This window comes from Euleptes europaea, chromosome 17, assembly GCF_029931775.1.
Source record: "Euleptes europaea isolate rEulEur1 chromosome 17, rEulEur1.hap1, whole genome shotgun sequence".
NCBI classification, from domain to species: Eukaryota; Metazoa; Chordata; class Lepidosauria; order Squamata; family Sphaerodactylidae; genus Euleptes; species Euleptes europaea.
The window spans coordinates 16,058,496-16,169,846 of record NC_079328.1 but is presented as its reverse complement, the minus strand read 5'-3'; the positions used below and the strand labels follow the sequence as shown (position 1 = coordinate 16,169,846).

At 42.6% G+C, this 111,351-nt stretch overlaps 2 protein-coding genes across 2 annotated transcripts; one reads left to right on the top strand and one right to left on the bottom strand.

The window, feature by feature from the left end:
• Positions 1 to 1,597: 1,597 nt before the first annotated feature.
• PACS2 (phosphofurin acidic cluster sorting protein 2) lies at positions 1,598 to 92,199 on the bottom strand. Its single transcript, XM_056862900.1, has 23 exons — positions 92,087 to 92,199; positions 78,745 to 78,832; positions 75,757 to 75,846; positions 72,057 to 72,182; positions 71,251 to 71,413; positions 69,319 to 69,392; positions 68,123 to 68,203; positions 66,431 to 66,487; positions 62,375 to 62,532; positions 57,895 to 57,985; positions 50,258 to 50,382; positions 48,984 to 49,116; positions 47,413 to 47,517; positions 45,816 to 45,922; positions 43,986 to 44,140; positions 41,570 to 41,680; positions 36,189 to 36,297; positions 21,300 to 21,342; positions 18,885 to 18,927; positions 11,283 to 11,418; positions 6,760 to 6,986; positions 4,508 to 4,621; positions 1,598 to 1,744 (listed from the first exon to the last, which is right to left on the bottom strand). Exons 1-23 carry the CDS (start codon positions 92,140 to 92,142, stop codon positions 1,632 to 1,634), a joined length of 2,505 nt encoding a protein of 834 aa, XP_056718878.1. The 5' UTR covers positions 92,143 to 92,199; the 3' UTR covers positions 1,598 to 1,631.
• A 713-nt stretch (positions 92,200 to 92,912) lies between these two features.
• Positions 92,913 to 100,151, top strand: SEC22B (SEC22 homolog B, vesicle trafficking protein). The gene is made up of 5 exons (XM_056862904.1): positions 92,913 to 93,041; positions 94,922 to 95,031; positions 97,114 to 97,274; positions 98,395 to 98,541; positions 99,837 to 100,151. Exons 1-5 carry the CDS (start codon positions 92,967 to 92,969, stop codon positions 99,989 to 99,991), a joined length of 648 nt encoding a protein of 215 aa, XP_056718882.1. The 5' UTR covers positions 92,913 to 92,966; the 3' UTR covers positions 99,992 to 100,151.
• The last annotated feature ends 11,200 nt before the right edge of the window (positions 100,152 to 111,351 follow it).

Sequence of the window (111,351 nt, the reverse complement as noted above, 5' to 3'; positions counted from 1 at the left end):
CTCCAGTGGAGTTTGCTTGCCTCCATGCTGCTAGTCTGCATGCCAGTCACCCCCATACTTCCCCCTCAACAGTGTGAGGTTGAAGTGTAGAGCCCTCAAAGTTTGGAGCTCAAAGCAGTTGACCTATTCTGCTCTACCCAAAGGGCAGCTCTGAGCAAGCTGGAAACTTCCAAAAGAAAGAAGGGCTTGCTTGGATCTGTCCAGATACCAACACGTTTCCTTCGCTGCTTATTCTGGCAGTTGTCTGCCCCTAAGAGTTTTTGACTGTTGGTTACTTTACAGGGAAATTAGTCTACACAGAGCTGGAGACTTACTGAACAGCAAGTTTGAATGGTCTGGGCTTTAATGAAATCATAAACAGAACTGGAGAGTCTCTGTGGACAGGTGGGAAAGGCTTCCAAAAACATTCTAAGGTCTGAATGCCGTGTTATCCCTCTCCAAACAACCTTTTATTTAGGGACCCACATTATCTTTTACGCCAAGAGGTTCTCTGTTCACATGTTGTGCTCTGAAGAAAGTGGGCTTAGAAGATTAATGCATCCCATGTTCATTGGGGATGTCCTCTCTTAGGATTCCTTGCACATTTTGTGCAAAACTAACAATCAAAAAGAGCCCTGAGGCACAGAGTGGTAAGCTGAAGAACTGCGGTCAAAAGTTCTGCTCATGACCCGAGTTCGATCCCGACGGAAGTCGGTTTCAGATAGCCGGCTCAAGGTTGACTCAGCCTTCCATCCTTCTGAGGTCGGTAAAATGAGTACCCAGCTCGCTGGGAGTAAAGTGTAGACGACTGGGGAAGGCAATGGCAAACCACCCTGTAAACACAGTCTGCCTAGTAAACGTCAGGATGTGACGTCACCCCATGGGTCAGTAATGACCCAGTGCTTGCACAGGGGACTACCTTTCCCTTTGCCTAACAATCAAAGGGAACTTGGACATCTCATTCAAAGCACCCTCCAAACTTCATACTGTGTGCAAGAAGAGCCTTCTAGGCAATGGCCGAGCATAAGGAAGATAGTTAAAGTGCAGCATTTACATGAATGGAAGACAATCCTCCTTAAAAAAGAAGACATTCATTACTATACATAACTTTAACTCATATGCAGATTTGAGATGCCTCCCTCTCTTTTTCTTGATGGCATACGTGGAAACAAACCCAACCTTCCTGTCAGGTAAACAGGGTTCTTCAAAATAATGAGGAAATAATATGGAAGGAATGCAGTACCTGGATGGGGTCTGTGCTTTGGCGCATGGATATGGATGCCACTGTGAAAGAAACCTGAATAGAAAGCTGGACACCAGCTACTTTTGCCTGGAACTACTTTTTGGCAATGTAATGTTTAAAAAGCATTACAAATGGTATTTCACATTCAGTGGTCAAAAGTTGTACTGAAAAACTGGTTATGTGCAAAATCCATAGGATGATCTTTTAGGGGTTTTAGTTGGGATTTCTAAACATACGGCGGAATGGCGGCTGTCGAAAGTGCTACCTCCCCTTACGGCCAACTGAAGAACAAGCAGGAAAGTAACCGAGCAGTGATCCAAAGACATCTGTAAGGAATTGCAGGCGAGCACAAACAGTTGGCACTCATATGTTGTGTTGCTGGCAAAACTGTCCTATGAACGCAGCCACGTTAAAATTTGGAATGCCCAAAAATGCAGATCGGGAAGTGCTTGACGTGAGAAGACCACTGTGCTGCTAGCTGGAAGAACTTCACATCGTTCCACTCCACTCCGTCAATCCAGACTGCAACAAGAGACAAATAAAAGGGGTGGTTAAGGTAAAATTCCAGTAGGAACGGATTATGGCTTATGATTTTGTGGTGAAGCAGCTTCTTCCAAGGCAATTTCTCTCCCTCCAAAAGCTTGTATACGTTTTACAAAGATAGAAGAAGACGACGAGTTGGTTTTCATATGCCGACGAATCAAACCAGCTTACAATCTCCTTCCCTTCCCCAAAACAGACTCCCTGTGAGGTAGGTGGGACTGAGAGTGTGACTAGCCCAAGGTCACCCAGCTGGCTTCATGTGTAGCGGTGGGGAAACAAATCCAGTTCACCAGATTAGCATCCACCACTCATGTGGAGGAGTGGGGGAACCGGGGAATCAAACCCGGTTCTCCAGATCAGACTCCACCACTCCAAACTGCTCTTAACCCACTGCATCCCACTGGTGGTGTGACTTGCCACTTGCAACAAGTGTCAAAGAGATTATTTGGTACAGGTGACACCCAAGTGTGTGTCCCAAATGACAGAGAGCAATAGCTATCACACATGGAAAGGAAACATGATGTTAGGATTACATCAACTGCTTGATGCACCTGGTGTGTTCCATTTTGACATGGGATCAGCGACTGGTTTTTATATTTTCAACCAATACCTCTGTTTTTTTCTGATTCTTCTCAGAATGTATTTATTTAGAACATTTATAATACCACATTTCTTCCAGGCAACTGGGCCCCAAGGTGGATAACAGATTAAAAAAAAAACATACATTACAAAAGTTTACAGCATCAAACTATTAAAACTGCCTGCAGAACCTTAACAAGCAACATTCCTAAGAGACCCCTGTCCATAAAAACCAAACGGGCTACATAAGCCATCAAGACACTCCAACAGATGTTTGTACAGCGGATTTTTATTACCCAAGTGTAACACTTTACACTTGTCCCTATTTAACTTAATTGTATTTGCTTGGGCCCAATCCTCCATCCTATTCAAGTCCAGCTGTATTCTATTTCTATCTTCCAAAGTATGAACTACCCCATCCAGTTTAGTATCATCCACAAACTTGATGACCACATTCTGAACTCCCTCATCTGTGTCATTTATACAGATGCTATACAGCACTGGGCCCAAAACCGAACCCTAAGGCAGCCCTTGTCACCTCTCTCCAGGCTGATGGGCAACCACAAACTATCACCCTTTGGGTACAATGTACCAACAATTTACTAACAGTAATGGAGTTTAGTCCACATCTCACCAACTTCTCAACAAGAACTTCATGGGGCACCATGTCAAGAGCTTTACTAAAATCCAAATAGACCACATCCACAGACTTCCCCTACTCCACCAAACTAGTAACTCTATCAAAAAAGGAGAACAGATTGGCCTGGCACAACGTATTCCTAAGAAAGCTGTGCTGAGACTGAACAATTGCACTGTGTCTCTCCAAATGTTCACAAACAGACCCCTTAATAATCTGTTATAAAAATCTTTCCTGGAATCAATGTCAAACTTACTGGATGATAACTTCCTGGATCATCTTTTTTCCCTTTCTTAAAAATAGGTACAATGTTAGCCTTTTCCCAGTCCCCCAGTACCACCTCTGTCCTCCAAGATTTTTCAAAAATTAAAGACAGAGGTTCCGAGGTGAAATCCAACAAAGCCTTCAACACCCTAGGATGCAATTCATCAGGTCCCAAGGACCTGTATAAATTTAAAGCATCCCCACACAGTGCATTGAGCTTTGGGGGCTTTTACCCCTTTTCACCCCTTTTTTGCATTTTCAGATTTTTTTCTGCAAACATCATGGTTCCATTCTGCAGATTTTTTGATCCACATTCTGGGGCCATGTTCAGAATTAGGTATTTTGATACTCCAATACTCCAGAATTAGGTATATTGATAGCCAAGATTTATCCTAAGAACTTGTAGGTGCTGCAGAATTGGACTGATGCTGACCCTCTGCTGAGAGGAGGGGTTGAAGCTTCCTGGAGTAAAATCAAGAATGATCAGATTGTGTATCTAATGTCAAAGCAAGAGGAAGAACACAGCACCAGTCCTCAAAACCATCCTCAAGAACTACTTCTGCAGTGATCTGACCCCAAGTTAACTGTCATAGCAGACTGACTGGTTAATAATATTCAGATAGGATGGCAAGTGACTACCCTCTCTCCTCAAAATGGAGGCTATTTTGTCAAGAATCCATGAACTGCTGGTTAGACTATCCCGTGACTCCAAAAGGCACCAGTCCCTTTTAGACTATCCCGTGACTCCAAAAGGCACCAGTCACAAACCTGAGCAAGAAGCAAGGAAGACTTGTTAAAAGAGAACAGTTCGAGAACTGTTTCATGAACACAAGGAAAAAAGAGAAGGGGAATGAGACCCAACAGAAAGCTGGGTACCCGAGCTTGGGTGGGATAAATAAAATAAATAAAGAAAATATAATTTATTTAAGGCACTATGTCAGGATAAAAATTATTTTAAAATATTAAAACAGCACAATGGCATATCCTGAGTTGATATACTGTAACCACATGCCACACGCGTTTCGGCCTGTTTGGCCTTCCTCAGTGGTCAATTGATACTCATGTAAAATATAACACACATATTTACAGATATATAAACATATACAGACAATTATATATCAGACCAGGCATGTATGCAGGTTTTATAGTATATTTCCAATTATACAAAAATCTGGTTAGATTGTCTACAAGTTGTTATGCTGGGCTGTACATGTCTCCCATATAAAATGTGTGTGCAATGATCAACTAGGTAAAACACTTACCCCGTAACATAGTTTGCTGATGCTTTGCTGTGCAAATCAACCGACTGATCCCGTCAATACATTGGCTCTTAGCATCAAATTCCTTGTCTTTTGTTTTCTTAGGCAGAAACATAACTAGAAGAAACCAGGCAAAAGTTTCAAAACATCACAGCAATTCTTCTGTGAGGGAGGATCAGAATGCCCCAGAGCACTCTGATACTAATGCAACAAAATATTGTCTTTGGCCTACATGTGACAAAATGGGTTCTTATTTCTGCTGCAGATGTTGAGGTATGAGCTAAAGGCAAATGAAGCTTAGAGCTTCAGTGTTGTGTTTGCCCCAACAGATGCCCCTGAAAAACGCAACACTAATAACTCTTCTAGTTGGTCTAGTCCTATAGGGCGCCCTATTTAGTAACTCTACTTCAGATAAAACTGCGGGCCCAGCCCCACGCCAGAGAAAGTGGAAACAATAGAACATGTTCTGCTGCAATGTCCCTTCTACGACATAAGATCACAGTACATTCTCCCCATATTGTCATCCTTTCCTGGGAGGACGGAAGAAGCTAAAGTTTCCCTTCTCTTAGCAGACTCCTCTCGGGAGATAACCATTCAAGTAGCCAAAATCTGCCTCCGGTCTAGTGGGATTCGTAAACGGCTAACTGAAAACGTTTCCCAGTAGAAGATCTTTCCTCCTCCTCTTCAAATGATTCTTCCAGAATCATCAACTTTTATTATTTTAACCTAACTTTGATTTTTACCTACAGTTGATATTGTATCGAAATAAAACTTGACTTGACTCTACTTCAGAAACAAATCGGCACTTAGAAGCTGCAAACCAGGGCAGAATGGAGTGTGACAAGGCTCCACCATGTACAAATAGCAATCTACCACCTGTACTTTCAAGCTTGAAAGAATATTTTGTAAGAGCATATATCATTAAAAATATATCATTAAGAACGGCTTGGTTTTGCTTGCTTGTTCTTTTCTTATGCTGAATAAAAATTATGGGGGGGAGTCAGGTACTAAATGTGCAAAACTAACAATATATCAACAGGTACCCAACCTCTGGTATAAAATTATTTCCAACACTCACAATAATATATTCATAATTATATTTGTATGTACATGACTGTCCATTCAATAATATGGTTGCAGATCAAAGGGAAATTTTTACATTTGTAATACAAATCTTACAAATAAACACCTTCTAATACAAAATAAATGGAGACTCTGTTGCTTTTTCTCTCTTTTGTGCAACACTTCTCCATATATCAAGAGTAGCAAATTTGCCTCCTTTGTGTAACATGTTAACCAGAGGTTGGGTACCAGTTGATAGATTGTTTGTTCTTTTCTTATTGCTGAATCATTAAATCGTTTCTTCAAAACCTATCTCCAGTTACTCAAGATTATAAAGGCAGTCAAGGCTTCCGTCGATGAACTGGTCAAGACAGGCCAGTAGCTTCTAAGGAGGAATGCCAATCCAAAGACATATCCTACAGTTCCGCTTTCATCACAGAAAAAAGCAGTCAAACCCATTTTCAAAATTGTGGGAAGTTGGATAGAAACACCCCATGGGAGAATTTCAGGGAGGTAGAAGAAGAGTTGGTTTTTATATGCCAACTTTCTCTGCCATTTAAGGGAGACTCAAACCAGCTTACAATCACCTTCCCCTCCCCTTCCCCTCCCCTGTGAGGGAGGTGGGGCTGAGAGAGTGTGACTTGCCCAAGGTCACCCCAGCTGGCTTCGTGTGTAGGAGTGGGGAAACAAATCCTGTTCACCAGATCAGCCTCCGCCGCTCATGTGGAAGAGTGGGGAATCAAACCTGGTTCTCCAGATCAGACTCCACAGCTCCAAACCACCGCTCTTAACCACTGCACCATGTGGATCTGAAGTAGAACAGCCAGATTCGAGCCCAGTAGCACCTTAGAGACCAATAAGGTTTTGGGGGTATACGTTTTTAAGAGAGAAGGGAGCTTTGACTCTTGAAAGCTAATACCCTGAAAAAGTTGTTGGGTCTGTTAGGTGCTACTGGACTCAAATGTAGCCTATGGGAAAGAGTCAAGTTGACATTATGGCTGCTTTGATCTGTAAAGATAGCACACAGCACAACTTGGCCAGCTTGGACATGCCAAAATTAGCTGGCCACTGTGATGTGATTAAAAGCATCTCACATAAAGTCAGTCCTCAAACAATGATATCCCTTCCTTCAGTTCTTGGTATCTAGTGACAGTGGAAGAAAATCTGGTCAGTATGAAGATCTTTTCTCACACCTTTTTTGTTCTTTTCCTTTGTGACAACTGTCATTGACATAGCTGGCATGGAAGCAGCTTCCCCACTTGCAGGGAGCCGGCTGACCTGGAGAGACCGGAAAGTGCATTTCAGTGTGTTCTTAGCAGTAGAGGGATCTTTTTTCTCTACGTCTCTTTTCTTCTCCACGGGATGAGTTGCAATCCAGTAATCCACCTGTAGTCCCATCAACTCCATACCAAAGCTCTGGCTAAAAGAATGGAAGGAAAGATTTGTGTCTATAAACTGTGACAAGTGCAGGAACCTCAGATGCAAAAATAAAGCATGAATTCAAGAAAGAATGCTGATCCACTAAGATTTACCTCTCAAATCCCTTGGTTGCCACAATGACTTCATGTTATTACCCAATGTCAAAACATAACTTGAGACAAACGTGTCTGTTTCCAAAAGATCTCAGCATGTTCAACTCCATGAGAGCAATATTCAAAAAGTAGCATGAGCAGTTAGATGGGGGGGGGGATCGGAACCATTTTATATGTCTGAGTTTTCTCCTAGAAACCTTTCTTCCTAGATGGTGTGTGTGTGGGGGGGGGGTATGATTTACTCTCTCCTGCAATTTCTCAAAGGCCCCAGGGAATTTCTGCTCCACAACTGTAAGGATGACAACAATAAGGAAACCCCTTTTGTGCCTGACTTCCAATCAGCACCTTCCAACTATAAGGTTGAGAAGAACTACCCCTTGGTAGCTAATACACTGTGGCATGAATCCACCAAAACTTCAGTGGAGTCCTTTCCTCAAGTTTATGGAGTTCTGTGAACAAAACAGAACTCCTGTAAATGGAAGGCTCACTGCATACAGGGCAGAGTTCCTCGAACTACAGTATTAGTGCAATTGTGAGCTCCGGCTTAAGTGCTTTTGCCACTTTTCAAATGCAATCTGAAAAGAAGTTTATTCAACCAGGCAATGAATCAATCAAGTAAGTAAAACAAGTCACACAAAATAATGATTGAACTGTGAAAGTGCAGAGAAATTATTCACGCTGTTGTCATTATCCCCCCTTCACCCTGAAGAGTAAATGTGACTGAGAGTACATATTGACAGAAGAATGAGAGGGCACCTAGGGTCAATCGTATCAATTGTCTGGTTCATTTCCTTTCCAGAGGCTAACCAGGGCATCATCAGGAGCGCAGACCATATCAGCAGTGAAGAAGAAGAGTTGGTTTTTATATGCTGACTTTCTCTACCATTTAAGGGAGAATCAAACTGGCTTACAATCATCTTCCCTTCCCCTCCCCACAAGATACACCCTGCGAGGTAGCTGGGGCTGAGAGAGCTGTGACTAGCCTAAGGTTACCCAGCTGGCCTTATGTGTAGGACTAGGGAATCCAACCCAGTTTACCAGATTAGCGTCCGTCGCTCATGTGGAAGAGTGGGTAATCAAACCCAGTTCTCCAGATTAGAGTCCACCGCTCCAAATCACCGCTCTTAACCACTACACCACACTGGCTCTCCAGCATGAGAGGGGAAAGATTTGTCTTACCTAAGAATATAAATATAATTGACCAATTTAAAGAATTTTATGAGAAATTATACACAATTGTGCAATTTGGTAAAACAAGTACTTTGGACTTTCTTTAAAAGATCAATACACCAAAGGTAACTCAGCAAGATGTCGAATTTTTAGCATGCCCTTCAGCCCAGATGAGTTGGTAGCTGCTATTAGGAATGTAAAATCCAATACAGTTCCTGGTCCAGATGGACTGAGCTCTGAATCCTATCAAAACTGTTTAGATAAAGTTACAACAACCTGTCACTCTCTTTTACAGAGAATTCCTAAATCTTGGAAAGAAATTAAAACAATATTTATACTATAAGCTAAACTCCTGCTTATGAAATTTTTAAGTCAAAAGGACACTCCAGGTCTAACAGAAATGTTATTTAATATAGTGAAGTTCTTTAAGTCAATATGATAATAAGAACTAGGCCCGCAAGGCAAAATATTTGGTTTGTTGATGAGCATAGCGATTATATTAGAAAGATAAGGGGTAAACATTTATAAACGTACTAACTGACATGCTCACCTATCAGACGTCATCTCATTGAAACACACTTTTGATAAAGTGCAAGAAGCGGTATGCCCTATGTAAGGGGTAGAAACGTCTTATTTCTGTTATTAATAATAGTGAGATGAAGACATTTTGGAATTTGGATAATAACAGTATTTCTGTGACATCTATTATGCCATTATGGATTGGTCCTAGGATCTGGGAATAATATTTCTCTACTATTTTTGGTAAGGCCCGTCGAATGGATCTAGACAGTGATCTATTAGAACCCTCTGAAATTGACTTATGAACCCAAATTCTATTGGAGACAGTAGCCTTTTTAATTACGCAAAGTGAATCGGAAAGGCACAGGGGGCCAGATTTAATACTGATTGATCTTTTGAAAGTGCTGTGGTGGATAAGCAGCCGGCTGCTTTTTACTCAAATCAATGTCTCGGGAACAATTCCCTCAAATATGCAATAATAGTTCCTATATATGAAAAGGAGGCCAAGACTGACCCTGTGAACTACTGGCCCATAGGTTTGCTGTCAATGGTAGGAAAGGTATACGCAGCCTTTCTTCATTCTAAGCCTTGGAACTGAGTAGAGGCAGAATCTATCCTCCATCCTGGGTCAGCAGGATTTAGAAAGGGTGTTCCAACCCTTGATCATAGCCCTTGAACATAGTTAAATTGTGGAATTCCCTGCCCCAGGATGTGGTGATGGCTGCCAATTTGGAAGGCTTTAAGAGGAGAGTGGACATGTTCATGGAGGAGAGGGCTATTCATGGCTACTAATACAAATGGATACTAGTCATGGATACGTATTCTCTTCAGGATCAGAGGAGCGTAGATGTTTTGGAACATAGGCAGGATAATGCTGCTGCAGTCGTCTTGTCTGTGGGCTTCCTAGAGGCACCTGGTTGGCCGCTGTGTGAACAGACTGCTGGACTTCATGGACCTTGGTTTGATCCAGCATGGCTTTTCTTATGTTCTTATAATCACTGCCTTATACCATCTAGCAGATAAATAGTCTTCTCCCCCGACCGACCACCTTTAAGCGACATTTATGACCTGCCTAGATATCGCCTTGTGGGGCTTCAAAAGGGGTGTGATCCTGCTCCAGGTTGGAGAATGGTTTGGTTGTTCCTCCTCCTTCCCCACCCTGCTCCATGCTGGGCCAGCTGGCTGGTCAAGGCCAAAAGGGACTGATGCGCTGCTGTGCCAAGGCCCCCCTCTCAGAATGGCTGACCCGCTGAGCCACACCATTCCCCCTCCCCCACTGCTGTCCACTGGAGCTTTCATGGCCACTAGGATCAGAGGTATGCTGGGACTGAAATCTCAGAGTAGCAGCAGCTTCCGATGTGGCCCAATCTCTTCCCCCCTCCACACACCCACACCCAGGTAAGTCCAGGAGTAGAGCACCTGCTCCTGGACAAACTGGCTGTAACATAAGGTAGAGAGGTTCCTTCCTCTCAAAACCCCACACCCCAACTTAGTAATTACTTTTTAAAACCTGTGCGACCAGCCAACAGAAATTTCACTGTCATTCTATTCCTGAAGCATCCCCAAATAATGGCTTCCAATTTCCCCCTTTATAATCATGTTAAACAGAAGTGTTTCTTAGCTCACCATTTCCTAATATTTAACCTTCCCAAAGGAACTGATCAGTAATCTCCAGGGACAGACCATTCAAAAGCCCTTTCAAACACAGTGCTCTAAGCAAAGTTCCTTTTCTTTCTGTGCTTGGCATAATCTTCAGGGTTTTCAAACTGAATTGATAATGGTAATTTCTATAATATGGCATAAGGGTTTTCTTGGTGTACTTCACAGCCACTTCAGAAGTGTTTCTTAGCTCACATATTTCCTAATATTTAACCTTCCCAAAGGAACTGATCAGTAATCTCCAGGGACAGACCATTCAAAAGCCCTTTCAAACACAGTGCTCTAAGCAAAGTTCCTTTTCTTTCTGTGCTTGGCATAATCTTCAGGGTTTTCAAACTGAATTGATAATGGTAATTTCTATAATACGGCATAAGGGTTTTCTCGGTGTACTTCACAGCCACTTCAGAGAAAACTGAGTTAATGTCTGTTTGGGCTGCAAAAAAATGAAACAATGCTCCAGACAGCACCGAAAACAGGAGAGAAGCAGGTGAGAAGGTTCTCTCAGGAAACCTCACTAAATGTAACTTCTAAAAACAGCCTGAGTGACCTGTGTGTGTGTTAAGTGCCGTCAAGTCGCTTCCGACTCATGGCGACCCTATGAATGAAAGTCCTCCAAAATGTCCTGAGCCTTGCTCAGATCTTGCAAATTGAAGGCTGTGGCTTCCTTTATTGAGTCAGACCTAGACAAGATAAAGAAAAGTTGGTGTTGACAGAGAATGCAGGCAACTGGCAAGGACAGATGGAGCAATCGGGTGGGGGGGGGACCACATAATGCAAGCCCATTCATACTTTGCATTTGGTAACACGAGCCAGAGGAAAGGCAGAAACTGCTTTACCTGGAGGAAGAAAAGCTGCCCGTGACAGACGGTGAAGAAGGTGGGGTGGGGGAAGAGTCCTTCACAGCAGGAGACACAGAAGGCGGGGTAGAGGAAATGACACGTGAACTACAAGGAGCTGCATCGTCCGAGTCACCTTAAAGAGAATGATTCAAGTAGTTGGTCTGCAGAACACCAGTTGCCTGCCAAGTAGGCGGGCCTCAAAATCCCCAGTTGCACACCATGGAAGGATGTCCGTATAAGAATAGCTAGCCTCACCAAAAGACCACGCTTCTTGCTCAGTATAAAGAACAATGAATTCCTCTCGCACACTGAGGATTGGTTTCTGCAAAAGGTAGCAGGCAGTGATACATTTCAGGAGAACTCCCGGCTGCTGTTAAGTTTATTAAAGGAGTGGCCCCTTGGTATTTTATTTTTAAAAGCCCAGTCTGTGCAATGCATGCGTGCGCACACACACTCCGTTTTGTGCTCAGCCCACAACTATAATTGTGTGGGAGCTGGAACGTGACAAACTAGCTGAAATGGAAAGTATCACAGAATTTCAAAGTAAAAATTACTACTATTGTTAGTTTTCTTCCAAGTCAAATAATTAAATATTTTTTGGGGATTCTAGCATGCCAGTAGCTGCAAAGTCTACATGAAATGAAAACAAGGTAATTTTAAGCAGCAAATTATGGCAACAATGACGTAAGCCGGACTGAAGGGAGGCAGACATGGCAGAGGTACCTCATGGGAGGAGAGGCAGAGGAGAAGGCAAGGCTAATGTGCCCAAATAGGCCAAGGGTTAGGATGAAAGGCAAAAGGAAGCTTTAATATTGTACATCTCAACTTCAACAGGGTTCAGCTGATTCTTGCTGACTCAGTTAAAAACTTCGGGGTTCTTCTTGATCCAACATTAGAAAGTTGCAAAGAACATTAGAAAGCTGCAAAGAACGCTTTCTTCCAACTCTGTTTAGCCCAGAAGATGACCCCCTATCAGAACTGGTAACTCCAGCTGGTCCAGAATGCAGCAGCAAGGGTCATGACAGGGACCCCAGTTTGAGCCCACATCCAACCAGTGCTCCGTCAGCTGCACTGGCTCCAGGTGGAGTACTGAATCAGGTTCAAGGTTTTGGTATTAACTTTTAAAGCCCTAAATGGTCTGGGACCATTGTATCTGCGGGATCGCCTCTCCCAATATACCACTCAGAGAGCATTATGCTCTACTGATACAAACTTATTGGAGATCCCTGGTCCAAAAACTGTCCCGCTGTCCTCAACCAGAGCCAGGGCTTTTTTGGCCCTAACCCCAGCCTGGTGGAATTGTCAAATGAGACCTGGACCCTGCAGGACTTAACTCATTTCCACAGGGCCTGTAAGACAGAGATGTTCCGCCAGGCCTATGGTTGAGGCACCAACGGGAAGATATGCAGAACCAGCCTCCCTTCCCCTCGCTCCTCCCCCATGTTCCTTTCCTTCCCTAGATCCCTTCCCTTAAATTTCCCTTTAAAAATTTTTTTCCTCTTGAACTTTTCCCATCCTTACTCCCACCCCCGCAAAGAGGATTGTGTGACGTTGATAAAAGGGCAGGGAGGCACGAACACCTGAGATAACACTCTCCCTATATGTGGAGATTTTTGGTGCCATCAGGGTAGGATGGTATTTCTGAATTTTTTAAATTAACCTTATATTGGATTGTACTTATTTTATTGAATTGCAACTATGATGTTTTATATGATGTTAGCAGCCCTGAGCTCGGTTTGCCGGGGGAGGGCAGGATAATGATGATGACTTGGCCTATCTGGCCACCCTGAGACTAGTCTACTATAATGCACTCTACATAGATCTCCTCTCAAAGCCAACTTGGAGATTCCAGTTGGTGCAGAATGCTGCAGCATGGTTATTAGCAGGAGCTAGGCAGAACATGCATATTACTCCCATTCTGCAATCACTAGATTGGCTGCTCATCAGTTAGTGAGTTCAACTGAAGGTACTAATTACCCCATAAAAAAACATTCCTGGCCTTAGATCCTCATATTTGCAGGAACACCTCTCCCCCTATGCTCTGCCATGACAGCTTTGCTCATCTGAGTGGGGCCTTCTGCAGGTACCACCCTGCAAATGGTGGAAAAAAATCAGCAACTGCCATTACACGTATATTCTCTATTGTGGGCCCCACTCTATGGAATGGCCTGCCTGATGAGGTCAGGAAGGCTCCCAAGTCTCCTGGCATTCTGCAAACTATGCAAAACTGAATTATTCAGGACAGCCTTTTTACAATGGTAACAGGGCTAGATGATAACAGAATGGCTCAGGAAGATGCTTTAATAAAGGGAAAGGTCTGATGTGTATACTATCTGCTGCTGTGTCATCCTTCCATAAAATCTCTACTTTTTCTTTGGTTTAGCTTTCTTTCAGATTTTGGCTTGGTTTCAAATGTATGCAATCTCAATTCTATTACTTTTTCCCATTTTTGTGACAATACATAATCAGAACCATCATACAGAGCAAATGATACATCTAGTTAAAAACAAATGAGGGAATTTAACTATTCTTTTCTAACAGGATTTATTTTTAAATGCAGCCAACGGTTGCCAGTTTTTGTCATCTAAAATATCCTTAGAATTTTGAATTGCTGTTAGTTTGACTATTAATAACAATTTCCACATCTTTAAGAACCATTCTTAATTTGCCAGGCAACATTAGCTGTTCCCAATAACACACAAATACCATCTTCGCAATGATCAGAGTAGCAGTTCTCTGGGATCAGTAGTTACGATATCAACACAATCTAAGAGATAAATTTCAGGTTACAAATTAAGGACCAATCCTCATATTTTGAAAATTGTCCTTTGTACTTTTTTCCAATAAACTTCAGCCCTGGGGGATTATCACCACATATGAATGTAATCTTCTTTTGGAGATTATTTGTAGATTATTATCCAGTTTTCATAAGACATACAAACCTTTGCTGAGAAGTGTTGGAAGGTGGCAGGGAGGTGCTGAAATAATTAAACCCACAAGTAAAGAGCTAAAAAAATGTCTAAAAATCAATTCTGGAATTGGAACTGTGGAGAAAGAAGCGCTCAGTGTCAAAAAGGAAAATGGTTTGAAACATAATTTCAGAGTGTGGTGTTACTGTTATCTTTGTTTTATTTATATAGAAGTTTTATGATGGTAAAAGGATGGTTTTATGCAATATATCTGCACAGTTTAGTCTGTTGGTTTAACCTAGCAACTGCTGCTAAGTGGAAGGTATAAGGTCCTTTAGAAGGGCTTTCAAGATCAGAATAGGGCTTCCATTAGAACAGACAACTTGAGAAAGGTTGTAACAGTATGGAATATGGTTGGACGATAAAAAAGACCAATCAGACACAAGTTCTGGCAGATGTCAGCACTTGATTGGTTGGAATCTTCCTGAGCGGGCACGTGTATGCATGTGCTGTCAAGTGACTTATGGTGACCCTATAGGGTTTTCAAGGCAAGAGACATTCAGAGGTGGTTTGCCACTGCCTGCCTCTGCGTTGGCTAAGAGAGTTCTTAGAGAGGGGAGTGGACATGTTAAGAGGGGAGTGAACATGTTCATGGAGGAAAGGGGTATTCATGGCTACTAGTTAAAATGGATACTAGTCATGATGCATGCCTATTCTCTCCACGATCAGAGGAGCATGCCTATTATCTTAGGTGCTGTGGAACACAGGCAGGATGGTGCTGCTGCAGTCGTCTTGTTTGGTGGCTTCCTAGAGGCACCTGGTTGGCCACTGTGTGAACAGACTGCTGGACTTGATGGGCCTTGGTCTGATCCAGCAGGGCTTTTCTTATGTTCTTAACTGTGACTGGCCCAAGGTCACCCAGCAGGCTTCATGTGGAGGAATGGGGAATCGAACCTGGTTCTCCAGATTAGAGTACACTACTCTTAACCACTAAACCAGGATAGCTCTCTGAGTGGGCACATAAGGAAAGAAAAAAAGCAAGAAAGAGAATCCAAGGCAGGCAACTGGAAGGCAGAAAGTCAATGGAAGGGAAAGAGAAGAACAGGTTGAGTTGAGTGCTTCAGAAAGCTGGATGAAAAAGCAGCTAAAAGCAAGTAGGATTCCCTGTCAGAGAAAAGACAGGAGATACCTAAGGAGCTGGAAAAACTGTAACTGAACTTGTCTGAGGAGATGGGTGGAATACCTCAACAGGACCCAAAAGAAGACTATGAGGTGGTTTTAATCAACTGACTACAAGCACCCAAGGGTGGAGAAAATTTTCTAAGTTAAGCTGCAAGACCAATTGGGGTATCTCCCTTCATATGCCCATAAATGCATGAAGTACTGGCTAGGTTGGAGAAGTAGAGAGATCCAGCTGCCCACCTCAGAGCTATTAGAGCCTCATCAAAGCAACTAAGGAGGGGGTAATACATTTGATTTGCAGCCTTTATTAAGTAAATTTTGATCCCCACCCCCACCCCAATAATCTGATGTCCATCTATGACTATTTATTTTCCATCTTTGGCCTGCCTTGATAGTGAGAATAGTAACGTTACCAAACATGGAATGGTGCTGGGGTGCCGTGTCTGGTGTGAGTCTGATAGGTCTGTTTCCATTTCTGGGGGATTCCAGGACCAGGGGGATTAGCATCGGAATTTGGGGGAATACACCAGAGAAAGTGACTTTGCATGATCTACATCAGTGGTACCCAAAGTGGGCAGTACCACCCTGAGGGCGGTGGGATTACCTAGGGGGGGGGCACTAAGAGGCAAGGGGGCAGAAGGGGGGCACTAGAGGTGAGCCCCTTCAACTGTGTTGTTCACTAATTTACAATAGATCAAGCTATGGCACCATGCTGGCAAATCGGGTGGAAACTATCAGAATTTTTTTTCAGACTTTGAAGAGCTGATACCACTGGATCAAGCTCATCAGTTTTGTTGAATAAATTGCAACTCAAATTTGATTTTGAATAGATGTGCAATTAATTGTTACTGTTTTGAAATTTTATTATATTTTCTTTAGTGAGTCATGCAACCCCCTATTTTGAATAACGCTTTTTATAGGATAGGGTAAGGGGCGCTGGGGTTGAGTTTGTGGAACCAAGGGGGCGGTGGCCCAAAAGGTTTGGGAACCACTGATCTACGTTAAGCTGGAAGAGCATGTGTGTCATGTACACTACTGAATGCAAACAGCTGGCCTATAGTCAACATCTGACAGTCCTGAACCAACAGAACTTTAGGACTGCACGTCAGGATGCCCAAACGCTGATGGTACAGTTGGCGCTTGATGACCCCCCACTGGGAAGATGCCAAGATGGGAGGATGCTGCCCAGTCTTTTGGTGCCCTCTTGTCATGAGTGAATACCATGACAAGCGAGTATTGCCCAGTCTCACAGTGCTCCCCACTGTCTTCTAAAAGGCAAGGGCAAAATTAGGGCAAAGAGGAAATTAGCAGGGTACCAGGTGAAGTACCAACAGGTGGTCAAGCCATGCACCTGTTTTGAATACTGAGTGGCCTGTCTTGACTGATGAACAGCAAGTAGGTTACGGGAAGCCCAGGTGCCTGAAAGAAGCAGTAGATCAAGGAGAATAACGCCCCCCCCCCAAACTCCTGATACCAAAAGTGAAAGAAGCCTGCAGCAAGGATAGGGTTATCCTACAATGTGGGATGGACCTGAAGGACTGAGGGTGTAGGCAAACAGAAGTCACACAAGACTGGTGGCCATACCAGCTTTGCTTGTTCACCAGGACTCTGTAGAGCAGCGTTTCTTGACCAGGTTTCCCAGGAACCCTAGGATACCAAGAGAACTCACTAGGGGTTCCATCACAAATAGTGATGAACAGGCTAATCATATGTAAATCATATATAAGGGTTCCCAGAGACATGAATATTATTTCAATGGTTCCACAAGGGTAAAAAAAAGGTTGAGAAACTCTGCTATAGAGTGCCAACAGAGTGTGTGAGGATTCTACTCAAGCACCAAGGTTTATTAAGAGGGATGTGACCTCTGTTGTTTGCATGGTTAACTCATAATAAATTAACTGGGCAATTAAGAGACTGGGGCAGGAGTCTTTTCTGATATCAAAGCACTGCCATAATCTGATACGGTTCAGCTGTGTGTCATTAGCCAACACTACTGAACAGCGTACAATGATAAAACACTGCAAAAAAAATTTTATCTGGACACACTCATATGTACGATTGTATTGAAACGCTCCTGTGAACCAGTTGGAAAAAAGAACACAGATTCCCCCGTGTTTTCCATGGATTAATGATCGATCTTCTTGCAGCGTTTGATTAAAGCCTACATGTGGATCAGTAAATCAGAAGAGAGAAAAACACAAAGGAAGAGAAGGAACAAAATGACAGCACGCTGTGCAGGCACAACCCTGAGCACACAATGAAACAATTGGGACCGGGGGAGGGGGAGTGACTGATGCCTGAAGCAAGGCCAGGTAGTTCGGAACTCCATGGTCTTGGAAGAACATGGGATGAGGAAGAATTCAGAGGCATCCCTAATTTCAATCCTATAACTATGCTGTTCCTCTCCAAGCACCACTGTGTGTCCTGCTTTTTGTTCAACAACAGGTCTAGGGGAGAACCACAAATAGGGAGGCATGTAATGTTGCAGCTCACACATTTATGGTTTCGAGGTCTCGACTACATTCATGGGTTTTTCAGAAAGCGACCCCCGAGAAGCTTTGGCCAGTCTCTTACACACCTCAGGAATAAATTTCATTTATACCCTGCCTTTCCGTTTCCAACAGAAAAAATCGAAGGCTAACAAAATTAATATATAAATGGATAAAAGATGTGCAATGGAAAGTACCGGCTGTCCTTCCTGCCCTGCAGTTGGCTGCACTTGCCCAGTACAGTTAAAATCCCTGTTAAAAAAGGGGACAAGGTTGAATATCAAATCTTAGACTAATGAAGTCTGGAAGCCAACAAAAAATTTTAAGCAGACAGAGTTGGTTAGATTAAGAGATGGTGAAGCTCATCAGCCCTATTTTTTAATTAGTTGGAAACATTTAATTAGTTGGAAACCTTTTGATTTTTGAGCAAGAGAACTCCATTTAAATTTTGATATTTTCCACTGTGTAATCTTTTTGGTGTAAATGAGCACAAATGAAATTTTATGGTACCTGTGCTAGCAGTTTTACTGTGTTCAGTATCATAATGATTTATAATTCGTTTGTCTCCCCAAGTTGTGTTATAAAACACACACCTTTGTTTATTGTCTGCTCATCTCACTGAAAATGGAATAGGACAAGGGTTATGGTTCATAACTTGTTCTATGGATTTATAGACATGTAAATAAGATATGCACCTTTATGTGACAGTATTTACTGAGATTTGCAATTTCATAGAATAGAATCATAGAGTTGGAAGGGGCCACCAGAGTCATCTAACCCACTGCTCAATGCAGGAAATTCACAACTACCTTCCGCCCACACACACCCCAGTGACTCCATGCCCAGAAGATGGCCAAAAAAAATCCTCCAGGATCCTGGGCCAATCTGGCCTGGAGGAAAATTGCTTCCTGGCCCCAAAAATTGTATAATATGAAATGAGATGATCCATTTGGCCATACTGCATGGCTCTGATGCAAACGTTGGTAAGGAGTTATAGCATTGTTGAAAGATGTTATTACCTGATGTTGCAGAGGACTGTTCAACTATTCCAACTTTTACCACCTGAAAAGAAACAAGATTGATTTTACACAGAGCTATCGGCTTTCCTAGAAAAACAGTAGAGCTGAGCCACATTGAAAGGAGGGAGGATATTTTGCTAATATTTTTGATGGGGTTGAAAAGTGATCCACATTTTAGTGGGGGGGGGGTTTCAAGGCGCGGGGAGGGGATATCCCCACCTTCTTAGTTGCCATGTTGGCCCTTCGTGCTTTGCTACACTGTGCTCCAGGTGCACTGCAAAAGGAGAATGGGATGGCACGGTCATCAGAATTTGCATTTAGGAGAGCGTTAAAACGTGCATTCAAACACACAGCCTGTTTCTCTCAATGGAATGAATGCTTTAATGAACATTATGACGCTCAATGCACCTTGGAATGTATATTTGGTCACAGCTCAAGCTAGATTGTTTCAGAACAAGGACAGTGTAGCATTGTTTGCCCTCACTGAGATCACCACGTAGCCCAAATAGATTAAGTGGCTCTTTGATGCTATTGTGACCACTATGAGATTCTCACATTTTTAGTCATTTTCTCTGTGCACAAAAGCCTCTAAATCAGGGTGTTAAACTCAATAGTTACGAGGGCCAGATATAACATAAATGACTCTTGGTCAGGACAAGCCATGCCTCGCCGCCCAGACTGAGAGTGGAGGTGTGGGGTGGCTGCCTTGGCTGGCTCAGGAGTTGGATAAGAGCTCTCAAGGGGCCGAATCCGGGCCCCGGGCCTTATGTTCAAAACCCCTGCTCTAACTATTTAGAAGCATCTATATTTGTTTTATCATTTTTAATGTTTTCAATCCTGATATAAGTGCCTTAAAATAAAAAATTTCTCGGTTATATCTTTTTACTTTCTCCACCCAACTGTGGGTACCCAGCTTTTAGTTTTTTAGGTAGGGTTTCTTCCCCTTCTTTTTGTTTTTTGTTTATTGAATATCTGGAGATGGACATATATTTGGCCAATTTTGGAACATCTGTCTTGAATTCAAGGTGCAAGTGCTTAAAGCTCTTCATGGCCTGGTACCCACATGCTTTTGGACTCCTTCTGCCTCTATGTGTCCCCTTGCCACTCGTGGCCAGAAAGCGTAAGCCTTGCTCCGAAGGCTTTTATTAAGGGAAGTAAGGATGTCCAAGGCACGGAGTGTGGCTTTTTCGATAGATGCCTCTAGATCCTGGAACACCCCCACAGAGAAGGAATGGCATTTGTTTTTAATCTGTTACACAACTATTTTACTTCCTCCTTTCTTCATGAATTTTGCTCCTTTAATGTGAGGACCATGCCTTGACCTTGATAGCCCAGGCAAGCCCAATCTCGTCAGATCTCAGAATCTAAGTAGAGTTGGCCCTGGTTAGTATTTGGATGGGAGACCACCAAGGTAGTCTAGGGTTACGGTACAGAGGCAGGTAATGGGCAAACTACCTCTGAGCATCTCTTGCCTTGAAAACCGCATGGGGATGTCACAACTCAACTGTGACTTGACAGCCAAAAAAAAAAGTGAGGACTGGATTTTATTTTAGTTGAAGAGCCTCTTTCGGCAGGCCACTTTTGAACAATGGACAGAAAACATAAAAATGTTTCAAATAAATAAAAACCAGTGCTCAATGGTTGATTTTTGATCAGGAACAGGAAAAGCTCTTGGTGCCAACCCGTATGTGCTAACAAACAATGCTGGATTTTCTGCAGACTGTAATTGTTATAACCTGTGACTGTGGGGAACCACTCAGACCACCAATTGACTTTGAGCAGAGCTATGTGAATAAGCCACAATGTCCTGACATCTTTTCCCAACCAGAGCAAGTGGCATGGAATGTTCCAGGATGACCAGCAGCCAGCAAAAAATGATGAGGGAGAAGGAACATTAATGGTTTTTATATCAGTTACTATCAACTGCATTAGCACCACATTGGATTTCAGTGCCTACATGAAACTGAATCTATCTAAATATCTGCTATTGTGTATGAAGTTGGCAACAAAGGCATACTAAACTGTGTTTTGTGTGTGTTTATTCGTGCAGTGGCAGCTGCCTGTTGTCTGCCAAAAAGAGCAGTCAAATTGCACATGGTTTTAAGCAGCATGTAATCCACTGCTGTAACCCATGTTGTGCGTGTGTGTGTAAAGTGCCTTCAAGTCGCAGCCGACTTATGGCGACCCCTTTTGGGGTTTTCAAGGCAAGTGACTAACAGAGGTGGTTTGCCAGTGCCTTCCTCTGCACAGCAACCCTGGTATTCCTTGGTGGTCTCCCATCCAAATACTAACCAGGGCTGTCCAGAAAGTCTCGGTTTAAAAATACCAGCAAATCTCCATTACGATGGTACATTTCCAAATGCAATATTATCCTGCAAAACTATCCATACCTGTACCAACAAACTTATTACTTACCCCTACAAAAGGAATGAACTTCTGAGAAGATTCTTCATTGGGGCTGAAAAGATCAGAGCCTGTCATTATGAGTTTCAAAATGTAGAAACAAGTAATTCTCTTAATGTTTCTATCAAGCATGCAGTGGTAACTAAAAAGGTGCAAGCATGGATTTCCATATCCAACCTCAACATTCTTCTGCCACAAAACCATGCAGAATAGAGGTCAGCACACACTTGCATACATAAATGCACAACCTGAAAAAAAAGCTCTTGTTTTAATTCTTGCAGTTAAGAGAATATGATTTAATACTGCAACGATCATTATGTCAAAGGTGACACATATATGCCACCTATGTTTATTTGATGTTTTCTGCCTGAATTCCCATTTGAAATTCTCTGCTATCCTCTACAAATCCCAGAATCATATTTGCCTACTCTGAGGTTACACACTGTGCCCTTTCATTATCCTTCACAAGATTCTGAACGTTTTCACCTCAAAGTATTCGTAATTACACAATAGGAAATTAAGGACGAGAGAGCCGGCTTTTGGGTTCAGACTGTGCAGGGGACAACCCAGTCAGGTTGACACCGCAAACAAAAAGACCCCAGTGCTGACAGCCGCAGACCACAAAACTTTACTGGAGTGGGTGTGAAGGGTTCCTTCACTCATGGAATTCAGGAAGGCATGCAAGGTGGGGTTTTTGAGAAGGTTTAAGTTGGGCATCTTTCTCTTATCAACGGACCATGGTGTTTTGTGTCTTTCCTACTTGTTGCTGCTTTTTTAGCCACCTTGAGTCTAAGAAGTTAAGGCAGGATACAAAAGTCTTAAATAAACAAACCATGCTGGGACCAAGAATGGCAGTGAAAAGAAACTCTGTAGCCTTCCCAGCTCTGTTCCAGCCTAACAGCCCATTCCTGAAACAACAGCATGCGGAGTCAGCCGATTCGCGCATGCTGTAAAACAATAAAAAAATGTTTAGCGCCTTTTTTTTTTTGTTTTACCGGGGCTAAAAGCCCCATTGAAAACAGTGAGGCTGTTCCCAGCTGTTCCCAGCACTGGCGTATTCGGCCGAACTAGTATAGGAAGCTGCCTAGCCGGTGGCTCCTCCCCACGGCCCGCCCCTGGAATGCCCCCTTGCGCCGGTGCGGCCTCTCTATGCCGTGGCTGGTGCCACGGAGAGGCTGTGCCAGTGGAAGGGGAAGGAGCTGTCCCGTGGTGCTCTGCCGCCGGCAGGCCTGGCCTCGCCGCCAGCGTAAGTGTGTGTAATCGCGCGATTACACGCACTTACGCTGGCGGCAGGGTTACGCCACCTCCTAAGAGGTTTCGGCCCATTTTCCAGGAATGAGCTGTAAGAGTCACAAAGTGACAGACTGGTCATGAATTGTACAAGCAATGACTGTTGGACAATCCTTGTCACGAGCCTATTTATTTCTTCATACCATTTGCCTCTGCAGATCAGAGCTCTTTATCCCAGTGCAGCTAAGAGATGGAGAACAGTCCAACAGTACAAGTACCAGCACAGCAGAAAAATGCTCTAATAGCTATGTTGTTGTTGCTTTTTTCATATTCAAAATCTCATGCAATTCACAGAGATTTTCCTGTCGTAAGAGGGTACACTTTCATTACTTTCAGTGGAATGCAGAAAATGTGGTCGCTCAAACATGAGGACGTTCGCTGCTTCACACTCTGCATAAGCAAGTTATCATCTACAGCAGGGGTGTCAAACATAAGGCCCGTGAGCTGGATCCGGCCCCTTCAGAGCTCTTATCTGGCCCATGAGCTAGCTGAGGCAGCCACCGACCCACTCTTGAGGCATGGCCTGGCCTGACCAAGTGACATTTATGTCATATCTGGCCCTCTTAATAATTGAGTTTGACGCCCCTGATCTACAGATTTCCAGTGAACTCAAGTCAGATTATCTCATATACAGCATCAGTCAATATCAGCCACTCTGAATCAAAACAATGGTCTTTGCAGCCCCTGTTGGCATGCAACCCACAGCATATGTGCAGACCCTCCTTGAGACCCCACCAGAGAGCTCCACACCTTTATCTGGAGGCTTTCTGGAGCACAGCATAAAGGAGGATGCACCTGCGCAATCTCTGTGGGAAGAATCAGAGGGAAGCTAGTAGCTGCTGTGATAAAAGGCCTTTCCAACAATGCAGCCTTGGAGGCCTTCTGAAAGACTAGAAGGGCCAGGGCAGCCTGGACCACTTCTGGAAGCCCCATTCCCCAGGGCAGGAGTGGCAACAGAGAAGACTCTCAGGCATGTGGTATTAAGATACACCATTTGCAACGAGGCACTACAAGGAGAAGCTGCTGGACTGCAGAGGGGGTTTTTTTTGGGGGGGCAGCTCTTCAGATTTGTGGACCTCAAGGCTATGAAGGACACCTCAAATTGAGCCTGGAAGCAAATGTATAGCCAATGCAGCTGCTTTAATACTGGCATAATGTGAGCATAGTGGCTGGCCCCTGTCAATGAGTGGGCTGCTATATTTTGTACCCAATGAAGCCTCTGAGTTGTCATCATATAGCAGCTCCATGGACATAATAAAGATTTCAAAATTATGGATCAGTATAGGTAGGTCAGCTGAGACTAAAAAGGAAGACAATCATGGGATAAAATGAACAGGACAGATGATACTCCTAACAACTGTTTCAACCTGCTTTTTCTTTCCACAAGACTAAATCCAGGAGCATCCTCAAACTCTTCACCAGATTGGCTAATGACAGTCAAAACAGCATCTCAAGAAGACAAGTCTATCCCAACCACAATATCAGCTTTCCCAACCAACATCACCTCCTCCTTGTCTGGATTCAGTTTCAGCTTGTACATCTTCATCCACCAGACCAAAGCGCTCAGACACTGGCCTGGGCACCTGTTTTCTGGGGCTTAATGACAGGTATAACTGGGTGACATCATCATATACCAAACTATTCAACTCTAAATCTACAGATTACGTCATTCAACCAGCATGGTGTATTGGTTATGAGCGGTGGAGTCTAATCTGGAGAACTGGGTTTGATTCCCCACTCTACAGATGAAGCCTGCTGGGAGACCTTGGGCTAGTCACAGTTCTCTCCGAACTCTCTCAGCCCCACCTACCTCACAAGGTGTCTCTCACAGCTACAATAAACCTACCATTAAAATTATGGACTGGTCATTTCTTCGTCAGAGGGCAAACGGGCAAATTTAGCAGGGGATGAAATACTTTTTCCCCCTCACTGTATCAGCACATCCCCTGACATCTTCTGAGGTCCTTTTCTATGTGGCACCACCTTCAGGGGTTGTGTAATACCTGTGCACTACCCTCCCCAGAGATACTTGCTTGGTGACAACTTTATCAACTTAGGAACTAGGTAAATCAATGTCATTATCCTTACTTTAATTGACTTACACATTTTGCTATCGTTGTCAGGATTTTATGGTTATAACTGATTTCAATTATTTTTACCATTTATATGGTCTTACATTTTTGCTTGTGTTAGGCATCTTCAAAAAAATTACTGGAGAGAAAAAAACGTGGGGGGGGGGGAAACAAAACAAAGTATCAGAGAATTTTTCTCTCCCCAAGCATCTGTTCTGCTCAGCATGCATTCCCAAACCGTCAGTCTAATGCACAACATGCACCTCACAGGCAGTGCATGCATCATTTTTTGGCCATGACCAACAATCCAGAAGGAAGGGAATGAAGCGCCATGGGAATTAACTGGAAAAGAGCTCACATACAGTAGCGGATGTTTCTCTTTTATCAAAATCCTCAGGCCACTAGAGCTTAAAAGACCATTAATGTTGGGATGCAAGAACATTTTTGAATCCCAAACATTTCACATACTTATAAACTTTTTCTGTTGTTTTTTTTTTAATTAGATCCATTCTAAGCCCATTTGGCACTGTTGAAATTGTCTGCCCTTGTCCCAAAATAGCGGGTAGAAAAGGCTTGTAGAGGGGATGGTCAAAAGAAAGTGCTTATGGAAGAGGACCTAATTTATGGAAGAGGACCTAATTTATGGAAGAGGACCTACCTTACGGAAGAGGGCCTACCCGGGGCACCTACACCACCCACATCCTTTGAAATGCCTTTCATTTAACTTGCATAAAAGTGAATTAACAACCTGAAGCAAATGTTATCACAGTGTGTGGCACCCCTTTTTCATCGTTTCAAATAGGAAGGGGATTGTTGCAAATGTCTTGTACGGCTGTATTGATTTTCATTGTAAAGTGTGTTTTCACTTCTTTTCACATCCTTTGTTTTTACACGAATAGCCCCAATTCACCGTTGAAAATACATGGCTTATTAAAACTGTAGTGACTATGCTTCATAAACTCATAAAAAGCACCTCAAACTAATATTAGTAATAGCAATAACAAACTAACTATTGTTCCTTCACAGTGTATACGTAGTCACATATAAGCCACAAATCATACCAAGTCATTCTTTGCTAGTGACTGAGGCTTTCACTGCCCAGTTTCCATAAGTTTTGAAAGGACCGATAGCTTCTCTGGCTGTCACCACAAGGCTCAACCCCGGCTTTTGGCTGGCATCACATATAAAAACTGTTCCATCACTATTTTGCCCATCATAGCCTCACCATGGGGGAACACTCTCTGGTCAGACACTTGCAAATCAATGCCTCTAACACACAGACTTATCTCACAGGGGCTCTCCCTTCAAGCCTTGGCATAGTTCCAGAAGCACTGATGGTAGGTATCTGGGTTTATATGACATTTTTGGAAGGTTACTTTGTTTAAAGACCACTAAGACATTTGTAACAATTAGATCGGACAATCTCGTGAGTAAACATAACAAGTTAACACAATCCACTGCATCACTTATATTAACAGAAACAAGACAGCAACAAGAAAAAGGCACCAGGAAGAAAACATTGCCATGGAAGACCTTTAAGAGAATCCAAGCATCTGACTTAAAAGAACTTTTCAGGATAACAGAAGTAATGTTTTGTAGTGGTTAAAGTACTGGACTACAGTTTTGGAGACCCAGGATCAAATTCCCATTCTGCCATGGAAGCTTGCTGGTGGACCTTGGGCCACCAGCTTAACCTCCCTCACAGGGCTGTTGTAAGGACAAAATGGAGTGGGAAAACAATCTGTGCTCCCATTACTTCCTTGGAGGAAGGATGGCGTAAAAAAATGCTAAATAAATAAATATGTAAAAATCAAGAGTAATATTGATGGAAAAAATCAAACAAAATTAGCAAAACAGCTGTCTGCTACAGAGCTGGTTTTTAGTTTTCCCTCACTGCAGTCCTGTTCGCATGGTGTGGCCTTCCGTTCCACTTCCAATGGTCATTGCTTTTTAAGGGTCCATGTTAGTGTGGCCTTTTGCCAGAGTCTGCGTCGAGCTATGCCTGGACAATGAAAGAAAACGTCAGCCTGAGGGTAACTACATTGAGTCCCCAGTCAGTCCTTTGGGTTTCGGAGGAATATGCTGATTACAGCCTTTATTGCTATAACGTAAAGATGTAGCAACTCTTGCAATCCTAGGCATAGTTACTCCAGGCTAAGCCCACTGATTCCTGACAGAATATTTAGATCAGTGCATTCTGCAATTGCCATTACAATGGTTACAATTCTTCTTTCTGCTCAAACCAGTGTGATACGATGGTTAGAGAGTTAAGACTATGAGACCCAGGTTCAAATCCCCACTCCACCAGGGAAACTCACTGGGTGACCTTGCTCAGATACTATTTCTTAGCCTAACCTACCTCACAGGTTTGTCGTGACAATAAAATGGGGGAGAGGAGAATGGTATAAGCCACTGTAGATACCCACTGGGGAGAAAGCCTGGGTATTTATTTATTTCATTTATACCCTGCCTTCCTCCCAATGGGGAACCAAGGCCGCTTATATCAATTCTCCTCTCCCTCATTTATAAATGAAGGAAATAAATAAATAAGCTCTGTTTGAAGAGGAAAGCCTGTATGAATCACAAAATGCCTGTATGAAACATGAGCTCTTGACCATTTGGCCCATGAATTCTACCGCAATAAGGAGCAAATCGGCAAGTATTAGAAGGCTAATTGAGAAATAAAAGACCAGCCCAGGAAAAAAGATAGGATAACAGAATGGGAAGGAAATCTAGAGAAACTATTACCTTACATTAAAATCAAAATGAAAGGTCTTTTTCCTTTTTCCGAAAGCAACCAAAAGAAGAAAATACATTACTGTACTTGGAAATACAAAGTACAACCACTTTCATAGCTGGGTTCTTCCATTATCCCAGTAGCACAGGAACCGAGTGACCTTGGGCGAAATACTCTTTCTCAGCCTAACTTACCTCACCGTTTTGTTGTGATAATAAAATAGGGGAGAGGAGAATGGTATAAGGCACTCCGGGTCCCCGTTGCACCTCCATCATAACTTGGAAACCTCAGAACACTCGGGAGGACCCCGTCCGGCGTCTTCTCTCCCTGCCAGTATTCACCAATCTTCTCAGAGCTGACCCTGGCATGGAGAGAAGCTGCTGCAGGGCCTCATTTGCCATGGCCCGATCTCACCTCAACTTGACGGAACTGATAGGAAGGGCGCTGCTGTGGCTCCCATGCCACTGAGTTTACATGGGTGCCTACCTTTTGCAAGGGGGAGGAAAAGAGAGAGAAGCTAAATTTCCTCAGTCCAGGCAACGCAGGAGTGAAGTGTAAACAGACTGAAACAACAATATTTCCTTATGCCAAAGTGCTCAGGAAGATATGCTCTATCACATTCTTGTTATTTTTCTTCTTTGTTAGCTTCATTTATAGTCCACCTTTCTCGCTGGGACTCAAGGACGATTACAAATGTGAATGATAACTATTCAGTCAATCAGGGAGCAAATTATGATAAAAACACCTGAATCTAATGTCATAGATTCCTGGTAATACAGTGGGGCTGGGCAGATTGCAGGAATGAAAAAGACTATTCAGTCAATCAGCAAACTGAGTACAAAATAGGATAAAACAATTCAGTCTACCAGCAAAGACACTTAAGAACCCAAAAGAATTGAAGAACTGTTTTCTAAGGCAACAAAAAAATCAATAGAGGAAAAGATTATCCCTTATCAAAGTCGCCTCCTGAGCTGCTCCATTATACCAGGGGTCCCTAACGTGGTACCTGTGGGCACCATGGAGGGGATCAATTTCTATACATCTTGAAGCATCAGGCTGGAATATAAATAATGCCTTCAAATCTAGTCTGCCATTTGTTACTTTCTAGGGTGATTAGTTTTTCGTTGATACAACAGTAAAGGATGTTTTAGTGGAAGCTCAATATGAGAAGCTATGCCGTACACACTTTGGAAGGTTTCTCTTATCTAATAGTTCTCTTTTGTCCATTCAGCTCTATTTTTGAACCTGTGAGTCCAGGTATTCCAAAATCTAAGAAGACTCAGATTCTAATCAGCAAGTATTAGACGGTCAGCTGGTCAGCTGTCAGTCTGCCTTGGTCTCTTCACGATGTTTGTGTTAGGCCCTTGTTCACCTTTAAACACAAAGATCACAATAAGGAACCATGTAAGGAACAGATTTGCATTACTGAGTTCAAGTGAATGTAAACCTGAAGAACTGTGGGTGGAAACTAGAGATATTATCAAGGAAGAAAGTGCAAAGACTATTCCTGTAGCCAAAAGAAAAGAAAAACCTTGATGGATGTCTGAGGAAACTCTTAAAATTGCCAGAGATAGACGAGAAGCAAAAGTTGAAGGTGACAGAAATAGAATCAAAAGTCTAAGTGCAACGTTCCAGCGACTCGCACATAGAGACAACGAGACCTATTATAATAACCAGTGTAAAGAAATAGAAGAGAACAAAAAAGGAAAAACAAGAGATCTGTTCCACAAGATCCAAGAAATCAAAGGGAAATTTAAAGCATGGAAATACATTAACTGAACAGGACAAAATAAAGAAAAGGTGGGAACAATACACTGAAGAACTATACAGAAGATATGAAAGGATAAAAGATTTTTTCCAAGAAGAATCTTTTGAAGAAGAACCTACAGTTTTAGAAAGTGAAGTGAAAGCTGCATTGAGAGCAATTGGAGAAACAAATCACCAGGAGCAGATGGGATATCAATAGAGCTATTCCAAGCCACAGAAACGGAATCCATCAAAATCTTGACAAGAATATGCCAACAGATATGGAAAACAAAACAATGGCCCACAGACCGGAAACGATCCATTTACATTCCAATTCCCAAGAAAGGAGACATCAAAGATTGCAGCAACTATTGGACCATCGCATTAATTTCTCATGCAAGTAAAGCGATGCTCAAAATCTTACAGCAAAGGCTGTTACCATATATGGAACGAGAAACGCCTGATGTTCAAGCTGGTTTCAGAAAAGGAAGAGGCACTAGAGATCATATTCCAAATATACGCTGGTTACTGGTGAATACGAGAGAATTTCAGAAGAAAATCAGCTTGTGTTTCATAGATTACAGCAAAGCTTTTGACTGTGTGGATCATGAAAAGCTATGGCTGTTTTTAAAGGATATGGGTGTGCCACTACATCTGATGGTTTTGATGCGCAACCTGTACTCTGGACAAGAGGCCACAGTTAGAACAGAATATGAAGAAACGGAATGGTTTCCAATTGGCAAAGGTGTCAGACAAGGATGTATTTTATCTCCCTATCTCTTCAGTCTATATGCAGAACATATCATTAGGAAAGCTGGATTAGATTTAGATGAAGGTGGAGTGAAAATTGGAGGGAGGAACATTAATAATTTGAGATAGGCTGATGACACTACATTATTGGCAGAAAATAGTGAAGATCTGAAACGACTACTGCTGAAAGTTAAAAGAGAAAGTGCCAAAGCAGGACTACAGCTGAACATCAAGAAAACAAAAGTAATGACTACAGGAGAATTACACAACTTTAAGGTTGACAATGAGGAAATTGAAATTGTTCAAGACTTTCTATTCCTTGGCTCCACCATCAGCCAAAAGGGAGACTGCAGCCAAGAAATCAGAAGGAGATTGAGACTGGGAAGGGCAGCCATGAAGGAGCTAGAAAAGATTCTAAAGTGTAAGGATGTGTCACTGGCCACCAAGACTAGATTAATTCATGCCATCGTATTCCCTATTACTATGTATGGGTGTGAAAGCTGGACAGTGAAGAAAGCTGATAGGAAGAAAATAGATTCCTTTGAAATGTGGTGTTGGGAGGAGAGTGTTACGGATTCCGTGGACTGCCAAAAAAACAAATCAGTGGGTTCGAGATCAAATCAAGCCTGAACTGACCCTAGAAGCTAAAATGAATAAACTGAGGCTATCGTATTTTGGTCACGTCATGAGATGACAAGAGTCACTGGAAAAGACAGTCATGCTAGGAAAAGTTGAGGGCAGAAGGAAAAGAGGAAGACCCAACAAGAGATGGATTGACTCAATAAAGAAAGCCACAGCCTTCAGTTTGTAAGATCTGAGCAAGGCTGTCAAAGATAGGCCATTTTGGAGGACTTTCATTCATAGGGTCGCCATGAGTCGGACGCGACTTGACGGCACTAAACACACACATCACAATAAGGATATTTCCTTAGGTTTATTTAATAATTTTGCCACATTAAAATCCTATGCTACATGCACAGTACTATCAAAACCACAAATTCCATACAATTCTTTTAATGCGTTAATCTGCGTCTCTTTAAATCTAGGGATCTTTTGGTCATATTGTCCAAGTTGTTTCTCAGTTTCCATTCCCCCGCCCCCCAATTTTCTAATTTAATATTAATTTTAACTTTAGTTTCTGAAATTCCTTCTAATTTCTTATTTCATTCATTCTATTTTTCTTTCAGACGTTTCTCCCTATCTAATAACGTCTGACTTAATCTGCTTTCAGAATCCTTAAATTCCTTGACCAATAACTCTTTTAACATTTACACTGATGGTCTTGGTTTCCTCCTCCTCATTTCCTTGAATGTTTGTTTTTCAGGGAATAATTTTTAGCAAAAATATGTTGTTTTTCCCCCAATTACCAAAACAATCCAAAAATGCATAACCCCACAAACACTATTAATGAAGAGTACAAGAAATCAATCTATCCCTCAGCCAAAGTCACTGTAATTCAAAACCAATTTCAAATAATAATCCATTAGTTAGTAAGTTAAACCAACATTCATATTACTCATATTCATTCAAATAAAGTCCAAAATCTAAGCTAACCAGGCAGGTATTGTCCCAAACCGGCAGGGAATTCGCACCACTGTCGAGGTTGTCCAATCATCCCAATGGCTGCCAGGAGTTAATGGTCTTCTCTGCCATGTCTCAGGGCAGTTGGACTGCTCCTCTTGCAAGGAGATTTCAGCATCATGGGAGGGTTGGGCTAGAGACCAGCTGGACTCCTCTCATCCACCTGCTCCCCACTCCCTTGTCCTTCTCACCCACCTGCCTTGCCAGAGGCCAGAGTCTCAACCCTTATATCAATTTTGTATTAGAATGTTAATTGATATTTGGGCAAAAGGGGGGCAAGGGTCCAGAGCTATTGGTTTTGCCCCCATACTTCGGGATATTAATACAGAAAGGCCAGCCCTGAGGAGTCCCCTGGTATGACTTCTAGTCGCTGGAACAGAAAAAGAGAGGAAACCTGGTAGGGAGGCTCCCTCTGTTGTCCACGTTTCTTGTATCAAAATTATTTTGATACAAAGAAACAAACCAAATGCGTTTGGAAACCAGAGCCTGGCTCATGACAACCAAATTCTGGTTACACTGGCATTTCAAACCAGAGTTTTGCCCATCATATGCTATCAGAATTTGAATGTGCTAGTTGGACAAATTATATCGAAAGCAAAATTAGATCAATTGGAATCCCCTTGGACTCTTTGCCTCACAGAGAAATCAGCTTTTGAGCTGATTAAGAACACGCTTTTGGATATAGATCTGCAGGAGCTTAGAGGATTGGCCTGCAGTAGATACTCCCCTATATACTGGAAGCCCGGGACATACAATCAGTCCTTAGCATACTACCTCTCATGCTTAACTGATCCCCAACAGACAAGGGCTTACATGCTCACTAGATTTAATGTCCTTCCTTCCGCCTTGCTCTACGGAAGCTTCAATAAGGTCTCATATACGGATAGGGCCTGTCCTTGTGGGGAGGGCAAAATAGAATCAGTTTCCCATGTCTTCCTTAACTGTTCATTTTATTCTAGGGGCCATTCCCAATTTATTGACCCGTTATTTGTGGACAGGGGATGGTTACCCGCCAAAAATAAGGTGTCTCTACTCATGACCACCCAGGACCCCATAAAAATTGAATTGGTGGCAAAATTCTTACAGTTCGCGATTCAAGAGCGTGAGCGCTTGTGCACCAAATAATGCTGGCCTAGAACTGTTAAATTGTCTAATGCACCTTAATTGATTTTACTGTAAAAACTATGGAGTTTCTTGTACTGTATGGATTTTATGTATTTGCTTTTATACACTTTATCTTATGCCAATAAAGGCTACTTGACTTGACTTGTATCAAAATTATATCAAAGGAAGATAAGAAGTCTAGAAGGTCATGGTCGCCAGCGTGACGTTTCCATCCTGCCATGTTCCAAGATAGGCAGGTTAGTGTGGAGTCGGTCAGGTAGACTGGGAGTCAGTCGATTTGCTGAATCTCCTCCAGGGCGCCAGAAAAGTAATGGAAGATGCCACCATTTAATCCTGTTCTGTGTGTGGCAAGAAGGGCAGGTTGATTATGTGTTATGATAGAGGGTGACTAATTTTTCTGTTGTACTGCAGCTGTCTCAATATTTGTCGGCTGAGGAGCTTTACAAATCACTTGGGGCTCAAGTACAAAGAGTGGGTAGGATGGAAGATTTGCTCTTTGAGTTTCTACTTGAGAGCTCAATGCTTGTTCTAAGTCACTGTGGTCAAGGGTTATCTAGGGAGACCCTTTGAGGGTAAGACATTGGGAATTTAAATTAGTACGGAATTTATTGAGGAGAGAGGTCAATTGATCAGAGGGTTCAGTTGATTCCTCTGGGGTTCCAGCCTCCAAATTTACCAGGTCTTCCATTTGAGGTTGAGGTTTAGCCCTAGGCTTGCTTCCATTAGGGGAGATGGTGTTGGATGGGAAAGAGAATTGCTGTGTCCTGGTGGGAAAGAGGGGGGAAGTCAAGTCTATTGTAAAGATTCTGGTAGGGAAGATTTCAAAGGATGCTAACAGACCTTTCCTATTTAGCAGCCGAGCTGGTATCTTCGGATTTGCGAACTTCAGTAGCACCCTCCATCCTTGGTGTCGGAAAGGAAGATACTTGACGCTTAGCAAATCAATAGAGTGTGGTGGTGTCCTTAGCTGTCACCAGATTATAATAACCAATGTTTATCTTCCGCCAGCGGCTGACGATGTTCTTCTTACTGACCAGTGGACTCATTTTATCAAGTACATAACCCACCTGGAACAGTGACACCCCTCAACTCCTCACCTGATCGCCAGTGATTTAAACGCGAGAATCAGAAGTGATAACGATGATTGGTGCCATAAATTCAGATTAAACCCTGAGGTGGTGACATCTGACACTCTGTCCTTCAAAAGAACATCAAAAGACCCATCCACAAATAAAGCAGCCGCTTTTATGATCGAACTATGTCTCCCTGCAAACAGATCGATCCTTAACGGATCCCTCCCTAGCGACAAACTCGAAGAGTTTACGTATAGATTCATAAATGGTCGCAGTGTCATTGACTACACCATTGTTTCATCGGACTTAAGAGAACATATAACTCACTTTGAAGTTGTAGCCAGGACTGAAAGTGATCATTGCCCACTGCTTACACATATAGCCTTCGAACGACCAGTAACTGCACCTTTTGTTAACAATACCGCACGCATCTCTATCAAGTGGTCCCCTGTACTTGAGAAGAAACTCGCCAGACTTCTAGCGGCAGGAACAGTGGATCAACTCCTCTCTGAAAAAACAAAGGCCCAACCTCCCGACAAAGCTCTGCAGGCATATAATTAACTAATAACTCATATTCATCGTGAGTGCCTAGTTCTTGCTTTGTCTAGGACTCCTGCCCGAAACTCCTTTCTGGTTTGACAACGAATGTCTGAGCTTTAAGTTCCATCTGCGTTGGATCTATAAGAAATGCCAACTATGCAACGATAGCGTACTGTTCCAAGAATATCTCTCCCTAAGACGGAGCTATAAGCAATTGCTATTGGACAAAAAAGTTCTCAGCTGACTAAGATTTGGAATAGACTTTATGAGGCAGTCCAAGAGAAAGACCCCAAAAACGTCTGCCGTATAGTCTCCAACAACAACAACTCAAGTACAGCCAATCTGCAGTCCTTGATCCCAGCCTCAGATGGGCTGATCATTTTACTACCATTTTTCACAACCCAAGCATCTCGCCGGCGAATTCCACTGATCAAACACTGCAGGGGAACCCTAACTGGCCACCGGTAACAATAGATGAGGCCAAATTGCTAATTACTAAACTCAAACCGGGCAAAGCCCCAGCCCTGATGGCCTCCCATCCGAAGTCCTTTCTAGATTCCCTGACAAATGGGCACCTATGCTAGCAGCCCTCTTTACTAAAATCGATCAGAGTGGAGTCCTGCCTGACTTCTGGACTTCGGTGATAGTGACACCCATCTTCAAGAAAGGTGACCCCACTATTTAGGCCAATTTTCAACGGATCAGCCTTCTTTCAGTGGTTGGCAAGCTTTATGCCAACCACTTACTTCCCAAACTACTCGATTGGGCTACACCACTAATTGGGCAAGAACAAATTGGCTTTTCCAAAGGTAGATCTACCATGGACCACTGCCTAGTCCTGCATCATCTGTCCAGCAAATATCGCCTTGGGACGAGCGGGAAACTGTTTGCAGCCTTCTTAGACCTGAAGTGCACTTTCCATTCGGTCCCTAAGGACCTTGCATTATACATATATCCAAAGCCTGAGATATGCTCTTTCATATAGTATGTTTCATGCTTCTACCTTAATTATTTCAAAAGACACTGCAAATTCTGGACTGTGTACAGAATGCAGTGAACAAACAATAAGGGGTCCCTAAAGAGAGGCAAGAAAGATTTGGGGGGCGGGGGTTGGAAGTCTTTTCGTATGTGACAGAACACATTATCCTGAACATTTTGGTGTCGCAAATGCTTTTGTTGCCGTTAGATGGGAAATGTCTTATGTGACCTCAGTGGCATGGGAAGCAATGGCATTACTGCAGTGCAACGTAAGAGTCCCCTTCTTGGTGCCTTGTTGTGCCATATTTGGACTGCTTTACAAATTGTACCTCTGGTTTGAATTGACCTTAGGGGCCACTTTGGAGTCACAACATCTTTTATTTAAATAACAAACAAACACAAAACCTAGACCTGATTTTCACTTAGAATCAAAGAATCATAAAGCTGGAAGGGACCTCCAGGGTCATCTAGTCCAACCCCTTGCACAATGCAGGAATTTCACTACTACCTCCCACCCCGACACCCCCAGTGACCCCTACTCCATGCCCAGAAGATGGCAACAAAAACCCTCCAGGATCCCTGGCCAATCTGGCCTGGAGGAAAATTGCTTCCTGACCCAATAGTGGTGATCGGCATTACCCTGAGCATGTAAGAAAGGGCCACAAGAACCAAACACTGACACAACCCTTCCTACCCTCCCTCTCATGAACTGCCTAAGTTCACAGAATCAGCACTGCTGTCAGAGGGCCATTAGCCTCTGCTTAAAAACCTCTAAAGAAGGAGAGCCCACCACCGCCCAAGGGAGTCTGTTCCACTGAGGAACTTCATCACGAGCAGAACTGTTCTGAACACAGAGTATGATTGGTCACATTTGTATCCTATCACAAATAGTGGAAATAGTATCAGAATAACATGGTTTTCTTCTCGGAAGATATTTCAGAACTGAAATATGGTTGCCCATCTGCAAGATTTCTCCATCACTTAAAATTTTTCTTTCAATGTCATGTACCTTTTCTGCTTATATGTCAACATGGCCTCTGCAATAGGTAACTGGTGTGCACAGTTTGCTCCTGCTATATATTGGGTTATTCGGGAGACAATATCTGGCGATTCCCGGACTGCAACAACAAAGAAACACAAACAACATGATCATTTATTGTGTGCTCGGTTAAGAACTCTAAGTAACAACTGCCTAGGTAGATCAAATCAAAAGCACCCTGAAGGGGGATCTGTCCCACATGCAGGGCCGGCTGAACACACTGAGTTAAGGATTCTCGATATGTGGATGAGATAGTGGTGTCAAATTCAATTTTTTTAGGAATTGGGTGACATTTTGGGACAAGCCAAGCCTGCACAAAACAGATGGGCATCACTTGAAGTACAAATTGAACCAGATGTGGGTACCTAAAAAACAAAAGGTCGCAGAGTGTGACGTTCCACAGGTGAAAGCCAATAGGAATAGAGGCACTTCCATTTTGGGAAAACTCATCCTCTGGAGATGGTGGCAGAAATTTGTCAGTCATCTCATAAGAACATAAGAATGGCCCTGCTGGATCAGACCAAGGCCCATCAAGTCCAGCAGTCTGTTCACACAGTAGCCAACCAGGTGCCTCTAGGAAGCCACTAACAAGACGAGTGAGAAATAAGAGTGATCAGTTAATGAACAGTCCCCATATAGAGTCAAAACTGTACACATTGTCAAAAGGATGATGTGCATCAGTGTTTATATGTCAGTGCTAAAAACCTTGGCTCAATGCTGGAATACTTCGTACTAAAAGAAGGTATAACTGTAGAGGACCCATCAGAAAATGGGTGTAATGGGGCAAAACAGTGGGATCTGGTCATCCCTGGAAATAAACACTACAGGAAGTATAGGGAAGGCCATGTTGGGGGTGGTGTTGCTTTCTACCTGAAAAAGATGAAGACACATATACAAGAAACAAACACCAGCATGGAACTGGTGTGGGTGGAAGTATTGGATCTGAAAAAACACTCTGTGTATGGATTGCATTTTGCCACCGCACCCCCACCCAAAAAAAAAAATTCTGAGAGTTTTAAGGGTAGAGGAAAAATCAGAGAAGATGTCAAATGAGATAATGCTGTGACAATGTAGGACTTTAATTACAGCTTCATCCCTAATTGTTCAAGAGCACGGCCACTTAGCATCTCTAGAAATGTCCTCTCTTTGCCACCATTAGAGCAGACATTTGCCCAGTCAAATCACGACAAAATCAAGACCTTCCACCAGCATCCTTCTTCCCCCACAGCTGCTCAGTGGGCAAAAGAAGGGGAGAAATTGCTGTGGTCAGCGATAAGGTGACACTGCTTCTGGAGTTACCCGGAAGCGATGTCACCGCATAGCTCAAGAACTCTCCCCAAAACTCGATGGTAATGTTCAGCCCCTCCCCGCCACACACATACCGTATGTATCTCAATGGTTGGCAGCCTCACGCTGGCCACCCTATCTGCACCATATGCAAGATTTTACCACCTTGGGTGGTAAAGTGTTTCATTATTGGCCACAAATTATCTTGGTTATCCTAGAAATTACAGGGGTTAGGTTACCACTGGAGGCCTGATCTGGATGGCCCAGGCTAGCCTGAACTCATCAGATCTCAGAAGCTAAGCAGGCTCAGCCCTGGACAGTAATTGGACGGGAGACCACCAGGGTTGCTACGCAGAGGGAGGCAATGGCAAACCACCTCCGAATGTCTCTTGCCTTGAAAACCCCATGAGGGGGTCGCCATAAGTCAGCTGCGACTTGACGGCACCTTGTGTGTGTGTGTGTAAAGTGCCATCAAGTCGCAGCCGACTTATGGTGACCCCTTATGGGGTTTTCAAGGCAAGAGACTAACAGAGGTGGTTTGCCAGTGCCTTCCTCTGCACAGCAACCCTGGACTTCCTTGGTGGTCTCCCATCCAAATACTAACCAGGGCCAACCCTGCTTAGCTTCTGAGATCTGACGAGACCAGGCTAGCCTAGGCCATCCAGGTCAGGTCTGACGGCACCTTACACACACACACAAGTTACCATTGGAGCTATTTCTTTCCTTCCTTTTATCCCTTAAAACTCCTTGATCAATTGATCTTGAGCAGCATATATCTAGTGTTGGAGGGATATAAGGACTGAAACAAATCTTGCCACTGACAATGTAGCCTTGGGGTCCCTATCACTTAGTAAAAAAGGCATTATGTCAGTCGCAGAGGCATTGGATTTGTATATTAAAAGGGGGAAAATATAGTGTGATCGAAGTTCCTCGTAAAAGCAGCATTCCAAAAGGGCATGGATTTGGAGCTATTACTGGTCATACTGCATTGTATCTACACTGATATTCAAAACTTAATACTAAGTTGAACAACAAAATGAGTGTTAGCTGCTAAGATAACCTGGGAAAGCACTGGAAGAATCCACCCATGTCAGCTGTTCCTTTCCTTTTCCTTTTATCCTTTAGAAGCTCCTTGATCAATTGATCTTGAGCAGCATATATCTAGTGTTGGAGGGATATAAGGACTGAAACAAATCTTGCCACTGACAATGTAGCCTTGGGGCCCCTATCACTTAGTAAAAAAGGCATTATGTCAGTCACAGAGGCATTGGATTTGTATATTAAAAGGGGGGAAATATAGTGCGATCGAAGTTCCTCGTAAAAGCGGCATTCCAAAAGGGCATGGGCTAATGAGTCAATAGAGCCAGAAGAGCAAGGGCAGATCCTGTCTGAGTATGGTATATTCAGAATTCTGCCCTGCATTACCATAGAAGGGTTAGCATTCAATCTAGCCAAGCAAAAAGCTCTACAGAGACGAGGAGTTGTTAGATAATATGTATAGGCAGGCAGACCACGTGGAGGGGGTATTCCGAAGAACTGGGATGAACAGACACGACGAGCACGAAAAGTAGTGCTGTTATAATCGAGCTCTTTAATGCGCTTTTTAATTTTGGCAAAAGCTTCAGTTTTCCCAAGATCTGATAACATATCCTGCAAGAAGCCCAACAACGCCAGTTTCTCATCTAAGATTTTTTGCCATGAGGATTTAAAAGGGTCATGCTTCAGAGAAGCTAGGAACCCCTCAGTGCTAAAGCACAGTTTAAGGTGTAGTTTAAAGGCGGCCAACCACGCCCTAGCTTCAAGTGACATTTGGCCAAACTCGGAACGAAGAGTAACGCCAGCAACACATCGAGCGGCATTTAGGAGTTTTCATAAGAACTGAAGCAGTGGACGATCTATAGATTCATTGATGACTGTAATCCAGATGGCAACACCAAAGAGGATAATTGGGGTAATTTTCAGGTTAAAAACCTGAATAGCCCCTGGAATATATTTGCCAACTTTGGTGTGAAAAAAATTGACAATAGCACCAACCCCAGGTTTAATTTTGTTGGATGCTGCTTTTTGATGGGCATTCCAATTTAGGTTATGGGAAAACAGAATGCCAAGGTAAACAAACTCCTTGACTTGGTCAACCTCAAAGCCATCTAATACCCAGTGAAAAAGAGGCCTTTTTCTCCTCTTAGTGAAGATCATAATCTTAGATTTATGATGGTTTATTTTAAGACCTTCCCTAAAGCAGTACTCAGAAAAAGTTTGCAAAGATCTTTTCAAACCAATTCTTGTGCGGGACAGGAGAACTGCATCGTCAGCATAGAGTAGAATCGGGGTGGGATGACTTGCAAGCTTTGGGGGGTGGCAAAACTCTGAGAAATTGGTTGCCATATCATTCAGGTATAGATTAAACAAGAGAGGAGCAAGGAGGCAACCTTGTCTAACTCCCTTGACCAGCTCAAAGGGCTCGGTTAGTTCTCCTTGGTTGCCACAGCGAACCTGAGCTGTGAGGTCGGTATGAAATTGCTGAATAAGCCACAGTAACCTCCTATCCATAGTAGAATGTGATAGTTTCAACCATAGCCTCTCCCTCGGGATGGTATCAAAAGCTCCCTTAAGATCCATAAAACCCGCATAAAGGGTGCCATTTCTGGGGGAGGAATATTTCTCAGCTAGATGGGAGAGCACTAAACAGTGGTCCGTGACAGACCAACCCCTTCTAAAGCCAATCTGTTCCCAGCCAAGGATGTCATTACTCTCAACCCAATCCAACAGCCTCTTTAATAAGTAGGAGGAATACAATTTGCCTAAGCAAGACAAAAGGCTGATTGGACGATAACAGCTTGGGTCAGAGCGCTGACCCTTTTTAAAGATTGGGACGATAATAGTATGTCTCCAAGATTAATTTGTGAGGCATTAATTTGTGTGAATACAGGAGCAAGAATGTTGGTGTCAGCTGTTCCAGAAAAGCCTCATTTCATAAATGCACTGATGTAGTCTGAGGTGGCAACCACAAAGCAAGAAGACAACCTTGGGGTTGCGGTAGGCGGTTTCCTGAAAATGTCAGTGTACAGTAGCAATACAAAGGGCAAATTTCATGCTAGGGATCATCAGGGAACGGACTGGGAATAAAACTGCCAGTACAGTAAAGTCCTTATAGAAGTTCCTGGTCCAGCCAGGTTTAGAATATGGTGTACAAATCTAGTTGCTGCATCTCAAAAATAATATTGCAGAGCAGGAAAAAAATGCAATAAAAAGGGGCAACCAAAATGATCATAGGGTTGGATAGGTATTTGGGATATTTTAGTTTTAAAATGATGACTTGAGGGTGGGGAATGACTGAGATCTGCAAAATTATGCATGGGGTAGAGAAAGTGGATATAAAATTTTCTCCCTCTTGCATGACTCATCGTCACCCTACAGAACTGGCTGACAGTACATCCAAGACAGACAGAAGGAAGTACAGTTTCACGCGACAAACAGGTGAGTTGTGGAACTTGTAGCTGTGAGGTGCGGTGACAACTACTGGCTTAGTTGGATCAAAAAGGTGAGTTTGAAAATGTATGGAGGATGGGCCTATCGCGGACTATTAGCTGAATGGTTGTCAAAAGCTGTTAGATTCAGGGAAGCAGGCAGGAGGGAAAGGCTGTTGCACTAGGCCATCAATCTGCATTTTTCTCCATCAGTTCAATGACAGGTTTAGCCTGCATACACAGCAAATAAAACCGTCACACACTTTATCAGCTAGTGGGCACTAGGTTGATATAGTGACATATTACTAGTCTTCCAGGTCCCAAAGGCAAAAGAGGCAGATACCTACAACGGCTGCCAACTTCTACTAAAAAAGAAAGAAAGACAGCCACGGGGGGGGGGGGGGGGAATCTCAACAGACATAAATATGTACATGACAAGCAAACGATATTAGTAGTAAGATACGGAAATATGAGGAAGAACCAGGAGAACTCTGACCTCCACAAACGGAAGCAAAAAGCAACACTTTTTCCAAGTTACCAATTCAAGTAGTTTGCATCATGCATCATTCCGGCATTCAGGTATTTGCACACGCTTACCAGTACTTTGAGCTTCGAGCCTGTTAAACAAGTCTCTCCAGGACAGATCTTGGAAGAAGTTGTTATACCGGTAATCGACCGAGCCCAGATACTGTGCTACTGGGTGAGACCCTATAAAGATGGCAATAACAGAACAGTGTAATACATATCAACATGTATCAGTAACACAAAAACTAATTATTAAAACAAACTGGCACACACACACACACACACACACAGTGCCAGAAGTGTCTGCCATTTAGAAAGAAAATTCCCATTTCCTGCCCTTCAGTGCAAAGATGTGCTGTGAACTAAAATCTTTCTTTCCCCACCCACTTAAACTCTTCTGAATTGCAAGAAACTTTCTGCTTAAAATCACATTAACCATCCACTGACAGAATCAAAGTGCTACACAAGGCCCATTAAGTAACAATCTAGAAAATGGACTATGCTGTGGGAAAAGGATGGGTGTAAAATCCTATTAGATCAGTTTCCGTAATCAAATAAGAGTTCCCTCCCCTTTGAATTGCTCTCTGGCTCAAATTTCATTCTATTGGATTCTGATGAACAGGTCAAGGGAATTCAGGCTTTCAAAAAAAATCTCACATACACACAGTGTCTGTGGAGGCCATGGTCACAGGGCTGAAAGCGTCCTTGGCATACAGTTTTTGTGTAGGGCATTGTAGAGACTGTAGGAAAAGTGTTCCCTGACAAGCATTGGGATCTCTTTCAGTATGCATTTCTTTAATTCAAGCATCTCTGGAAAGGTGAACCCAAAGACCTCAGGAAAAAAATTAGGAAGAAAAATGGGTAAAAGAAATGGCAGAAGACACTGCCTTTGTTCCTTGGGTTCGCTGAGATCCTTGAAATCCAATTTATGATGACTGGATCAAATCCTAACAAGAGACCAGACCCCAGTGAAGAAACTTCTTCACGCCATGCATGGCCCTCAAAGGGAAAGTCAACATAACTAGAGCTAGGTCTTGGGGTTCATTTCCAACTTGCTCTTTGCCAGCAGGGATGTTATGTCTGGGAATTTAGAACCAGTTTCATGCCCCTTCAGTATGATTAAATGTATCGAATTTAAAATCCAGAGCTTTTGAGGAAGGAATTCAATCTACATGTGTCTACATTAAAAAAATCTATACTATGCCTGTTCACTAATACACTTCACCTCAGCTCTAAGGGAAGGGTTAAATGTTAAAGGTCAATTAAACCCTTTCTGTGTAGGATATGTTTGTCAACCGCAGGTACATCTCCAACACCCATGCTCTGCATGTGGTTAGAGATGTAAAATTTCTGTGAATTTTGAAGCCAAGGGAAAAATTGAAATTTTGGGGAAGCTGAAATATATGCAGTACTTATTTTCCTATTAAACCTAAACTTATTTTTACTAATTTAACAACATAAAATGCATAATATAATTTAGGATATAAAATTGTACCATTCGGCACAGTTATGGAATTTAAATTACATATAATCTTCATTATATAAAAAAGTACAAGTATACCCAATATTTAATTTTTGCCATTTGAGAGGTAGGAAAAACAAAAGGTAGAAAAGGTGAAAAATAAATTCTATAGTAAAACACAAGAAAGGGTATTATTTCAGCATGTTTGGATATTAAGCTAAACTTTATAACACTGAGAACACTGAACTCTCATTAAAGGTAAAGGTCCCCTGTGCAAGCACCGGGCCATTCCTGACCCATGGGGTGACGACACATCCTGACGTTTACTAGGCAGACTATGTTTATGGGGTGGTTTGCCAGTGCCTTCCCCAGTCATCTTCCCTTTACCCTCAGCAAGCTGGGTACTCATTTTACCGACCTCAGATGGAAGGCTGAGTCAACCTTGAGCAGGCTACCTGAAACCGACTTCAGTTGGGATCTGAACTCAGGTCGTGAGCAGAGCTTGGACTGCAGAACTGCAGCTTACCATCTGCGCCACGGAACTCTCATTACACACATTATAATACTGTGAAGCCCCCAGGGGAGGGGCTATCTTTTCCCCACATTGTCAGAGATGAAACAACACACAAGAACTGTGACACCTGTGCTGTAATGGCTCGGTCCCTTTATACTGCCAACTCCGCAGGTCAACCATCTCCCTGTGGCCTGTCCAGCTCACAACTCCTCACCTCCACCTGTTTACACCTTGCTGACAGGGTCGCTTTCCCCCCTGGGTTCTTCTCCCAGGTCCTTAAGCTCCTGCTCTGGCCACTGCAACTTTTCTGCAGGGTTAAGCTAGGGGTAGCCTGTCTACAGTATGAGAACATAAGGGCACAAGAAAAGCCATGCTGGATCATATCAAGATCCATCAAATCCGGCAGTCTGTTCACACAGTGGCCAACCAGGTGCCTCTAGGAAGCCCACAAACAAGATGACTACAGTAAAACATGAACAGTTAAAATTCATGAAAGATAGATCCATATTTACCTACTGGTATGATGAGAAACCTCATGTAGCTGAGCCAGTCTGGAGTTTTGTAAGACAGATGTTCTACAAAGAGCCTCAACACAGCACTGAGGTAATTCTGGGCTCCAGCAATTGCAATTTTAATTGGGTTGGGAGGCTGAGAGTTGCAGTTACAGCTAAACAAAGAGAGGGGACACATGTTCACATCATCGCTGTTATACAAAACACAGATAAATTCTGAACATTGTAATCTTGTGATGGAAGGCAGAAGCTGAGAGAGAGCAGACTGATTAAGGTGACCTTGTGGGATCATGGGAGCAGTCAGTCAAAACAGAGGCTTCCAGGTCTGCCCCTACTTAGCTATTTTATATTTCAACTTATGCAAATAGCTGCTGTATGGAAGTCATTTGCTTGATTTCTGTTTTGGATGCATTTTCTATATCCAAGGGCGGATTGATGCTGAAGATGCAGTGAGCCAATTGCATAACTGGGTTGTTTGTTGGCCGGAACTTCAAGAACATTATGATGAGATAATTGTGATCTCTACAGCAAAATGCTGTTGGTCCTAATTTTCTTTTACATTGTCAATATTCTTAATGGGTCTAAGAAAGAATACAGTGAAATCATAACCCAGGAAATCTGACTAAGGTCAGATGGACTGTACTAGGGGAAAAAATAAACCAAATGCTAGCCAGACTTAGATAACTGGTTTCTTAAAAGAATATAGAGTAATTTTTAGCATCTTCAAGGTGGAATAAAATCATGGGGGGAAATTTGAGTGACCAGCTATTAAAACAATGGGCAATGCCCAAGCAGAGTGCAACCTCTCTTACACAGTTCAGTTCTTTATTATTACAGCCCATGACCAGTAGGTATATAAAGGAAAAATAAAATTTATATACACATGATCTTGATAAACACAGGATAGTCCTAATAGATACCAGCTAAAACTACTCATATCTTGTCAGCGGATACATAATTTATGCCACGGTAGCAGCAGCAGACATCTTTAGACGCTGCTGTGCAGCTATTTCATGTGATCCAAGAGGCAATTAAATTTGTGCTCCCTGCAACCAAGAATCATCTCTTCTACACCCCAGTCCATTTTATGGTCCTTCAGTAAAGACAGGGTAGTAGTGGTGTTCGTTATAAGTCTTTCTCGTTGAACATTCCTACTACAAACCATTAGGCGCTGCTGGACCTGGTCCCTGTCTTTAAGGTGCTACTGGACTCTTGCTCTGCAGGTGGAGAAGATTCACAGGTGAGGAGAGAGACAATGGACTCAAAAGAGGCCAATTTTCCTTGTCTCAGGGTCAGTGACTGGGCAACCCTTTTTCCCTGCCAAAAGTATCCTTGCAGGCTAGATGAGAATATGAACTCAGAGGACATTTAAGCTTTCACAAGTAGGTTCATTTGTCTTTCAGGTTTTAGGATGGCTGAGTCTTTTGTCCCTTTGTGCATCCACACAAAACTCTGGGAAGCACTGCTTATTCAACACATCCCTCATCTTGCCAGATACCATCTAATGGCACTGCTGAGCCTTTCTTTTTTGGCATCTGTGGTAGTTGCCTCCTCGCTTCATTGAGATTTCTGGCCCTACCAGAGATCCGTTCTGCAAACTTTCCAATTATAATCTGCACATGCTAGAAAAAAAACGATAAAACAGGTTTAGAAAAACTCTCCTTTCTACTGGCACCTTTGGGAAAGTAACTTTCATACCTTCTGATATCTGAATTCAGGGACTCCTGAAAATAATAAATTACTGCTTGTATAGCTACGCTGTGCCTATAAAACTAGGTAACTGGAAATAGGAAGCACATATGATAACATGAAATAAAAACTGGAACTTACTATCTCTGTATTCTGGAGACAATAGTGCTAAAAGCTGCTTGAATATCAGCAGACGAACATGTGCAGACAACTGGAAGAGAATGTTTTTGCAAGACATCTGAAAGAAACTGAAAAGGACATGCAAGTCTTTCAAACAGGGCACTTTATCTAAAAATCCAGTTGGGGAGGCAGGGCTGAGGCAATAGCAGTTTGTCACAAGAAATCTAACAGCAAAGTCCCGTTGTTGCTCAAGTCAATTAGCACATCTAACTTGAGTCTGGGAATATCACACAACTGGTTCTGGCCCAATTTTATTAAGAGGCTTACATTACAGACTAGCTGGTTGCTTCTTTGGTACCACACAGGTTGAGTCCCCAAGGTAAGCTAGATTTTATAAAGATGAAGCCAACACAGCGTGACCTTTTCATTGGATTTTTGTGCCTCGACCTGGTCCTAAAATGATTCAATATGCAATTGGATCATGGGCCAATATGTACAGAATTAACTCACTCTAAAAAGGTAAAAAATCAGAATGCACGTTGAACCTTTCATAAGAACAATTCGACATGTGGAAACAACATGAAACAAGAAGTCAATCTGCAACCTCCAATCCGGGGGGGGGGGGGGAAATCGGGTGTAACAAGGAATCTGTTTACACTATGAAGTAGTCAGCACATTGTACATGATGGGGGGAACACCTGGGCAAAGGATGGCCAGCTGGTTGGGTGTTGTAAATTGATTATGTGTTGTTGTATTATGTATTATTGTTATGGTTAAGCTCAAGACCTTTGGTCAAAGGAGCTAGTAAATAAATGGAATGGATGGCCAGCTGGGGTCACTCTATTGTCCAGAAACTGGTTGCGGGCAACGAGGGGTCAGCTTCATGATAAAAGTTGGTACCACAGTATATGATCCCCTATGCTTGGACACTGCTTCACACACACACACACACACACATACATGTGTGTGTATGTGTGTATATATATATATATACATGTGTATGTATATAAATGTGTGTGTAAAGTGCCGTCAAGTCGCAGCCGACTTATGGCGACCCTTTATGGGGTTTTCATGGCAAGAGACTAACAGAGATGGTTTGCCAGTGCCTTCCTCTGCATAGCAACCCTGGACTTCCTTGGTGGTCTCCCATCCAAATACTAACCAGGGCTGACCCTGCTTAGTTTCTGAGATCTGACGAGATCAGGCTAGCCTGGGCCATCTAGGTGTGTGTATATATATATATATATGTGTGTGTGTGTGTGTGTGTGTGTGTATATACATATACATACATACATATATACACACATATACACACACACACATATATATATACATACATATATATACACACATACATACATACACACATATATATGTGTGTATGTATGTATGTATATGCATATATATGTGTGTGTGTATACATATATATATGATTTTAATATTGCATAAAAATGTTTAACGAGATGCAAAGATTCAAGTGTAGACCCTGTTTCTTACAGCTTGAAAGATTTCTGGTAGGGATAGAGGCCTGACAAAAACATTATTGCAGGGGTGGCCCATTGATGAGATCACCATAGGTCTGAAATTGCCACGTGATAACAACACAAAGCGTCTTTACCTGTCCTTGCCAGTCAGAAGAATTGACAAGAATAATGTTTTCTGGGAGGTGGTCATCTGAGATGAGGATGTGATTCAGCTGGTCGTACACAGTTTTCCTAGGGATCTGTGAAAACAAATACCAGAGACAAAAATATCCTTAAGGATCTGTCAGATCATGCATGGACACTGCTACTACTTCTTTTCTCACCTTTTTACTAAAGGAAACCACCTTTTCTTTCCACTTTGTCTCCCAGAATATATTTGAAAGGAGTTAACGATGTGGATCCTACCACTTTGGCCTTGGAACTTGGATCTATGCCACACAACCTCAAAAAGGTTCCTTCAGGAAATCACATTAGAAAACAAAGCCTGGGAATAAAACTAGACGGCACCCAGGAAAATAAACGCTAGGAAGGCAGGGAGAATTTCCACACTGAAACTTGAGGGTCTTGAGATTGGAGGGTATTGCTCTGGTAAAGAAAGATCTATTAATGAATGTCCATAATTACACTGGCCAAAGCTTCAACCTCTCTCTGAAGTTCCCTCAAATGACAGAGTTACTCTAGTCTGAGCCCAGTGAAATCAAGGGGCTTAGACTGGAGTAACTGCAAATCTTTTTCTTTGTTCACTATATAGAAGAATCCACGGGAGGCGCTAGCAGTGCAATCCTATGCAGAATTACTCTGGTCTAAGCCCACTGATTTCAATGGGCTTAAACTTGAGTGACACGGTGTAGGATTGCAGTCTAGGTTACACTTAAATAAAGACATAACAGCCTTTCTGGGTCAGAGCAGTGCTCCATTTAATACAGCATCCTGTTTCACACAGTAGCCAACAGAACAAGAACAAGGGGGGGACTCAACCAAATGAGCAGACAGAGCTTCAAAGGTTGAGCTACAACTTAACAATATAACCAAATAATTACATTTATTTCTAGGTGTACACGGTAAAATTGATAAAAATTGGTATGCAGGCTACATATAAAAATCAGTTATAAAATTCTTGACTGAAATTTCAGTGCAATGTCTATTGTTTAGGTCTCATTATTCCAAGAAAAATCTGCTCCATGCTTCGAGTGAGCATGAAGGAAAACTGAAATCAGCTTTCTTGAGATTTGGCTAGAAGGGCTCCCTTGACAACTGAGAAGGCAAAAACTTAAAAGGTGGGACACTATTTGTATCACTCTTTGAGGGGGCTGCCAGTTCATATTCCCATTAAACATTTTGTAAAGTTGGATTATTTAGAAAATATATGTTACAAACAAGCCTCCTTATTTCAAATGAAACACAACCTAAGGGGGGGCAGTGTGGTGTAGTGGTTAAGAGTGGTGGACTCTAATCTGGAGAACCGGGTTTGATTCCCCACTCCTACACATGAAGCCGCTGGGTGACCTTGGGCCAGTCACAGTTCCCTCTAAACCCGCTCAGCCCCACCTACCTTACAAGGTGTCTGTTGTGGGGAGAAGAAGAGAAGGAGATTGTGGGGAGAAGAAGAGAAGGAGATTGTAAGTCAGTCTGATTCTACCTTAAATGGTAGAGAAAGTCGGCAAATAGAAACCAACTCTTCTTCTTCTTGAAGTTTGCATCTTACCTGCAAGTGGTGCCTGGTGTCTGGCGACCGTTCGTTGTCTAGGCTGTTGGCCCGTTCATTCTGCTGCCTCGCTGGCTGCCTCTCTTTCAGTGATGTGCTTCTGCCTCTGCGACCGGTCTGCTTCCCCTCGGATCTGCTGAGAAGCAAACGTTTGCATGTTTACCACTAAAACGAAGATGGCAGCACCGATGCTGCAACCTTCCTGAAGCACAGCAGGAAAAGGAAAGAAGCAGAACCGTCACAATTTCCTGTGTTCCCATGAGCCAGTGTCACTGCAGACAAGGACAGGATTGCTCTCATTAAAGCATGGAGGCAGCTCCGTGGAACAAGGCACCAAACCATTCAAGATGGCTTCTCTCAGGTATTCTGGTTTTCCCTAAGAACGTCGGATATAGCATCATTGTAACAAATTCACTTCTGGGTCTTACTCCTGACTTTCTTTGCTGCACCTTCATGTACTACCTTTTTATTAAAAAGCAATAAAGTGAAAATGGCTGAGAAGGGTTCAATAAAGAAATGACGTCTTGCTTAGGGGTTTCTGGGTTGCTGTACACTGACTTGGCAAATTCACACCCTGCCTGTCAACCAAAATGGTTCTCCGAGAAGCTTGCATAAAAGGATCGGGCCCAAATAAAAGCTATATGTTTAGAAGCTACGTATTGTAAGACCTGAAAAGGTTGCATGCCTATGTTTGAGGTATGTATACTAAAGTCCACAATTAAGAACAAAAAGGGTTTTTCCAGGTATGTTCAAAGGAAGGAAACAATAAATTCAGAGAGGCTAAATTCTGTGCAGTCACATATAAAGTCCACTGCTTAAAGTTGGGTCATGGCAACTAGATTAATTTTTTAAATTTTTAAAAAAATATTTAGTGAATTTTAGTTGATTAATCAAGAATTTTAACCAGGTATTGTCTTTTAAAAATCTATGTAATCTTTTGTACCATGCCTATTTTGGTGCCATGCCTATTTCAGCATATTGTTTCCTTCTGTAAAACTGCATACTGCAATGTTCCAATGTTATTTTGCATGTTTACTTGGACTAATTTTTTAAAGTGCTGTATTTCATCAACAGGTCCTTGCAGGTAGGACACCAGACTGTTGGACACAGTCTACATAGCAAGGGAGACAGAAAACCTGTCGGTCTGGAAAAACTAGAATTGGAAGCAATGTAAGTCAGAGTTCATAGGCCACAAGTCCTAAATAATTAGGGTCAAAAAACATATCTCCAGACAACAAAAGAGGTTTTGGAGCTCTTATAGTTAGACATGGTACCTAATGGAAGAAATGATGAGAGATTCTGTCTTTGTAATTCTGCCACTTGGTGGAAGCTTTTCAAGGAAGATATCCAGAGAAGAAAGTTGTTCAGTTTCCAGAGTATCTTCTTGCTCAAGATTCTCCTATTGACATAAAAAAGACACGAGAAATAATGTTCTGTAGAAGAGAAGCACAATACTGGCAGGAATAATGGACACAACTCTGGTCTAGATAAGCTCTTAAATCAAGCTCCTTTAACAAGCAACAAAAACATCTTCTTCCTGTTTTTGTCCTTGCAAAAGAAAAGAGGGCCACACCAAACCAAACAGAGACAAAAAAACCCAGCAACTGATGGAAGGGAAAATATTTAATAATTAAATTGCCCCTTCGCGTTTTGCATACGCTTCCTCAGGGGGCTCTAACGAATAAAATATATATTAAAATGTTGACATTAGATGGCATCCGGGCCCCTCTCCACTAGCGTCCGTGCCACCCTGGGCGGCATAAGTGGCACAGGATGCCGGTGCAGCCCCGTTCTGGCCTCCTAAGGACTTTCATGCTTTAGGCTCAGGAACGGGCTATAATTTGGGTTCAGCAAGCTTTTGTGAAGCTCTGATGCTTAGATGTGCAAGAAACAAAATCAGAAAGAAATATTATGCTAACAATAACTATATAATAGATGATATAACTAGAATATGGACTTCATATAATTGTAAGGTTGTAGTTCCTATTTCCCTGTTATCATCAGCATTAGAGCAGATAATTTCAAACCTGGATTTAAATTAGATCAATTTAAAATATGGGAGAAGACAGTATGTGCAACTCATTGTGCTCTCATTATTAATGGAAAAGTAGTTACTGCTGAAGGTATATTGTTTTAAAGTGATGATCAGATTTCTTTTCTTTCAGTATCTTCCTGTCAGAAGCTTTTTGTTATCAGTGATGAGATCTGGTGGAATATCGAGGAATCTAATTAAATTTGAAAGGTTCCTGCTAGGAGATAAGAAATGTAGTACAGGGTGACTATCCCTTATCCGTAAATTCAATATCCAAAATACTCCAAAATCCAAAACATTTTGAGCCCTCAGAAAGGGTAACATGTGCAGGCCGGTCGCACCAATGGCAGGTTCCCCACAATGCCCCACATGCACAAAATTATTTAAAATAGTGTATAAAATTACCTTCAGGCTAGGCAAATAAGGTACATATAAAACATAAATGAATTTTGTGTTTAGACTTGGGTCCCATCCCCAAGATATCTCATTATGCATATGCAAATATTCCTTTTTTTATTTTATTAATTTTTTATTGAATTTTTAATAAAGAATACAAAACAAAAAACAAAAAAACAAAAAAAATATAATATATGCATATAATACAAATAATGAAATAAAAAACAAAATACAAACATAACCAAAAAGAAAAGAAAAAAAAGTACAACGCAGTATTAAGACCTAAACTAGTACATTAATGGTTGCTATCTATTCTTTAAAAAGAAAACCAGTGGTCTATAATGCGTCATAACCTACCACCCACCAAAGTGCCCTTCACCATTGGACTTCCGGCGAAGTGTTGTGACAGTAAATAAAAACAGCCTGTTATTCTACTTCTTAATTAAACATCACATTAAACTATAATTCGTTAAATATAGCTTTAAAATCCGTTTTTGCCAGTTTATCCCAATATGCGGCGGCCTTTAACCAAGTATGTTTGAATTCTTCCAAACCTTTACCATGTAAAAAATCTGTAATCTTTGCCATCCGCATATAAAACCATAATTTTTCCCTCCATTCTTTAATTGAAGGTTTATTTGTTTGCTTCCATTTTTTAGCAATAGTAATTCTTGCAGCAGCAAAACTATATTGGCATATGACTCTATCAGCTCTATCTAAACCTTTTTTTGGGATTCCTAATAAACAAAAAGCAGGGTCTTTTTTGATTTTTGCTTTGATCAGATTATTTGTTTCATTCAAAATTAAACACCAAAATCTTTTAATTTTTTTACAAGACCACCATACATGCATAAAAGTTCCAGTGTCTTTACCACATTTCCAGCATAACGCTTTTTCTTCTTTTTTCATCTTACTCAATAACACTGGAGTTATGTACCATCTATAAAATATTTTGTATAAGTTTTCTTTTATTTCATTCGAAATAGTAAATTTAAATTCCTTTTTCCATAAGTTTTCCCATATCTCCAAATCTATATTATATCCAAGGTCCCTCATCCATTTTACCATCATCGATTTAATCCTTTCCTGTTCTAAATTCATCTCTATTAGTAATTTATAAATCCTTCCTATCATTCCTTTATTACCTTTATATAATATTATCTCAAAAATAGATTTAGAGTGATTAAAGCCCACTTTAATATCTTTATTAAATATATCTTTTAATTTATAATACATAAACCAATCTTTAATCTGAAGTTCTTCTCGTGATCTCATTATCCATAACCCATCTTTAAATTCTATCAACTCTCTATAATTATTACAATCTAAATTTAAATGTGCACCTCTTCTCAAAAATGCTTCTATGGGATTAATCCATCCAGGTGTTTTATTTTCTAAATAATCCTTATATTTCTTCCAAATTAATATTAAGTTTTTCCGTATAATATGGGAATTGAAATCTTTATTCACTTTCTCTTTATCATACCATAAATATGCATGCCACCCAAACCTTAATTTAAACCCTTCTAATTCTAATAGTTTCAGATTCTCTAGGAGGACCCAATTTTTAATCCAAGTAAAGCAAACTGCATGATAATACATTTTCAGATCAGGTAGTCCCAAACCTCCTGTTTCCTTTAACTCTATTAAATTATTATATGCAATTCTGTGTCTTTCTTTACCCCAAATAAATCTCATAATATCCTTCTTCCAATCTTCAAATATCTGTGCTCCTTTCAAGATTAGTAAATTTTGAAACAAAAAAAGCATTTTAGGTAACAACATCATTTTTATTACTGAAATTCTTCCCCAAAGTGATAATGGAATTTTTCCCCAACTTATCAAATCTTTCTTTATCTGTTGCCATTGATTTACATAATTAAATTGGAATAAGTTAAGATTATTATTCGATAACCATATACCCAAATACTTAATTTTATGTTCAATAGTAAAACCTGTCTTTTTGATTAATATTTGCTGTTGTGAAAGAGTCATATTTTTAACCAATATTTTAGTTTTCATTTTATTAATTTTAAATCCTGAAAGCTTTCCATAAACCTCCAATATTTTATTCCATCTATCAATTTGTTCAATCGGATCACTCAAAATACAAACTAAATCATCTGCATAAGCTCTCAATTTATATTGATTTCTCCCTATTCGCACTCCAGTTATTTCATCCGTTTTTCTAAAAATATTCAATAACATTTCTAATACTAATATAAACAACAAAGGGGAAAGAGGACATCCCTGTCTCGTTCCCCTTTGAATTTCTATATTCGGTGATAATGTTCCATTTATTATCAAATTAGCTGTTTGTTGAGTATATACACTTCTTATAGCAGTTTTGAAATTATCCCCAAAATCCATAAATTCTAACACTCTACTCATAAACTGCCAGTTAACATTATCAAACGCTTTTTCCGCATCCAGAAATATCAAAGCTAAAGGTGTTGTATCTTGTTCTGCATATTCCAAAATATCTATCACCATCCTTACATTTTGACTAAGTAGTCTTCCTGGTAAAAATCCTGCCTGGTCTTCATGTATTAATTGATTCAATACCTTTTTTAATCTCAGAGCTAAAATTGCAACAAATAATTTATAATCTGTATTTAGTAATGAAATTGGTCTGTAATTTTTAACTTCTGATAAATCTGAATTTGGTTTTGGTATCAGTGCTATATTTGCTTGTTTCCATGTTTGAGGAATAATACCCTTTATTAATGTTATATTCATCACTTCTATTAAGTGAGGAGATAATTGATCTTTAAACACTTTGTAATAATTTGCAGTAAAGCCATCCGGTCCTGGAGATTTATTTAATTTACTCTTATTTATTACATCATCTAATTCCTCCTTAGTTATTGGTAAATCTAAACTTTCTTTATCTTCCTGGGAAATTTTCCCCAGATCCAATTTGTTAAGATATGAATCTATTTCTATTTCTGACACCTTATTTTTTTTATATAAATTCGTATAAAACTCCACAAATGTATCTATTATCTCGTCCTTTTCTCTTGTTATCTTACCTTTCCTTTTTATTTGGGTTATTAATACTTTTTTATGTTTTTGCTTCAACTGCCATGCTAACATTTTACACGGTTTATTAGCATGTTCAAAGAATCTTTGTTTGTTATACATAATTTTCCGTTCAATTTCCTCCGTGATTAAAAATTCATATTGATGCTGATATTTTCTTATCAGAGCCTGCTGAGTTTGTTTAACTGTTTTATCATGTATTCTGCTAAGATGCCTTTCTCCTTGTTTTATTTTTTCTAACATCTCTTGTTTCTTTTTCTCCTTTTCCATATACCATCTTATATTTTGCTGAATTAATATTCCTCTAATTACTGCCTTACCAGCATCCCAAATAATATCTTCTCGGGTGCCCTTTCCTATGTTTTCCTTAAAATAATTCAATATCTCCATCTTCACTTTGTCCACTATTTTAGTATTTTTTAAAAGAAAGTCATTGATTCTCCAGGGTTTATACCTTCTTTCCCCTATTTTAATCTTTACTGTTACAGCATTATGATCTGATAATATCCTAGGCAGTATCTCTGAATCTTCTGAATTAATTATCAAACTTTTCGAGAGCCATAACATATCTATCCTAGAATATGAGAGATGTCTCTGTGAAAAAAAAGTATATCCTTTCTTATTGCCATTTATCATTCTCCAGACATCAAACATATCCCATTGGTCTATAAGAGCTTCAAAATTAGCCGGTAATTTACCCTCATTATTTGCTTTTTTCTTCTTACCAGATCTGTCTAACTTAGGTGCCATTACTCCATTAAAGTCCCCCATCCATATCATTTTGTCTGTAGCATATTCCGCCATTATCATTGCCAATTTATCATAAAATAATTTTTGATTAGAGTTGGGAGCATATATTCCCACAAGTAGAATCTTCTGCAAGTCACATATTATTTCCACCATTAATATTCTACCCTCTATGTCCTGATATATTAGTTTTGGTTCTAATAATGAAGGTAAATACATCGCTATACCATTAATTTTTTTTGTACCATTACATGTCGTAAAGAGTGTACCCAACCTAGAATTTTCTAATCTAAATATATCCTTTGGGAGTATATGTGTTTCCTGTAAATAAATAATATTAGCCTTAGTTTTTTGTAAGTGATGGTATATTTTGCTTCTTTTTTTAGGAGAATTCAATCCATTAATATTCCAAGATAAAACCTGTAACATATCAAAATTCAATTAGATCCATTATACATCAAAATTATCAAACTTTAACTCCTATCCTGCCCCCTTTTCCCATCCCCAATTTTTTGTTCAACCAGTATCTTCAATTGGCGACTCTTCTGATGAATCTATTGGCAATTCTCCTCCTCCAGATGCTTCATCTGCCTTTTCTTCTTCTGGAGATTCTCTAGTTTTAACTTGTTTAGTTGGCTTACTTGGTTTAGCCAATTCAGCATCGTATCTCCTCAAAAACTGTTCAGCCTTGTCCAATTCTGTGAACGTGAATCTTTTTGCCTTGAAAATGAAAGAAATGCCTTTTGGATATTCCCATCTGAATTGTATTCCACTGAATCTCAAACGTTGAACAATCTCCATAAAATCTTTCCTCTTCCTCAGCAATCTAGCAGGTATTTCTTTCATCAGTCGCAGAGACTCATCTCCAACTTTAAGCGGTGTCTTGTAGTGAATGTTGAGTATCAAGTCACGATGACTCCTTGAAAGTAGTTGAAGTAGGCAATCCCTTGGAACTTTATTTCTGGTTGCATATGCAGAGTTTATTCTGTAATCTGTTACAATCATCCCTGCTATAACTTCTTCAGATTCCTGTAGAAAATCTGCTAGGAGTACTGTCAGATATCTACGCAAATCCCGGTCTTCAATTTTTTCTCTCAATCCGCGTATGCGCAGGGAAGATTCTTTGATCTTATATTCAATCATTGCCATTTGATCTTGTTGAATTTCTTCTCTCTCAGTTACTGCTGTTAGTGACATCTCAAGGGTATCCACCTTCTTTTTAATTTCTTTAACTTCTTGTGTTGTCTTTTTAAGCTTGGTTTCAACCCTATCTTGTCTGACAGTCAGGGATGAGATTGTATCTTGCAAAGCAGCTATAGCAACCGAATTCTGAGATGTAGTCATTGTATTCTGGGTTAACTCCTGCTTCATTTCTGCAACATCTTGATGAGTCTTAGATAGGAGATCATATAAAGCATTCAGTGTCACTTCAGGCTTGGTTTTTGAAGACATCTTTGCAGTTACAGATGTTGTTGCAACTGGAGACTGTTTAGGTGTAATTTGTGATGCTGAAGCTCTTCTTTGAGGAATCTGTACCACCAGTTTTGTATCTTTAAGAATATCCTTAGTATGCTTCTCCTTCTCACCCATTGAGAAGCTAAAAGGTAACAAACAATTGTAATCCAAATACAGGAGATGGGGGGGGGCAGAAAACTTTTCTAGTTCATGTTGTAAAAAGATTTCAGATGTAGTAATTCATTATAGAGAAAAAAAACAATCACCATGTCATCTCAGCAAGCTTTTTCCATGTCACTTGATTGCTTTCCAACAGATCTTGTTTGCTTTTCCAGTCTTTCAGTGTAAAAAAAAAAGTGCGTCAGTCAGCTGGCAAAAAGCCAAACTTTTTTAAACCAGAACAAAACGAAATTATAGATTGTTCAGAGTTAGTTTATTAAGGATCCACTGCCACACACCCCAGTTGAAATAATTGTAAGCATAAAATAAACTTAATTCAAAAACTTGCTTGTAAATCGGCTTCCACCTCGCTCTCTCCTGCTGTCATATAAGATGGCGCCGGCTCTTCAGTGGGTCCCGTCAGAGCGAGAGTCGCCATTTTCTCAGCGATCTCCGCTCTAATGACGGGTCCGCCACCGGCACCCAATCCTGCACCCCCTCTTTGTCCGAGGAGTGCCGCTTGCCTTTTGTTTCGGGGCCGATTTTTATGCCCCTAGGCAGCAGACGGCAGGAGCGCGTCTCCGCGCTTGCAGCGGGGGGGTCAGCCGACCCGGAAGTTCTATGCAAATATTCCAAAATACAGAATGATCCGATGTACAGAACATTTCTGGTCCCAAGCATTTCGGATAAGGGATACTCAACCTGTACCTTGCATATGTGTTATATTTTGCTGTAAATCTGAGAAGGGATTTATGGAAAAAATGGCTAAAAGATTTAAATTGTCAAATCAGCTTTGAAAGCTGGCATTTCATTTTTGCAAAAGCGCTAACCTTCTCAGCTTGACTAAAATGGTCCATCAATGGAACGACTTAACAAATATATAATATTGAGGGTCACTGTTGTTTCTCCAGTGAGAATAACACTACCTTTTTCCATTCATGATAGAAATGCATCCAGGCAACTAATTATTGGGAAAAGGTAATAAATATAATTTCATATGGAATCAAAACTGTAATTTCTCTTAATCCAGGACTGGCGTTTCTGAATTGCATTGTAACAATACCAAAAAGGATCACTTACAGGACTGGGTGGCTCTTTCTGGCTTCTAACGCTGTGGAGGCTCCCAATTTCTGTCTGAGAGCTTGAGTGAGACATGCCTTCAAAGTAGGGCCTATAGCGAGAAAAACCAAGAACAGTTAGCAGGAGACACGGGCACTATGCAGAGCCTAGAATAGTAATGAGGAGGGGGTGCGGGGAGCACTGGCCCTCTTGGTGGGTAATTCCTGAAATGGCCAGTTGGTGGCAACAGCTCCAAAAGAGGTACAGAAAACCCTGCCAAGGGTCAGGCAGGCTGGGAGAACAGCATGTCACCAGGCAGAGACTCTATGGGCCACTGCTGTCTCCATCTTTAAGCTGGCCTCCCTCGCCCCTCCTTACCCCCCCCCCTTGAATTCATGAAGCCAGATGGCTGGATCATGGCTGCCTTGCAGAACCATCTCTCCCTATAGTAAAATAGGGGTTATGGGAACCATCCATCGGGAAATGTTCTGATTTAGCGTTGTTTTAACTGTATTTAAATTTTTGTATTATTGCATATGTATATCTGTGCTCTTAGTTGCCCCGAGCCTGGTTCTGCCAGATGAGGGCGAGGTATAAATAAAATTTCTATTCTATTCTACATGCCTCAGAAGGTCAAAAGGAGCAGCACTCATGGGTCAGAGGAGCAGTTCCACCACAGATTATTTCTGAAACTTGCATCTTCAAGAATGAATAACCAAGGCCATTACTTTAAATGGACACTTTGGGTGAATGCTGTTCCACTGTTTGTGCTTGAGAGGAAAGAGGAGGCGGGGGGAAGGTTTCCAGCTATGGTGTGAAATTAATTTTACCATTACTCAACTCATTTTATCTACCTATCTATCATATTTTTTATTCTGCCTTTCTGGGTGGCCTGTGGTCCTCCCCTGATTTCTTTGTGGTTGTCATGGGGACAGGGTGTAGCTGCCAGACAAGAGGCTTTTAAAGGGACAGGACATGGCCTAGCTAGTTTTCCCCCTAAGTCAGCAACTCTAGTCACCACTGGCCTCCTCTGTACAAGGGAGTGGCTGTTTGACAAAGGCTAAAGACAGGCCTTGAGGAGGGAAGCACTTGCAAAATGACCATTTCCTAATTTTAAAAATAAGCCATTTGGAAACCAAAAAAAGAAAAGAAAAACGAATGAACAGTTTATCCTTTTCCTAACCATCTTTTAGAAGGGTAGAGGTTTGCGGTTTTATCACTTTTCATTTGATCCTTGCTGAATTTGTTTTGCACACAGACCATGCGTCGTCATCATCATTTATTTATTACAGTCAAAGACCAGCGTACACAAAAAGAAACATCATAAATAATTTAAAAATGTGTAGTATTTGATCAAGTAAAACGAAAATTTAGTTGCAATAACTCTTGGTAAAATGGTCTGTTTAACATAAAAGACATTATGACAGCTTCTTTCTGCTTTATTACACATGCCCTGGCACAGAATCTCGCAACCTGATAGGTAATAGCTTTAACACGATCATCTAATAACAAAGTAGTGTGGCCATGTGTACACTATATACAAGCCAGGGCTGGTTTGGAGAGAGGGACCCCTTGGCAAGAGAGAAGGGGGTCTGAGTCAAGCTGGTCCACCGTCCTGCTCCACCAAGAGGTGCAATCCCAAAGGATGATGCCCTCCTGCCTGTACTATTCATATTATTCTGTATGTATTCACATTATTATGTATACTAATATGTAATATTCATATTATTCTGGGAATTTTTTTTTCTGAACATCATTATGTCAAGGTCAGTGCTGTTGAGCCTGCTGCTGAGACCTGGCTGGGCTCCTTCAAGCTGGCCGACTTCTGAGTAGACTCTGCCAAGGCCAGGCCCTGCTGCAACCTGATAGGCCCCTACCCCAGCTGTGGGGCTTGCTGGCACAGCGTGCCTTTGGTGGGACTTGCAGTCTCCTAGGCTAAGTGCAGGGGTGGCAGCATCACCCCCAGACACCAGTTTATTTCCTTAGTAGAAGCCTTGTCTATGGCACTACCATTCGAATTCAGCATTAAATTCCTTTTTTGCCCAGTGTTACCCCAAGCCTTACAGTTCCGACTGTTCACCCAAGATCTCACTGGTCTCATTCTCATAATCAGAACTTCCAGCCTCTGATCAATTGTTAGCTAAACTGGGTCACTTTGGGGACAGGAAAAAGGTTACATGCCTCCAATCCTGCATTCTCTCTGATGGTAATATAGTCATTCATAGTCTCCTTATTCAAGGCAAAACAGCTGCTCACCAATCTGCCTTCACTGTACAGCCAACAGACATCTGAGAAGCTATTGTCAACTACTCTCCACTCTTTTGTCACGGGGAGAATATCTTCACAATCCTTGTGGATCTACACTGACAACTGGGCAGCCTCCAGTTTTCACAAAGGAGCATGCCTTCAGAAGGCAAGACGTTCCTGAGGTTAGCCAGGCCCCAGCAACACTTCACTGGAGTGTCAGGTCTTGGCCTGCTTCCGTTTCCCAGAGTGTTAATCGGTTCCAGCACCTGGTAGCTGTTGTGTCTTAGCCCGTCTCTTTGTCCGTGACAACCTTATCAGAGTGGCCTGGCTACGTCAGGCGAGTTTCCCGGACTTATGCTTTTAAACCCTACAGCTCCCCTTGAGGGACATTGCCAACTTTTCTAAGCCTTTGAGCGGTCATGCCTTTAGTCTGCATCTGCTAGTCTTTCTAATAAAGAGTTTTACTTCAGACTTCGAGCTGTCTGAGCGAATCCTTGGGAAAGAACCAGAGATGGGCTTGTGATCCTGACATGGAGCCACTGACAGGATGAACTGTCAAACCTGCTGTCATGGATGTCTGAAAAACACCAACCCTCTTTAATCCTGTTTGGTGCGTGAGCAGAAAAGCTAGCAGCCAGTCGGGATCCCCGGAAGGGCAGCAGGAGCAAGATGGAAAGGGGGAACAAGAGAGGGAAAGCTGTTACGCTGTCTCCTCAGATCAGACAGGGTCTGAAGCTTCAGACAAAAGGAGACTAGAGGGATCCTGTCTCAGAGTTTTTCTTGTGTGTAAGCAAGCTAAACCAGTGAATGTGTGGAGGCAGGGTTTGCATCTCCAGAGTGTTAGCTGGGAGAGAACTTGTCTCAGGAGACTTTGGAAGTCTCTGAACGTGTCTTTTGCGATAAAGTAGGCTAGCTTGAGACTGTAGCTGTGTCGAAGCCCCAATTTCTGAGGGAAACTAGGGAAAGATTTGTGGTTTCTGAGAGGAGCTCACATTTAGACTGAGGTCGAAGGAAGGCCAATATTTACCTAAGGGATACAAACTTGGCTGCTAAGTGCTCTCTACACTCCTAAATTGTCAACTGTAACTTTATAGAAGAATGGGCCCGGCAAGACTGTGTAAATAGCTTCTATCCTCTTTTCAGAAACACCTTATTCCCCAGTCCCTGGGAGTAAAAAAATGTTACTGGGTTTTTTTTCCCCCTGCTTCTCTCACGGGAGTTGAACTTACTAACAACAACAACAACCAAAAACCTTTAATGGCATATAGTATCAGGCCAGTACAAAATACCAATTAAAATGTCAAACATCAGATATATACACAAATTAGGTACAACAATTTACTCCCAGTTCCTTTTGCGAATCATTAGAGCATTATTAAGGAATTTGGCAACCTCCTCAGTCATGCCTGGAGAAGTATCTTTCAGTATATATTGTTCTTTAGCTTGATCAGACAGGCCCACCAGGTTTGTAAAGGCGGGGTCAATATATTTAAGCGGTATATCTGTATAGAATGGGCAATGGAAAAGGATGTGCCAAATTGATTCAACGCTTTTCAGCGCACATGGGCAAACTGGCATCATAGTCCACTTTTTGGAATCTACCAAATAAAATGCTGATGTCGTAACATTGCTGATGGCATAACATTGAATCTAGCCAGGGAAAAAGCTCTACACAGATATGGGTTTTCTAAAAGATGAAGATACGAGGCTATGTTGCCTTCCTTCAGTGAAAGCCCTTAGCCTTAAGGGGAAGAACAGCTTTTGTCAGCTGCAATTCCAAGATCTTGAAATTGAATATCCAAAATTCTACCTTTAATTGTTTGAGATGCTTCCTTTTGTGGAACCATGTACAACTAATCAAGGGAAAGACCCAATGTGCCTATTTTTTCTCTATATATAAGTTAATCAATTGGAAGATCTAGATTCCAAAAGCATTTGGTGACCAAGACTGTTATTATTGGTATTATAATGGATTCAAAGCCTGTACTTAAAGGTCTGTAGCCAAGCCCTAGTCTCCACTAGATCCTGACCCAAAACTTACTAAACTTGAACTTACTAAACTGGGTCTTTCAGGTAGAGGGTTGGGGTAGAGACCACACTGATCAAGCTTTCCATCACGCTACCTCTGTTTAAACATAATTTTTAAGACCCCTCCAACTATAACTCCCTCATCCTGCTGGCTTGGCTCCTCCCATCCCAGTGGCAGTGGGTCTAAGAATCAGCAAAGCTGCCAGCCGATGTCAGATCCTCTTACTTTAGTTTTGGCTTCGGAGTGCTTAGAACGCTTTCATCGTCTTCCATGTCGGGGCCGCTGTCACTAGGGTTGTCAATATCGAGTGTGTCATAGAGAAGGTCGAGGTCTTCTTCAGCTTCTGCAACATGCTCAGCTGGATCCTGCTCAGAATCAAAAACCTAGGCACAAATGACAAACAGTTTGTTCTTCATTTTACCTGATTTCCCCCCTTCAATGAGTCCCAGCAGCCTGCAACTGCATACACTGGTCTCTAGCCTGAGAAGTTTCAGAGGGGAAAAACGGTAAAGAATGGTCCTATGGGAGAACTTCCGGTGCTGAGCTGGGCTGAGTGCTGCGTCTTCCCAGGGGCTCCTGGGGAGTATCCAAGTTTGCGTGTGATTTGGGGTGTTTTATTGCACCCCAACCCAGCCCTTGCAAGTGGGCTGAGAGGCAGGAATTCCCTGCAGCCATATATGCGGTTTGACCTCCTGAATACTCTGAGGTAGCTTTAATAAGCCCCCCGGAGTTTCAGACGTTTGGTCCCGTGGGCACGAAGGGATTGAAATCGCCAGCGCGCAACTTCGGCTTTAGACTCTACCCTCCAGCACCCTATAAACATCATAAGGACTACATTAAGATTAAAGCCTCACCTCCGGGCGCCCAAGTGAGTAGATAAGAATCCTTCGTCTTTCACTGGCGTCATCGAATAACAGGGGGTTGAAGAAAATATTCCTGGTAACCGTTTTTCTCCCTTAATTGAACTGGATGATTTTGTTGTATGAGATCCATCAGATAAAGCAGCAGGAGCCTTATCAAACTGATTAACTTAAATTAAAACAACGAGCTTGAATGATTGATGTAAGATCTGCCAATCAGACGCGTTCTTAAAGGAAGGGGAGGGAGGAACTTTTGAGAAGTTACATGAGGAAAAAAAGGTCCTCCAGCCACGTGTACAACAAAGAGGATCCTTTGACCGGAAGACTCTGTGCTTTACCTCTCCACTGCTCTACAAATCAACAGGAAGAAGGTCGTAAGACCGGAAATTCGTCTTACTCGTGTTACACCAAAACCACTCCTGAAGGTAATAACCATAGAGAAGAGACGATAGAAGGTCTACGATTAGGTAATCCCTGGAATACTTCCTGGCTCAGCCGATCTAGAGCGTCTGGTAAAACTCGTTGGTATTTTTAACTTTAAAAAGTTTTTTTAAGTTTAAATACTTATTTTTTCAACCCGAAAAAGATATTAAGTTGGACAATAAAGTATTCTCTATTAACTACATGCTGGACTCCTGCTAGATGACCATCAAATTTTTAATAAAGTTACATACTCTGGAGCCTCTCCCTGATCTGGCTAAATACATAGCCCTGCTCTTATGAAATCAAAGGGAATTCTACTGAATTCAATCATGGAAAAAAAAGTACAGGACATGTTTGCTAAATATTCTGAGGCGACAATTAAACAATTAAAACAGATTTCTACACAGATGGCTCAATTGATTTCAGTGATGACGACTCTTGACCAATCATCACTGGTATGTAATCAGAAGTTGAATCTGGTTACAGAAGACATAAAAGTCTTGAAAATTCAAATGATGACTACAAATATGGACATACAAGCAATGGATTCTTCTGCCCAAAAAGTCACGGAAGAATATCAGGATATAAAGAAGAAGACAGAAGTTCAAGAAAGTAACCAGCCGGCGACAAAGAGACCAGACATACAAGAAATGGACTTTTCATTTAAAAAAGACATGGAAGGACGTGTGGATACAAGGAAGAAGAGAGCAGAGCAAGGAACACAGATTGAAGCCACGATGGGGATTAAGCCCAGAAAGAATTATTTTTGGATATGCACCTTGCCTGAGGAAATGAGAGAAAACAAAGAAATCTTGTTCCCATACCTGACTGACTTATTTCAGTTACAGAAGGAAGTATTAGACCATGGTTAAAGGATTGACTTAAATATGATTGCTGGATTGGAAGGCTTTGACAGTGTGGACGGGTGGCATGGCTATTTTAAATTTATGTTAAATGGAAAGGGACAAAGGTTTCAGAATAAAGGGATTAAATCATTTTAACGCTAGAACTGGTGGAGTTGGAGAAACTGGGGAAAAGGGGAGTATTGAAGGAATCATTGTGATAATGTACAAGATCTGGGAATAATGGAAGGCTACTTTTTATTTTGATCCAGAATCTAAAACTTTATAAAACATGAGAATGAAATTAATGCTAGGATCAGTATATGTTAACGAAGGCTAATAATACTTTATTAAGAGGTAGATGGAGGTGATGGGGAAGTTGTCATATTTTTTATGTTTAATGGTAATTAAGACAACAATCAATATAATTGCGATTGTGATATTATTTTTACGCTGTTGTCAAAATTATGGAGAATTTATAGCTTTAAAAAATCAATAAAAATTTATAAAAAAAAAAAAAGAATGGTCCTATGGAATATTTTCTCTTTTGAAATGAGCGCAATGCTTTTAAAGACAAACATTTAAAATGTGCGACACAATCAAATGTACGTAAAACTATCTACAGCAATGGATAATGATATAATGTAGATGTCTACAATGTATGTTCAATGTGTTTATTGTTTAAATGTGATCATTTTGGCAACAGTGAATACACAATAGTACTTTATTAAAGAGGTCATATTCTGCCAGTCCTATTGTGACTGTATGATATCCAAACAATACTCTTTTTAACTACTTAATTTGTTTTCTAATTTCAATTTTTCTTTTTTTCTTGGCTGTTAGATGGCAAAAACTAAAATACATGTACCAAGGTAGCACAGCAGTGCGCAACTTTCGCATATACTGAGGACACACTTTGGGTCCTCAGATACTCAGAAGAAAGACAGGAACATAAACATTTTAAAGAAATACATAAAATATTTGTGATTTTGCTTGTACAAAGCTAAGGCAATTTGTACTTTTAAGTTCCATAAATATGTCAAACAGAACAATTATATACACTAAGTTATAAATGAAGAAATTTATGTTAAAGCTGTAAAATACGTTCAGCTTTAAGAATATAAGAATGCATATATTTAAATTTCTCTCAAATCTCCATTTTTTACTGGGAGAAACTGAAAAAAGAGTTCTTGCATGGGTTCAATATTTCCGGAAATTTTCTGTATTTCAATCACGGTCTAGGATGATGCTAAGACAGGATATATGTTACCACCAGGCTTCCCTTGCTAATCCCTCCAAAGTGTGATGCAGCGGCAAAAAAGGCTAATGCAATCTTTGGGTGCATCAACAGAGGTGTAACATCCAAATCGCAAGATGTCATAGTCCCGCTGTACATTGCATTTGTCAGGCTGCACCTGGTGTACTGTATGCAGTTCTGGAGGCCTCACTTCAAAAAGGATGTAGACAGAATGGAGTAGGTGCAGAGGAGAGTGACAAGGATGATCAGGGGCCTGGAGACCAAGCTCTACGAGGAAAGGCTGAGGGACTTGGGAATGTTCAATCTGGAGAAGAGGAGGTTGAGGAGGGGGGCATGATTGTGCTCTTTAAGTATTTGAAGGGCTGTTACTTAGAGGAGGGCAGGGAGCTGTTCCTGTTGGCAGCAGAGGATAGGACTTGCAATAATGGGCTTAAATTACAGGTGGAAAGGTACTGTCTGGATATTAGGGGAAATTTTTTTACAGTGAGAGTAGTTCAATAGTGGAATCGGCTGCCCTTCACTGGCAGTCTTCAAGTAGCAGCTGGACAAAATCTTGTCAGGGATGCTCTAGGCTGATCCTGCATTGAGCAGGGGGTTGGACTAGATGACCCCTTCCAACTCTGTAATTCTATGATTCTATTATTCTTGGCATAGAAGAAAGTCAATGAAACTCATATAACATTATAGGATATAAGATGGAAAATAAGACACAGGGGCCGCTAGAGCAGATGGACAGTGCTTTTGGGTTCTAAAAAATTCCTAATGCTATAGTTTAGGATAGGTGGTTCAATTTCAGTCATGCTGTTAACGTGGCTATATCAAGACCAACATTTACATACACACACACAGATACCTCTAAACCCAAAGTTACAGAAGAAAGCAGGACAGCCATGCTCACCTCTTCTGAGACCTTAAACCTTCTCAACAAAGCCACCACTTTTTGCTTGAAGTTTTGCTGCTGTAAATATAAATGTGATTCATGATTCTGCGATCTTAGTAATTAAGGCACGGATTAAGTAATTTGTTCCCCCACCCACCCTCAGCTTTCACCAACACAGTTTTGAATCTTACCCTGCAGTCTTAGGACCTGCAACCACCTCTTGAGAGAAGAATGTAGGTATACAAATTAAATCAGGGATGGGGAACCTCAGGCCCGGGGGCCATATGCGGCCCCCAAAGACATTTTTTGTGGCCCTCGGGAGCTCCAGGGCCCCGCCACAGAGGCGCAGCACAGGGCCGCCCTCCCTAAGGGTGTTCCTGGGGCCACGGCTTGCAGGGGCGCTGCAGCAGGCTTTGGACCTCCTCTCACCGACTGACGGCTGTTGGTCGCCGAGAGGAGGGGGAGGGACGCTTCTCCCAGGGCTGCCCTCTATAGCCGCAGCATGCAGGAACGCCGGGGCACACTGTAAGCTCCTCTTGCTGCCTGTCGGCTGTTGAGCAGCAAGAGGGAGGGGGGGAAAGAGGCCCGCAGCTCCCGGTGGCAGATCATGTGCGCAGGAGCCGGTCAGGCTTCGGGGGGCCTTTTGTGGACTCTGGGGGTGGGAGGGCAAGGAGCCTGGGGCCAGGTTGCGTGGGGCCGGCGTGTGTGTGTGTGTGTGTGGAGGGGGAAGGCTTTTTTCTCTCCCTCACTTTCTGTCTTTCTTTGTCTGTCTCCCTCTGTCCTTTTCTTTCTCCCCCTCTTTCCATTTCTTTCTCCCTTTTCTTCTTTCTCTGTTTTCCTTCCTTCCTCCCTTGCTGATCGACTGCGGGCTGCGCCCCCCTGGCGCCTCGTTTGCTCGGGCCCACCGCTGGCTGCCCTCCTGCCTGTGGGGGAGTGGGGCGCCTTCCAGGCCTTCTTTGCGTGGCCTCCCCTGGGGTTGCCAACCTCCAGGTGGTGGCCAGAGACCTGGCAACCCTAGCCTCTCCCCCCCACCGGGAGATCTACACCTGGTATGGCCCCCGAATGATGTTATAAATGTGCAAATGGCCCTCGGCAGGAAAAAGGTTCCCCACCCCTGAATTAAATCAACAAAGGACTCCCAGCATGACCAAAAAGAAAATCACTTTTCCCTGGATGGTATTTCAGATTTATGGCTTTTTATAAGACTTCTACGCATGCTTGCTTGGAGAAGGAGAAGGGAGGGCCCAGGCAAAGAGGCCGTTGGCTCAGATTCCCTTCACTCACCATGGGCCTGCCCCTGAAAACAGAGCATTGGGGAAGCGTCCAGGGTCAGACACACACACCCTTTCCCAAGAGATCCTGGTAGGGGCAACTAGTAAGAGAAAGAGAGAAGGACCAGGGTGAAAGGTAGACCCTCCTCCATGCCCTATTCCTGGGATGAGAAGTGGTAGAGAAAGTCGGCATATAAATCTAATTCTTCTTCTTCTTATATGACTATTCTGCAATGCGTAAATGTACATCTAAATCATAGGGCAATTCGATATTTCTTTTTTTATTTCTCCAAAGGGAATGCTATCGCCATTAGCCAACCTGAGTCCTGGGAAATATGGCAGGATATTTTAAAATAAATAAATAGTTCAAACCACACATACAAACTATACAAATCCACCATTAAATCAATCAAAAGTAGTAACATTAATTTCCACCAACCCTAGTTATGGATGGTGTTCTTACTATCGACCTCCGCTGCTTCCTTGGCTTCCCCAACTCATAGTCATCATCATCCAAATCCTAAGGAGAAAGAAGCCAGCTATTATTGTTTTAGCCTTAAGAGAAGAACTAAGCTTCATCTACTGAACTCATGGTAGAAAGTCTTAAGACACAGAAATGCCTGGCTGGTACTTCTGAGCGATAACCCATTCCACATTAAACCAAACGGATACTTTCACATTACTCTGAAGAGGCAGGCTAACCTTGCTTCTCTCTGCATGAAGACCTGTTCATGTCTAAAGCTGTTCAATTACTCCTTATGAACCTAGAGCAGAGATCCCCAACGTGGTGCCTGTGGGGATCATGGTGGCCGCCCACACCTGTCCTGGCGCCTACCAAGTGGCAGGGCGCCCACCAAATCCTAGCTGTCACCCTTGTGACACCCCTGAAGTGACGGCCCTTTCTGGAAGGGCTTAACACTACTTAATACTACTTAGCAGTATAAGTTTCTAATCTCCAAATGGTAAGAGTTGCTGGTAACCTGGACTTCTCAGTTGTTGATATGAACCAGGAAGAGGGATAAGGTAAATACATGGTACAGTCCCTCACTCCACAACTCATCTGTCACTGCCATCTCTGAGGAAGGGGGCAGGTTTATAGCCCAGCCTGGAACATATCTCAGTCCTAACTTTCACTGCTGCCCTCATGAGTGACTATTCCTCATTCTGGGTAGCAGCTTAGGACAGTTGAATGGAGTGGTGAAAAATTTCCCAATTTAAAGCTCCATCTATTAGGCCTTTACATTTTCCCACCTATGGGCTAACGTTTCTGCAGCACATTTTTATCTATCACATTCTTCAGGAGATTGGTATGACGCAAAGCTCATTTTGCTTTTTCTGCTTCAATTTATGTTGGCAAAAATATTTTGATACACAGTTCTAAGGAAGTTAAAACCTTCATACTAGCAAACCTCTTAAATTTATGCATTTAAGACAGGCCTCGTTGTTGAACTATTGTGATTGCTTTCACCAGCTGATGAAGGGATGCAGTTTTCCTGTGTCTGAGAAGTAGTCAGTCCAGTTTTTCACCCCTTATGACAATTATGTTAAAGAATCAAGCTTTATGGGTATCAGTGTCAGCATAGGCCCCTTCTAAAGAAGGATTTATCTGCACAGCAGAAAGAGTTTATACAGTACCTGCACCTGAACAGCATCATCGCTTGCTTCTTGTTCAGAAGAGAAACTTTCATATTCCTCTTCAGAATAGTTGTCTGTAAGAAACACACAGAAGCAAGTGCATGATATTTTTGCAGAAAAGACTTTAAATTTCAAATACCTTTATTGGCATAGTACAATTTACAGTATATAAAAGGATAAAAGTTAAAGTAAAATAAAATTAATATAAATCATTCCTTAATGCTGTGATTCTACTTTCGACTAGATTCCCATTGGTTGACTGCTATCGTCAAAAACTTTGCCGCGTTTTCGGTTATCTCGGGATTCTTATCAGCTAATAGTTTGTAAAGTATTTTCGTGTTGAGGAAAAGTTAAAACTATAGGTTTTATGAGGTTTCCTCTTGGGGAATCATAAAGATGGCAGTCCAAAAGAATATGCGACAGGGTGTCAGGACATCCTACGCCACATCTTAGAAATGTTTATGTCTATTGTTGTTACAGCCAATGGCCAGCATAGAATTACAAAACAGTTACACCAAACATATAGCATTGACAGTCATTCCCCGCTCCTCCACATGAAGCCTTTGAATGACCTTGGGCTAATCACAACTCTCTTAGAGCTCTCTCAGCCCCACCTATCTCACAGGGTCTCTGTTGTGGGGAGAGGAATGGAAGGTGATTGTAAGCCGCTCTGAGTACAGTAGAGAACAGTGGGGTATAAAACACAAATTTTCTTCATCTTTACTTGTGAGATTATCTTATGGCACTTCCCCACTGGGCAAAAGCTTGGGCTCTGTCAAGCCTCCAGGCAAAGAAAATTGTGAAGTTCAAGAATGTCTTTTCTGCAAATCTTTGACGTCTGCACCACACAGAGAGCACTGAACGTCCTTCATGGAATATACGGGTGGAAGAGCTTGAATGGCAACAGAATGCCAATGGATGCTGGCACATGGGTGACATGTGCTTATGGCCATACAGGCCCCTCAGAAGGGAGTCCCCACACTATTCTACATCTGTTAAACCCCCCAAACGATCACCAAGGGAACCCTTTATAAAAGGATGCTTCAGTTCTCTAATCCTGCATCTCTGCACCTGTGAGAAAAGGTCACCGCTTCCTCACCAAGTAAAACATTTTATCAAATGGAGCACTTCTCAGCCTCACTCCTACAACCTCAGTATCCCTAAGCACCCCCAAGACTTTAAGCTTAAGTCACCAGAGAAATCTGAACCCCATTAAGTGATGGGCGTCCCCATCTCCAAGTTGCTAGGCCTGCCAATCATCACCCTTTCAGTTTTTGTTAAATTTGATTTCAGAAAGCTCCAGTCCTGCACCCTGGCCAGAATGAGGACCTCTAGGACCAAGAACAAGAGTTGGTTTTTCTGTGCCGACTTTCTCTACCACTTAAGGAAGAATCAAACTGGCTTACAATCACCTTCCCTTCCCCTCCCCACAACAGACACCCTGTGAAGTAGTTAGGGCTGAGAGAGTGTGACTTGTCCAAGGTCACTCAGCTGGCTTCACATGGAGGAGTGGGGAAACCAACCCAGTTCACCAGATTAGCGTCCACTGCTCATGTGGAGGAGTGGGGAATCAAACCCAGTTCTCCAGTTTAGAGTCTGCTGCTCCAAACCACCGCTCTTAACCACTACACTACACTGGCTCTCAAGGAGAAAATAATATGTCTCATATGGATCAGATTATCAAGTCTACATTTTCCTCCGATTTTGCACTTCACTTACATCCGAATATTAACAGAGGACAAGATGATAGCAGAATAGCCATTACAAGCAAGTGGTCATCAAGACCGAGTTGCACAGCTCAACAGCAAATCTCAGAATACCCACCATGTCCCACAGATGTGTAACCAAGACTTCTTGACTGACTGAGGCCATTCAGTTGTGCAGTTGAGTTAAAGGTACTGAACAATGAACTTTTCCCACTTCCAAAGTTACCTGATGACTTGATTTTCTGGCTTGTCTGTACAGTACTTTCTTCTTGGTCTATTGGCTGGCTGGACAGAGAGAAGATCCAGATCTCGGCTACTTTGGTTATTGCTTCCTTGATGCTGCTGAAAAGGCTCAAAACCAGGCCACTTTCTGTTGGGTGCTGCATTACCTGAGATTGAAGACACAAGCACACACTTCAATAACATCTTATCTAAGCGCTCCCTTGTGCCCAATTTCCGTTTTTAAGTAATTCAAGGGCCTGCTCTCCATGTTTTAAGACAACAAAGCAATTTTGTTAATTGCCAAGGCAAAAAGAACCGGACAGAGTGCAAACAAGCAGCTTGTGCCTGGGGATCATGTAACACAGTAGCAGACAGCTGTCCACCCAATTAGTCAGCCTTGATGCCGCATGTGTGAATTTAGGTGTCATCAGGCACTCAGTGTTTGTTGAGTGTCATGGGGAGTGGTCTGAGCAAGGGTGGGGCAAAAGAGTATTGAGAGCTATCATGCTACTCCCATGTCAAAACCCCAGGCAACCATGGACAAAACATTTTGCGGCTCAAGCCCTTACAGCATTTTACACAGGGAGTTTAGAGGTCCATTGCTCATACACACTTGGTAGCACACATCTTACCATCATTTGTAAGAAGTGTATTTTTGTAAGCTGCTTTGGGTCTCCACAAGGCAGAAACCACCCCCCGCCCATTAACTGAAGATTCACAAAGCGTATATTTAACATTTACCTTGGACAGTTGTGAATTTTTACTCAGAAACCTGGGGCAAAGTGTCATTTCACCACAACAGACTCTTACCTCGGCCATGTTAACTGATCCTCCTGCCAGCGTCTTGTAGCCCAGAATTGTTCTGTTCTTATACCGCTTCCTTCTTTGTAGCATGACCTGAAGCTGATTGCCTTCTCTTTTCAAGAAATGGGGATACTGCCATTGAAATAAAATTTTAACGCTTTACTACAATGCAAATCATTTTTTTTACATTTAAAATGTTTATATGCCCGCCTTTCCCCAAGCATAGTCAGGACCCAGGGTAGGTAACAACAGCTTTCTTTTTTGCCATCAAGTCACAGCTGATTTATGGTGACCCCGTAGGGTTTTCAAGGCAAGAGACGTTTGGAGATTGTTTGCCATTGCCTGCCTCCATGTCACACAAGGCAGAAAAGCATGATAAAAATTCACTAGATAAATAATTTTAAAATTACCTTCCAAATGCCATTAAAACCAATACACCTGAAGACACCATGACTAATGAAAATCCCCTTTATAAAAAGCTTTCAAACTGTTCCAAGCGCCCACTCTCAATAACAGTTTTACAGCCTTGCCAGAGGGCCAAAAGAGTAAGCACCTGCCTCATCTCCTCCAGGAGGCTGTTCGACAGCTGCAGAGAAGCAACTGAAAAACAGCCCAGGCCTAAAGAGAAACCAATCGAGCCTTAGCCAGTAAAGGAACAAATGGAAGACCCTGCTGTCATGAGCAACATTTCCATACAGGTACATACACTGTGCCCTGTGGCGCAGAGTGGTAAGAGCCCCGTGGAGCAGAGTGGTAAACTGTAGTACTGCAGTCAAAAGCTCTTCTCATGACCTGAGTTCAATCCCAATGGAAGTTGGTTTCAGGTAGCCGGCTCAAGGTTGACTCAGCCTTCCATCCTTCTGAGGTCGGTAAAATGAGTACCCAGCTTGCTGGGGGTAAAGGGAAGATGACTGGGGAAGGCACTGGCAAACCACCCCGTAAACAAAGTCTGCCTTGGAAACGTCAGTATGTGACGTCACCCCATGGGTCAGGAATAACCCAGTGCTTGCACAGGGGACCTTTACCTTTTTTACATACACTGAGAGACACACTGAGTTGGCATGCCCCAGGTCACAAAGGACTGTATAGGAAAGCGGCAGCAACTTGAATTGGACCCAAAAATGAATTTGAAATCATTGAAGGGTCTGCAAAATAAGCCATATGACTGACCCCAGTGGTGGTGGAGGAGGAGGAGGAAGAGGAGGAGAAGAAGAAGGAGGAAAAGAGTTGGTTTTTATATGCTGACTTTATTCTCTACCACTTAGGGAAGAATCAAACCAGCTTACAATCACCTTCCCCTCCCCACAACAGACAACCTGTGAGGTAGTTGGGGCTGAGAGTGTGTGATTAGTCCAAGGTCACCCAGCTGGCTTCATGTGTAAGAGTGGGGAAACAAATCCAGTTCACCAGATTAGCCTCCACCGCTCATGTGGAGGAGTGGGGAATCAAACCCGGTTCTCCAGATCAGACTCCACCGCTCTTAACCACTACACCATGCTGGCTCTCAAATGGGCCATTACATTTAAACCATCGGAGGTTTTTAGATCATCTTGAAGGGCATTATAGCAGTCAAGCCTCAAGGTTACCATAGCATGTATCAGCATGGCCAGATCATATATTTACAGAAAAATGGCCAATTTACAATCTAAATGTAGTTGGTGGGGATTTCTTGTTTATTTGTTTATGGACTCTATTAAAGTCCATCAGTTGGAGTAGCCCCTATCAACAGTAGAGACAGCAATTCCATTCGATGATGAAGTCTGTCCAACCAGCATCACCTCCATCTTATCTAGATTCTGTTTCAGTTTATTCTGCCTCAGACACCTGTCCAGTGGATTCAGGCACTGGGCCAGTACAGAAACAGCAGTTTCCTGGCTTTACTTAAGGTGATACATAAGCTGAGTATCATCAGCATATTGCTGACATTGTGCCAGTGCCTGCGGTGAAGCTTATTTAGGGGTCTTCACAAACATATTAACCCTGACCTGGCTAGCCTGATCTTATTAGACCTCAAAAGCTAGGCAGGGTTGGCCCTGGTTAATAGTCAGGTGGGAGACTACCAAGGAAGTCTCAGATTGCTGTGCAAAGGCAAGCAATGGCAAACTACCTCTGAATGACTCTTGCCTTGAAAACCTCATGGCGGGGGTCCCTAACTTTTTTGAGCCCGTGGGCACCTTTGGAATTGAATGAATGGTTTTATTTGCATATAGCCTTAGGCAATACAAACATGTCAACAATACCACAAACACATAATGAAAGGAAAATACTGGGTTAAAAATTGCTAGATTTATAATAAACATACATAATAAAACTATGCCAAATTGATGCATACAGAGCAATAGCTAAAAACTGCGGCGGTGTCCCAATTGGCTAATGAGACCTTGCAATCATTAAAATCAACTCGAAGGATCAGCTCTCGTAGCAACCATATTGGACCTTATTTTCTTTGCTGCCAGAGCATACAGGGAGGCCCTATAAGAAACAAGCCCATCAGAGTCTTTTAACAAAAATACTAATTTCTCAGCACTAGGACAAGCGTATAGGCCAGAAACCAACCCAGCAAGAAATTTAGCCCTGTGTTCCACATATGGAGGGCATTCAAATAAGTAGTGGTATAAGTCCTCTAGAGGCACCTTTAAAATTTTGACACAAGGCGGTGGGCGCAGCCACCACATGGCTCCACCTCCACTTTACCCTCACATCAACAACCCCGTGAGCCAAGTTAGACTGAGAGAGGGTGACTGGTTCAAGGTCACCTAGTGAGCTTCCATGACAGAGTGGGGATTTGAGCCTGCGTTGCCCCAGTCCTAGTCCACATTGGGTCTCAAATCCTCACCAAAAAGTACCTATAAAATGGAAATAGTCCTTCTAGAATCAATGCTTTTGGGTGCGAACGAGTTCTCAGACTCTCCAATGATATTGGTATGGTAGTACTCAGGGCAGATTACTCTTCTCTCTTCGTAAAAAGACTCGCTAAATGACAGATGAGAGTTGGCTTCACATGAAATACTGTATGAATGATCTACAAATCTTTGCCATGAGAACAGGTCCTCTTAAATGCACTACTGCTAAAGGCTCACAGTCTCACTGACTGTCAACCAGAGATGAAAGCTGGTGCAATGAAGACTAAACCAAACATTCCCTCAGCACTTTGACAAAGACACCAGTTGTCCAGATCTGGACTTAAAGAGGGCAGAGAAAGAATAATGTGGTGGGGCGAGGGTGGGCTTTCTATTGGAGTAGATAGTTTGTTAGTTTGTTGAATGTCCAGCAGAGCTCTTATTTCCATATGTGCCAGAGGAGTGTCCCAACAATAAAAACTGTTCTGGGATAACCAGACATATAATTAAGCCCTGCCTCAACTCTTTCCAGGATTTATTGTCTGGATCTGTTCCAGGTGATATTCAGGCAGCAAAGCAAAGAATAACCGGCAGGAGGAATACATGCAATTTTTTTTTTTGAGCCAAGGTGGCGACCTAGACCTATGATCGCACATCAGATTCAGTCAACAAGCTTACAACTAAAACTGCCTCTGGTTAACTTTATGCAACCATGGAGTAGGGGTCACTGGGGGTGTGAAGTAGTTGTGAATTTCCTGCATTCTGTAGGGTTGGACTAATGACCCTGGTGGTCCCTATGATTCTATGAACCAAGCTAAACTCTTGCAATTCAAGAGAGTCGGGTGGGAGAGGGTTTCCTGCATTACCTGTAGGGAAAAGGTCAGCGCAAGTTCTGTTTCTATATGCCCATTTGAGTGCAGTACAATTTCGTGAGACCGTAGTATTCGTTTTGAACCCTGGACAGGGGATTAAAAAAACACGTATCAGGTATTGCTGGTCATTTATCATGCACGCTGAGGATATGGCACAAGAGACTAAGGCCTAGATTTACATAATCATCAGGTTATTAAGTCCCTTCCTCTGCAGGGGAACAGCCCCTCTTCCACCAAATCCCTCTCACACTGTGCGATGTCTGAATCTGGCATGCAATGGATTTTGTTTATTTACTTCATTTATACCTCACTTTTCTCCCCAATGGGGAAGCCAAAGCAGTTTACATCATTCTGCTCGCATTTTTTTTTTCTGGCACAAATTGTTTTATTGTAATGTAATAAACCGTTCATACTCCCATACCCAGCAACGGAGAGGGCCTAGCTTCAGAGTTATTAGTGACAACCAAATCTGACTTTTAAAATGGTTTTCATTTTATTAACACAGTTCTGCATTTTTTTGGCCTGTTTCTAAACCAATCTTAATTTTACTGTTGATAATAGTATTGTGATATGATTGGATTTAACAGATGGCTAGAATAATGCACGGTTGCTCACCCCTGTCAAAATAGTCACATCTTCAATCAGAAACTGATTCCAGTTTGTCTGAATACACAAAAATTATCCAGTTGCAAGAAGCCAGTCAGTTTCTCCATAAAATAACGTGGTCACCTATAGGTCCATTTATTGTTTTATTGTCGACTCCCATCAGCTAATAAACATTTTCAATTATGTAATCCAATTATAAAATGTGTGTGTACGCTATTATGTTACACTAGTGTTCTGCCGCTTCTCTACATCAGCCGCCACAATTGGAGACTGTCCTCATGCAGCGGCATCTCAAAAATCCATTCCTCGAGTCTAACAATCACAATTTCCCTGATTTCCCCTGACCGATTTCTATTTCCCTGATTTTCCAGAAAGTGGCAATGCTGAACATGGCCCTCCCCTAGGGAATTACCTGGAGGTTTTGGAGGTGGATCCTGAGGAGGGCAGGGTTTGGAGAGAGGAGGGACTTCAATGCCATAGAGTCCAATGGCCAAAGTGGCCGTTTTCTCCAGGGGAACTGATCTCTATCGGCTGGAAATCAGTTGTAATAGCGGGAGATCTCCAGCCACCACCTGGGGGTTGGCAACCCTCCCCTCTTCCGTTTTACCCTCACAACCATCTTGCGAGACAGCTTTGGCAGAGTCACAGTGATTGGCCCAAGGTCACCTGATGAACTCCATGGCAGAGTAGAGATTTCAGTCCACCTCTTCTAAATTCTAGGCTGACATTCTGAGCACTACACTGGGGGCTCTCTTCGTATCTCTACTACTTTCTCTTCTTTGTCACTCTGGGTAAAAAACAAAAACAAAAACCCTTTGTGTGCTTATGTTGTGTGGATGAAAATACATGCGAGCTTTGAGCAGCGTTAAGTGTTTTTAGGCATATGGCTTCTCTTATTCTGAAACATTTTATTCTCTCCAATTTATGGCCACTACAAAGCAAACATTTTACCTAATGCTTAACCAAAGCATTTAGATAAAATAAAGCACAATAGCTTCCCGAAAAGCATAAGCAGAAAATGGTCTTCAGGGCTAAATCAATTTTATGCAGCTGATGCATACCACCACATGCCAAGAGGTAGGAATCAAACAGGCCCCAAAATACTTCAACCTACTACTGTATCCTCCACATTTTCAGCCTTCTGGGGTCCAGAGAAAGAGTTGCTTCTTGATGCCATCCTCCACACCAGCTTATTCACTTTAAAATGTATAATTCCCCGATTGACCATTCTGTGAATGACTGAGATTTTACAAGGGAGTGACATTATGCAAGCCGTTATGTGACTGTGGTTAGGGGCTTCTGGACCATCTGCCACTGATGGCAGTTATTAGTCTGAGAGAGTACTTCACAGGATACTGAAAACTACTGGGAACAGCAGGAATTCTATTCCATGGATAATACCCAAGTTATTCAAACACTTGGGCCACCCCCTCTAATAGTCACAAAGAGAGATATTGCACTATTTGCTGATTTTACTTCACTGAAGGTTATTTTCATCTATTTTGTAACACATACACTTCCTGCATTAAGTCATCAGGAGCCTTGGCAATCCTTAAGTTCACATCCTCCTACCCTCCTGCCTTTGATTGTGATTCCAACACTGATGATTTCCTTGTTTGCTACAAAACCACGTTTTTATGATTTATTTTATAAATCATAAGCCAGGATTCCAAACTATGGTTTAATCCTGATTTGAAGGCAAGAATCAAACCATAGTTTGCATCTTATAAACAACGAACTGTGACTTGCTGCAAACTAATATCAGAGATGCATGCCAGGTGTGGAAGGAGGCAGGGGGACAAAGGATGCTAAGCCCAAGTATCTCCAAGGCTCACTGTAATTCCACCTGAATGCAGCCATATTTTCTCAAATGTTGGCAGAACTCGTTTTTCTGGATAGCTGAAGAAAGGTTGAGCAACAGAATTGTATTAGTGGGCCACTAGACTGATAGGAAGAAAATAGATTCCTTTGAAATGTGGTGTTGGAGGAAAGTGTTGCGGATTCCGTGGACTGCCAAAAAAACAAATCAGTGGGTTATAGATCAAATCAAGCCTGAACTGACCCTAGAAGCTAAAATGACTAAACTGAGGCTGTCGTATTTTGGTCACGTCATGAGACGACAAGAGTCACTGGAAAAGACCGTCATGATAGGAAAAGCTGAGGGCAGCAGGAAAAGAGGAAGACCCAACAAGAGATGGATTGACTCAATAAAGGAAGCCACAGCCTTCAATTTGCAAGATCTGAGCAAGGCTGTCAAAGATAGGACATTTTGGAGGACTTTCATTCATAGGGTCGCCATGAGTCGGAAGCGACTTGATGGCACTTAACACACACATACAGACTGATTTGCCATAGACCGGATCAGTGTCACATTACCTGCATTTTGACAGCTATTACCACAGAAGTGAGATCTTTATCCAATTCTTTTAACACCACCAGTTTCTTCAAAGTCAGGCTGCACAACCTGCAAATTCAAACCAATATGCGATATTATTCCTGAAAGTAAACCATCAGACAACAGAATACAAGACAACAAATCCATCCAGAAACAGCCAGAAGGCATACAATGGCATCCTTTGTGCCTAGTTAAGGCAGTTTAGCACATTACACATGCTTCCATTCAGAAAAAAGCATGCCAGTCACATGCAACCCCGTCAGGAACAGCAAACACTTCAAGGGTGTATGGATCTCTCCCAGATTGTAACAAAGGGCAGGAGGTTTGCTTCAATTGAATATCAGCAAAAATGCCTGCAAGCTATACTTCAGAAATTTAGGGACTTGAACTGGAAAAATTTCCTGTGCCTCTAAGCACTCAATTTAGCAGGAAGAGAGATTAAGAGTTCATCTGAAGACCTGAAGACCATCTGAAGACCATCTGTGTCATACGCCCATTTTGTTTGTTGTATTTGACCCACTTTGTTAGTTATACTGTGTTTTCCCATTCAGAAAAGAGAGAATATGCAGTTCTAATATACCTAAAAGCAGTGCCTCTCACACACTTCAGTCATAAGACTGTCTTAGTTCACAAAAGTAAATGCCATAATCTAACTTATTCTGCCCAGACTTTTTCTGAATCACCAAAAGGACGGTATCCGTCAAGCCAATGGAAGGGAAAGGGGCTTAAGGCAGCTTATAAAGGCCTGATCGGAAGGCAGACAACCAAAGCCAAACAATGCGTAAAGTATGCCAAGACTGTGAAAAAAAACCTTACACCAATTGTATGCTGGGGTGCATCTCAAGATAAAGTTATAAAGCCTGTTTTGAGGTTTTTACCAATTGCATAGCCTTCATGGAACCAGATATAATATACCCTGAGGTGCTTATACATTGCCATCATATATTCTAATAGCCAAGGGTGGTCCCATCTGTGGTCCTATCTACTTAAATCCACGAATCGAGGACATGGGGAAAGCAGGTTTTCCTGCAAACCTGGGGCTCAATGCAAACTTACAGAAAAAACTGAAGTTTTTTTTTTTAATGGAGGAAGGTTGAAATCCACCCAAAATAGAATATGTCATCTGTGCTTGTGCAGTGTTTGAGGGAGGTGAAGGAGATAAGAGGCTGACCATAGAGACAAAGCAGTTGAGATGGTGGCTAAAGCAAGATGACAGAAGCCAAAGATGGAGCTCTCGGTGCTCGCCTGGCTATTGACAGTAAGTGGGGCAGTTCAGCATGGAAGTAATGCTCTAGACTGGCTGAAGGAGTGGAAGGGTCTCCAAGAGATAAAGGAGTTTACCTTCCAACTTACCATCAGCAGTGGGAAGCAAGAGCCCATGTGTCCTGAGGCAGCCCACCAACGACTCTCCTCTGAAGCCTGGAGGGAGGGGAGAAGGAGCAGGAACCAACCCCCAGTGGTGGCACTGAGGGCAGGAAGGAGCAAGGGTTGACACTGCTGCCCCCACACCACTATGCAGTGGGGAGGAAGAAACGGGTGAATGCCACCACCCCACAATGCCACTGTGTAAGCCATAGAAAGGTGGCAGAGGAAGAGCATCCAATGCTGCCACTATGGAAGCTGTGGAGGGGCAGCAATGCAGGTGACGAGTGAGGTAGGCGTCATCAATGCCTTAACGGAGCCAGTGAGGTGGTAAGTAAGTTGGGTGAATGGAATGGCAGTCTTGTCAGCAGGAGGGCTGCCTAGCAAGTGGTTGGCCTGGTGGGAGAGATGGGATCTCCCTCCTTGCGAGTCCCACAGGTCCCCACTTGTATTTATCTAATCAGGGTACCATTACCAATGATTACATCACATTTTCAGCTTCTCTCATACCTCACATTCATAGTTTTGAGGTACGCCATCACACTCCATTACATTTACTGCTGGGGTTCTCTGATGTAATTTTCCTTAACAGTATAAAGAACCCTTGTGACACCCTACCACCCAACGCAACCTCTCTCATACTCAGAGGTTCAGGTAGGTTAGGCAGTCACAGGTTCACCACCAGTCTTGTCCCTATTTGTTTTTACAAGAGCCCTATTTTATACACAGGGTCCCCACTCTCTTTCCCAGAGACCCCGCCAGAAAGGGCAGCTCAGTTCCCTTTCCAACTGCCCCTCACCCAGATATTTCCCTGAGTGATTGGGTTAAGGAAGCAAATACTGCTTCCCTTTCACACTGCCACCATTTATATAAATATATATCTAAGCTAAGACCTCCCTTATTTGTGTGTGTAGTTTTTTCTACTAAGACAATACACTCTCAGTTTGTTTGTGGCTTCCTAGAGGCACCTGGTTGGCCACTGTGTGAGCAGACTGCTGGACTTGATGGGCTTTGGTCTGATCCAGCAGGGCCTTTCTTATGTTCTTATGTTCTTAGTTAGCAGGGATGAAAAAAAGGAGTTAACGTTTATTTGAAACTTTAAACATTGGAGTACTGTAGACACAGAGACACTTCTCCACACTTGAACATCTGATCCCTAACTCTCTTCATTCTGCCTATCCTCAGTTACAAACTACCTTTCTTACAGCCAGCTTGTGACTCAATCAATTTTATTATTACGATCCTAGAACAGCTAACATTTCTGACTCAAGCTCTTGCTCACTCACAGACACAATCCCATCTCCCTGATCTGCCTCTCTTCACTGTCCGCCTTCCCCCAACAGCTCTCAGAGAGGGGGAACTGGGCCTGTCCATCACAACCCACTGAATGGGTCAGCTGAAATGAGAATTAGGTGGCCGAGCTGTAATGTATCTTGGGCTACAAAGAGGTCCCGCACAGACAACCCCCCCAAAAAAAATACACTTGTGGTGAAAGAATCACTGTATTTCACAATGCCCAAACACAGACCCAGAAGAATGTTATTTTAAGTGGATTCACTCTTCTTGGATCGCATATTGAATAACTCATACTAGTTCTGTTCCTTTATGAAGCTATTTTTATTTTCCATTTGAAACAACAAAAAATATTATTTGAACACCAACAGAAACGCTCAAATTTTAAAAGATCTAACCTCTGTAATGGCTAACTCATCCATCTCTGTTTGTTTTGTTACGCCAAGAAAACAACACTGTGATGAGATCAATGTTCTCTGTGTAAGAACACTGGTTGTGCAAGCAACCAGGACACTTCGCTTGAATGCTGGAGCCCCAATGGCTGGTGCAGCGTTTCAGATACGAGGTCATATTTTTCATTGTCACTGCTGAAGAGTATTTTGAGAGCAGTCTCACAACTCAACTAGGCGGGCTTTAGGGTTGCCAACCCCCAGGTGGCAGCAGGAGATCTCCTGCTATTACAACTGATCTCCAGCTGATACAAATCAGTTCACCTGGAGAAAATGGCTACTTTGGCAATTGGACTCTATGGCATTGAAGTCCCTCCCCTCCCCAAACCCCACCCTCCTCAGGCTTCACCCCAAAAACCTCCCACCAGTAGCCAAGAAAGACCTGGCAACCCTAGCAGGCTTGCTAGCACCTTCAGATTTCAATACAAATATAATACAGCAATAGCTTAGAATACCCAGTATCATTCCCTCCCCACTCGTGCTGTCACCACCCAGCTCCAAAGGGCTGCAGACACCTACATGAGAACATAAGAAAAGCCATGCTAGATCAGACCAAGGCCCGTCAAGTCCAGCAGTCTGTTCACACAGCGGCCAACCAGGTGCCTCTAGGAAGCCCACAAACAAGACAACTGCAGCAGCATTGCCCTGCCTGTGTTCCACAGCACCTAATATCATAGGCATGCTCCTCTGATAGGTATGCATCATGACCAGTATTCATTTTGACTAGTAGTCTCACCCATGGATAGCCCTATCCTCCATGAACATGTCCACTCCCCTCTTAAAGCCTTCCAAGTAGGCAGCCATCACCACATACTGGGGCAAGGAGTTCCGCAATTTAACTATGTGTTGTGTGAAGAAACACTTCCTTTTATCTGTTTTGAATCTCTCACGCTCCAGCTTCAGCAGATGACCCCACGTTCTGGTATTATGAGAGAAGGAGAAAAGCTTCTCCCTGTCTGCTCTCTCCATACCATGCATAATTTTAGAGACCTCTATCATGTCTCCGATTAACCACCTTCTTTCCAAGCTAAACAGCCCTAAGCGTTTTAACCGCTCCGCTTAGGGCAGTTGCTGTAGCCCCATGACCATTTTGGTTGCTCTTTTCTGCACCTTCTCAAGCTCTGCAATATTCTTTTTTAGGTGTGGTGACACCTGATTTGGCCATGGTGCATGGATGGATGGATGGATGAGTGTGTGCGTGGGTAAGAATGCATTCCCACTGGACAGCTGAAACCTGATAGGGCCATGCCAAACAATTGGGGAAATGTGCACATTCCCTATCCACTCATGCCACCACAGTGTTCTCTGTTGCGGCCCCCACTTTAAGGAATAGCCTTAATGAGGTTAGGGAAGGCTTCCACTTTCCTGGCTTTCCACAAACTATGCAAAACTGAATTACTCAGGAGGGTTTTTTTTTTTACACAGGAGCCCTGTGGCGCAGAGTGGTAAGCTGTAGTACTACAGCCTAAGCTCTGCTCATGACCTGAGTTCGATCCCAACAGAAATTGGTTTCAGTAGCCGGCTCAAGGTTGACTCATCCTTCCGAGGTCGGTAAAATGAGTACCCAGCTTGCTGGGGGTAAAGGGAAGATGACTGAGGAAGGCACTGGCAAACCACCCCATAAGCAAAGTCTGCCTAGGAAACGTCAAGATGTTACATCACCCCATGGGTCAGGAATGACCCGGTGCTTGCACAGGGGACCTTACCTTTAATAGGGCTGCACTACACTGAAATAATACATAAACATGCTTTAATAGAGGAGTAGGGGTGGTGGACTATATACTACTGCGTATTTCCTGTTATTGTAAGTATGTTCCTACTGTGTAATTTCTGCATCGTTTAAGGTATCATGTTCAAATGCTCATGCTTTGTTTCAGCTGTTTCAGAATTCTGCTTGTTTTCTGGTTTCCGCAATCCAAATCATACTGCATTGTTTACTAGATGCCCCAACCAGTTAATTGTATTTGATCTCACTGAGTCTCAGTGAGGAAGGAGGACTATAAATTAATGTGGCAAGCCCAGTAGAACCACTGTCAATTACGGAAGCCAGGAAGAAGCCAGGGCCATGTGGCAAGCCCGACAGAACCAGCGTCAAATCATATAATCCAATTTGAAAATCTCCTTCTCCAAGCACAAACAAATTAAAAACCCTTTGTGTGTTATAAAATGCTGTCAAGTCACTTCCGACTCATGGTGACCCTATGAATCAATGTCCTCCAAAATGTCCTATCATTAACAGCCTTGCTCGGGTCTTGCAAACTGAGGGCCGTGGCTTCCTTTACAGAGTCATTTTGGACTCACTACAGAACACTGCTGGCACCAAGTAGAAATGCTGACCCAGAAGACAGCTGAAACCTGCATGGATACTTGATATGGTGCCTGGTAAGGGGAGCGGGGGGGGAAGGCACTCCATGCAGGCACTGAGTCCAACTTGTTTTTAAGAGCATAAGACCATTATGTGACATTTGAATGCCTGCGGGCCAAAAAGACAGCATGTATTCTGATTTAAAAATCCTATATTTTTCTGGACCCTGGCACAAAAGGAATCCACAAGGGAAGATGACAGGCAAGGTGTTTCAGTGCTTGGATGGAAACGGCAGCTGTTTCAAAGTGGTCGATTGAACTAACAAAGCTCTGCCAGTCCAGAGATCAGACCGAAGCTTAACAACTAGCACTGCATCTACTGACTTTATTTAAGATCTTTTCATTAAATATATATATATATATATATATATATATATATATATATATATATATATATATATATATATATATATATTCATTTTTAGGTATCATTTAAGAAGAAAGACGAATGAATATGATCAGCAAAAAGAGCAAAGCTATTGCACAATTATACCAATCCAGTATTAATTGTAACCCTCAGGTCCAATTATTTTAAAGCGGTTTTCCCAATCTCCCATCTCTGAATCAGACCATTTATCTTAATTTTGACAGCTGAGCTGTTCACCACACTTTGCGGATCGAAACCTTTAAGATTTAAACTGTGTCTTCCATCAGCCACAGGCCTATAAAGACTAAATATGTATAGCAACAACGGTGCAGACGGTCTGCCAGTCCACAGTGCCTTTTTGTACCAGTTTGCCAGCAGAGAACAAATGTTTTCATTATTCCAGCACAAACCCCAGTACTTTTTTTTACAAAGTGAAAAATGACCTATTCTCTCAGTAGTTGCAGCCTCTAGAACTGCCAAGACAAACATCAGATCACAAGTGGGACACAAACAGTCAAAAGGCAGCACCCCAGCACCTATACTCAACTCTATAACCCTCCCTAGCAGCAACAGGGACACACATGTGACTGGTGTTTCCTAGTACGAGACTTTAAAGATCCATGCAAACAAAGGCTCTGCATATCTTCCTCATGGAACGGAATGAGTGCAACTTAGATATTCCCTTTTGTACAACACAAACAAAGGTACAGGAAGAGATGTGCTGTTCTGTCAGATAGACCTCAGACAAGTCAGGGTCTCACTAACCAATCCAATGTATCACTGAATGCACATGTGGGGGAGCTGAACCATCACCACCTGATTGCTTTCCAACACGTGAAGCACTTTTCTCCTCAGCTCAACCCATGTCCATCATCCACATGCATACATGAATCTTTATTGGCATAATAACCACATTGCCAAATGGGTTTATGAGTGTGTATGTGTTAAGTGCCGTCAAGTCGCTTCAGACTCATGGCGACCCTATGAATCAATGTCCTCCAAAATGTCCTGTCTTTGTAAAAAAAATGGGTTTATACAGGCACCTTAAGAGAAAAAAAGAAATCATGTTTCATCATAAAATGACAATCAGTTAAAATCAGTACATAACTAACATTTAAAAAGATCTCATATTTCAAGCTAATCAAACCATCTGGACCCTTTAATAACAAATATACTGATACGTCTCTATGGTCACTTTTCTTGTCCTATACCATCATTCTCTCTCTCTCTCTCTCTCTCTCTCTTTTTCTTTATAACGATTGCAAGAAATTCAGCGATATGCTCGGTGACTTCCGGGGTTTTATCCATCAATAAAAATTCGATACTCTTGTCTGCTGAATTTTTTTGAACCTGAAGGTGAGGATTGATTAGTTGTAAACGCTGTTGAATAAAAAATAGACAGCGCAAGAGGATATTAAATGTCCAACATCAGAGATGGGCTGTGGAAAAAATAACTTGAAGGGTGGAACGAAGGGATGGAAGGGGGACAGTTCACAGTTGCCATCCCTGGTGCCTCCTCTGTATGTCTGCCTCTAGCTCCCCCGTACATGAATATTCATGTGCAAATGCAAAATTAATACCCTACCTGTCTGGGCACTGAATTCTGAAACAGGAATCCAACTTACTACCCTCCTACAGCATCTCTATATGTTAGTTGTTTCAATACAGAGGTCCTAATCCACAGGAACGCATGGTGAGCTCCATCACAGTAAAGCTTCTCTGGTCACCTACACCTCCAGACAAACTAGTTCACTATTCATATTTACAGCCATTCAATACTAACCTCCAAAGGGGTCAGCATCCTTACCCCCACCCCCCGCGTTCACATCTCCCAGGAAGAAGGAAAGGTTCCAGGCATTTCCACTTCTTTGTCATCCTCCTATCTCAGTTCGTGTCAAATCTTTGTACTGAGTGGTAGCATCACAGCTGTATGCATAACACGCAGAAGTGTAAAAATTCTGTGCCTGAAATAACCCAAGGTCTAAAGAAAGCCTGAACTGTGCAATTTGTACAAAGAATGTGAATTAAGCAAAAATCCATACTGGAAGTAAACTTGGCTCCACCCAACAGATGGTTAAAGCCTGCAGCCTGTGCTCTCCCCTACTATTTAACTTAGCTCCAATGATCCCATACCAATTTGCACATCATCTATCTATATTAACAATTCCAAGATATCACCGTGCATTTATGCTGGCTTGATTTAACATGTTACCATCTGCACTCCTGTCAGGAAGATATAAAAACATTCCTTCTAATTGTATATTTTGTCCTTGCTCCATTAACTTGATTGAGACATTGGTTCATGAGTTTTTGCACTGTAGATTCATACAGGCATGATTGGATTTAACTGGAACCTATGGTGGATGATAAGAAAATGGAGCAGAACGCTCTCAAAATCTTTTTGGCAGGGGTTGACCAAAGAAGTACTGTTTCTGTGGCAAAGTTTCTGTATTCTGAAATACATTCTGAAATGTAAATACAGGCTGAGATAATGTCCAGTGCATAATTTACTCACATTCTAACCCTTTAACTGTTAGGTATATTAGGACGAGTGATGTATGAAAAGACTTTACATAGAAAACTAATTTTATAATACTGCTTTTATTTGTTTTTATTTATTTTTCTCTGCTTCTGAATGGCCAAAGACTAAACTGAACATACCGGCAGTAGCTCACGAGTGTCGCTATCAGAGGAAATGGAGGACCCTTTTCCTAAAAATGCTTTGCCCTAACTGATCATGTATACAATCTCATCCCACTAGTTTCTAGGTAGTTTCCATTAATACATTCTCTTTAGTCAATAAACAGGAAATTTTTGTTATTTTCTCAAGCTCTGGGGTGAATTTTCTCTCTTGTGTGATTAGTTTGTCCTTCTTTCATGCTTTGCTTTCAAGAAGATTCATTTTTAGGGTGCTATTTGAAAGACTGTGTTATAATGCCAGTATTCTCAAATGGTTCACCCATAGCTTCAAAGCTTTTTGTATGTGGAATTAATGCAAAGATGATTATTGGATGGCCATGACATAACCAACTCTGAATCTTGAGCAGTTAAGGTTTGATCCTGGTATATGTTTGCTGCTGATGTTTAAAGAGTTTTTTAAATACAATCTGAGTTAAATCAAATCCAGCCTGATTTATTTTCTTATGAAGCCATGGTACAGACACAATGAGGAGGGAAAAGGAAGAACAGAAAACAAGAAATACAATGAATAAGAACTATATTCACTGGAAAACAACCAAAGCCTATTCAGGCCTAACAGAATGTCCCAAAATGTTCCCACTTCAAAATGCTTGCTCAGAAAAATAAATAAATTTGCAGTTATGGAGTCTGAAACAAGTATTAATTGCATGCCATCTTCAAATTGTTCCATCATTAAAGGTGGCCCATCAGGCACCAATGGCCCATAGTTGTTCTCTGGTTGCTCCTACTTCATGGAATGGGCTATCTGAGGAAGGGGAGTGCCATCCTTGGAAATTTTTAGGCAGCTCTGCAAGACAACTTTTATTCACCACAGCATTTAACAAAGGATAGCTTGCAAGCATTTTATTAGGCTTTGGGAGAAATTTGCAGTCTTATTGTCTAGTACTGTATTGTAAGCTGCCTTGCGCCATGGGGAAACATAAAATAAAAAAGTACTCATAAAATGCCACCTTTCCAGGCCACTTCCAGGTGCCACCTACTGTCACCAAGGTCATCTACAGAACCAACCTTGTGCTCCTATTTTATGCTCTCCAACTAAGGACCTCTGTCATAATAAATTTACAAATGATTAATAATTACTTCTCTATCGAAAAAGTACATTTACTTTCCATCTTGTGGAGACATAATGTTCTGCAAAGCAGTTACCAACCCTTGTTCATGGAAAGTTCTGGACAAAGAGCTCAAGAAATACTATTCCTGAATAGTAAAAGGTAAAGGTAGTCCCCAGTGCAAGCATCAGGTCATTATTGACCCATGGGGTGATGTCATATCCCGACATTTACTAGGCAGACTAAGTTTACGGGGTGGTTTACCTTTGCCTTCCCCAGTTGTCTACACTTTACTCCCAGCAAGCTGGGTACTCAATTTACCTACCTCAGAAAGATGGAAGACTGAGTCAACCTTGAGCTGGCTACTTGAAACCGACTTCCGTCGGGATCGAACTCAGGTTGTGAGCACAGCTTTTGACTGCAGTACTGCAGCTTACTACTCTGCACCATGGGGCTCCCTGCATGGACATCCCTATAAATCAGATGATGAGGACATCCCCTCTCCAACCCTCACCTGTGCTGAATCTTTGAGACAGTAAGAAACACAATTCTACATTCTCCAAACCACAGCACAGGTCCACTCTAGCACAAATAGAGCCATGCCAGGCCCCTGTTTAACTTTTTTTTTTTTTTTGCTGTCAAATCATAGATGACTTATGGCGACCCTGTAGGGTTTTCAAGCCAAGAGATGTTCAGAACTGGTTTGCCGTTGCCTGCCTCTGCCTCACCACCCTGGTATTCCTTGGAGGCTTCCCATCCAAATACTTGCCAGGGTCAACTCTGCTTAGCTTCTGAGATCTGACCAGATCAGGGTAGCCTGGGGCTATTTGCACCTTGATCAAAAACAAATTACAAAATGGGAAACTTGATTCCAGTTGTTAAACTGCTGTTTTTGATCAACAGATTAAGAACAACTTACCCTGATGGGAAGTGAAAGACACAAAATGGCCCCTCCAATTTTGAAAACTATTTATTTTAAATATATACAGATAGCTGGGACCACAGGCTGGAAATATGACAGATGTTTTCCTACTTCCCCAGAAGACTGAACCATAACTTAAAAGTGACCTATGGCAAATTCCACAGCAGATTCTATGTAGCCCATTCCTATCTTCTTTGTTCAACCAATCAAAAAAGATTCAAGGCACCTCAATGCTACACCTCCAATCCCTAAATCAGATTTCAAATGCTTAAACTGTAGCAATAAATCACCCATACCAAAGTATCTGATAGGCCCAAAGGGAACGGTAAAGGGATATTTCCCTAACTCAGCTGTAAATGAAAACTGTCCGGCAGAGCTACCAAAACCATCTCTCTTCCAAAGCCAGGGGTGAGGATGGAATTACATGGGTGTTATGAGATGGTTCTGTATATACTAAACCCCCACCAGTTCAATAATCTTGCCCCCAAAGGTCAGATTACAAACAGTTGAGTACAGGCATTTTCAATGAAAGGTCTTATAGTGGTTTGACCAGCAAAGAGTTCACAACAAAATCTGCACAATAGTGTAGTACTTGATTCCTTGCAATATTTCATTACCAGTAATCTCCAACTTCCACCCCTGTTAGGGGTCCCAGTTCCATGCAAACAGATTGCCTCGTTCCATGCAAACAGCAAAGCACATTTTAACAGATCATAGAATCACAGAGTTGGAAGGAGCCGTACAGGCCATCTAATCCACCTCCTGCTTAATGCAAGATCAGCCTAGAGCATCCCTGACAAGTGTCCAGCCTCTGCTTAAAGACTGCCAGTGAAGGAGAGCTCACCACCTCCCTAGGCAGCCAATTCCACTGTAGAACAACTCTTACTGTAAAACTTTTTTCCCTAATATCCAGCTGGTACCTTTCCGCCCAAAATTTAAATCCAGTATTGCGAGTCTTATCCTCTGCTGCTGACAGGAACAGCTCCCTGCCCTCCCCTAAGTGACAGCCCTTCAAGTACTTAAAGAGAGCAATCATGTCCCCCCTCAACCGGAGGGATGATATAGCACTAAAATGTTAATATGATTTATTACTAAGACATTGGGCGAAAATGCATGGGAAGTTTTGCCTTGGATTTGCCGCTCTCTAGATGCACATTTCCCCCAGCCAAATTCTCAGAACTCAACAATAAGCCCCCACGCAGAATTCTGAGAATGCGGATGGGGGGAAATGTGCATCTAGAGAGCGGCAAATCCAAGGCAAAACCTCCCATGCGTTTTCGCCCAAATTCTTTTCTTTCCTAGGGAACACAAGGCCGTTTACTCCTGGCCACAAAAAAAAAAAAAAAAAACCCCACACAGAAGTGAAAGGCAGGAATGCACCGAGCAAGGATCGCAGCATAAGCCACCCACGTCTAAAGCCCGTGTCTGCTTACTTATTTACTGAAACGAAGCGGGGGGGGGGGCAGGGCTGGATTTAGGTTTGATGAGGCCCTAAGCCTAAACTATTGAAGGTAACGGGGCCCTTTATATGTCCGGCTGTCCTTTGTCAACAACAAATTGTCGCTGTTTTTGCGTGTGTTGAATATATGCTATATGGTAATTTATGGACCTAACAGGTATCTCAAGCCATCTGCACATCACAAAATATGTATTTTGTCAAAGGAATTGTTGAACTGAAACACAACTAAGAAGAAGTATATTAATAGAGAAATAATTATTAAGCTCTAACTTAAAATGATAACACTGTTGCTGTATGTAAGTTTTATTTTATTTGCTTTTTATCTTATGTTTTGGAAATGTACAGCCAGGTTTTTTTCCCTTTAAATTTTTTTTTGGGGGGGGGCCAAGAGAGTGGGGCCCTAAGATATAGGAATGAAGCCCCCAACGTGCAAGGCGGCAGCCCGGGTTAAGGGGTGGGGGGGCTTCAATCGCTGGAGGCCAGGCCGAGCACGAGGCGCCCAGACCCGCGTGTCCCCCCCCCCGGTCCTCCCGGGCCCGCAGTCCGAAGGCGCAGGAATCCGGCCGCGATGAATTCCGCGCATTGTTCCCGAGCCAAGGCAGGAGCCCTCCCTTCACGGAGGAGGCGGCCAGGCCGCAACGCCCTGGGCCGCCTTGACACCATTATATAGCCCCCACCCCCCGGACCCCGACCTACACAATCACTCCCAGGAATCACAATGCAAAACGGTCCCCAAAATTAAAGATATATTATTTATTATTTAACCCAATAATTATTGGGTTAAAGAATACTTATTGGGTTAAATAACATTAAATATTATTATTTAATTAAACATCATATAAATGTAATTTATAGTACATTATATAAATATTATTAGTTAAAATTATTTAACCCAAATATTAAATAGTATTATTGATAAATGTTATTTAATAATATTTGTTGTTTTTATAATATTTATTATTTGATATAATAAATAATACAATTTATTATAAAATAACAATAAAATTATATTTTATAAATAATTATATAAAATAATAATATAATTTATTATTTAATGATATTATTTAGCCCGATATTTATTATTAAACCCAGTAATAATATTTAACCCAAGCCCAAATTAACATCAAACCAAATCAAGCTTATTTCATAGTCCAATAAACAAACGGACATTAATATGGTCCGTTGCCTTTAGCAAAACACATGCTAAATATGCATTTTCCAATAGCAAGTATTGATAGTTTAGGATAGCGTTTGTCCATTGAGAGGAAGGCACACCGTGCAGAGATGAGCCTGGGGGGCCCTGTGGTCGTGGGGCCACCGGGCAACGGCCCGGGCGTGAAGACGGCCCGGGGACTCACCGAGGGACGCAGAGGGGGCCGGAGCCGTCCATTTCCCAGGCCGCGAACAGCGTCATGGACACTGGGTTGCCCGAAGGGGCCGCCGCTGCCCCGCTCGGGGGGCCTCCGCGGGGCGACTCCGCAGCTGCAGCCGCCATCGCTGCCGACAGCCAGGCCGGACCCCGGGCAGAAGCCGCCGCAGCCGCTCGTCTCCCTTGGCAACGCCCCGCGGCTGCTCATTGGGCGAGAGCGCGCCGGGCGCGCGACGTCAGCCGCCGCTCGTCTCCCTTGGCAACGCCCCGCGGCTGCTCATTGGGCGAGAGCGCGCCGGGCGCGCGACGTCACGGGGAGGCGGGGCCGCGGTGGGGTCCTAGACGCGTGCAGCGGCGGCACGTGTGAGTGCGTGCTTGCTTGCGCGCACTTCGGCCGCAAACGCGTAGATCCGCAGGGCTGCGATGAAAGGAAGGCCGAGGAGCGGGGCCTCTCCCGTCGGAGACACGCAGCCGCGCTCCGTCTGGGCGGCGGAGGCAGGAGCAGGGACACCGAAGGGCCGCCTCTGCAGCGAGGGAAATTCGGCCCGCGTCTGGAGAGGGAGGCGGAGTCGGCAAACCCCCACGGCGCCGCCGCGGCCGCTGGCTTCGCGGCATTTCCCTGCTCTTCGGCCGGCGTGGAGAGGAAGCTGAACGTCCCTCTGCCGCCCCCGAAGCGGACGAGGCGCTCGGCGGTGGAAGAAGGGCATCCCCGGGGGCGATCGACGACGGGGGGGGGGTGCGGAACGAAAGGGCGGGGAGTCGGATGAGAGCCGAGCCCTTGTGGGAGTCGGACCGGAAGCCGGGGGTGATTTGGGCCCGCCCCTTCCGGCCACCTCAGTCCGTCCCGGGGGCCGCGGAGCAACGTCGAGATGGTGCTCCTCACGATGATCGCGCGGGTGGCGGACGGGCTGCCTTTGGCGGCCTCCATGCAGGAGGACGAGCAGGTGGGTCGCCTTGCCTGCCTGCCCGGCGAAGGAAGCGCCGGAGGGGTGGCGCCGACTGCCCAACCTCCCACCCCCTCCGTCTGTCAGCCTCCGCTGTCGGCCGGCGTTCAGAGAGGGGCCGCCCCCCGGCAAGGATCCCCCTCCTCTCTCCCCTGTGGGGAAGGCCTGTAGGTGGGGGGGGGGGCCTTTCCTCCGTTCAACTTCATTTTCTCTTTTTTTTTTAATATAATTTTTATTGATTTTTCAAATATATCAACCACAATTTAACAATAATTAAAAAGATAAATCATAAGAGTGGGGGGGGGAAATCCAAAAAATTATTGATGAAAGCGATGTGGTAAGCAAGGGTTCGTGGGGGGAGAGAGAGATCGTTATTTCAAGAAAACAGCTTATTTGCAGCTGCTGACTCAGAGGCCCTAATGGGCAGAAATCTCTGAGCCCCGATTCTACTGAGGGAGGGATATTTATCCAAATTCAAGATGTGACAACCCATCAACATTCAGGGTAAAGCCGATAGCACTACAGACATAGAGGCGGCAGTAGAGTAACAGTTTCACCCAGTTCTTGTTATGGTTTACTGTAACCCTCCATGACTCTTGCCCCAATTCCTTAGCACACAGACATACACACAAAAGAGATATCCTGCCCAGCAACAAGCTATTCCCTTGCTGTCCTAATACATTTACAGAAAGGAAAAGAGATTATTACCAATTGCTAAATCAGTGGATCTTCCATAGTCAGGGGAAGTCTACCTTGCTGTCTCAAAAGTATTAATTAACTAATATATTGACTTCCCCATCACCTCCTTCTACCTCAAAATAAGATTGTATACTCTATCGTTAATATTATTTCCTGATCCTAATATTATCATTACATCCTTGTTACCTTTAAATACTTAATAGTATACCTAATTTTTCTTTCAATCAATTATATAGATATTACATTATGGATCAGATCAAAAAGTAACCTCGTTCAACTTCGTTTTCTCGAACCTGGAGTGGGGTGGTGGGGTGTTGTGTACCAGCGTGGTGTAGTGGTTAAGAGCGGTGGTTTGGAGCGGTGGACTTTAATCTGGTGAACTGGGCTGGTTTCCCCACTCCTCCGCATGAGCCGCGAAGGCTAATCTGGTGAGCTGGGCTGGTTTCCCCACTCCTACACATGAAGCCAGCTGGGTGACCTTGGGCTAGTCACAGCTCTCTCAGCCCCATCTACCTCACAGGGTGTCTGTTGTGGGGAAGGGAAGGTGATTATAAGCCAGTTTGATTCTTCTCTAAGTGGTAGAGAAAGTCGGCATATAAAAACCAAATCTTCCTTCAAAAGGTGTCATGGTGGTTGAAGGGGGGGTGGGCAGGGGAAAACCAGAAATGGGGGACGCTGCTTCCCTAACCTCTCTGAAGCTGTTTGCCTATTGCTTGCCCTGGCACAACTGTCCACAACAGGTAACTGCCACTACCTCTGTCCCTTTAAGATCTTAGCAGAATTTGACAGGCTAAATTCTGTTTTTCTCTGCTGTGCACAGGCACACCCCCTTATCCAGCTGAATATGCAGCCGGTCTCAATTTAGAGCTGCCGTACACTTAACCCCATTCTTTGTCAGAGTTTTCATTCAGTAACTTTCCTCTGGGTTTGATTCCCCACTCCTCCACATGAGCGGCAGACTCTAATCTGGTGAACTGGATTGCTTTCCCCGCTCCTACGCATGAAGCCAACTGGGTGACCTTGGGCTAGTCACAGTTCTCTTAGAGCTCTTTCAGCCCCACCTACCTCACAGGGTGTCTGTTGTGGGGAAGGAAAGGGAAGGTGATTGTGAGCCAGTTTGATTTTCCCTTACGTGGTAGAGAAAGTCCGCATGTAAAAACCAACTCTTCCTCTTCTTCTAGTCAGGCCGAGACTTGCAGCAGTACCAGAGCCAAGCCAAGCAGTTGTTCCGGAAGCTAAATGAACAGTCTCCTACCAGGTGCACCTTGGAAGCAGGAGCCATGGCTTTTCAGTAAGTAGGGCATGGGAGCAGGCGAACTGGGAATAGTAATGCTTTAGGTGGGGGTGGAAGATTCTTCAGTAGAAATGGAATGTAGTAGGCAGCCTGAATTATATATAGCACACCAAAAGAAGGGAGCAGAGCATCCCCAAAACGCTGTTTGTGAAAGTGAAGAACTTCGAACGATTACATATTTGAACTTTGAACTATTACCTATTTCCTCTAATTATGTTTTAGTATGTTGTATAGGATTTTCCCTACTCTGCTTCTTTGAGAACTTTATTGGGGAAATGTGTATGTGTAAAGTTTTTTCCTGATATGAAAGTTTCAGGGGGGAACAGTATTTAATTGGTGATGCGTACTTTCAAGTGCAGGGTTGGTCCCAATAAAATAAGAAATGTGAACAGCTAAATTATCAGTGATTTAGAATTTTTCCTTGTAAGTCGTCCAGCTTTTCTTAAATGAGCAAAGTAGACTTCCTGACACACGATGCTTAGCTACACACCAAACTTTCAGTGCAATCCTATGCAGAATTACTCCAGTCTAAGCCCACTGGAATCAATGGACTACCTCTGCATAGGATTGTGCTATCAGGTTCAGAACCCTGAAGTAAAATGTAACTCTTTCCTATTTGTTGCTTCAGTGTAGACAGAAGGGAACAGGTAGTAGACATAGCTACTTATTCCTTCCGTTCAGCATTCATGGCAGCACAAATTGTTTTGCAGCCTGGCAAGAATAGTTTCTTATTTATCCAGCTTTGACAGTTGATTCCCCTCAGGCTATGATGCTTTGTAGGTGCCGTTGCTTCCTAAGGAATTTCAAGGAAATATTTTATGCTTGTATCTCATTATTTCCTTTCTCTGCTGATATTGGGCCAAGGTTCCATTGCTTATCTGGAAAATCAGATTCCTGAAGCTTAATCCTGTATGGCCGTTTATTGCATTGAGCAGTTGTTGAACATTTATTGCACTTAGCAATTCTTTTATGAAGAATTATCTTGATTTCTAGCTAAAAAGGAGCTGTAACAACAAAATTCTCTTAGAGCCCACCTACTCTCTCCTATGAAGAGGGAGCTTTCAAAGGTATTACAGGATTTCACTGCAAGTAGACAGTCTATTATACAGTTAGAACTTTGAGCTACAGTGATGCCCTGTTATTCCTGTATGTGTCAACAGATCTGATAACCAGTTTAACCACCTCTTCTTGCTATGGTTAACAAGCACATGATTTCCTCCAGATCTTGGCTGGATAGTAGGGTTCTGGCATAGGCATCAGTACTCTATAAAAAACGACAGATTATTTCATGTTAACCTACGTAAATTCAAGTGACAGATTTTTATCCACAGCCATTTACATCCAGCCTAAAACACCTCACGTAAGTTGATCTCTAGGGGTGCATTTGTGAAGAGAATATAAGGATAAGTAGAATAATCAATGAAGAAATAAGGTTGTATGGATATACGCACAAAGCGACCTGACCTGGATGGCCCAGGCTAGCCCAAGCTGGTCGCATCTTGGATGCGAAGCAGAGTAAGCCCTGGTTAATATTTAGATGGGAGACCACCAATGAGGCCAGGATAACTACTCAGAGGCAGGTAATGGCAAGCCTCCTCTGAATGTCTCTTGCCGTGAAAATGCTATGGGGTCAAATATAAGTTGGCTGGGACTTGACAGCACTTTCCACCACCACCACACAAAGCATAATAGAGCTTCTCAAATGATGTGTTGGATTGCTTGGAATGCTGGCTGTTGAAAAGGAAAAGTGTTCTATTTCTTCAATAGTTAGTAGACAGCATTTGGAATCATTTGTTTAAAGACCAGTACTAGCTTAATGGGAGCCTTAGTGGTGTAGTGGTTAAGAGTGGCAGACTCTAATCCAGAGAACTGGGTTCAATTCCCCACTCCTTCACATGAAGCCTGCTGGGTGACCTTGGGCCAGTCACAGTTCTCTCAGAGCTCTCTCAGCCCATGTAGAGACAGGCAATGGCAAACCACCTCTGAACGTCCCTTGCCTCGAAAACACTGCGTGGTCGCCATAAGTCAGCTGTGACTTGACGGCACACACACGTTAGCTTAATGTTTCTTCTCTTGCAGTTATGTCATTGAGAGAGGAGTATGTTATCTGGTTCTCTGTGAAGCTGCCTTCCCCAAAAAGCTGGCCTTTGCTTACCTGGAGGATTTGCACTCAGAATTTGATGAACAACATGGAAAGAAGGTGCCCACAGTGTCGAGGCCCTATTCTTTCATTGAATTTGGTAAGGTCCTTTCCCTTGAGACGGAACAGTATTTGCTGTTTCATTGTCCATTCTTCCTGGCTTGCCCCACTTTTACCTCCTAGAAGTTATGTCCCTTGCATAGCATTGTTTTACATCTCCCTGAAGGTCGGACCCAAACCAACGGATTGAAACTAAATTAAAAGAGTTTCCGTCTAGACATTAGGAAGAATTTTCTAACCATTAGAGCGGTTCCTCAGTGGAACAGGCTTCCTCGGGAGGTGGTAAGCTCTCCTTCCCTGGAAGTTTTTAAGCAGATGCTAGATGGCCATCTGTCAACAATGCTGATTCTATGACCTCAGACAGGTCATGAGAGGGAGGGCATCTTGGCCATCTTCTGGGCATGGAGTAGGGCTCACTGGGGATGTGGGGGGGGAGGTAGTTGTGAATTTCCTACATTGTGCAGGGGGTTGATGACCCTGGTGGTCCCTTCCAACTCTATGATTCTATAAGTCCAAGGCTTTTGCAGGTTGTGTGTCACTCATAAGTGGTTCGCGTCAATAATTTCCTGATACGGTACTGGGTGTTTAGCTCAATAATATTTGTAAAGGTGTGTTCTTTGTCTTTAGAAAGAGTATTTGTAAAGGGGCGAGGGAGAACCAGCTCTTGCTTTTAACCAGACTCCTGTCAGGGTAATTTGAGCTTAACTTCAGAGCATTCACAGAGTACAACCTCTGTACAATTCTACTTCTCTCTGCCCCAATCCCAGGATTAAGCCTTCTTAAACACTAGAAAACACATACACAATAATAACCAAACTTGTTTGCCTAGAATTTTTGGTGCATGCTCCAGTTTTGGCTGCTGGCTTGTTCTGTAAATATGGCCTATTTCACCTAGTCATTTTCAGCTGTGAGGCCTGATGCTGAGGCTCAGGCCTGCCTGGGAGCTTTGGGGAGAGGAATCTGGAGGTGCCGTGGCAGCAAGGGTCCATTTCCTACAAAGGCTTCGAACTGTGTGCTTGCATTGGAGAGTGAGGTCATGAAGCTAGAAAGGGCCGATGTGCCGGAGAGACTGACCAGGTCTGTGGGATAGATGGGATTATAAATATAGTATTTTGGAGAGAGGAACGGGGCATTAATGGGCAACTTTTCTCTTGTTCCAGACACTTACATCCAGAAAACCAAGAAACTTTATATTGACAGCCGCGCAAGAAGAAACCTTAGCTCCATCAACACAGAGTTACAGGATGTTCAAAGGATCATGGTAGCCAACATTGAGGAAGTCTTACAGCGAGGGGAGGCACTTTCAGGTAAGGAGGGGGTAGCAGGAAGAATGTCATATGCACAAGCTTTTGTCTTGTTTTTCCTGAGATGGTTAGACAAAGCATTGCAGTTACTACAAGTGTATCCGTCTACACAGATGGAAAGGGGGGAACAGTGCCAAGCTGCTCTTAGTAATGTAATCCTCTGTAATAATTCCTAGGATAGGCAGCAGTTTCACACCTTCCATGTTTGTGACTTTAAAGGCTAAGAATCTTTCGCACTGAAAAAAAGCCATCTGAACCTCATGCAGCTATTTATTTATTGAGAATAGATAAGGCCTGCTCTTCTGTTTAAGCTAAATACTCAAGGTAAGATGGCTTACTTTTTTTTTTAAAGGCACACAAATAAATCAGCAGTCACTAAAAATATTTAACAGTGCCTGAGAAAATTTATAACAGAAAAGGAATTCCAGATTCAAACATTTTTCACCTGACACCAGAAAGTCTCTTAAGGAAGGAGCCATCCACAGGGCAAAGATGGCCAGTCAGCCCTTGTGGGTTTTTTTTGCCAATCGTGGGGATTTCCTGACCAACCTCATCATGCAGGTGGGGGCAGTCCACCAAGTACCTTGGATCCAAGCCGATTAGTATTTTGAAAATGATCACCAGCACTTTGCATTGATCCCAGAAGAACATTGGCAGTTCAGAAACCAGTGGAGGAGTATTTTAACCTCCCAGGACATACTCTTGTTGATCTTAAGCTTTCTGTTCTCCTTCAGAAGAACTTCACAGGTAGGATCCAACATGGAAGTGCTGAATTAAGAATTCATTAAGAAATTCAAGCCAACGTACACCCTGGGGCTTAACAAGGATCTTGGACTCCTAATTCACTCGAGGCGCTGACACTTTGCGCATCCCACCCTCAAAGATGCTAACTTGTTCCACTATCTCATTTCATCCTTTATTAAACTTGGTTCATATTTTGCTTTACTGCTGTTAAGTGTCTCCTGACATTCGCAGTGTCTGTGTGAATGGATTGTTCCTTCAATTGGATCTTCTTTTTGAGTGGTTTCTCTTTGTAACATCTCTCCCCACCCTGGTATATAAAATCAAGCTCAATTAATTTTATACTTCAGGCATCTGGCTCATGAAAGCTTAAGTTGGAATAAATTTGGTTAGCCTTTAAATTGCTACTAGACTCGTGTAATTGGAACAAGATTGGGAATACTGTACTCACTGCAGCCAGCTTTTGTAAGCACCCTGGCCACAGCATTCTGAAGCAGTAGCATATTTTAAAGTACATGCTTATGTACTCTCTTTCCTATTTCCTTGTTTTCAAACAGCTTTGGATTCCAAGGCCAACAACCTGTCCAGTTTGTCCAAGAAATATCGCCAGGATGCAAAGTATCTGAACATGCGCTCCACCTACGCCAAGCTTGCTGCTATTGCTGTGTTTTTTATCATGCTGATTGTCTATGTGCGGTTCTGGTGGCTGTAAATAGTTACCAGGCGCCCCAAAAGGGAAAACTGATAGCATAGCAGGTGCATAGTTGCAAGAGGCCAAGATCCCAGGACTATATATCAGAATCACCGTCGGTATATCTTGTGGTGAAGATTGCTGCTCCTCTCCAGTGAATCAGTTCCAAAATATCAGAGCCTGCTGCAAATTCAAGATTTCTGTTTCTAGAAGTGATACACTTGAGAGAGAGCCAGCCTTGTCCATCCCTTTGATAGTGTTGATTGGGGTGTTTTGATCACTCAAGTTTACTGCTACTCAGCACTGCTAGCAGTAAGTACATCCCTTTGCCTGTACGCAAGTCTAGCCCTAGTAGATAAGGCATCTAATTAACATTCCTAGTCCAATCAGCATATTTTAATTGAGAATCTGGGTCCTGCTACTTGAACAGAAATTGTCTGTTTGAAGGCTGAGTCTTTAATGTATATACACTGTGTTAGTTTTCCGATTGTTCTGTTAGTGCTGAATTGTCACTATGAAATATCTTGGCTCATCATACCTTTAACCCAGTAAGTAGATATGATATTCTGCCTTAACAGACTGCATCCAGTGCTAAATGAAATGTTGAAATTGTTGTCATAGAATTAAATTCAGAATATGATCCATTTTCACTTCAGAGAAATCTGTTTTAAAACATTAACAAAAACTACACATTCTCTGTATATTTTAGAAGCGGTTGCTAAAGTGTCATCTATTGCATTTTTATTCCATAATGTTTTGTCTGTACACACACACACACACAATCCCCAACAATGTCCTCTGAACACCCCAGCCTACATAAGTTCCACAGGTTTAACCCTGAGAGCTTGATAGTTTGTGTCCTGGAAAAAAAAATAGTTTCCTTATCAATCTCCTAGATCTTGGTCTGTTTTCTGCATCTGTAAGGCAGAAAAAAAGTCATTGCTTCTCTGTGCAGACTAAGCTTCGTAAAGTCAGTTTTGAGGATTGGCAGCAGTTCTGCAGGTATAAGCCAAAGGGCCTTCAAACATTCATGTAGTCTGATGAGCAAATACACTATATTCCTAGTTGGGAAATAGTGCAACTGCCTTCCCAGGTACTTTTATAATCACTGAGGCAAGATAGGAGGCTGGGTTTTGTGTTAGCAAATCAAGCCCTTTCTGGATGAGGGCTGCTGTCTGGCCAGCACATTGCTGCTGAATTCCTGAAAGCTTTGTTTCAACCAAACGTATGACTTGTAGAAGTCTCTGCATAACTTGAAATGTTGAACAGGAAGCAGACACTGTTTCTTGATTAAAGTGTTCCTCAGCATGGACTGATAGCTGTGAGACAAGTTGTGTGCTACAGTTCTCAAATATTAGCAGTGAAACAAGCACATTAAAATGAATCTTTGCACTTTCTTGGACTCATTCCTAATTTCCTAAGCCACCACCTATTTGTGCTTCAGATTGTTGCCACCAAGAGACTGTGTGGTGAGCTGTAGGCTTCAAATGGTCACCTTGCCGTTTTTTTCTTTACTGATACAGCAGCTGGTCTCCATTGCTGTAGTTGTGATTATTGTGAGTTTTGTGTGTTTATTTTTTAATTGTGAAATTATACTATTTAATTTTTACAGACATTCATCTCCTAACGTCTCCCATTGGAGATCTAAGCGAATGGTTCCCAGGTGAGGGGGCTGCATAGGTATTGCGGGGGGCCTTGAATTCATACATGCACTAAGCGTTGTCATGTTGATCTTTTCATCATGTATTTTGAACTCATGAACACATGAAGCTGCCTTCTACTGAATCAGACCCTTGGTCCATTAAAGTCAGTATTGTCTACTGAGACCGGCAGCGGCTCTCCAGGGTCTCAGATTTTTCACATCACCTGGTCCCTTTAACTGGAGATGCCAGGGATTGAATCCACGGCCTTCTGCATGCCAAGCAGATGCTCTGCAACTTAGCCACAGCCCTTCCCCTAGTCAACAGACACTAATAGTACAACTTTTCTCAATCAACAGACACTAATAGTACAACTACTCTTGGGGGAAAGAGGTCCCATGAAATTTATGTTAAAAGGGGGTACTCATACTCAAAAAGGATGAAAACCACTGACCTCAGCAGAAACTGATGGAAAATCAACAGTGTGCTGGCACTGAGTTAAGAAGCCCTCAAGGACTGTTAGACACTCTTTCCAGTGTGGGACATGCCCTGAAGTCCATTGCGACGGCCAGATTTCAAAAGTATTTGACGCACAGTGGTATTGCTGCTCTTGCACCATAACACCCCTAATCTAATCAGTTTTTGTTTGTATCACAGCTGATGGCCCTAGAAGTTAGTGGACTTCTCCTGCAGTCGCAGTGATTGCGCAGCAGCCTGGGCGTGTTGTGCTGGGCAAAAGGGCCTACATTCGGTTTCACCTAGAATCATTCTCAGCACAGCTTCTTCTGCCTCCATCTTTGGTATAGGAAAGTCTCAGCTTCTCCAGCCCTCAGAATAGGGTTGTTCTCCGTCTCTGTGCTATGCTCGCTATCTTGCAAGACAGACAACAAGTCATAAGCCTTGGTATGCCATGAAGGAGGCACACGCAGGAGCGCAGCTTCAGATCTTGTATTTTTCAGGCCTGAAGCAATGATGTCATCAACCAGAGTTTCTGATGGAGAGAGAGAATTGCTTTAAAATAATGTGTGCTCCTAGCCTCTCTGGAAAAAAAGCTCCATCTGGGGGATTACAGCAGCTGTGTTTTTAGAGAGCAGGTTAATTAACCAGGATTTAAACAGACAACCAGACCTAACCTAGAATCTTCCTTCGCATTGGAAAAGACAGGATGTGGTCATTGCTTTCTCCCTTAAAAAAAAAAAAAAACTCTTGAAAGGAGTCTGCAAATCTTCCTTTATCAACATGGGTTCAAAGAGACCCATCAATTTCTTTCCCTTCATCTTTCCTCTTGTGAAACAATGCCATCCTAGATCTCTCTCTTTTCCCAGGAAAAACAAGTATTTTAGAAGTATTTTCTCTCTATTTTTAAAATTTTGTGGCAGCTTGTAAGTTTTGACATAATGGTGTTAGAAATTCAGGAGGCAAGCTTTTGTGGCTGAGCAGCACTTTTACAAGCACTGTATAAATCTGTATAATTAATAGCGTTCGTAACATAGGGGGTGTTTTGAAATGTAAATTAAAATGTTAGCTAAATAGAACCTCCTTTTGGAAGTTCTTCAATACAAATCTGGTCTATTCTTGTCACTGCTTTAGACCTAAGATGCTATGAAGAACCTTGTGAGAAATATATAATATGAAAATATTGATTGACCCATTGTATCTGTATCAATGCAAATAGTTTTAGAACAAAACATTGAATGCACATGTGTAAATTTATGTACATCTGGATAGTTTGGCAGCTATTGAGAAACACTGGATTGTCCTGCCATGAGGAACACAGGAATAACTACGGTAAGTAGTAAGTATCATCTTAAAGTGTCGAGCAATTTCTTTCCTGCTTTCAACAGTGTGCCTTTTGCAGCTGTAGGTAGCAGCTGCAGAGGAGCGGCTGCAGTAGCAGAGCCACTTGCACATGCAAACTGCAGAAGGGCAGCCATGTTAGTCTGTTGTAGCAACTAAAACAGAAGTCCAGGGACACATTAAAGCAGGGGTGTTGAACTCATGGGTTACGAGGGCCGGATATGATATACATGTCATTTGGTCGGGCCAGGCCTTGCCAGACCAGATCAAGAGGTGGCGGGTGGCTGGCTCTCAGGTCAGATAAGAGCTCTCAAGGGCCTGGATCTGGCCTGCAGGCCATATGTTTGACACCCCTGCATTAAAGACTAACATTTATTTCAATATGAGCTTTCATGAGTCACAGCTCACTCCCTCAGATCTGAAGACCTGAGCTGTGACTCACAAAAGCTGATAGTGAAACAAATGTTAGCCTTTAAGGAACCACTGGACTTTCCCATGGTTGCCCATGCAGTCATTTTCAGAATCAAGTGTGTTTGCATACAGATGGACAGCGTGTACAGTGTCTTATGAATATGATCTGCAAGGAGGCTACACGCTTAACTGGACAGTGATCAAGCATCTCTGGTTACAACTGACTTCCAGAGAGCTTGCTGTCAGAATCAAGTGGAACTGCTGGTAGAATATGGTAGGTGTTAGTCACTCCAGTGTTAAGGATATTATGGGATATGTACCTCACAAAAGTGGCTTACCACCCTCAAATACAGGCAGATGTCCTGGTGTCGCATGTATAATAATAATAATTTATTGGTACAGTCAATCCGACCAGTAAAAAACTATACTGGTGTGGCATGTAGTTGTCCTGTTATCACATCAGATGGAAGACAGACCACCAGAAATTAGGGATCCATGTAAAAGAAGACCACTTACATTGGCTACTAGTAGAAAAGAGCAAGAGTCCAGTAGCAGCTTAAAGACTAACAAAATTTCTGGTAGAATATGAGCTTTTGTGAGTCACAACTCACTCATACCCTACCAGAAATGTTGTTAGTCTTTAAGCTGCTACTGGACTCTTGCTCTTTTCTGCTGCTACAGACAGACTAACATGGCTACCCATCGTGATCTATCTCCTTGGCTACTAGCCTCATCCAAGGAGGAAATTTGTTCAAATGTGAATTTACGTTCTGCAATCAAAAGTTTGGGTCCAAGATAGACATGTTTGTTTGTTTTCAAACATAAGTACGTAGGTGCAGCTATGAGAAAAAGAGCTATTCCCTGACTCTCTCCCATGTCCAGAACCATGGCTCCCCTCTGTTCAAAGCTTCTTTCCTTAATATGCAGTTCCCACATCAGACCCTTACCTCAGGTGTCTGGCATCCCATAACAAGAAGACACTTCTAATCTTGACTCTCAGAATGTAATTAATAGATCACAAGGTGAGAACTGTCACATTCAAAATCAATCACACTAAAGTCAAAAGAAAGTGGACATCTAATTGCATGTAGTTACAACAGACTTCAATGTCAGCCATACTATCTCAGGTTCATACTCCTGGTCATCTTCAAATGTGATTTATGCCATCACATGCCAGCAATGCCTTTCCACCCTCTACATTGGACAAACAGGCCAGTCCCTGCAACAAAGATTGAATGGACATAAGTCTGACATCAGAAACCACAACATTCAGAAACCAGTGGGGGAACATTTTAACCTTCCAGGACATTCAGTTGCTGATTTAAGGGTAGCGGTTCTCTTAGAAAGGGATTTCAAAGATGGATTAGAAATAGAGACTGCTGAATAATACTGAAGCTCAAGACTATGCATTCTCCAGGACTTAATAGAGATCTGGGATTCCTGTCTCATTACCAAGGCTGATTTCTCCGCGCCTACTACCCCTCTGCCTATCACAACTAATCCAATCACACCTGCTAATGCCATTTACTTGCTGTTGCCATTGCCATTTTGTGTCTAATTCACTCCTCTCTACTTTAGGATAGATGGAATCACATTCTAGCTATATCTGAAGACGTGAGCTGTGGCTCGCGAAAGCTCCTACCCTGCCAGAAATGTTGTAGGTCTTTAAGGTGCTACTGGACTCTTGCTCTTTTCTACTCCTCGTGACAGACTAACATGGCTACCCAACGTGATCTATTTCAATAGAAATGTTGGTAATATCAGTGGCAGAAGCAGGCAATGGCAAACCTCCGTTCGTCTCTTGCCTTGAAAACCCTACTGGGTCACCATAAATTGCCTGCGACTTGACACTTCACACACACAATATCAGTGTTGGTCTGTGAATGACCCTCTGTCAGATAACAATGGCTTTTTGGCTGTGTTTAAAACAAGCACGTTTTCTGCACAAACAGCCCTTCTGTGCAGACATAAGCAAATTATGTAGTTTGCATGCCTCCATAATGGGTGAGAGCACATAATAGTTTTTTCCTTGCAATATTTTACTTCATAACAAGTCATTGAAAACATGTAATAATATTATCTAACTGGGATAATCACAACCACATTTGCATTAATATAAGTCTTTTTGTCTTCCAGAACCTTTCTACCAGGAAGGAAAGGCTAGAAGAGCATTTGCTGAACTCCTGTGAATCATTTCATTTGGAAGTGGATTCACCCTTTACTTTGATCTTCACAATATATTTAGCAAACGTATTTCCTCCAACAAGGGCCATTATCCTTCAGCATCCTGTATCCTCCGTTGACGATGTGTCCCAAATTAAGCACACTGATTATTGTGATAATATTTTCAATACCGGTTGTGGTCATCTTTAAAACATAAAAGTAAAGAGGCATACCGATTTTAATTTTATGTAGCTTCTCTGGGAATGTAAACAGATACTGGGTTGGAGCCCACAGAAGCATGATGATGATGAAGAAGAGTTGGTTTTTATATGCCGACTTTCTCTACCACTTAAGGAAAAATCAAACCTGCTTAACAATCACCTTCCCTTCTCCTCTCCACAACAGACACCCTGTGCGGTAGGTGGGGCTGAGAGAGCTTAAAGAGAGCTGTGTTCTAGCCACCAAAAGTTCCCCACCAAACTGAAATCTGAAACGAAATCCAAATTAGAAAAAATTACAGGCCAGCTATGGTCCCTGAGTAGGGTTGCCGACCTCCAGGTAGCAGCTGGAGATCTGCTATTACAACTGATCTTGAGCCGATAGAGATCAGTTCACCTGGAGAAAATGGCCGCTTTGGCAATTGGACTCTATGGCATTGAAATCCCTCCCCAAACCCCCCACCGATGGTGAAGAGGGACCTGGCAACCCTATCCCTGAGGTCCAAGGTCCCCCCTGTTAATTGAGGTCCCCCTTCCTCTCTTGCCACACAAACGCCTTGAGTGTTCTCTCTGCCCAACACTGACAGAGCTTTCTCCTCCTTTCTCTTGTGCAACTTCGACTTACTGTTAAACCATGAGCTTTGTACCTCTCTGTGTGTGTGCACACCTGGAGATGCCACCACCACTTTCTCTTGTCCATGCCGTCTACCTCACTCATAGGGTTGCCAACCTCCAGGTAGCAGCTGGAGATCTGCTGCTATTACAACTGATCTCCAGCCGATAGAGATCAGCTCACCTGGAGAAAACCTCATTGAATTACCTCCCATCCCCAAACCCCACCCTCCTTCAGATATTTCCCAACTCGGAGCTGGCAACCCTACTCACTCAGCCTCTGATGCATAATTTGGTTTGCTCTTTGCCTCCCCCAGCTCCCCAGGGAGAAAGGGCTTTAGTAAAATTAGTAGATAACAGAAGCGACACTAGTACAGATACATTCTCATCTGAAAGGTTTCGCATGACACAGAGGAGATTTAGCGTAACTTGCTGCTTTGCATCCACTTTTCCTGGAAATAATACCCAGCCTTTCACTGCTAGACCAAGGGCTTGCTTAAGCCATTTATATCCAAAAGGGAAAGCTTCTTTCCAGCTTCCCTGCTCTACAGCCAAGATAAGACTCCCTTTTACTCCCTCTGCCAACAGTATAGTTGCTCAATCATAATCATAAATGCTAACATTTTTAAAAAAAATTAAAACGTTATTTTATTTACAACCACATTACAGGTAAACAAAGTGACTTATATACCACAGGAATATGCCACAGGACATTGAGGGGAAGGGCATCACAGAAATTATTCACAATGTTGAAGATTTTTCACATCCCCCTCTCAGTACAGCCAAGTTCGCTGGTAGGGCTCTGCACGCATCGGTTCCCATCTCCATTCTGGTTCCAGCCTGCATTTCATTCACTAAATGGGGTCTTATTGGCCTCCAGCATCAGGCACTCCTGCAAAATCTCATTGTGGGTTGAGTGGGGTGATTTTATTTCCACCAGTAGCAACACAGCAATTTCCGATACTCCAGAGGCAAGTGACGCTCTTCTCATGAGAAGCTCCAGGTCAGCCGACTCTACTGTCATTATAGCTTTATAAATTATATGCATATTGTACTGAAGCAAACACTTAATTTCTTCCCGTGCAAATGAGATACCTTTGCCTGTAAAACACAGCTCGTCCACTTTGTGCACATTGCCAGTTCCTGCCACTAGATGGCTGCGATAGGTCTAATTTTCAACATGGCCTCATCTGCGGATACTTAAATCTACTGATCGGGGCCACGTAGAGAAAACTGATATTTCTACAAACTTGGGTGCGGGGGGGACACCCAGGCAGAAACACCTTTAAAAAAAAAAATTTAATGGAGAAGGATGTTAAATCCTCCCCCAAACGCAGACAACACACCATTTGTGGTCTGCCATAGAAGATGAAGGAGGAGGGGGTGCTTTGTGTGAGCAGGACAGGGCACAGTAGGGAAAGGAGGGAAGAGTGGGAGCCCACCACAAACACCACTCCACTCCCTGGAGAACTGCGGCAGTTTGTTTCTATTAATAAAGCAGGCAGAGCAACAGGGAGTGGGATGAGAGGTTGGCAGATCAGCAGGCAGAAGGGGGGAAGGATGGAGAGAGCAGTGGAGTGGGGGACATGCAGGCAGGTTGGCAAATGAGCAGGGAGAGAGAAATATGGGCAGATTGGCGGAGCACTGGGTATGAGCAGGCAGAGAGAGCCAGCGTGGTGTAGTGGTTAAGAGTGGTGGTTTGGAGAGGTGGAGTCTGATCTGGAGAACCGGGTTTGATTCCCTCCTCCTCCACATGAGTGGCGGAGGCTAATCTGGTGAACTGGATTTGTTTCCCCACTCCTCCACATGAAGCCAGCTGGGAGACCTTGGGCTAGTCACACTCTTTCAGCCCCACCTACCTCTTTCAGCCCAACCTACCTGTTGTGGGGAGGGGAAGGGAAGGTGATTGTAAGCCGGTTTGATTCTTCCTTAAGTGGTAGAGAAAGTCGGCATATAAGAACTAACTCTTCTATCTGTCTGTCTATCTATCATCAGCATCATCATCATCATCATAACTTTACACTTGGTAGCATGTCAGCTGATTTTGATTTCTTAGGCTTGAGTGAGCTGGTGTTTGTGTTTTCTTTCCTATTCTTTATTAACAAGCTCAGTTTATACAAGAAATTACTACTGCCATTAAAACCAACTTGATCTATATCATTAACTCCTTATTCTTATACAGTGTTTATCATCAACTAAATCATCTAATATTTAAGGATTCTCTTACTCTGCGTGATATGTCTTGGAAAGGGTTTTGTTGTCGTTTGGTACGTTTACTACGTTGCCCCCATATGAATCTGAATGGGTTGAAGATAAGATTTTCCCTAGGGGGGAACGTTCGTTTTTTAAGTATTCTCCAAAATTTCCCAGGGCCTGGCAATTTCCCGCGCGGTCCAGGCTGAAGTGGCCTTTTCGCATCGGAAAAACGGGACAAGACATTAAAAAAAAACTTCTGCTCAACAACCAGACTAGAGACACCCTCAGAGGAGCCCAGAGCTGCCATTTATGCCTAGGAGGTTTTGCCTTGGACTTGCCGCCCTCTAGATGCACCTTTTCCCCGCCCGAATTCTCAAAACTCTGCAATGGGCCTTATTTGCCATTTATGCACGGGAGGTTTTGCCTTGGATTTCCCCCTCTCCAGAAGCACATTTTCCCCATCCAAATTCTCAGCACTCAAAAATAAGCCCCGACGCAGTGCTATTTACACAGCCCAAAGGATGCACTTTCAACCCACTTTCAAGGTGGATATTACTGTGTGAACTGGCAAAATCCACTTGCAAACAATTGTCAAGGTGCGGTGAAAGTGGATTGAAAGTGCATCCTTTGGGCTGTGTAAGCAGAAAGTTTTGAGGCTCTGGATCGGAACAACGTGCATGCAAAGAGCGGCAAATCCAAAGCAGAACCTCAAAATGTGCTTCTAGAGAGCGGCAAATTCTCTCCCTCGCCCCTCCGCCAGCAAAACACGGCCCGGGCCCTCCGCGGAGTCTCGATGGGAGAGGCGGGCCTGGACAGGGCCATCTTAACGCATGGGCCCGATGGGCACTTGCCCAGGGGCCCCACGAGTATAGGGGCCCTATGCTAATCTGTGTATGCTAAGTGACTTGCCATAAATAAATACTACTACACAGTAGTCTAGACTATGGGGGTTACTGCACTTGTATTAAGTGATGTATTAAGAGTTTGAAAACGTTATAAAAAATACTGTTCGCACTTTCTATGTATTCCCACAGATGTATTAAGAGTTTGAAAACGTTACAAAAAATACTGTTCGCACTTTGTTTGTCCCCTTTGTTTGGTGAAGACGTCTTCCAACCATTTATAAGCCGTGGTATCCAAAAACCCTTTTTAAAGCGATGTTTTTTTACAACCGTGGTCTTGGAATTTTCTTTCCTGACGTTTCACCAGTAACTGTGGCAGGCACTGTTCTTCAGTGTTTGAGACACTGTTCTTCAGTGTTACTACTCTGAAGATGCCTGCCACAGTTGCTGGCGAAACGTCAGGAAAGAAAATTCCAAGACCACGGTTACACAGCCCGGATAACCTACAAGAACCAATGAACTCTGACCGTGAAAGCCTTCGACAATATTTTTTTACATTTTCAAACTCTTAATACATCGCTGGGAATACAAAGTACGGTAACCCCCTAAGTGCGAACAGTATTTTTTATAACGTTTTCAAACTCTTAATACATCGGTGGGAATACATAGAAAGTGCGAACAGTATTTTTTGTAACATTTTCAAACTCTTAACAGATCGCTGGGAATACAAAGTGCGGTAACCCCCTACACTAAACTATAAAATAATATTTGCTGCAATGTTATTGTGTTACAAGCGGACATTGTGATTTATCCCTGTGAGTGGTTGTCGTAGGGGCCCCAGCACGCTGGTTTGCCCAGGGGCCCATAATGCTGTTAAGGCGGCCCTGGGCCTGGCTCGTCTGAGGACAGCAGGCAGTGCCGGATTTACGTATAAGCTAAACAAACAAGCTATAGCTTAGGGCCCCACTCTCTTGGGGGCCCCCAAAAAATTTAAAGGGAAAAAAAACTGGATTTACATTGTGTTTCTAAAGAACTTTTGTTTTTGCCAAATGCCAATGTGTTTGCATTATTAAGTTTGTTATGAATTGTAACAGTGGCCCAACGGATCTCCCGGTAATAATTGGCATCCAGACTGCTAGGGAAGCTGGGGGAAGGAATGCCTACCTAGATACCTTTCCTTTTATCCCTTAGAAACTCCTTGATCAATTGATCTTCAGCAGCCTATATCTAGTGTTGGAGGGATATCAGGACTGAAACAAATCTTGCCACGGACAATGTATTAGCTTCTGAGATCCGACGAGATCAGGCTAGCCTGGGCCATCCAGGTCAGGGCTCTGTTTACCGCTACAGAATAAAAAATCACTTTAGGTCAGCGCTTAATAATTATTTCACTATTAATATACTTCTTAATTGTAATTCCAGTTCCACAATTCCTTTGATAAAATGAATATTGGGTTACGTGCAGATGGCTTCAGATCCCTATTAGGTCCATAAATTACCCT

What these genes read in the sequence shown, in the direction of transcription:
- PACS2 (XM_056862900.1), bottom strand. Translation starts at nt 92,142, where the DNA reads ATGACGCTGTTCGCGGCCTGGGAAATGGACGGCTCCGGCCCCCTCTGC. An exon ending in GAACACCATCCATAACTAGG is followed by an intron (nt 66,488 to 68,122) that starts GTTGGTGGAAAT and finishes TATTTACAGCAG; the next exon opens with CAAAACTTCAAGCAAAAAGT. An exon ending in CTTCTGACTGGCAAGGACAG is followed by an intron (nt 45,923 to 47,412) that starts GTAAAGACGCTT and finishes TGTCCTTTTCAG; the next exon opens with TTTCTTTCAGATGTCTTGCA.
- SEC22B (XM_056862904.1), top strand. Translation starts at nt 92,967, where the DNA reads ATGGTGCTCCTCACGATGATCGCGCGGGTGGCGGACGGGCTGCCTTTG. An exon ending in CTATTCTTTCATTGAATTTG is followed by an intron (nt 97,275 to 98,394) that starts GTAAGGTCCTTT and finishes CTCTTGTTCCAG; the next exon opens with ACACTTACATCCAGAAAACC. An exon ending in GCGAGGGGAGGCACTTTCAG is followed by an intron (nt 98,542 to 99,836) that starts GTAAGGAGGGGG and finishes GTTTTCAAACAG; the next exon opens with CTTTGGATTCCAAGGCCAAC.